General features: G+C 37.9%; 1 protein-coding gene, 1 long non-coding RNA gene, 1 other non-coding gene and 1 pseudogene across 4 annotated transcripts; 1 reads left to right on the plus strand and 3 right to left on the minus strand.

Annotated features, from left to right (window-relative positions):
- Positions 1-13,842: 13,842 nt before the first annotated feature.
- LOC132345182 (uncharacterized) lies at positions 13,843-19,007 on the minus strand. The gene is made up of 3 exons (XR_009494375.1): positions 18,848-19,007; positions 15,551-15,649; positions 13,843-14,032 (listed from the first exon to the last, which is right to left on the minus strand). It is a non-coding gene; the product is annotated as an uncharacterized lncRNA (long non-coding RNA).
- Positions 19,008-27,928: 8,921 nt separating this feature from the next.
- Positions 27,929-79,542, plus strand: AHR (aryl hydrocarbon receptor). Of its 2 annotated transcripts, none has more exons than NM_001206026.1 (11): positions 27,929-28,040; positions 39,194-39,381; positions 56,554-56,657; positions 61,631-61,720; positions 64,465-64,588; positions 66,365-66,495; positions 68,334-68,536; positions 69,220-69,329; positions 70,131-70,272; positions 72,964-74,206; positions 77,471-78,034. In NM_001206026.1, exons 1-11 carry the CDS (start codon positions 27,976-27,978, stop codon positions 77,603-77,605), a joined length of 2,535 nt encoding a protein of 844 aa, NP_001192955.1. In that variant the 5' UTR covers positions 27,929-27,975; the 3' UTR covers positions 77,606-78,034. The 2 variants fall into 2 exon arrangements, with proteins under 2 accessions (NP_001192955.1, XP_059741355.1); XM_059885372.1 differs by lacking the exon at positions 27,929-28,040 and adding an exon at positions 36,097-38,955 and having other exon boundaries at positions 77,471-79,542.
- Positions 68,220-68,285, minus strand: LOC112446489 (small nucleolar RNA SNORD31). Its single transcript, XR_003034499.1, has one exon. It is a non-coding gene; the product is annotated as a small nucleolar RNA SNORD31 (small nucleolar RNA).
- A 351-nt stretch (positions 79,543-79,893) lies between the features above and the next one.
- Positions 79,894-80,021, minus strand: LOC112446510 (uncharacterized; annotated as a pseudogene).
- Between the last annotated feature and the right edge of the window lie 64,158 nt (positions 80,022-144,179).

Below are 144,179 nucleotides of genomic sequence, written 5' to 3' on the forward strand. Positions count from 1 at the left end.
CTGTTTCTTATAATGGTATCTTTATTTCCTAGGGAGTCTCTCCAACGTGACAGGAAGTGCTTTTCCTAAAGCCATGAATAATAGCCTCTATGCTTTGTCAGGCTGCAGCTACAATGCGTGGAACAATACCCTTGTGCCCTCCCAGAGTTTAATGAGTCTCGCAGGGCTACTAATTTACTATGAGGGAATAGCTTCGAATTCAGGGAGATTCTTCTGTATTATATCAGTGCCCTTTTATTTTGTTAACCTTGTGCCCCTAACATTTCCCACCATTATGATTCTTTCCTTCCTTTTATACCCTAAGTCCTTCCTTGAAAAGTGTACACTTATCACCTCCCTTCACTTTACCTCTCACCCCTTAATTTGCTTTTGGCTGCTTTCCATAAACCAATATTCTCTGTATCAGGGACTTTCCTTCTCGACAAATTCAAATGTCTTCTCTTCATCTTCTCCTTCTTGAATCCGTTGTTACAGTAAACAAGTTTGAATATTGCCCCACCCCCGCTCTTTCAACACTTGAATTCTAGATTCCTAAACAAGAAACTTCGTGACCACTCCTCTAATTACACCATCTTTCTGTTTTCTGTGGGTATTCCTAAGGCTTGCTGGTTTTCTCACTCTTATCTCTGGACAGATTTACTTACGTTGATGGCCTCAGTGATCACATCCATGTGGTTGATCCCCAAATCTTGGTCTTTAATCCAAATGTCAAATGAGCTTTCTAATCTTGTAATTCCAACTGTTCTTCTCTAGATCGTGTGCCCTATCCCAGCTTGACATATCTTAAAACTAAACTCATCAGCACATTGATTAAATTGTGCCCCTTTCTGATACACCATTAAAAAGAATTTTTAAAACTACAAATTTCTAATTTTTTTCTTTTCAAACATAATTTTTTGCTCCTACTTTACAAATATACTTGAAGAATTACAGCTTTTTAATTATTTATTCTATTTTCATAGTGAATGTCTTCATTTCTATGGCCACTGTCATTACCTGAATCCATCCATCTATTCATCTACCATCATCCCCCATTGAAACTTCTTCCAGAAAAATTTACGTTTGAGTGGTCTGTACAAGAAAAATTCTGTGCAGTTTTCACAGGATTAGGTTGATTAGGTGGTCCTGAGTATATTAAGCTGGAGGAGGGCATGGCAGTCCACTCCAGTACTCTTGTCTGGAGAATCCCATGGACAGAGGAGCCCGGGGGCTACAGTCCATAGGGTCGCACAGAGTCAGACTCGACTGAAGTGACTTAGCAAGAGTATATCAAGCAGTTCACTTGGTAGAACTGCTAGTCCTCACCTGCCTTTAACCTGGATTCACACTAAATCAGTCACCATGTGCCCATCTGCCCTCTCTGTTACAAAAGGGTAGGATCAATCCAACAAAAATCCATCTGTCTTTCATTTGTTCTTATTTGAGTCGGGAGTAACTCCATGAGGAATTAAGAAGGTAGAAAAACATATCCTCCCACAATGAGAGTTTATTTAATAATGTCCTTATGCCAAGGTCATCCTTACTTGTAAGAACTATTCTGAGATCTCTAGTTTTCATGTTTACATTTTGCCAAAAAGTTACTGCCCTTTCTTGCAGCTCAGCTCCCAACAACACAGCATTTGACTCCTCTGCTTAGAAAGTCTATTTTTTGTGCCAAACATGTGTCACTCTGTGGTCGTTATAGCTGTGATCTCTTTTAAAAACCAAGTGTGGATAATCATGTCAGGGAATAGGAATCTATACTGTCATCCTTGAAGAATGTTAGTGATCAGTTATTTTTCTCTATAATTTGTAAATCCTATTGTCTCATGGGTTCATTGATTCTTCAACTTATGGATTCATTCATTTGACAAAAACTGTTGAGCTACTAGGGCTTCAGAGGTGGCTCAGTGGTAAAGAATCAGCCTGCCAATGCAGGAGACATGGGTTTGATCCTTGGGTCAGGTAGATTCCCCTGGAGTAGGAAATAGGAACCCACTCCTACATTCTTGCCTAGAGAATCTCATGAACAGAAAAGCCTGGTGGGCTAGTCTTCAGTTCAGTTTAGTCACTCATTCGTGACTGACTCTGCAACCCCATGGACAGCAGCACGCCAGGCTCCCCTGTCCATCACCAACTCCCAGAGCTTGCTCAAACTCATGTCCATTGAGTCGGTGATGCCATCCAACCATCTCATCCTCTGTCATCCCTTTCTCTTTCTGCCTTCAATCTTTCCAAGTATCAGGGTCTTTTCCAATGAGTCAGCTCTTCGCAGCAGGTGGCCAAAGTATTGGAGCTTCAGCTTCAGCATCTGTCCTTCCAATGAATATTCAGGACTGATCTCCTTTTGAATTGACTGGTTTGATCTCCGTGCAGTCCAAGGGACTCTCAAGAGTCTTCTCCAACACCACAGTTCAAAAGCATCAATTCTTTGGTGCTCAGCTTTCTTTATAGTCCAACTCTCACATCCATACATGAACTACTGGAAAAACCATAGCTTTGACTAGACGGACCTTTGTCGGCAAAGTAATGTCTCTGCTTTTCAATATACTGTCTAAGTTTAGTGTGCTTTTTAGTATGCGGTCTAGGGCTACAGTCTTATTAGGTCACAAAGAACTGGACATGACCGAGAGACTGAGCACAAGTACACACACACTGAGCTACCGTGACTGAGCACCGGGCATTTTGGTTCTGAGAATAAAATGTTAGATATGACAGACAGAGGCTCTGCCTTTGTAGAGAGGGGAAACAAACACTAAACAAGCAGTTTCAGGGAAGTGTGAGGAGTATCCTGATAAGGAAGTGCTGAGTTCTGTGGAAGCATATGGTATTAATATTACCATCTCAGTTCCACTACCTGTTGGCAGCAAGAGCTTAATAGAGTTGCTTAACCTCTCAAAGGCTCATTTCCTCATATGTAAAATTGTGGCCAGTAATAATACTTGCTTCATATATTTGTTATGAGATTAAATTTTAAAAAAATTACTTGGTACAGTGCTTAGCACATAGTAAGCACCCAATAAATGTAACTGCAATAATGAGATAACATTAATTTTATATTACAACACCATTTTATTGAGTTCATTTCTATCTCTAAAGTTTAAATTTTCTAATTCATTTTTTTCTTACTTCCCAGCATCCATATTTTTTTACTTTTGGCTCAGTGTCTATAAAGCTTCTAGATGTTTATTCACTTACTAAGTTCCTCATCCTTTTATGTAACAAATATGTATTTGGTGCCCATTCTAAGGGCTTCCCAGGTGGCTCAGGGGTAAAGACACTGCCTGTCAGTATAGAAGATGCGGGTTCAATCCCTGATTTGGAAGGATCTCCTGGAGGAGGAAATGCCAACCTGTTCCAGTATTCTCGCCTGGAAAATTTCAGAGATGGGGGGCCTGTTGGGCTACAGTCCATAGGGTCACAAAAAGTCAGACATGACTGACTGACTGAGCAGGGGAGGTCGCCCATTGTAAACCAGACCCTGTGCCAGACACTGATAATAAAATACTGAGCAAACAAGTAGGATCCTTGCCCTGAGGCAGCTTACAGTCTTCTCAGGCCATGGGCACTGAGCAAATCATTCCATGAAGAAGTGCAGGATGACAATGTCTCAGCATGTGCATAAAGACACTTAATGATGAAGGACAAGTCTTTTATCAGAGCAATGATGAACAAGATGAGGGCTGTGAAATTGGAACAAAATGCTTCCTTCTAGAGCCCCAGATCTTAAAGCAAGCAAAGATTAATCTTAAAACTCAGAATATCGTCTGCATAATAACCTTCCACTTCCTTGCCCTATGAGGTTGCTGACAAAAATGCCATTTACTGTAACTTAAAAATGGGCTATATTATACAAGCAATGACAGTTTGAGAATGTTCTTAATGACAGCAGCCATGTTCTTGAGAATGGTACTTATGCTGAATACTCTGTCCTAGTTCATTCTAACAATATAGGCTACAACATATATGGTTTTGCCAGTGAGAAAAGTAGGCACATTGAGGAATACACCGATGTGCTATTTATTTCTTGACCCTTGTACAAAGTCCTTAAGATTGTGGATGCTGGAATCTATCTTCATTGTAAAATCTGGTCTGGTTACTGAAATTCTCAGTGCCCAGTGTCTTCATTAATAAAGTGGGGTTAATAATAGTAGCTTCCTTAAATGGTTAGAATAAAATGGGGCACATGTTGAGAACTCTGTAATACTAGTGATTACATGTTAGCTGTAGGCTCTAATTTTAAAGAAAGAAAAATGAACTATTTGAGGTCATTAGGTTACGATTTAGAGTAACCAGCTCTCCTGGTTTGCCAAAGACCTTTACCTGCTAATCGGACAGTCCTGGGTAGATAGGGACAATTGGTTACCCTAAACCTACATATGTAGAAGGCAGAATGCTGACCCACAGGCATGGTCCCCTGGCTGCATGACATCAGAAATCTAACAAAGGAACCACTAATACTGTGTGGACTAATGATGAAATTGTGATGAATCAGGTATCACAGTAAATCCAATTTGGGGTACCAAAGGTTCTCAAACTTTAATTTTTGAGTTTTAATTAGTTAACAGCACTCTAGCGTTTTCCATATCCCACAAGCAGAAAGCCAGGGAATAAGGAAGCACAAGCTTACCTCCTGAACTAGCTACTATGCAGATCCACCTATAAGTCTTACTAAATGTGTAGGCTTATTGTACCAGCTCCTGCAGTAGGTCAGAGTTTAATACCAGTGCTCCAGCCGATGCTTAAAAACAGTAACTTTAAGTAGAAGAGAATTGAAGGTGAGAGAAGGTCATGGTTGTGATCCTTGCAGTAGTTGGGTCTTATAGAATGAGGAACGATGCCAAAATAAATGCCTAAATTCTGGCTTCCCTGGTGGCTCAGATGGTAAAGAATCTGACAACATGGGGTTTAATCCCTAGGCTGGGATGGCTATGCACTCCATTATTCTTGCCTGGAGAATTCCATGGACAGAGGAGCCCGGTGGCTACTTTCCATGGGGTTGCAGAGAGTTGGACATGACTGAGTGACTTTTACTTTCTGATGTTCTTGCTTTTTTCTCTTACATTTCCTATGAAAGGTCAACATATTACCTAAATGTCCTGCTCATCTTGTAAATCTTGAACCTCTTAATACAGCATTTAGCAAATGTTAGGTTCTGAACAACAACAGCAAAATGTTGAATTGAACATAAGGCTGAAGAGATTTATTTTTTAAGCTCTTTTCTCCTTCCTTCAAATAAGTACCTATTGCAGATGTGTGGATCGATCTAAAGAGAACTGGAAAGTTCCAGAGTCAGTTGTCACACCAGTGAATTTTCAGGTTGCCATTTATCTGATCTAACATGAAATAGCGCCCTTTCCAAACCTAGCTTTGGGACATGACATTGCCAGTTTCCTGAGCTCAAGCTTCTGTGGACACAGTTGTTGCCAATTGTTGTAATGTTGGTTCGGAAAAGGCAGCTACTGTATTTAGAAACTGTTCCAGTAAATCATTTTCCAGCTGTCTGGGAGTCACAATCCATAGTCTTAAATAGATATATCTGTCATCAGTTTTATTAGCTTCAGGGTATGTGTGTCATCTGTTGGTTTGGGGTATAGAAACTGGTGTGGGCAAATGTTTTTCTCAGAATGCATTTTTAAAAAAACGCACCAATTCATTTTTCTGCCACAGACTCAGAAGTCACAAGCAATTGGGTATTTTAACCGTATAATCTTTCATATTATTGTATGTTCATTTTAAATCCCAGAGCCCAGCTGAGGCTATTGGAGATGTATAGTGGTCTGTTTGCCCTGTATCCCTTCATAGTTGCCTCTGTGTATATACGTTCAGTTGTTCAGTCTTGCCTGATTCTTTGTAGCCCCGTGGACTGCAGCCTGCCAGGCTCCTCTGTCCATGCAATTTCCAGGCAATACTGGAGCGGATTGCCATTTTCCTATTCCAGGGATCTTCCTGACCCAGGGATCAAATGTGCATCGTCTCCTGCGTTGGCGGGCGGATTCTTTACCACTAGTGCCACTTCTGAGTGCTTTATGGAAAGCTGCAGTGGAAGCTGGGAAAGCCTCCAACTACTGGGGGAACTGTTACTGCAAACTAGTAACAGTTGAAAATAAGTTGAACTTATTTTCATCAAATTGAGAGAGGAAACAATTGACTGATCAGTGAATATATACAGTCAACTTAATGAATTTGAGGTTGTTTCTACTCTTTCAGCCTTAATGTGCTAACTTGAAATAATCACAGAAAAAGGGAAAGAGGAGAAAAACTATATTCAGAAATCCCAGACAGGAACATGTATAAGACAAAACAAACCTTAGATCTGAGATTGCTGCTTCATACGGGAAAAAGAGAAACATGATGATGACTTCATTTTCATCATTTGGAACAATGATGCTCAAATTGGTTCTCCCTAAGGAAGGTTCAAGATCTGGACCAGAGCCTCTGAGCCCTGAGCTGACAAGAACCACTTCACACACACCTGCTTTCCATTTTAGGATAAGGCACAGGCTTTAGAGAGGTAACAGTCTATATGACTTTGATTTCTTTTTTAACTTGATAAATGACTCATCTAATTTGAGGAATCATACAGTTCAAGAAAACAACTTTTTTCCCCGGGTTCAGAGTTCTAGGAGTAATTTTCAAGCTATGGAATACTAAAGAATATATACAAGTTTTTCATAAAAAACACAGAGGCATATACCATAACTTATGTTTATTTCTAAAAGTGTTTCTCAAAAAAAAAATCCATGGCATAACATTAAAGTGGGGTCTTGTAAAATAATTCCCAATAGCCTTTATTTTTCGTATTATAATAACCACCTAATTAGGGCTTCCCAGGTGGCATAGTGGTAAAGAATCTACCCGCCAATGCAGGAGATGTGGGTTTGATCCCTGGGTCAGGAAGATCCTTTGGAAGAGGAAATGGTAACCCACTCCAGTATTCTTGGCTGGGAAATCCCAGGGAAGGTGCCTGGTGGGCTACAGTCCATTGGGTTACAAAGAGTCAGACAGGACTTAGTGACTAAACAACAACTACTCTACATTAATACAAACATATGGGAATTTGTTCATAAAATGCAGAATATTTGGCAGCCTGTTTATCCTCCTCCCACTTTTTATACCACAACACTCCAGGACCACACTACATTTGTTTGTGCCACCCTGACTTTGAACACGCTGTTGCCTTTACCTGGAATTCTCCTCCTCACTCTTATCTTTCGGGTAAATTCATATTTTATCTTTCAAGTGTTTTCTCAGATGTCACCTTTTCTTGTGAATTCCATGACACCACCCCACCCCACTAAGTCCAAAGACGCTAAACTTGTTCTCCTCTGGGGATTATTATTTATATGTTGACTCCTCAACTAGCTTAAGAGGGAGGTTTTGAAAAAGGGACATGTCATATTTATCTTTGTTTTCTCAACACTTAACATATTTCCTCGGACACAGTAGGTTCTTAATAAAGATCGTATAATTATTGAAATACACAGGAAAACACATACCTGTCTCTAGTGTATCCCTCCACCCCTACCCAAGCTTCCTTGACTAGTTCATTTTGGTTATGCATAACAGGCAGAGCAAAAATCACATCCAGCCTTACAGTTGACTACCAGTTAAAATAAGATGCTAAAGCATTCTAGCCTAAAGAAATGAGCAGAATCTAATTACTCTAAAAGAATGACCTCACTTCATCAATAAGAACTAGTTAGAAATACAACTCTAAGGACCTTTTAACCTTTCTTTCCATTTCCTTTAGAAAGAGATAAGGAGATTAAGCATGGAAAACAGATTTGAATTAGAAAGAAACATGAATTTTAGGAAGATTTTTCTGCCACTGTGTCTATATAAACCACTCTGTCTGCATGCATGCATGCTAAGTCGCTTTAGTTGTGTCCGACTCTTTGCGACCCCATGGACTTGTAGCCTGCCAGGCTTCTCTGTCCACGCAATTTTCCAGGCAAGAATGTTGGAGTGGGTTGCCATTTCCTACACCAGGGGATCTTCCCAACCCAGGGATTGAACCCATATCTCATATCTCCTGCATTGGCAGGCAGGTTCTTTACCCCCAGTGCCATCTGGGAAGCCTACATAAACCACTATGTCTAAATAGAATTTTTTCATAAGCTTAGGAAATAGAAAACATCGTTGTCTGGACAGTCTTAGGGTGATGAGAAACATACGTTTCAAAAACAATATAGATACAATGCATTTGGCTTGGTGTCAACTTTAAATTTGACTGGTAGTGTAGTTGGAGGAAATCCATGAAATGTTTGACCAGAAAGTTGTCAGCACTGCAAGAGGCTTATTCTTGCCTAGTTTAAAATTGCTAGATATTTGATTTGAACTTTGCTATATTGATAAATAAGGATATCCATCCACACACTGAACAGTTATTCTGATTTCTTATTTCACATCACCAGCAGAAAGGCCAGGTTCTTAAATTATCACCACAGGTACAATCTATGTTAATATATATTCCAGTATGGATTTTTTCCCTTCTCTACTCCTTCCAAGTCTCATACTTTGATTCTTTATTATTTCCTTCTTAAATCGGGGGATCTTGGGATGAGTATGGTGTCTATAAACCCCTAAAACTGAGTGCAAAACATTCAACATGTGTGCACCTTCTCCTTGGATGGAAAGGGTGCAGAGTTTTCAGAAATTTTACATAGGTTCTATGCTCCTACACCATGCATTGAAAGTTGCTTTTCCCTCAATATTTCTTCCTGAGAAATACTCTTCTTTTTATGTACTGCTGTCTCTGGTGAAGCTTTGCAGCTATCAGAGCTTCATTTCTAATTTCTCTTTAGATGAATCCTGACTCATGGCCATTAGCTACAATGCCCAGATTTACTCTAAAGCTTTAGACCTGTATTTCAAAATGCTACTGGACTAACCCCTTAAACTCATTCATTCCAAAGTAGTGATTGGAGTCCCACTCGTGGCATTTAGCACTGGAAAGACAGGACAGTCGTCAAAGACCTTCTTATATAACTATCATTTCTTGAGCATGTAATATGTTCAAAGTTTCACCTGTATTATTTTATTTAATTCTCACAAGTCTGTGAGGTTTACAGATGGGGAAACAGAGCCTCAGAGAGATTGTGTGTGTGTATGTTCAGTCACTAAGTTGTGTCTGACTGTTTACAACCCCATGGACTACAGCACACCAGATTTCCCTGTCCTTTACCATCTCCCAGAATTCGCTCAAACTCATGTCCATTGAGTCCATGATGTTATCCAATCATGTTATACTCTGCCGCCCTCTTCTCCTTTTGCCTTCAATCTTTCCCAGCATCAGGATCTTTTCAGTGAGTTGGCTCTTCGCATCAGGTGACCAAAATATTGGAGCTTCAGCTTCAGCATCTGTCCTACCAATGAATATTCAGGGTTGATTTCCATTAGGATCGACTGGTGTGCTCTCCTTCCAGTCCAAGAGACTCTCAAGAGTCTTTTCCAGCACCACAATTCAAAAGCGTCAGTTCTTTGGTGCTCAGCTTTCTTTATGGTACCGTCGCATGACTACTGGAATAACCATAGCTTTGACTATACGAACCTTTGTCAGCAAAGTAATGTGTTTGCTTTTTAATATGCTGTCTAGGTTTGTCATATATTTCCTTCCATGGAGCAAGAGTCTTAATTTAATGGCTGCAGTCACTGTCCACAGTGATTTTGGAACTCAAGAAAATAAAATCTGCCATTGTTTCCACTTTTTTCCCTTCTATTTGCCACGAAGTGATGAGACCTACTTATAATTACCTAACTATGTAGTTGAAAAGAGTCAATTTGAACTGCCATTTGCGTTTATAGGGTCCAAGTTTTAGACTACTGTGTTACACAGTCTCTCTTAGAGTCTAATAGCAGTGTTAGAGTTGGAAGCAGATCACTGCAACAGCATAACATGTGATAAGCACAGGATCATTTCCTATTTTAAAATGCCTATGATTTCCACTGGCCAGAGGATTAAGTCCATACTCATCAGCCCTGCTTGCAGTACAGCCTTAACCTGCCTCTCAGTCCTCAGTTGTGCATCTAGTCACACCAAAGTATCGATCCTTTTCTCAATATGTCATGCTTTCCTCTCGTATTTCTCTGCCTTGTGTGTCGTCCAGTTGACTGGAAAATCATATGCCCTTCCCTCTTGTTCGAAGTCTTTTATTTTCAAGATCAATTCATTGGGTGGCACCTTCTAAGTAACTCCCCAGGAAAGGACGAGTTGTTTCCAGTTCTTGTACACTTGTGCCCCTGCCACAGGGCTGGAATGTGATCTTATGTGTACTGGTCTTTCTCCATTCCTAGCTAAGTCCCTTGAGGAGAGATGCTAGTTTTCCTAGCATCGGTAATGCTAGGTAGCTATTCAATAAATGTTTGTGTAATGGATGGTATTCAGTCTTTATCTACCTTTGAGATTTATACAGAGAAGAAACCACAACAGAACTTATCTTTGATATGATCAGTTCCTCTCTCTTTATATGTATATGTGTGTGTGTGTACACGTGTGTGTGTGTGTGTGTGTGTGTATATATATATATATATATATATATATATGCTATGCTATGCTATGCTAAGTCGCTTCAGTTGTATCCGACTCTGTGCAACCCCATAGATGGCAGCCCACCAGGCTCCGCCATTCCTGGGATTCTCCAGGCAAGAATACTGGAGTTGGTTGCCATTTCCTTCTCCAATGCATGAAAGAGAAAAATGAAAGTGAAGTTGCTCAGTCGTGTCCGACTCTCAGCAACCCCATGAACTGCAGTCTACCAGGCTCCTCTGTCCATGGATTTTCCAGGCAAGAGTACTGGAGTGGGGTGTCATTGCCTTCTCCTGTGTGTGTGTATATATATATATACACACACACACACATATATGTGCATGTGCATATATATTTATATATATATATATATATATAAAGTATATAAAACTTTAGAATTTACACTGATTACATTATTTTCCTGAAGTTTGCCTTTAACTCTGACAAGCTGACACATGTCTGAAGAAAAAATTGATTGTTACAGGGGATACGAGTGCCTGTGTGCTCAGTTGTATCCAACTCTTTGTGAGCTCATGGACTGTAGCCCACCAGGCTCTTCTGTCCATGGGACTTCCCAGGCAAGAATACTTCAGTGGGTTGCCATTCCCTTCTCCAAAGATCTTCCCGACCCAGCTATTGAACCTGCATCTTCTGCACTGCAGGCGGATTCTTTACCGCTGTGCCATCAAGGAATCCCTATAAGGGGATACAGTAAGATGATATTTCTTAACTTGTTTACTTGGTATGGTAATTGTTTTGTGCAAGAGATGAGATTTCAGAAATGCCAAAATAAAAAGTAAGAAAAATCCTGGAAGTGATCTGAGAAAGCCCTTGCAAATCTGTTTAAAAGGAAGACAATGGAGGGATGGTGCCAACACAGTTCAGTGGAGGAAAGAATAGTCTTTTCAACAAAAGACACCAAAAGCATAAGTAGCCACAGAAAAAAGTAGACTAATTGGACTTCATCAAAATTTAAAACTTCTGTGCATGAAAAGACACTATTAAGATAGTGAAAAGGCAGTCCACAGAATGAAATCTATTTGATGAGAATGTAGTAGTCAGAATATATGCAATACTCCTACAACACAATAGTAAAATGACCTAATTAAAATGAGGAAACGAAATGAACAGACATTTCTCCATGGAAGACATACAGATGGCAAAAAAAAAAAAACCATACACAAAAATATGCCGAACATTAGCTATTGTAAAATTAAAACAAAACTATAGTGAAATACCACTGCATACTTACTAAGAGGACTATAATTAAAAATGGAACAATAACAACAAATTTTGGCAAAAATATGGAGAAATTGAAATGCTCATACATTGCTGGTGAGAATATGAAATGGTACAACCACTTGGAAAGCAGTTCTTCAGAAAGTTAAACACAGAATTACTCTATGACCCAGCCTTTTTACTTCTAGATACATACCCAAGAGAAATGAAGACATCAGTTCAGTTGCTCAGTCGTGTCCTACTCTGTGATCCCATGGACTGCAGCATGCCAGGCCTTCCTGTCCATCACCAACTCCCGGAGTTTACTCAAACTCATGTCCATTGAGTAGGTGATGCCATCCAACCATCTCATCCTCTGTCGTCCCCTTTGCCTCCTGCCCTAAATCTCTCCCAGCATCAGGCTCTTTTCAAATGAGTCAGCTCTTCACATCAGGTGGCCAAAGTATTGGAATTTCAGCTTCAAAATTAGTCTTTCCAATGAACACCTAGGACTGATCCCCTTTAGGATGGACTGGTTGGATCTCCTTGCAGTCCAAGGGACTCTCAAGAGTCATCTCCAACACCACAGTTCAAAAGCATCAATTCTTCAGTGTTCAACTTTCTTTATAGTCCAACTTTCACATCCATACTACTGGAAAAACCATAGCCTTGACTAGATGGACCTTTGTTGACAAAGTAATGTCTCTGCTTTTTAATATGCTGTCTAGGTTGGTCATAACTTTCCTTCCAAGGAGTAAGCATATATCCACACAAAAACTTGTTTATGAATGTTCATAGTAGCATTACTCAAGATAGCCAAAAAATGGAAGCTACCCAGTTGCCTATCAACTGATTAATGGATAGGCAAAATGTGATGGATATATCAACACTATATATAAAAAGGAATAAAGTATTGATACACTGTAGGACACAGATGAACTTTGAAGATGTTAGGCCAAATGAACAAAGCTGATCCAAAAGGCTATATACTGTATGATTCCATTTATATGAAATGTCCAGAACAGACAGATCCCTAGAGGCAGCAAGTGAATTAATGTTTTCTAAAAGCTGGCAGGAAGGGGAATGCAGTGTGACTGCTAAAGAATATAGGGTTTGGAAGTGATGAAAATGTTCTGGAATTAGTTCGTATTGATGGTTTCGTAACCGTGTAAATGCACTAAAAACCACTCAATTGGCATCCTTTAAAATGGTGAATTTTATGGTGTGTAAATTTTATTTGAATTATTTTTAAAAGCACTTGTTTCATAGGGTTGTTGTAAGACTAAATGAAAGCATGTACAATGTGCAGAATCTATATCTGATAAACACTAATTTTCACTTTTTAAAAGGATTAAGTGGAAAAGATAGAGGTTATTCATTTTTGAGAATTGAAAACAATTATAGTTTGCATAGTTTACAAAAGCTATATGGGAAGTGAATGCAAATGTATTAAAACGTTAAAAATCAAAATAGTACTTACAGAAACACTAATAAATCCTAAGAAAGACAGTAGACCACTTATTAGCTTTTTTCTGACTAGTACTGTTTATACTGAAGTGAATGCACCACGCTGTTAATGCTCCTTTTAAGTTTCGTCACAATAACAAAGTCTGGTCATTGGCCTAGAGATAGACACACAACAGCCCATCCAACAATCAAGTAAACCAATTACTGAGTTACCATTGTGACTAATATTTTGGTTGCTATATATCACATAAGATATTTAAATATAGAATGCAATTATAATAATCATGTCAGAGTTTGCTGTTATCATCAATGGAGCCACTACCAGTAGCAAAAATAAAGTTCACAATTATTAGGGATAAATTATGCCAGCCTCTAGTGTCTTCATTGGTTCTGTACTTAGTAGTCAGCAGTGAATTTTAAATAGTAGCACAGCATATTGTAGAAGCTACCTTATCTGATAAGAAGTATATGCAACTGATTGTTTATGATCCTGCACTCCTGAGAGATGTGTGCCGCACTAAATGTTTAATGTGTCCTTGACCAAAAGAGAATGCAATATTAATTTTGTTTTGATGACAAGTTGACTTTCTACAGAAATAGGTGTGCAGCTTAGCTAAGTGCAGCAGTTTTAGGAACTCCTGCTCCCTAAGCTATGGAATATCTAAGAAACTTACCTTTCTTAAGAATGTCATTTCAAAAGACATTCTGTAAATTCATCAACATTGAATGATGATGAAATGCAACAAATTTTACCAATTTATCAGGAAGGTACTTTGAATGAAGTATGTCAGAGATTAAAATTCAGAAAAGGCCACAATCATAAAAATGGTTCACAGAGATCTGGGTGAATGAAAAATGAAAAAAAAAAAAAGCATACTTAATTTCCTGAAACACCATTTCTTCTGACTCCAGATTAAATATAACATAAATGTAAGTTTTAGGATGTTTAAGTTCAAATGTCTAGGCTCTGTTGTGTTTAGTATATAAATTCAACTTAATTAAACACATATGAAGTACTTAACATTTTACCAACATGTTTTTCAATTACATGAGAATTATGGCTTATTAATGAAAAAATAAATAATATGATAAAATAGAAGTTAATGTAAAGAACAAACACATGGTACAAGGAAGTACTTTATGAGATGGATAGGTTCAAGTTCAAGAGGAGGTTTTCCAACATGATGAAGAGAAAAGTATGAATTTGACATATTCAGGAAATCACAAGTAAATTAGTCTGATTGAAGTGGAGACGTGTTAGGGAATGTGGAAGAAACAATTAGATAAAGTAAAGATAAATTAGTTTCTGGAATATCTCAGTATGGCTAATTCAACTTGATTTGTGGACAAGAAGAAATTATAGGTTCTTGAGAAGGGAAGTGACATTTATTCAGAATAAAGTGTTTTCAGAACAAACTTTGTGGCAGTATTTAAGATGGAATGGGGAATTTGAGGTAAAGATTTAGGAACTATTTTACTAAGGAACATTAGGAACTATTAGGAACTATTTTACTAAGATTTAAAATTGGCTCAAAACAAACTTTTACATGAAATCAAGAAAATGAGCTTACATGATAGAATTTTACATGTATGGGGGTAAACAGTGTGCTTTTACACACAGCACACTAGACAATTGGACGCAGTTTATTATGTTCCATAGGCTTCCCAGGTGGTGCTAGTGGTAAAGAACTCGCCTGCCAATGCAGGAGACGGAAGAGATGTGGGTTTGGGAAGATCCCCTGGAGGAGGGCATGGCAACTCACTCCTCCAGTATTCTTGCCTGAACAATCACATGGGCAGAGGATCCTGGAGCCTCAAAGAGTTGGACACAACTGAAGCCAGTGAGCGATTTTGTCCAATATTTAAAATTATATAAAGTGAAAGTGAACGTCACTCAGTCGTGTCCTACTCTTTGTGACCCCATGGACTATACAGTCCATGGAATTCTCCAGGCCAGAATACTGGAGTGCGTAGCTGTTCCCTTCTCCAGGGGATCTTCCCAACCCAGGGATCGAACCCAGGTCTCCCACGTTGCAGATGGATTCTTTACCAGCTGAGCCACAAGCCCCCCAAATATAAGAAGGTCATAAATATTCAGCGTAATTCTTTTGTTTTCTGAATTCTCACACTGGGGAGAACTGGAGAGAGTTTATCATAATTGAGGTCCAAGTAAATGAATTTAAGTCCTGAGAGACCAGAATTATTCCCAGCTTTATCTGTATACATGAATGTATAAGGGTCTGTGTGTATCTGTCTGTCTGTCTCAAGGGCACAGAAAAAGACACACACAGAAATGGAGATGAGTCAGTAGCCAGGCTGACATCAGAGAGAGGTGAAGCAAAGTCAGGAAATACGTACCTGATTTGAAAAATATTGATGCCTTCATGATGGTTTGGCATGTGGGCTGGTTTAAAGATAAAAATTCTCTGGGCACCATAGATGCAGCAAAAACTTCCTCTGGGGAAAAGGATGATAGAAAAAGGTTAGGTTATTTTATTACTTTAGAAAGTATGAGGTCAGAGAGCACCCAGCCAAATTTTTCCAAATCTGCTCAAAATCTTGACAGCCCATCAGTCCATTTCCACTTGCACAATCCTCCACAGTGCTTCTAATTATTATCATCTTAGAAATATAATAATAACAGGAACATATAAAATTGAAGTGAAGATTTTCATTTCACTTATAAGAAAGGTTCCATCCAAAGTCATGGGCTTTCTTAGGACTAGAGATTTATAATATCTAGATACCTATAGAATATGCAATTGCTGCTTCTGTGTTATTTGCTCAACAGAACCAACATTTCACAAAATGTGTTTAGACCAATATTATGCAAGTAAAATTAATGACAGGGAAGTGCCATGAGACATTTTTAACAGCTGCTTGTAATGTCACAAACACCCATTATTATTTTTTTTAAAAAAAGGAGGAAACAATATTCAATATACTTGAATAGCACGGTTTGGTTTTCTCAATGACCCTATGAGGTTTGAATGAAATGTGCATATGTATGTATCAGGAAAAGAACCAGAATAAGTCCCAGGTTCTTTAAGGAGATGGAAACTAAATACAGGGAATTAAAAGCTTAAAAAATAATTGGAAAGGCTAGAGATGGAGGCTGTATGCTCCAGAACACTGCAGAGCTGACATATTAGGGGAACCTCTACTTCTGCTTCAGTTAGAAAGGTGAGGAATCCAAAAGTCACTATAGAATTTGAGTTCAAAAGTGCCCACTGCAGCTAGAATTAAGGAATCAGGAAACCACCACTGCTGCCACAACAGCCTCTCAAAACCCATGAAATGTAGAACTTGGATGCTGGACACCATCACACAAAAGTCATGTCTTTGCCATCTTACTTATTAGCAGAAAACAATACAAGCAGCAGGAAGATGACCTCCACTTGACTTCTGCCTTCTAAATCTCAACCGGTGCATCTAATTGGTTGAACATCATTTGCATCTGCAACTTTAACTGCGCAGGAATCTTGGAAGTGCAATTTTCAGCCTTCGAGCTACTGCAGTCCAGGGCTGCACACTACAAAGTGGGGAATGGTTGCCAAACAGGCACATCCACCTCATGCGATTCAAAGGCTTTCGAAATTTCTCATCCAAGGTCACAGAACTAGCGAGTGCTGGAGCAGTAAATGTGAGTTCAGAGATTTTGGCCACTTGCCCAGTGCTCTTTCCACTACATCAGTCTCTAGCACTGATTACTCTCTGAAGACATTTGCCAAAGGAGACATATTTTCAAATCTTGTGCTAATTATATTTTTCAGTGAAGCATTAATTCAGGCATCTGTGAATATTGTTACCTTTTAGTCTTATGTCAAATCTAGTTCTTCTTCCAAACTCAGACTTAATCTTATTTTACAGTACTTACAGTTAAACCAACACTGCAAGGGTTTAATACCTTTGAGTATTTTTCTCAGCAGGCTTGCTGCTTAATCCATTTAATGTCAGAACAACACAAACCTTCTTATTAAAATGGGGGAAAGGACATCATTAGAGTACATTAGTGGCTTTCTTTCTACTGGGTAAAACAGCCAATCTGGCAGTATTTGTCCCTTATCTTTATTTGTTTGCATTTTATGCTAACAGTGCAAGGAAAACATTTAAAAGGAAAAAATTTGGGATGCTAAATTCTCTTGAATTTTAATCATGCATAAAAGAAAAACAGAAGGCTGAAACTCCACTTTGAGAAATCTTCCTAAGTGTATACTTCAATATTAAAATTTAAAATATGGAATATACAAATAAAGTATTTGGATAAATGGAAAAATTTTAATGTATCTCTAATATCTCATTAATATAAATATAATCACAACTTTCATTCCACATGCTTTTTAAATCAACTTTGGGAACATTTTTTTAATATGCACATTTAATGATTGAGGTACAGACACTTCTTATCTATACATTATAATATCAATTACTAGATAATGTCTATTTAGACATCTCTGTTTAGGTTTATTAATTATACTGTGTTACAATTAAAAGAAGGGGTTAAATTCATGGTACTACATAGAAAACCTAGTTCTTGCAAAGTTAGTGTTCAACTCTGAGTTATTCAAGAAAAAATGAGTCAAAGTTTGCATTTTCAATCTTTCATATGCTTTTTATATACTGTCAAAACAGTCCAGCTGGATTTAGATTGGTATTTTTACTAACGCAGGTGTATGTTTTGGTGGTGGTGGTGGTGGTAGTGGTGCTTTGCTTCAAAGAATCATGCAAAAAAATGACATAAATCTGAGATCACAAAATCTTAGTTTAAATGAGGAAATATGGAAGGACACGGTATCTAATAAATATTTTTAAAGTCCTATGTCCTGAAGAATTTAGATAAGAATTGTTTACATTATAAAATAACCAGTTGGCATTTCATTAAATACCAGTGTACTCCAAAACAGATACTGATTTCCATGCTTTTTTTCCTGAAACCCATTTGCTTTATGTTATTATTTATAGACCCAGATAACCAGAATGGATTCAACTTAAAGCAGGGATGTAAGAGTAAGATGTATCCAAAAGCTGGGAATAAATTAAATCCTTATAACCTATTCCCTTCAAGAATCCTTGCCACTGTAAAGGCAGATGGCAACTCGATCTAGGTTCAGGCAGGAAAGAAGCTCAACTAAAGTTTTAAGTTTTACAAGGGAAATTCTTTCACCCTGCCTTAGGAGGGAAGGGTGGAGAACCCACTGTTACACAGGACACTCCACCCTCAGCAACATCCCCTTGATTAATTATGTAACCAGATCTCCTTTATCAGTATCTACTTACCAGTCAGGTAATGGCAGATGTTTGTGATGCTTGCATAGCATTACTGTGAGAAGATTTAACTTGGGGTGCAAGTTAATATTTTTCCCAAAAGATTTTTTTAAAGCAATTAGTTTAGTATACATCTTACACATATAAATCCTGACTTCCAATGCATTATACAGAGTTTTATGCAAGTCAGGCAGTATAAGCAAAAGAGTGTATAAATAAGAAATTTCAAATGTACAGTACAAGAAGAAATGAAAAATATTTGTAAGGTAATGGAAGCTACTAGCAGTTTAGTATATGTAAGTAGCTAATGGATACAGCAAAATGAACAATTTGATATTAGCTTAAAGGAGCTAAATTCTCAAAAGGCACAAGTAACTACTGTACACATACATTCTTCAGTCTGTGGATGCTGCAAAATGGGGACATTGGCTTTTAAGTTTGTTCCCAAACCAGAGAAGTGCAGAGATTTCATTGGAGTCTTCTTTCGCTTATCGTCCATCTGTTTCCTGGAATATCAAGGGCTCGAGCAAATTTAATGTCAGACGTGAGTCTTGGCCTGTAAAATATAAAACTTCATAACTTTTTCATAATCAAGTTTTACATTCATAAGAAAAGACCCAGCAAGCAAAAGGCAAAATCTGAACCTAATACATGTTAATATTTTTACAGATAACATTTTTGTCAAAAAATCTTAACATTTCTGACAACAAACCATTATTCCTAAGTAAATAGAAATAATTTTGATGAATAACAGATTATTCCTACACATTATTTTAGTTTCCTTATTTATTTCCTTTCCATTATTTAGTTTCCTTATCAGTGTTCAGGTTAGCATTAACCAAAAAGGTGTTACTTTTTTCTCACTTCTGAGTATGACATTGTGTAGAATGTCCAAGCAAGGGAAGAGGGCATTAAGCATTTAGAAATAGCCCTTAGATGTTTATATCTGTTCTTTTGTGTTAGAGTCAAAGCAGGCAATTTGTAAACAGATTATTTTTTAAGAAATAAATCAACTTAGTTCACAGCGAGATAAAATATATTTTTTGACTGGAATAGAGGTCACGAGACCTGAATTCTTGGCTGATTAGCAGGCCGCTTTATCTTGCTGGCCCTGAGGTTTTTCATCTGTTAATGAAAGGTTTAGCTATGCCAAAGATTCCCAAATTTTCCCAGTTCATGGCTCTCTTAGTGTCTTAGAAATTTTTTCATGTTATGGAGGCTAAAAGAAATACCTATTAATAACAATTCCATTTATTAAGTAGTTAGGTCTGAACTTATTATGTATATCTGCCGTTAACTACTTAGTTGCTATTTCACAAAATAATACACATACATTAAAAAAAAAATTTGTTGTATTGTTAACAGTGTGTGCATGTTTGTTGAGTACTTTACATCTTTCTGAAAGCTTTGAATTGAATAGGAAACCAATACCTTCATTTCCTGTTCCACAGTCATTTTCCCATGGTTCTTGAGTGTTATAACAGCAGCTTACAAAGCTGTCTCATAAGATGTAATCGAAAGGACTGAGTACAGTTTCATGTTAAAGTTCTAAGCTAATTGAAGGTGGTGTCTTGCATACTGTCAAGCTGATGTCACTTTGTTGGCCTTGAAAATTTTCAATATCCCATGAGGGTGCCTCTTTGACTTTGTGTGATGCCCTTGGGGTGCCTCAGTACACAGTTTGTGAAGGATGGGCTATACTCTCTTAAATATTTAATGTAACTAACAATATATGATCTGAGATGTAGAAACGGAGAATGAGTGAAATAGATCGTTCTGAAGACCTGGGCTAAGAAGCTGCAGGACTCAAGAGAAGGTAAAAATAGTAATAAATGTCTGCATGGGGCACACCTTCCCTTCCCATGTCACCTACAAAATGCTTACCTTTGCCTCACAGTTCGGCTCAAACTTCCTCAGGGCAACCTCCCTTAAGCAAGTCAAATTAACCTATTCAGAGTAGTCATTTCATAACACCTTTCAGAGCAGCAATTATACATTTATTAGTATAACTACTTGATGAATTCTTCTCTCTCTAGTTAGAATTACGTTCTAAGAGGCTAGGAATATGTCTGGTATCAGCACTGTATCCCACAGTCCAGTATATTATAGGAGCTAAAACCTTGCCAGAGGAAATGAATAAGTGCACATACTCTGACAGAATAAGGTTAGCATTCAATTATTAATTCTAAAACAGCTGCATTTTTATAATAGCATTCCTAAAACTTTCTTTTTCTCATAATATCCATCAGTGAAAAGGAACCCATACACGTATAGCTACATTGGAAACCTCAGAAACTAATCTCATCTAAACTAAGTAAAAGCATAACCTTGCTTTGGATAAGACAGTCAAATATTCATAAACTCTTACAGGCAAAATAATTTCACAAGAAAATGTCTTTTTTTTTGTAAAGTGTGATTTTATTTTATTATTAAATTATTTTCTATTGGAGTATAGTTGATTTACACTGTTGTGTTAACCTCAGGTGTACAGATATCTCTCCCCACTCTTTTTAGGTTTTTTTTTTTTCCCATATAGGCCATTACAGACTATTGAGTAGAGTTCTCTGTGCTATAGAGTAGATCCTTATTGTCTATTTTATATATATTTAATGTAGTGTGTATATGTCAATCCCAATCTTCCAGTTTATCCTTCCTCTCTTTCCTTTTTAGCACCTGTAAGTTTCTTTTATATATCTGTTATTCTTTATGTTTTGTAAACAGGTTCATTTGTACCCTTTTCTTCAGACTCCACATATAAGCAATGTCATAAATAGTTGTCTTTCTCTGACTTACTTCACTCAGTATGCCAGTCTCGAGATCCATCCATGTTGCTGCAAATGGCATTATTTCATTATTTTTATGGCTGAGTAGTATTCCATCATGTATGTACCACAACTTATTTATTCATTCCTCCATCAGTGGGCATTTAGGTTGCTTCCATGTCCTGGCTATTGCAAATAGTGCTGCAATGAACATTAGGGTACATGTATCTATTTGAATTATGGTTTTCTCCAGATATATGTCCAGGAGTGAGATTGCTGAATCATATGGTTACTCTATTTTTAGTTTTTTAAGGAACCTCCATACTGTTCTCCAGAGTGGCTGTATCAATTTACTTTTCCAACAACAGTATAGGAGGGGTCTCTTTTCTCCAGCATTATATTGTTTGTAACTTTTTTGATAATGGCCATTCTGGGTGGCTTGATGTGATACCTCATTCTAGTTTTGATTTGCATTTCTCTAATAGTGGGGATTCCCAGGTGGCGCTAGTGGTAAAGAACCCACCTGCCAGTGCAGGAGACATAAAGATGTGGGTTCAATCCCTGGGTTGGGAAGATCCCCTGGAGGGAGGCATGGCAACCCACCCCAGTATTCTTGCCTGGAGAATCCCATGGACAGAGGAGCCTGGTGGGCTACAGTCCATGGGGTTGCAAAGAGTCGGGCACAACTGAAGGGACTTAGCATGCATGCAATACGTAATGATGCTGACCAGTTTTTCATATGCCTCTTGGCCATCTGTATGTCTTCTTTGGAGAAATGTCTAGATCTTCTGCCCATTTTTTAATTGGGTTGTTTTTTGATATTGAGCTGCATGCATGATTTGTATACTTGAGTGATTAATCTCTTGTCAGTTGCTTCATTTGCAAGTATTTTTTCCCATTCCATGGATTGTCTTTTCATTTTGTTTATGGCTTCATTTGCTGTGCAAAAGCTTTTAAGTCTAGTTAGGTCCCATTTGTTTGTTTTTGTTTTATTTTCATTACTCTTAGAAGATGGATCAAAAATATCTGCTGTGATTTATGTCAGAGAATGTTCTGCCTGTGTTGTCCCCTAAGAGTTTTATAGTATTTGGTCTTATATTTAGGTCTTTAATCCATTTTGAGTTGTTTTTGTGTATGGTATTACAGAATGTTCTAATTTCATTCTTTTTTTAAAAACTATTTATTTTTGGCTATGCTAGGTGCTTTGTTGCTGCACGTGGGCTTTCTCTAGTTTCTGTGAGCAGAGGCTACTCTCTAGTTGCGTTGAGCGGGCCTCTCATTGCAGTGGCTTCTGTTGTGTGGAGCACAGGCTCTAGATTGGGAGCTCAGTAGCTGTGGTGCATGGGCTTAGTTGTCCTGCCTTGGACTGTCTGCAGGACCTTCCCAGACCAGGGGCTGAACCTGTGTCCCCTGCATTGGCAGACGGATTCTTAACCACCGGACCATTAGGGAAGTTCTAATTTCATTCTTTTACCTGCAGCTGCCTAGTTTTCCCAGAACCACTTATTGAAGAGATTGTCTTTCCTCATTTGTCTATTCTTGCCTGCTTTGTCATAGATACGGTTCCCATAGGTGCATGGTGTACCTGACTTTGTATCCTATTCTGTCAATCTATATTTAGCTTTGTGGTAGAAAAAGTTATATTACTTCATAAAAGTTGCTCATATACAAAATTTCAAAATTTTATCAAAGGTCCAGACCACACTTTGAGAAACATATTCTACAGTAGTGATATCAGAAGTAGAAAAGTGATAATCTCTAGAAAATCGCAGCTAATTTTTTTTAATGACACTCTGCTATAAAGCCTGATTTTATTGACATATTAAGCACAAATTTTAAGGGAAGTGTATGATGTCACTATTGAAATGAATTCTGAAAATCTTATTAATATTCTATTTTCATCCTGGTATAAAAATCAACAACTGAAGTCAAACAGAATTCTAAAGTGAACAGAAAGTAAGGATATGGGTGTAGGACAAAGTAAGATAGTGAACAATTGCATTAAATAACTATTAGCGACTTTAAAAAAAGTGGACTTTAAAAAAAAATAGTAAATTAAGATTGATTCATGGATTTTGTGCATTCAGTATATCTGTTTTCTGAAAAGTGCTTTAAGATACAGTATTGGTAAATTATATTTTGTTATGCATTTCTCACCCTTAAAGTTTTTAGGCCAAAAGAAGATTACTTGATTATACTTTATACATTTTTAGGCAGAATAGCTATGGGTAAAAATACAGAGATGGGGAAATAAAAGAGAAGGTAAGATAAAGATGGTTGATCTTGTGCACCTGGAATCGCTAATCCATAAAGAGCCAACTCCCCTGTATGCACTGTCTTCTTTGGGAACTTGTTTCATCTTTTCCCATAAACTAAAAGCTAGATCTCCCCAAAGCTATCATCTCCCAAATAGTATCTGTTTATTTTCTCTCATCACATATCCAAGATACAGAGTTGATGTCCACATAGTACCCTATTGCCACATCCTGGATCAGTTTTACCTTACAGTCTTGTTAAAAAAAAAAAAAAGCTATCAACCACAAAACACACCTGTACTTCTGTAGGTCATGCTAGAAATCCCTCCTCATCACACTTTCTTTATCTTTCTGATCCAAAATTACCAGCCTATTCTATCTCACCCACCACCCTTCTGTCCCCCAGCTTCTGTAGATTAATGTTTTTTAAACTTTATGTACATTTCAGTTACCTGGGCGATCTTGTTAGATTCAGATTTTGAGTCAGTAAGGACACCCAGAGACTGCATTTCTTATAACCTCATTGTGAACCACTCTGAAGAGTTAGCACTAGAGGAGCTGTTTCTGCTATTACTTAAACTATAGTACTAATCCTCACTCCCCTCTTCTGCTTTAGCATTCTTTCCTTCCTTCCTTTTCTATTTTCAGCATCAATTCTTCTTAGTGTTTTTTGTCTTTTTTACACTGTCAATTTCAATCTTTCTCTCACCTCTTTCTGATCTGCTTAAATATCACCCACTTTAAAAAAAAAAAAAAAAAACACCACCACCTAATTTAACCCTTTACTCCCCCTAGCTGCCGTCCTAGGTCTCTGTCACAGATTTTTTTTTTTTTTTTAAAGAATTGCCTGTGTTTGCTGATATCGATTCTTCATCTCCAATTCAGTTCTGTTCCCCTTCCATCTGATTTGTAGGTCCATTAGCCCACCAACAGTGTTCGCTAAAGTCACAAAATTACCCCATGGTAGGAAGCCACAAAGGACATTTTCAGTTCTCATATTATTTGAATCTGTCAATAGCATTCAGTTCTGTGACCCACTCCAACATTTTTCCACTTTGTCCTTCATGACAAGACAGTCTCTTTATTCTCCTGTTAACATTCTGGAAACTCTTTTTCAGACAGTTTTACAGGACCATCATCTTCTATGCAGTTATTAGATATTACAAACTGAAGTTCCTTGGGGTCCTGTCTTCCTTTTCTAGCATATATCCACACCCTGCTGCTGCTGCTGCTGCTGCTGCCAAGTCGCTTCAGTCGTGTCTGACTCTGTGCGACCCCATAGACGGCAGCCCACCAGGCTTCCCCATCCCTGGGATTCTCCAGGCAAGAACACTGGAGTGGGTTGCCATTTCCTTCTCCAGTGCAGGAAAGTGAAAAGTGAGAGTGAAGTCACTCAGTCATGTCTGACTCTTAGCGACCCCATGGACTGCAGCCCACCAGGCTCCTTTGTCCATGGGATTTTCCAGGCAAGAGTACTGGAGTGGGTTGCCATTGCCTTCTCCATCTCTACAACCTGCATAATCTCTTGTCACTTAAATGCAAATGACTTCTGAATTTATATCTCCAGCTCATAATCTTTGAGTTACAAACCTATATATCCTGTGGCCTACTTGACACTTTAGATAGCTCAGAGCCACCTCAACTATAAGTGATCCAAGCTAAATTAATAATTTCCCGCCATTACATGCCATCTTCACATAGCCTAATTGCATAGTCCAAAAAATGTTGTTTTTGACACATCTTCTTCCTTCAGTGTCATATATCCATCCATTCCGTCTTTTAAGACCTCCTTGAATTCTATGGAACCTATTCACTTTTTTCCATCTACATTATCACTTTCACTCTTGTATCAATAATTACCATCTATTGGCTGGGCTACTGCAAATGGCTTCCTATGGAATATCATTTCCATTGCATTCTGCTCCTACCTCTTTTACACCCTGAAGATATGGTGATATTTTGAAGGATAAATTTGATCATTCATGCCTGTCTCCCCTGCTCATCCTGAATTTGTTTTAGTCCCTCATATAACTTGCCAGGCTCCTTCCACTAAAGGGTTGTTGCTTGTACCGTTTCATTGATTTGCCATGTCTTCCCCTCTTTTCTTCTAAGACTTTATCCATCAGACCTCAACTCCACCATCATGATTTTGGGAAAGCTACCTTTGTCTCAATGACTATGTCAAATGTCTCTGCTGCTGCTGCTGCTAAGTCACTTCAGTCGTGTCCGACTCTATTCGACCCCATAGACGGCAGCCCACCAAATGTCTCTACTAGGAGACCATACTTAATCATGTGCTTCTCCATTACAATATTCCTTGAGAGTATGGTGGTGGTGGTGGTGGTTTAGTCTCTAAGTTGTGTCCAACTCTTGAGACCCCATGGACTGTAGCCCACCAGGCTCCTCTGTCCATGGGATTTTCCAGGCAAGAATACTGGAGTGGGTTGCCATTTCCTTCTCCAGGGGGTCTTTCCCACCCAGGAATCGAATCCAGGTCTCCTTCATTGCAGGCAGATTCTGTACCGACTGAGCTAGGAGGGAAGCACAACATATTTGAGTAGGAATCTCAAATGATAAAGCATTTGAGTTGGGCAATTTTTGTATTATTATTGAAGAATAACGTGGCAGAATATGAATTAGGGATGTTGCAATACACAAAATTTAATAGTATTTGTTGGAATATTTAGATGTAAGTTGTAGAAGAGTTGAAGATATTTCATAGGGTTGATAGGAGAATGGTTGAGTATATAACAGTGAGGTTTCAGCTAAAGAAAACAATGTTCAATTTATTGATGTTCTGAATGTGAGGTAACAAACTCACTAGATGGAAATGGCTTGATGACATTTTGAAATGTAGGAATGGACATGGTGCAAGATTTCATCTAGACTTCTTAGTCTGATTGCCCTTCTCCTGACAAGCAAAACATACTCCTGTGTTTACTCTTCTGGTTAAGGGCACAGAAGGAGTCAGAAATCTTGGAGGTACTTGAGATTGCTCTCTCTCACTTGTCTATTTCCATATTATCTGCTCTTTTTTCCCTCCATCCCACTGTCACTTCCCTGGACTTTCACCTGGACTGCTTCAACAACTCTACTCTCTCTGCATCCAGTCTTTTTCTCCTGTAATCCAGTTTGCACTGTCATTTAAAACTTCCAAAACACCAGAATGTCACTTGCCTGCTGTGGATCCTTCAAAAGTTTCTACTGACTGCAGAATAAAATCTGGACTCTTGATCAGGCTTTATGATCTGACCCTAGATTCCTGGATTTCACTTCCAGCCTCTCTCTCCAGCTATACCAGACTGCTTATTGTCAAATGCCTCCTGCTGCCTGCCTGCTTGCCTTCCCACCTTCCTGAAATCTGACTGTAGAGTAACAGTTATTCTGACTGGGGAAAAGATACTATACTGTCTTGTACGGAGACAAAAACCAAAGTCAAAACAAAAAGAAGAAAAATGCCTAGCCTTCAACTCAGATGTGGCCTCCTGAAGCCTTCTCCTCTAGGAAGATTTATAGCTCCACAGGTTATCTGCCAGCTCACTGTAATGCTTAGCCAAAAGTTAGCTGACCCACTGTCTCCTGCAAAGGTGAATTTAAGCTCACTACTTGGCATTTCTTTCCTTGAGGTTGTCTAATTACAAAGAGTTTGGCTACACATAATTTGTTGTCACATGTCTTTCTGGGCTGGAAATGTGTCCACAAATTCCTCCCCTTGACCTCAAGAAGATGGCTACTGGAGGGGGCGGGAGGTGGTCATTACGCCTTACGTCATCACGTGCCGGGAAGGTGGGGCCTCAAGGGGAATATTGCGAAGGGCGGGGCCAAGTAGGATGAGGCGGGGCTACGAGGGGCGGGGCGGGGCCGGAGAGGGGTCGGGGGCGCTTCTGCTATTCAGCCGGTGCAAGCAGCAGCGGGAGGCATCGCAGGGCGAGTCCACTTGATGCTAGGTTCTGAGAGCGTGACTGGGACCACCGGCTCAGACCAGAGGTAGCCGCATAGCCGAGCGGAAGCTGGTGGCACCCGTAGCGGCGGCCGGAGTCCGAGCTCCGCAGGCGGGAAGCACCCGGGATCGGGGAAGTCCCGGGAGCAGCGCAGCGCGGCGGCGCCTCCCTCACCCAAGGGGCCGCAGCGACGGTCACGGCGCACGCCGCCACAGCGAGCGACCCAGGCCGGGATTTCAAACAGGCAGCCCAGGCTCCTCCTCCATCCGCGCCGCCTCACCTGCGGGCAGCGCGGCGCCGCCTCTGCTGGTAAAGACGGCACCTGCGCCTCCAGTCTCCCTGGTCTCCGCCCCTCGCCCCCCGGTGCCAGGCCGGGGCCGCGCACCTGGACGTGCGGGGCTGCAGAAGCCGCGCGGCTTCTGGGGTGCTGTGTCTCCGCCGTCGCCCCGGAAGAGCACAGGTGGAGCAGCCACAGCTAAGTGGAACCCCGTCCCGGTTGCCGCCGGGTCCCGAGGACAGGGCCGTCCGCGCCCGGGAGGAGCCGCAGCCAGCCAGGCACCATGAACAGCAGCAGCGCTAACATCACCTACGCCAGTCGTAAGCGGCGGAAACCGGTGCAGAAAACGTGAGTCTCCAGAGCCTGTCCTCTGTGCTGTGGAAGGGTGGGCGCTCAGGCGCGGGACACTGCCGCACCCCGCCCCCAAATCCCCGAGGCTGGGGGATTATGTCCCTTCCCTTTGCAGTCTGTGGAATCGAGATCTGGAGGCCGGTCGAGAAACCCAGGCCTTGGATTTTTCCGTGATTAATGATTGCATTTTAAAAATTGTGCCCCCGTTCTCTGTGCCCCCCACCCCTTCTCCAGAGCACCCATTCACACTTCCAGCCATTTGCAGCGCTGTTCACTGTGCTGTGGTCCTAATTTGTTGACAGCTCTCCTCTGCCCTGTGGGGCTGGTGGATTAGTTAACCTAAGCCCGTCTTGAAATCCCCTTTCACATTTAATATCCTCCTCTGTTAGGTTAGAGGACGGTCACCGTTCTTACTCCTGGTAGGGCGAGATGCTTTAAATAGCTAAACACGTGCTGTGCGCAAGAAAGGGGCTGAGTGCCTCTGAAGGTATTTTTTTGGTTCCCCGAAACTGGCTTTCTGTTATACTCTTATTTACTTATTTGGCAGTAATTTTGTAGCGCTCAGCGTGAACATATCAATAAAATGTATAGAGGTGGTAGCAGCTTTGAGAGAGTGTAGTAGCCAGGATACAGTAGAAGATTTGTATTTTAAGTCATCTTTTGGGGGAGATTTATCACTTTGGAGGTGGTTTTAGGGTCTGCAAATGATTTGGAGATGGAATTATTGAAACAGACGTTTTCATTCGTAGCATCATTCTCTTAATTCCCTTTTCCCTCTACTTCAAAGTTTAGTCAATTCTGATAAAGTACAAACTTAGGTTTGTTTGTTTTGGTAGGGTATTTGTGTGATTATGGCAAATACTTTAATTTTTTTCAGAAAAAAGAAAAATCCGTGCTTAACACAGAATTACTTTTGCGAGTTGGCAATGTTCATGTGTTTATTCCTAATTATTATCCTTGAGTTATTTTACTTCACATTTTTCAAACTTTCATAAACAATTTTAAGAACACTTTAAACGGTTACTCAGAACAAATCAGAAGTGTGCATGTGGCTTAAGACTAAATTTAGGTCACTAATCCAAACCAGAAAAATAGCAGTTTAAGATTAATATTAAAGACCAGTTTAAAGGTTTCAGTATTCTGGAGTTTTAATTTCCTTTTAGAATTTCAGTGATTGCAGTCCTTCAGATCTAGACTTGGCATCAACAGAGGATATTCATCTATAAATTGATTAAAATTTGGAAGACTTATCCTGCAGCGTGGTTGACGTTAGGAATACTGTCAAGTCAGCAGTTTTTGTCTTGGCAATTCTGTTGACATTGGTTTACAATACTTGTGTTTTATAGAATTGTTTCTTATAAAAAATGTGCTTGTCTAATTTGACTTTGTCCTTGATGGTTATTTAAAATTGAAAGGCATCACAGACACCTCTGTGTATTTTAGTTAATACAATAGTACACTTGACATAATGTATAATATATATATATGTATATCATAGGTTTTATTTGTATAGTTAGAAAACCTGAGAATTGGTAAGTTATTGCATTTCAGGAAGTATGTTACACAGGACCTAGATGACTTCAATGAAATGCTTTAATTTTTGTATTCATTTTTAAAGTTTAACATTTTGGGCTTCTTGTTAACATTTTATTAAAGATTTTCCCTTTAAATATATTATTGCACTTTTTTTTTTAAGGATGTACCTTTTATTATTTGATCTTAGCACTTAAATATGCTTTCTAAGACTTTAATATATTTGTGTTTAATATCTCCTGTAATACAACCAAAGTATTTCCACATTTACCCTTATTTTATTTAGTTAGTAGAGATGTTTATCACATCTTTACTGAGCATCATGCATGGCTTCTAATTCTACAAATGCCTTAAAATGTCACTGCTCCATAAGAAAAGCCTAGTGCTGAAATTTACAGAATCACGGGAAGTTGTTCATAAATTGTTTTTAACTGAATCAAAAATGATGAACTTAAAATGCAGTTAGAGTCCATTTCAAGAATGGAGCCATAAACCCAGTATTTTAATGTTTTTTAAGTTAAATTACTAGTTTATAACTAATAGACAGTCTAATATGGTGGCATATTGTCAGAAAAATTCACTTGAGCTGAAAATGATATTAAGATATGTTTAACTTTGACCCTGTAAGTGAGCCACTGTATTTTACTTAGAAGAAAATATGTTGTAGCATAATCATAGAACTATTAATAAAATGACCATTTAAATACAGAATTCTATAAAATTTTGGAATCAAATGGGTGACATCATTTTAACCTGAAGATCTCCCCGTCTTCCATGGTATTTATTAAGCAAGATAAACTCCCCCTAGTGGTGAAGTCCAGCATTCAAAATCATCATTATTGATAGTACAAAATGATTTTAAACGTGTTCAGTTTAATCCCACTAAAGTATCTTGTACATAGTAGACACTCAATAAATGTTTCCTTTCTTTTGGGGGTAATGAAGGGTAGAAAATTAAAGGACCTGAAGCAGCCCTGAATCCAATCTACGTTCCTAAAGAGATTTTCAAAGATGTCTTAGGAATAGGTTCTACTCTGTTTCCTTAAATGTTCCTTAAAATAAGCCTGCTCCAAAAAAAAAAAAAAAACCTTATATTTAAGAAAAAGCAGTGTTTTTACTTAAACCCTCTTCTTTTATCAGTATTTTTCTTTGGTGGTGAAAGACCTGTTATTAATTTCTTTAATTACTTTACATCATGAAGATAGATGAAAAACACAGTACTGAATTAGAGTCTGGATTCCCACCCCCTGCCAATGAAAATAACTTTGGATGTGTTTTTGTAGTTTTTAAGCTTTATTAACACATAAAAAGTTTTAGTGGTACTTCAGTTTACCGTTTCTGCAGAAAATTAGTGCTGAATGTTGGCAAATAATAGGTGTTGAGTAAATAAAATCTACACCTGAAAATGATATCAACAGTAGTGATGATCAAACCAGCTATCATGAAGTGTCAGAATTAGAAATAACTCTCAGCCTTTAGGTGACCCTTTAACTTTGGTAACACACTAATAACAGTAATAGGAAAGCAGTGTCTTCCTTGCTGTTTTTATGAAATTGCTATTCCTTCTATCTAAACTAAATGAATCTCAGTTATATTGATGCCTACTTAGTTGAATAAAATTTTGCAATGTTTTCTTGAAAATGTTTGATATAAATGTACTATGATACAATTACCTAAGTAGCTTCTAAAAAAAAAAGGTCTTGTTAGTTACATACTTACTTCTTCACTGTTGTTTTTCTTTCAAATAGCTTCCTTCAGATAGTTTACACGTAGTGGCTATAGAGGCTCTTACATGTTAGAACTCTGAAATAAATGAGTGAAAGTGATTAGCTATAGGTAACCTATTAAAGGAGAAGGAAATGGCAACCCACTCCTGTATTCTTGCCCAGAGAATCCTGTGGACAGAGACGCCTGGTGGGCTGCTGTCCATAGGGTCGCACAGACTTGGACACGACTGAAGCGACTTAGCATGCATGCATGCATTGGAGAAGGAAATGGCAACCCACTCCAGTGTTCTTGCCTGGAGAATCCCAGGGATGGAGGAGCCTGGTGGGCTGCCGTGTATGGGGTCACACAGTTGGAGACGACTGAAGTGACTTAGCAGCAGCAGCAGCAACCTATTCAAAATAAATGATGAAAAGAGGAAACAGTGAGATATAGATTGAAAACCACTAGTTCTAAACTAAAAGGTGCAGTCTGGTTTCCTTGCTTTGGTTGCTCCGGGCAAGTGATTGATCAATAAGGCAGGGCAGTCCATACCTACACTGCCACTCTTACAACTAAAATTAGCAGGAGAAAAGTGTTTTATAATCTGTAGAGGCTGCTCATGATAGAGATGAAACAGAAACTCTTAAATTTCATTCTTAAATACTTTTAGCCTACACGGTCACAGAATAACCATTTCTCCTGTGCAGCAGTAAGAGGCAGTCTACGAATATGTTCTCAATTGTGGGTGATGACATGCGGTACTCCACTAGTGAAAAACTTAACGTAGTATTGCTTATTGATGCGCATAATTAAGACAGTTAGTTAGAAATTAATACCATGCAAGTCTTTGACACCAGTACCTTTCTATTTCTATGCTTCTTTTAAAATGGATTTTTTTGCATACTGGTTTAATGTAACAAAAAACTACTCTTTGTTAGTGTTCACTGTGACACAGGCATGCACAGTGCTCTGCAGACATCATTTTATTTCATTTTTATAGTAGTACTATGAAAAGTTTTTATTATTATTTCAGTTTCCTCTGTAGGGACCTAAGGTTCAGATTCAGAGTTGTTAGGTAGTAAATGAAAAGCTGAGTTTGAATATCAGATTCCAGGTCTTTTGGCTCCAAAGCTTGTGTTTGTTCCAGCTTCACAATACTGTCCAGGTGAATATGTTCAGTGATGCGTATGGTTCACCCGTATATGGAGATTTCCTTATAATGCTCACTGTTTTTTCTCGAATAGTGTTCTGAAATAAATTATTCAACATTGCCCCTACCTGATGGTGTGCTTGTTTCACTCCATATGTGCATTCATGCCCTGCCTTCTTAGGTTCCCTTCCTTCTATTTGCATTGAGGCACTACCAGCCTTACCTCCTGCAAAACACTGTTTTCAGTGGCAGCAGAGTAGTCCCTTCTGCTAATGTTCTGTAATTTATTTTGAGGCAAAAATTTTTTCTTTCCAATCTTTAAATACTTCAAGTAGTACTTTAAAGAATATCCTTGAGTTTTGTGAATTTCTGTATGAATTTTTAGTTCATTCCTTTGGGGAAAATTCCTGTAAGTGGAAATTTAGGGTACAAAGATATGATGTAATTTTAAGGTTGAGCCAGATATTATGCTCTGAAACATACTGTCAGATTACCAAAAAAAATTATATTCCTATTGGTAGTCTGTAGGAGAGCCTATATCCTTGCATTTTTGCTTTATAAAAATTGTCAACTTCATAGGCAAAAAAGATGGGGTAGGCACTTGAACTTCTATGTTGAGATTGTATGTGTGGAATAATAGTATGTTTGCAGATTTTTCTATTAGAGATGTCCTTTACATACTAGTTTTCTTTGTCTTATGTTTTTCAGTTTGCTCTTTTACCTTACTTTAATGAAATACCATTTTGAAAAGTATTCATTTTAAACAACACATGTATATTAAGAAGTCAAAAATACATGTATAATGTCAAGTTTGGCATACTAAGCATTATCTGATGATCTTTTATTGTGATAGTTATGGTTATCAATGCTATTTAATCTCTTCTTCATCCTCCCAATATAGTTTTATCACAATTTTGTATTCAACTCACTTGCAGTGTTTCATTATTTTTTAAACCACATACATTGTTTACTGCTGAGTTAAGTGATACACTCTGATTACATTTTCCTTTCTGTTCTCCATTGTCATCGATTTCTTTGTTTATCTATTTTTCATCTTCATATTGTTTATATCTGTGTTTACATCTGGGTTTAGCTATGTCTTTGCTTTATCCAAGACAGATTTTGTGTTTCTGTCTCTGATTTCGTTGTTTGGCATGGTTTTCTGGAAGAGAAGAATAGCTGCAGAAAGCCATATACTCAGCCATCATGGAACTGGAGCGATTTACGTATCTCTTAAGACCTGATTGAGAAGCCACATCTCCATGAAACCTTCCCCATTTATTCTACCTATAGCTGAATCTTACCTTCCTTAACTTTCCAGCATAACTTTGAAGGCACCTACATTTTTGAGCAATACATTATGTTTGATTTTTGCCGTGTTATAGAGTGCATCTTCTCCTAGTAAGAAAGACAAGCTCTGTAAAGATAGGTGTCTTTCCTTTGTCTTTGTAGCAACTAGAGCTTCTTAGTACCATGCACATAGTAGATATCTGAGACTATTTGTTAATTTAACAATTGCCCACCACTTAAAATTTTTCATGTTTTAGTGCTTTATATATGGTAGATGTATTATATATGGGTTCCAAGGAAAATACATAGAAAAAAGTGCATATTCAAAACAGAAGAGGCTAAAGGGATCATCCTTAATTTTTTTTTTTTTTTTCCTTTTAGGATTTTGGAAGTAACAGTGGTTTCCAGGGCATATTTCATGTTCTGGTTTTCATTGTGAAAGTCTTGTGCTAAAGATTACATGCTGTTTGTACCTTATCACTGCTCCTTAAGCATAGCAGAAGCAGGAAAGGGAAGAAGCCATCATAGCTATAGAGTAGAAACAGGAGAGTAACTGAGAAATTCAGACTCCTTACAAGTAACTGCCAGTCAGAATGCTCAGAAGTTTTTATAGACCTTTTTTGCCTCACATAGGGAAGTAGATATCCAGCTGTATTGAGCTTAATGTGAAATCTGACTTTATTCATGTCATAGATTCCCCTCTCCAGTATCACATTAGGCATATAATTTATGATGGTCAATATTCAGCATTTAGAGATAAATAAGTATGAACTAAAGCCATAGGAAGGACATGAAGAATGAATGTGTTTGGAGCTGGGCTTAATGGGATATGGTAGAGAGATTTATTGAGAAGTACTTCAATATCCTAGCTGTTGGAATGAGAGTCATACTGTTGTAGATGCACAGAAGGGGTGCTCAGAATTCTGAAAAACATGAACTTGAGGACATTCAGGTACAGAGACTGGAAATAAACAAATTATTGGTAAGTAGCTTGAAGCAGTGAGAGTAGATTAAATCATCCACAGGAAAAAGCTGATAGAGCAGACTCAGTCCTGTGATAGGTAATCTCCGTTAGAAAATGTCACCTTAATCTCATAGGATTACTGAAACAGTCTTTGGATGTCATTTTGAGGTTTTATGGTAAATGTCACATAAAAATATGAACATCTACGATTACAGTACTTTATGGTTAAACTGGGTCCTTATGTTTTTTAACTGTGTTTCAAATACTGAGCACAAATTATGAGCCTAAGAGACAGTTTAGCTCGGGATATTAAAAAGGCTTTACGAGGAGCATGCTAGCTGGCGTTGGACATACCATTGGGCCTGTTACACCAGTACTTACGGCACGCACGGCTTCTAAAGCAAAGCATGGCATGCAGTCAGCTGAAGGCTTGCTTTCACAACAGTTTTGGTTTACAGGTTGGGACAAGATTTTTGTGGTTAAGGCTTAAAAAAATAATAAATTGACTCCTTTACATGATCACCATCTACCGTCTCTCAGAAGATGCCTGAATTAAAAATATCTCAAATCCAATCTTTTGGAGACATTTATTTATATTTCAAATGTTAGCCTTTTGTTTAAATAGATGGTTGGCAGTATGTTTTGGCATAGGTTTGAAGAGAATACAGAAGTAATACTTGCATAACTCAAGTCAAGTGTGATTGATGTAGAATTACTCTCTCTTTTTACTGTTTGGTGCATCTTAAATAGATCTGGATAAGGGTGAAGTATTTTCACAAAATAGTTGTGAATATTTCTCACAAAATCAGTGAAAAGGTACGTCAGATCTATTCCTTCAGCTTTAACAACAGTGGATCTCAAATGCCAAGTCCAGTAGGTACTTCTCCGCCCTGGCTTTCCTTAGTAACTTTGTGCATTTGACTTTGTTCTGTGACCTGCAAAATATTCTCCCCTGGTTCTTTTCCTGTCTGCCTTATTGGTTCTTCTCTGTCCTCATTTTGCCCATTGCCCTTCCTCATCTTTATACCTAAATGTTGACATCACTGAGGTCTATCCTTGAGTATCTTCTCTCTGTTTGGCGTACCTTCCATTAGAAAATGTAGTTGTTATCCTGAGCTCCAAATCCCAGTCATTTGTGACCTCTCCTCACCAAATTTTTTTTTTTTTTTTTTCCCATTACTCCCTATACCTAGGAAGTCAGCAAGTCAGTCTGGTTGAGTGATCATTTGAGTCTGGCTTCGTATGAGCTTTGTGGTGGATTCAAAGTGCTGTTAAAAAAATCGCAAGCCAGGCCATCCTTACTACCCCACAGTCACTCCTTTTGGTCAGGCTCCAGTCATTTCCTTTCTGGACTCTTCTGATCAGCAGCCATCAGTTGAGAGTACTCTTTGTGTCAAGTACTATGCTGGGCATTGGAGATATAAAACGATGAAGTTTACATCGTAATAAGAGTAACACATAAGTATATGCAATATAGGTTGCATAACACTTAGGCAATTTGATCTTCTGCTAAATATCCCAGTACGTGCATAATAATACATTAGTACTTGGACAGTTTGCAGTGCATAAAGAAATAGTCTCTGCTAGGGCAGACCTGACTTCTGCAAAGAGCCAGTACTAGACTCTAGGCAGCAATATCACATGTAGAAGCACCGCTGAACCTCTTTCGCCAACCGTTCTGTTATTTCTTTCTGTGTCTTAGCAGCTTGTCTTGCTTCAGTGTTTGTGTTACTGTCTTTTCCCCAGTGTTTTATAATCATTACTGGAAAGCTCCCAAGAGCACACAACTGGATTTTATTTTCAGTTGTGGGAAATGCCATCAGCCCAGAATCCTCCCTCGTGGAATGGCTATTGAAGGCATTTGCATAAGATGCACATGGTACCTAGTCGGATGGGAGGAATCCAGTAGGAGTGGGTCAGGGAAGACAACAAACACGATCTAATTGAGCAACACTGTGAAGCTGATGTGACAGAACACAGGGATGCTGGGGAGTAACATGTATGAGAACATCAGAGTGCGTATTGGTGACTTAAGTCCTGTCTTTGATTTGGAGAATAACAGGCAAGGAAGGTTTTGCCTGGGGGATCAGAGACCAGAGGAAGAGTTCGGGGCCATAGAAAGATCAAGAGGGGGTTTCGTTTGTTAGGTTAAGGAATGTGGACTGTGCAGAGCTGCTGAGTGGTTTGGATCAGAGGAGTGACAGATTTATGTTTGAGAAAGGAGGACTGGCTGTGCTGTGATCTGCCCTGCATCCCATCCCCTCCATCACCAGAGTCAGGGCAGTCCAAGACTGGTCATGCAAACCCCAGCTGAGAGCTGAAGCTGACTTTCCGATACCAAGGGCCAACTTCATACCATTTCTGTGGGGAAACCTGCTGTTTCCTCTTCAAGAACTTTTTTTTCATCAGATGCCCACATGGCTCACTCCTTCACTACATCCTTGTCTGTGCTAAACCATCGCATCAAGAGACCTTCCTTGCTGATCAAAACCAGCACCACATCACTCCTTACTTCCTTATCTTGCTTTATTTTTCTTCTCAACACTCACCAGCCTGGGAAGTTATATGCTTATTTGTTTCTTTCTTCATTTGTGTATTTCTGGATCCTCCCATCGGAATGTAAGCTTCCAGAGAACAGGGGCTTTAATATGTTTTGTTCACTGCTCAGTGTTCTGGGTGTGGCATGTGGTGGGTAGTCAATATTGTTGAAGGGAGTTGGCCCTAACCCGCTTCCCCGTCTCTCTCTTGCACTCTGAGCTTCTCAGATAGTTCTCTCACTGTTCACCTTTTCTCACTTGTGCCGCCTCCTGAAATCCTGTTCACCTTTCAAGGTTCAGCTCATATACCACCTTTTGTATAAAAATGCTTTTTCAAGCAATTGCTCACTGTCCTCAGCTCCTGTAACACTTTTTCAGTATAGAGAAGAATGTTTTCTGGGACTGCCCAGGACATAATAGGTGCAAACAAATATTTAACAGGTGATTGGTTGGTAGAGAATTATTCAATGGGGTGGACACGCATTATAAGTAAAAGTTGAAATTCAGTTGATTAATTGGAGAAATGCAATAACTAGATGTGACTTGAGTTTCATTTTACATGTGATTAGGGAAAATAGCTAGAGAGAGAGTCTCCAGTTTCGACTAGGTATGGAGTAATGCACAGAGTCTGGAGGAAAGTATTTAGGACTTATTTTGTATCCATGTACTTTACCAATTTCATACTCTTATTTTTTGTAGGAATGACATGAACTATAACAGAAACAAAAAGAAATAGACAAGTTCTGAAGAAATTACCCATTAGGGACAGTGTAAAAAATATGCTGAATTTTCGTATTGCTTTCTATCATATTCTTGCATGAAGTATTACTTCTTTAAAAAAAGTATTACTTCTTCATGTTACTTCATGTAACATTGAAACCATGCTATCTAGAAATGTTTTGATTGAATCAAATTAATAGCATTATACTCAAGCAAATTTATACTTTTTAAAATACTATAATTTGAATCATCAAAAATACTTTGTCTTCTCCAGTAAAACTGGAGGAAGAAGTCTTCATCTTAAGAATGCTCTTAATATTCTTTATATTTTCTGGTAAATGGAAGGATGCAGAGACATGATCTAAAAATGACTTTGTTTTTTAAATATCTTCTCTATATTTTAATATTGGGTATCTGATGATCTGTAAATTCACTTTTATGGATTTCTATTATGAAATCCTGGGTAAGGCCTTTGTGTGAAGTTCAGTTTCTCATTTCTGAACTCAAGTTCTACTCCTACCCATCAGTATCTTTTCTCTCAGATGAAAAGATTTTCTAATTGAGACACAAATTATGTCATAAAGATATAAAATTTGCCAGTAATTGTGGGTAAGCAATTAACCTCTAATATTTGTCAGTCAACAAATACTAATAAGTGAGGTCAAATTTTTCTTGCCTTAATATTGGAGGACTCCATTAGATGGCTGGAGGACTCTGTGGAGATGCAGGAATGGGCTTTGAGAGGTTCTCACGGTCAGGATGAAAAGTGTTTAATACAGGAAGCTGAGGGTGATGAAGAAACAGCTTTGTATTTAAGGTCATTTCTGTTTATCTACAACCTAAATGATGCCAAGATGATTCTTGTGAAAGATAGCAAAGGAGGCATAATTTTACCTAACTTATGGAGATTTCTTTCTTCCCCCTAGCAATGGCTGTGTTTGAGGGAGAAAGAAACCTAGTAGATTTTTCGATTGGGAACCATATTCCACAGATGCATGAGGTGTGGAAGAGGTACTTGCGTTTTCCTGTGATGGGTTCATAGTTTTTAATAAAACATTACAAAAGAGTTTACCTATTATCTTGTTTTTCTTAATTAAGATGTGAAAGAAGCATTTTGGAAAAAAATTTATATAAACTTGCAGTAGGTTTTAGATGCTTTGTTAGAAAAATAGTTGAGATGTTATAATGCGATAAAAATGTTTGCTCTCTAGATCGTCGTGTATTTTACGGAATTCTGTTTGTTTTTCAGTGTCAAGCCAGTCCCAGCCGAAGGAATCAAATCGAATCCTTCAAAGAGGCATAGAGACCGACTTAATACAGAACTGGACCGCCTGGCCAGCCTGCTGCCTTTCCCACCAGATGTTATTAACAAGCTGGACAAACTTTCCGTTCTTAGGCTCAGTGTCAGTTATCTCAGAGCCAAGAGCTTCTTTGATGGTAAGACAGAAGGGTTTAATTTTTCTATAATCGCTTACCAAGTATTTATCTTGCTTATGGCTGTTACCACTTCTGTGATGAAAACTGAAAAAATTAGCCTTATGTGAAAAAGTTTTGTTTATTGCTGTTGAATAAAACTTAGGTAGCAAAGCCTAATTTTTAATATTTCTAAAAATCAGTTTTCCCGATTTCTTCATCAAACAGATGCTGCCACTTAAAGGATACATATGTCATTCTTTGAAAATTATAACACATGTGAAGTATGACACTTTCCAGTTCTTCTCCTTCCAACTCAAAATTTTAAAGTCTTTTTTAATGGAAAGAATGAGACATATTAACTACGATGATATATTTTTGCTGGGTTTCCTTCACTGTGTTTCATAGATATATCATTTCGTTTGTCCTTGGAAAGTTATGTATAGTTCTGCTGCTTTATAATTAACTATATGTTTACTCCAGGAAAATGTAATTAAAATATCTTCTTCCACCGGGAAGAGCATTTCGTTATTGGAGGCAGTGGGCTTGGCTTTCAGTCCCCAGTGTGCCACTGACAACTATTTTACTTTAATCTTTTAGCATCGCTTGACTCAGCTGAAAGCAAGGGATTTGAACTAGGTAATCTTTGTTAATCGCACAGTCTATCGTAGTCATAAAGTATTCTAAATGGAAGTTTTGGTTTGAAAATAATGTTTCAGTATGTCTCTTCATGCAAAACAATTCCTCGATTTCTCTTTTGTCTGTCTTCTCTTTTTCTGTTTATATGTCAGAGTTTTTAGAAACTGTTCAGTCTTTTAAATGTATCTTGCCATTTGACCAACAGCAGTAGAGAATTAATGATAAAATCTCAACGACTTATGTCAGTGCTTCTTAACCTTTAACGTGCTCACAATCACATAGGGACCTTGATAAGATGAAGATGCCTATTCCGTAGGTTTCGCTGTCGTCAGAGATTTTGCACTTCTTACAGACGGTCAGATGATGCTAACGCCCTTGACACAGTTACAGATGCTTGAATTTGCAGTTTGTGTGCAGAATATCACAGGACAGTTATTTCCCTGTAGGTTTGTGTTTAGATGGTTTGCTGTGTTTAGTCTGAGCATCTTTTTTATTTATAGGTTTGTTTGCCTGCCATATGTTGTTTATTTTGGGTTAAAAAACTATATAGTTCAGTCATTGCGAATCTGAGCAGTATACACTGATTTCAGGATGATAATTTCAGGGAGGGTTGTATATTTAAAGGTTCATAGTAGATACTTAACATTTTCTCTGTTCTGTATAAAAAGGTCTTTGAATTTTCCAGATCTTTGGGGTGAGTTATGAAATATTGAGTGGTGTGTGTGTATCAGCTGTGCAGTCATTTTGTGACAGGAGCTAGAAACTAACTTTCCAGATTCCCTCTGTTGTTTTTGCAGACCACATCTCAGTTACTTCTGTCTTCTGGGAACCATATATATAGCAAAACCCTGAGGACTTTTCCCTCGGTCTGTGATTCTCAAACTATTAGTCCCCAGATGGTCAGCATTAGTTGTCCGCTGGGCATTTCTAACAGATCTTGAGCCTTACTGAGCGCATTGGAATCAAATACTCTAGTGTGGTGGCAAGTTTGGGAGCCCTTGTTGTCGACTGTAACCTCAAGGGCACTCCCAGCTTCTTGGGATGCAGTCCTGACCTTCAGCATCTCTTCACAGGCGGTGCTGTCAGACCTGTGATGGGGCTTCTGTGACACGTACAGTGTGGTCTCTGCCCTTAGAGAGTTTATAGTCTAGAAACAAGGAGGCATTCCTTCACTCTGATAAAGATGTACTGACATGATCATTTTGCCTTTTTGTTTCCTGCTCCTCTCTCATGGGAAATCAGCTTATATGTTAAAAAGAGGGGGGGAAAAATATGTAGGATTTTCCTGTTTAGAAGCAGTGGGGCAGAAATGAAGCTGCTTAGAGGAATAGCCAGTGTGCCATTTAAGTACTAATATACTAATACATACTGCTTTTGAGGCTGTCTTTCTGTCTCTGTGTATGTGTATGTGTTTATGCTTACACATATACATATACACATTAATATATGCATATTTAATTAAAACTATATATACATATTTTTTCATGATTGGATGTGTATCCTGTTCAATCCCCCAAGTAAAAGAATTTCCAAAATCTACCTTATAAAGAATGTCGTAGTTTAGCAAGGCTCCTTATGGAATTGTTACTTGTCAAAAAGGGTTTTCTGGGCTCTTCACTAATGAGTTTATGTTTTATTCTGGCTGAGTGTGTTTGACAGTAGGCTCTTATTACCCTCTTAGCGTCATTCCTTCATCAATCAAAGTATCTTTCATTTGAGGTCCTTTGAATTACTGGTTTTTATACTTAAGTGTGCCTCAGCATAACTTGGAAAGCTTGTTAAATGCACATTCTAGGATGTGACCTTTCTTTTGCTGATTCTGAGTAGGCTTATCCAGAACCCAGGAATCTGTATTTTTATAAGCAATCTAGATAAGTTTAGGACAATGATTTAATCTGATTTTACGCCCTGTGTTACTTAAATTTTTTTTTTTTTTGCCTTTAGAAAGACAAACCCAGATGTAGACAGTTTTAGAAAGACTTATGTGTGTTTGCTTGAGGCTCAGTGGAAATGTGTACTCTAAGCAGGTATTGTAGGGTTGTTCAGTACAGGAACAGAGTTAGGTGGAAGGTGAGCGAAATAATCAGTGAAAAAGCCCAAAGTCTGCCCCAGACCACCACTGGTCTAGGAACGCAATGCAGTTTTGAAAGCACACAGAGAATACAATTTTCAGGTGATCGTTATGATCTAAACAGATACTAAGTGCAAACAGGGAAACGTGGAGCATGAGGACAGTGATTAGGATTTCTGTGTGTGCTAAAAACCACTCTCCCACTGTTAGGGAAAGAGTAGAGCGAAGGGAAGCTCTAAGTGAATAACAGGATGCAAACAGGGGGTGTGCTAATTCCTGCGGAAAGAACAATATAAACGAGTAATCATACAATCTTGTTAGAAAGGAAACTCAAGTTCTACTGTAACAATAGATATTTTTCCAAGAAAATACATCTATTTATTGCAAGTTTAAATAATCCAACTTGGATGGGATCTTCTTAAACTGTGAAGCCATGACTCTATTGCTATGACTGTCTGAAAAGCAGCACTTAAGTTTCAAGTACAACATTAATCTTGATCCATTTTTTAATTAATCAGAACATTCTGAACTATAACTTTAGAGTACTTGAACAAAACTCAGTCATTGTGGTAAAGTTAGAAGGTGTTTCTGTACCATTATGAAACTAAAATGGTTTTTAAATACATTTTGTAATTCAAGATTGTGCTTTATTTATTCTAAATACTGTGCTAAATTCATGAAGAAGAAAAAAAGGGGGGAAAAGGCTTTTCTGCCCTCTAATAGATCAAGATCAAGTGTCTTATAAACTGTGACAAATACAGTATGTGAAATCCTTTAAAAATGTGCATGTGAAATCCTTTAAAAATGTGCATATGAAATGTTTTTAATGCAACAATTAGGGAGTATTTTCAAGGGAGGGAAAAGGATTAGAAGCCTGTTAGTTTTGGTTTCAACTAAGGAAATAATGGAGGAAGTCTTTGTATGTTTAATCCTTGAAAACTCTTGAACTACAGGTATTATAGATAGTAAAGCCCAGGGAATTTTCAGTTTGTAATTTCTACTTATTTTATAGATAAAGTAATCATTACAGCATTTTCATTTTCACAATACAATGCTTTATGGTTTTTTGGGTGCATTTAAACATGCCGCATATTGCCTATTTTTTTCACTAGAGTAGAAGCTCCTGGAGAATATTGTGTCTATTGTTACACTTGAAACACTGGGGACAGTGCCTGCCCCAGAGTGGGCACTCAGAAAGCCTATTTAACACATCTGAAAAACAATGTAAAATTCATGTTGAAATTCTGAATTATATACTTTATATGAAATGTGTCTCTGGGGCTTGGTTTATGATGTTACTATTGTGCAATTTCCAGATAATCTCTCTGTGAATAGCCACTTACAATGATCATGATTGGTTCTACCAATTATTTTATTTTCTTATTTCAGAATCTACAGATGCAGGGGATGCTTGTTTTAAGGAGCTAGAGCAGTAACAGGTTTTGACATGGTCTTTCATCAGTTGGCTGAATCATATAGTGAGACATGTGGAAGTACGAAGGACCCAGTCTGCTTTGACCTGGCTTCTCACCGCCCTTTCGCACGGCTCTCCCTGCAGCCCTTTGCGTTCGTGGCTTCTCTGCCTTCACGTTGTGTTTATTATCTTGCCCCTGGGCCAGGGTCCTTTTCTTCCCTTTTGGCTGTCCCTGCTGCACTTCCCAGTAGTCTGCCAGTCTAGGTGTATTTTTAAGTTTTGTCAGCACCGATGGGATGTACAAATAGGACTCTGAACTTAAAAGGAAAAAGCACTCTCTTTGTACATTCAATAGATGAAAAATGCCAGAGTATAGTGACATTTTAATTTCTGCACCATGGACACATTTAGACATGCTTAAGGATGAACAACCACATATTAATACTAGATTAATTGGAATTGTAAGTGTTTTAAGTTCTGTTCAGTTTCCTCAGCAGCATTGCTCTTCTGTGTTACCTTCCTTTCTTCCCAGCTTCACGGTTGAAAGGCTTTTCTAAATTACGTATCTGTGAAGTTTTTCTGTAGAGTCTTCTCTATTTTTAGAAAACAAATTTTAAAAATTCCAAATTACTGTTTTCTGATGTTAGTAATTAAATAGGAACATAGGAAAGTGCAGTTTTTGCTGCTTGATAGATTAAATCCAAGAGAAGCAAGCCTCAGGACAGAAAATGACCAAGTGGACCTGTGACCTGGCAAGTCAATGTGAAAGCCTAAAATCTTTAACATCATGTTAAAACAACTGTCCTTTTCTAATTTTTCTTTTTTAAGTAGAAAATAAAAGGAAGACCTATGTCACAAATGAGTTTTAAACTCACATATCATATTACCTCTGAGATGGAAAATATTTAGAATAAAATTTAAATAACTTAATGACTGTGATCAATAGTAGGTTATTAAGAGAGACTTAGATTTGGGGGAGTTGCATGTAACCTAGTCTTTGAAATTGGTTGATGTGAAGGAAAAGGGTTGTTTCCTTCTTCATTGTATCTCTTAAAGCCAGGATCAAACAGTGGACATTGTGCTTGTTAGCCAGTCTGAATCAGTATGGTAATGCTTTATTCTTAGTAAGAGTAACTTCAACTTGTGAACAATGTTAAATAAGATTTCATTATCATTTTAAAAAATATTCATCATCATGTATCATTTACATTATTCTACTTTTTGACAGCCCTCCCCAAAATTAATGAGAATGACTAATCCACTTCTGTGTTGAAACACAAATATCTATAATGAAGTAAAAAAAAGACAAGTTTTCTTTCTTTGAGACAATAGTAAGTGTCAGGGCATGTAGAATTGATCATTCTGTAAAATATCCATAGTACTTGTTGTCCCTTTAAATACAGTCTTTAACTGTGAAATCTTACATCCTTCATTATACCTCAGTCATGAGTTATTCTTCATGACATCTTTACAATGAAGATGTACAGATTTAATTTGTGGAAAGGAAAACTCAGAAACAGGAAAAGGTGATTGTGTCTAGAGGTGAGTTTGCGGATCTGAGTTTGTAATTTCAAAGTTCTGCATTTGCAACTGTCACGGGGGACAGTTTTCTGGTTATTTGTAAAACTAGATGGGGCTTCCCAGGTAGCGGTAGTGGTAAAGAACCCACCTACCAATGCAGGAGACGCAAGAGACATAGGTTCAATCCCTGGGTCGGGAAGATTCCTGGAGGAGGGACTAGTTACCCACTCCCATATTCTTGCCTGGAGAATCCCATGGACAGAGGAGCCTGGTGGGCTCCAGTCCATAGGGTCACAAAGCTAAAGCGACATAACGAAGCGACTTAGTACACACAACACAGAAAGCTGGATAACATAGGGGCAGTGAGTCATGAATCACTGTGTATGCTTAAATAATCACTGTCTTATAAAGCATAAACATTTTACACATTGGAGTATTTTAAATTCATAGAGTCTAAAAATGCTGTGAGAAGAGAGGATGAGAAGCATTAACTTCTGATATATGGTGATCTAAAATATATTCAGCCTCAGTGTTTACCATGGATCTTGGTAGACTGTTTTAAATTAGAAATTACATGTGCTTTTTTCTTGGTCTTCCTTTTGTAGATATTTAATAATTCGCTTCCAGTTCATTAGGTTTTCAAAAAAGAGTTGTTGTGTTTATTCATCTTTAGCTTGTGTATTTCTCTCAATTTCAGAACATTATCTTGAAAAGTATATATATATATATTTGAAGTATATATTTGAAGAATGAACTTGAACAAGCAGTAAAAACCAACTAAGTAATAGAGCCTTTTTAAGGGTTGATATAAAAGTTTAAGGTGTTTGTATATGTGTTTTTTACATTTACTGAATTTGTATGCTAACTTTATTTCCTTTTTTAAAAAAAAATACTGTAGGCCAAGTAATTTACAAAACTTTCAGTATCATACATAGCAACTGTAATTTCTTAATTCTAGAAATGTCCTAAAAGATCAACACATTTGAAATCATCCAGTAGTGTTTTGTTAACCCACTGTATTCAGATGGTAATTTATATGTTTTTTTCCCAGAACCTGAAAACACGAAACTCTAACATTCATGATACCTTCCATAAATAAACTCATAAAATTTAGAGCTTCTTTTAAATTTTAATTTATGGACAATATAATCAGATCCATGCAGATGGAAACATGGATACATGAAAAGAATGGTAGGACTTTCTTATTGAGTCAGGGTGTAGTACATTCAAGTCCTGGCTCTTATATTTAATAACATGACCTATATGGGTCAGGAATTTAATGTCTCTTTTCCACGTATAGTCTAACTTACAGCAAAAGAGGCATTGAATTCTACCGGTGGTGGCTTAGTCACTAAGTCATGTTCAAGTCTTGTGACCCTACGGACTGCAGGCTGCCAGGCTCCTCTGTCCATGGGATTTTCCAGGCAAGAGTAGTGGAGCAGGCTGCTGTTTCTTTCTCCCCGGGATCTTCTCAACCCAAGGATCAAACCCAAGTCTCCTGTATTGCTGGCAGATTCTTGACTGACTAAGCTACCAGGGAAACCCTTAAATTCCTTGAATAAATAAGTAAAATGACAAAATTATTTTATGATATTTTATATAGGATACTTTTATCTAGAGTGTTTTTCTTTGCTTTGGCAAGTATTCTTTAAAAACACAGTGACATGCATATCAGAATCTGCGCTCATTATGGTCTTTATAATATGTTTTGCTTCTTTCTTGTCTCTCTTAAATTTACTGCTTTAATGGGTTTTCTCTTTGATCATTTCCTAGTGTTATATGACTCCAGGATCCTTGATCCTTACTTGCTTGGCCATGAGCAGTTCCAGTTGGTTATAAATTTATGGGCTTAGCTTTCTTTTTAAAGGAAGATTACCACTGGAGAAATATTAAAGCCAGCCCAACTTTTGTAGTTTTCTCTTTCCTCCACCACCCCCACCCCAGTACAGGTTGTAAATGTCTTTAGTTAAATTTTAGTTTGAGAGACCTTGTGAGGCGTTTTGTGAGACTTCACTGTTGGTTAATGGAAATATACATCTGCCCTGTTGTAGTGTTTTAGAAACTATTTTCACATATAATGTAAAATTAATCCCTTGAGGGTCTGTAATGAGATACAGTAACACTACCACTAATCATTTTTATTCAGTAATTATATATATGTATTATTTTTTAATGCTCTTATGGCTTTTCGACTTTTTGATCAACTTTTTGTGTGTGTGGTATCCTTTTTAAAACTTTTTATTTTATATTGGAGTGTAGTTGATTATCAGTGTTGTGATAGTTCAGGTGAACAGTGAAGGGGCTCGGTGATACATATACATGTATCCATTCTTCCTCAAATTCCTCTCCCTTCTAGGCTGCCAGGTAACATTGAAGAGAGTTCCCTGTGCTATACAGTAGGGCCTTGCTGGTTATCCACTTTAAATATAGCAGTGTGTACATACCAATCCCAGACTCCCTAACTATCCCCCCGCCCCCTGTAACCATAAGTTCTATTTCTTAAGTCTGTAAGTCTGTTTCTATTTTTGTAAATAAGTTAATTTGTATCATTTCTTTTTAGATTCCACATATAATGGATATCATATATTTCTCTTTCCCTTACTTACTTCACTCAGTATGAGAATCTCTAGGTCCATCCATGTTATTGCAAACAGCATTATTTCATTCTCTTTAATGGCTGAGTAATATTCCATTGCATATATATATGTATATACATCTTCTTTATCCATTTCTCTGTTGATGACATTTAGGCTGCTCTTGGAAACAGTGCTGCAATGAACATTAGGGTGCAAGTGTCCATTTTGACTGGTGTGAGATGATACCTCATTTGCATTTCATTATTAGTGATGTTGAATGTCTTTTCATGTGTCTCTTGGCTATCTTTATGTCTTCTTTGGAGAAATGTCTATTTAAGTCTTCTGCCCATTTTCTGATTGGATTATTTGTTTTTATGGTATTAAGCTTCATGTGCTGTTTGTACATTTTGGAAACTAATCCCTTGTCAGTCACATCATTTGCAAATATTTTCTCCCAATCTGTGGATTGTCTTTTCATTTTGTTTGTGGTTTCCTTTGCTGTGCAAAAGTTTTTGAGTTTAATTTGGTCCCATTTATTTTTGGTTTCATTTCCTAGAATAAGGAGACAGATCAAAAATATCTTGCTGTGACTTATGTCACAGAGTGTTCTGCCTATGTTTTATAGTTGTATAGTATCCAGTCTCTCATTTAAGTCTTTAATCCATTTTAAGCTTATTTTTTGTGTATGGTTTAAAGAATGATCTGATTTCCTTTTTTTATAGGTAGCCGTCTGGCTTTCCCAGCACCATTTGTTGAAGAGACTGTCTTTCCCCCATTGTGTAGTCTTGCCCCCTTTGTCATAGGTGATCAATCATTTTTAATCTGTTGTTCAAATTCATTTATTTGTTCATAGCTGGAGATTTAAATTTGGGAGTCATCATAGTGTCATTGGAATAGTGTTTTAAACCATGAAAATGAATAAAATATTCCTGGGGAAAGCCTATAGACTAAGAGGAAAAATACCAAAGATAAGATGTTTTAGGAGTGGCCAGAGAGAGAGGAAAGCACATGTGTGTGTATGTGGAACATGAAATTGTGATACAGTTTCAGCAAACGTCATTATGGTGATGTTTGCTCAAAGATGACCTCGTTTGGTGTTTCAGGTTCTTAGAGGGTCAAGGAGAAAATTACACCTGAAAGTATAAACTAAAATGAAATTAAAATCCACAGAAAAATACTACTACTAGAGAAAGTAATTTCTGGTTCTTGGTTGTCCATAGAAAACAGTAAGCCATCCAGGTGCCCGCAGTGGGAGGTTGAGAGGAGAGACAGTAAAATTGGATCAAGTGGAACCTAAAGTTGTCTGTATGGAATTCTTTTAGCCTTAAATTGGGCTTCCCTGGTAGCTCAGATGGTAAAGAATCTGCTTGCAAAGGGGGAGACCTGGGTTCAGACCCTGGGTCTGGAAGATCCCCAGGAGAAAAGAATGGCTACCCACTTGAGTATTTTTGCCTGGAGAATCCCATGGACTGAAGAGCCTGGCAGGTTGCAGTCCATGGGGTTGCAAAGAGTTGGACATGACCAAGCCACTTTCACTTCATTCAGCCTTAAGTTTGCCCACATGGTGTGAGAGGGCTTGTATGGTCAGTTTTACAGAATATGCTGTTGTCCACTGGACTGTTGATAATGTCTAGTCTCTGTGTCACAGAGGTAGCTCCCCTCTGTTTGTCCTGGCCCAGTAGAGGGAGATTGTTGCATAAGGAGAACACCAGCAGGAAGGGGACTTGGAGGTGCTTCAGTTACCTAACCCTGTGGCTTTAGATTAGACCTTTATCCTCACTGTTCCACAGAGTTTTCATATTCTCAGCATGGACAGTATGAATGCTTGCTTGCCTGCCTGATGTAAGTTTATAGTGGATTTATCCTAAATAGTAAGATCTTTGTGAACCAGATTCTGAAATTAAAATTGTTTATAGTTGGCCCTTGCACAACATGATGATTAGTCAAAAATAGGCATGAAACTTTATAGTCAGCTCTCCCCATCCATGGTTCCTCTCTAGCCAAAGCTCTGCATCCGTGGATTCAGCCCATCATGGATCATGTAGTGTTGTTATTTACTGGGAAAAACCCATATATATGTGGACCTGCCCAGATCAAACCCCATGTTGTTCACAGGTCAGCTGTACATATACAATTTTTTGTTACTGCCCTGTGTTTCAGTCATCAATTCTGTGGTTCTACTTTCTTCTTTATAAAATTGAGATGAGAATTCCTTCCTGAAGACATTCATGTTAACAATGAACTCTTTAAGCAGATGAATGATAATTTTAGAGGATTTGAGGGAATTAGGTCCAGAACATTGTGAGTTAACTTCCTCCATCTTGATTTTCTGAGTCACTTGGAGCAGTGGTACCTTCTCTTCAGCATCTCTTGGGAACTTGTTAATGAAGCAGACTGAGGGGCCCCATACCAGGCCTGCTGAATCAGAATTCTAGAGGCTGGGGTCCCGCAATGTGTTTTAATAGTCTTCCAGATGATTCTGATGTCTGAGAAAGTTTGAGAATCACTGCTGTGGTTGATTAAATTCTCCTTCTTAGAATGCAGTTTTAATTTCACTGTTTACATGGAAAGTCAAATGCAACTCAGTTCCCACTGAAAAGGTAAATTAATTGCTCTAGTTTGTTTCATTAATTCAGAGGCCTAACGTAGTTATAGTAGAATTACATATAACTAAAATGTAAAACTGAAAAATTTTGAGTAATATCTTTCAGTTTCCACTTGATGGAGAGTAGGTTAGATAATTTCCACTTGATCTAACTTTAAGAACTTTTTCAACTTTAGAATGATGGGTTTTTTTTTTTTTTTTAGATTTGCTAAAAAAAAGACAGTAACCACGACTTTAGCCTACATTCACTCATTATAAACTAACATTTGCATTTTAAAAACCAAATTTACTTTTATTCTGCCTTGGTGAATAGAAACTTCCAGGCAGAAAAAATAATCTGTGACTATCATCAGAAACCACTGAACTATATACATCTTTGTCTCCTAGAGACCTAGGAAAATATAATATGTATATATTCTCCTAGAATATAATGTGGGTTTTTTTTCTTAATTTCAGTTCTTCTTTCACACAAAAGGGCAATACTTCCTTTACCAAAAAGCAAACTTCAACTGAAGCGAAATATCTTATTACCTCAAAGGATCTAGAAGAAACTCCCATATATAAGTATACTTATATATGATTGGAAATTATTTGTAAATACTCATCCATACTCAATTGGGGGATGTAGTATTAAGTAATACAGTATTTTTTATATTCAGTAGTATAGTATAGTATAGTGAAGTCGCTCAGTCGTGTCCGACTCTTTGCGACCCCGTGGACTGTAGCCTACCAGGCTTCTCCGTCCATGGGATTCTCCAGGCAAGAATACTGGAGTGGGTTACCATTTCCTTCTCCAGGGGATCTTCCTGACCCAGGGATCGAACCCGGGTCTCCCTCATTGGAGGCAGATGCTTTAACCTCTGAGCCACCAGGGAAGCCCTTATATTCAATAAATACTGCATTATTTAGCGGAGAAGGCAATGGCACCCCACTCCAGTACTCTTGCCTGGAAAATCCCATGGACGGAGGAGCCTGGAAAGCTGCAGTCCATTGAGTTGCTGAGGGTCAGACACGACTGAGAGACTTCACTTTCACTTTTCACTTTCATGCATTGGAGAAGGAAATGGCAGCCCACTCCAGTGTTCTTGCCTGGAGAATCCCAGGGACAGGGGAGCCTGGTGGGCTGCTGTCTATGGGGTCGCACAGAGTCAGACACGACTGAAGTGACTTAGCAGCATTATTTAGCCCTTTTTAATTTTTGGTGATAGTTTTGCTCTCTTACATGCTTATATGAATGTGGGAATAGAACTTAAACTTTTACTGCCAGAGGTAATAAAGGGGGTGATAAATATTATTGTAAAAGAAATTGAATTTATATCAACAGAGATTAAAAAGACTTATGCTTTTTCCTGGCAAGGCATTTATCATGACATCCTTCTGTTTAAATGCCAACTACAGTAACAAAATACAAAGTATAGTTTACTACATGCCAATATTTGTTCCCCATGAATTTCTCTCTTGAACAGTTCAGAGCATGTTTAGGAAGAGGAAATATTTGGCTTGTAGGGAGAAATGGAAATCTCAGCTTTGCTATGTAAAGAAAGAAAGTGCCATGTTAGAAACATGGATACAGTTGAATGCATGTGGGAATAAGACTTGAATATGGAGAAAAGACTTGAATCAGTTGGTAATAATTAAAATCTTACAATCTGATAATGCTGTGACATATTTACACTCTAAATTCTATTATCAATTAAATTCTTGTACAGCTGTTTCATTGATCTCTCAGAGGAAATAGTTGAAATATTGTGATGGTCTATAACCTTAATATCCCACTGAATGCTCAAAGTCAGAGCCTTACAGCAGACTTTGGAAGATGTGCTGTTCCTACAGATAAGGGAAGGGTTTTAACAAGGTCTGTGCAGTAGGGCAGAGATTTCCCAATCGCAGAATTGACTCATGACTTGTTTTCAGATAGTATATTTTGTTTCTGTAAACTGCCATGTATTTAATTCCAGGGGTATGATGATTAACGTGTCTTCTCCATCTGATTATGCATGTAATTTTTATAACAATTTATAAGTTTGAAATACCTTCAAATTTATGTTTGTAGTCATCATAGCAGTCCTGTCAGACGCTCATTAATGCTCCCTGGTTAGAGATGAGAAAACACTCGGTTATCCCTGGTGTGTAACTTTTAGTGTCAGCTGCTGTCATGGTTTGAGGGTGTATAAACTCAGTGCACAGCCTATTCTCTCCGTACTTGACTGTCAGTTATAGAGTCAGGCATTACCCAAGTACTCTGCATGCTATTTTAGCCCTCATAAGAATCTGTCTCCAGAAGTATCACTGTCCTGATTTAAAGACGAGGAAAGGAAAGATGACAGGTGGTTAGCATGGGGGAGGAGTCTGGTAGGTGGTTGGTAATAGCTCATGCTATTGGGGTCTAGCTACCTGGGTTCTTACCTAGGCTTTACCATTTCAAGGTATAACCTTGGGAAAGTTTCTTAACCTCTTTAAGTCTCAGTTTCCTAATCTACTGAAAGGACAATAAGGCCAGTCTTATAGAACTCTTGTGAAGATTAAATAAGATGTAATACCTGGAAATGGCTTGGCATAGAGTGTGAGGTCTGAGTATCACACATTATTACTAAGGCAATTATTGAAGGGCACTCAGATGGTAGGAAGGTCATCTCCCCACATCTGCTTCTTACTCTTCTGTTGCTTTCTAATCAAGGCAAGAAATGCGCATGTGAAAGTGAGTGTTATTAATTAATACATCTTCTAGAAGGCAGAGGTGGTAGGTATGAAATCAAGAAATAGAGGACAGATTCATGAAAGGGCAATAATTACATAATTTGGGACAAGTCTCTAGGATCTGAGTTTTCTAAAAAGTCATATTAGTTTTTTTTTAGGTGAGAATGGGAAGGGAGTGTACCCTTCCTGGACTGATCTTTGCACAATATTTACTTAAATTCTTAAGTGATTATTAGCCTTAAACATGAGAGCAACAGAAGTACTTGTTTGCTTGTCTTTGGAAGAACCCTAGTGATCCTTCTCCAAAATGCACTCATCACTTTTCCTACTTAAGCAGTAGTTATACCTATTAAGTATTGTCCCTCCAGCAGTTAGAACTGTAAGTATTGTTGTTTAGAGAGAGTTTATACTTTGTCTCTTTCAAGTTTCTCTAATATTTTAATTAAATTCCATGCTGGTACTTAATATTTTTGTCATTCTTTTCTAGTTCTTTATTTCCATAGCTTATATGCCCTACTTAAAGGCAGAGTCTGTCTCATGTCTAATTACATTGGCTGATATCTCCCATACAAGACCAGAAACAAATAAGTTACTGAGATGAATGGCCTCTTTGATTTCTTATTCAGCTTCTCAGCGGTCCAGTAACACTAGTGGGAACTGACATAGATTCTTTTGATTGAAAGTTAATTTTAAAAGATTCCTGATAAAATTTAGACATTTAAATTTGACACTATTCATATCTATTTTTAGGATGACTTTGCTTCTTTCCTAATATCAGGGTTTGGATTTTGTTTTCTTAATAACAAATCTTACCAATATTTGGTATAACTTTTTTGCCTTTTATTGTATTGCATTATTGGAGTATAATTGCTTTACAATGTTGTGCTAGTTTCTGCTGTGAATCAGCCATAAGTATAGATACGCACCCTCCCTTTTGAGCCTCCCTCCCACCTCACCCCCATCCCACCCCTCTAGGTGTTCCCAGAGCCACTGATGAGCTCCATGCGCTGTAAGGCAGCTTCCCAGAAGCTAGCTATTTTACACATGGTAGTGTATATACTGGAGAAGGCAATGGCACCCCACTCCAGTACTCTCGCCTGGAGAATCCCATGGACAGAGGAGCCTGGTAGGCTGCAGCCCAGGGGGTCGCTAAGAGTCAGACACGACTGAGCGACTTCACTTTCCCTTTTCACTTTCATGCATTGGAGAAGGAAATGGCAACCCACTCCAGTGTCCTTGCCTGGAGAATCCCAGGGACGGCGGGGCCTGGTGGGCTGCCGTCTATGGGGTCGCACAGAGTTGGACACGACTGACGTGACTTAGCAGCAGCAGTGTATATACTGCGCTTCCCTGGTGGCTCCGACCATAAAGAATCCAGTGTGGGAGACCTGGGTTCGATTCCTGGGTCAGGAAGATCCCCTGGAGAAGGGAATGGCAGCCACTCCTTGTATTCTTGCCTGTCAGTGCTCCTCTCCTTCACGCTGCAGCTTTTGGAAAAGTAGGAGAGTGTAGTTAACCCTGACACTGTGAGGCTTTAATGGATTCCAGCCGCTAAAAGGCAAACAAGAGAACTTACAGGATATAAAGGGGAGAAACAGGAAAAAAAGGGGAGAAAAACCTTTCTGTCCTTTACCTTTCGGTGAGAAGAGATTGAGCCTTTTCCTTTGGTCTTGCCGAACTGTTGGATCAGTTAGTTTACCTCAAACTGCTTTTTGGCCTAAGGAAATCTGTTCTGTGGCCTTTGGGATTGTTACATTCAGAGGCCAGTGTTTTGGCCTCTTCTTTCAGAGACATGTTTTAAAAGTTCTGCAAAGGCCAGAACTTGGCATAAGGTTGAAATGTGACACGTACATTGGTGATTTACCAGAAAATACACTTCAAACATGAAAATGTTTTATATGGAATGCTTTTCTCAAACTGAGAGGAAATTTGGTTATTAATAAATCTCTAGCTTATCACTGAGCCCAATTATCCTTAGCACATAAAAATTTAATGAAGAGATCTTAAAAAGAATGTCAAGGTTTGTTTTGCTTAATGGCTTCTCTTATTCAAATATCACAGGTTACAAAAAGATCAGTAAAATAGAAAGGTATTGTAATAGTGTCTAAAAGTCCATACTTTACAACAGGGAAATCCATAAGCTCTGGGAAATACTGCTAATAATTAAAGCTACCATTTACTGAAGTAATATTGAGTTCCTCTGTGCTGGAAATTTCACATATATTTGAATTATTTTTTATAACAGCTCCTGCAGGGTAATTTCTTGTTTTCTCAATTACCATTTTACATACCAGGAGACAGGCTCAGAAAGCTCCCACATTTAGGAAATGGCAGAGCTGAGATTTGAACTCAATTCTCTGTGATACCAATGTCCACATGTTTTAATGGAGAGAATATTTGATAGTGCTCAGGAAAACGCTGAATAAGTAAATGGTGGCTGTTATTATTTTTGTTCAGCTGTGCTGTCTCCCAGACTAAATGTGTACACACACACACACACACACACACACACACACACACACATATAAACACACAGGAGAGAGATGGGAATGTGGTGATACATGCTGCTTGAGAGCATGGTATCTTCTACTGTAAGCATCTCACCATCCCATCCGCCTCTCCTTCACAAATGCAGTCCACAAGCTAGTACTCCTGTCTGGAAAATCCCATGGACGGAGGTACCTGGTAGGCTGCAGTCCATGGGATTGTAAAGAGTCAGACAAAACTGTGATTTCACTTCACTTAATGAAAGAGAAGCCACGTTACAAGGTGTAACACCTAGGAACAGACATAAAAATACATCTTTTTTTGAGGACAACTTTAAAGCATTCTAGTGGGACAAAAAAATAGAGACTTGAACAAATGGAGAAACATGCATGTTCTTGGACAGACTGATTCAACATCATAAAGATGTTAATTCTCCATGAGTTGATTTATAAATTTCATATGAAGTTAATAACAATGCTAACAGTTTTTTACCCTAAAACTAAAGGCTCCTAACTTTGATGGACATATATCTCTTTAATAAGGTGTTTGATTGATTTTTTCTCTTACTGCCCATAGTTCACAGAAGTTAGATGAATATATAGAGAGATTATTTTTTTTTATAGATTAGGTTGTGAGGAACCTTATTATTCTAAATAGATGAGAACCAGAGGAGTGTTATAGCGATGTCATGCAGTTCTTTGAATAATAATAATGTGTGCTCAGTCGTGTCCAACTCTTTGTGACCCCAGGGACGATAGCCCACTCAGCTCCTCTGTCCATGGGCTTTTCCAAGAATACTGGAGTGGGTTGCCCTTTCCTTCTCCAGGGCATCTTCCCAACCCAGGGGTCAAACCTGGGTCTTCTGCATTGGCAGGAAAGATTCTTTACCAGTCGTGCCACCTGGGAAGCAGTTTACTTGAAACTTCTTAAGTAATATGCCAAAAATCATATAGTGAACTCATCAAAAATTGTCTTTAAGAATCTGTCAGCTGACATTAGAAACCACCCATTGGCAAAGGATTATTTACTTAGTCATTGCAGTGCCAGTAGATACCAATTTTTCAAATTGTCTCTTTTTTTTGGTGTACATAGGTTTTTTTTTTTTTTTTTTTCCTTAGAGCTCTTTGAAATTGCTTATTTTAAAAACTAACTAGTGTATCCTTGTTTTTCCCTCTTTTTTCCCTAGTTGCATTAAAGTCCTCCCCAGCTGACAGAAATGGAGTCCAGGACAACTGTCGAACCAAATTCAGAGAAGGCCTCAACTTGCAGGAAGGAGAATTCTTACTACAGGTAAATTGTAGTAGATATAGTTCTCTTTCATTAGAACCATTATAAATGGAAAATTAGTTAACAGCCTTTTAACTGTCCCTCATTTCTTTAGGACTCAGTGATTCATAGCAATTTCATCTGAGCTACAGTAGTGGTATAATGCTAGTACATGAATAAATGGAATTTTATGAAGTATTAGAAGTCCAGTTATCACTTTCCCTGTTGCATTTCTTTAAGTAGCAAGAAATTCTAGATCATTTTAAAGGTTCTTATTAAGACACTGGTTTTAGGTATATGTTTTTAGGAATATAGCGCCATTAAAATAATTTTATTTAATAGTTAGAAATTGTTCTTAACCTGAACAATGTGTTCTTGTAACTATATTTTCTTTTAGCAGCTGTGTATGGCTTACCAACATGCTATAGATTTTTTTTTAGCCTCTATCAGCCCTATTGTCATGCATTAGAACTCTGAGAGTTTCTGGTAGATTTGTCTGTGAAAGTATTTTAAATCTTTTCCTATTTTTCTTTCTCTTGAAGCTGCTAAAATGCTTGATTCTCAGTTAAATTATCAGATATTTATTCTGTTAAAGACTGAAGATGTATGCTATAAAGAATGTACATATGCATAACGGAATCACTTTGCTGTACACTTGAAACTAACTCAGTACTGCAAATTAACTGTACTTCAATTTAAAAATATTAAAGAGAAGAAACTCAAAAAGATATGTGCTGTAATCTGTACTATATTACAGATTTTTAAGTCTACAGAATTTTTAATTCTACATAATGATTTCTAATTCTTCCCAGTGAACTGAGATGTGAACTTAATTTGCAACTGTGATTAGAAAGTAGTTGTAAGTTTCAGTAACTCCATTCAGTAAATGGTTAAGTGTAACCTGACAATTTATAACATTTTATTATAATTTATAAAATTGTATATAACAAATTATAATTTTATAATTGTGTTCAAATCCCTGATAGGGAAAATTAACTTTTGCTTCCATTATGTTAGAAAAAAGTTAAATATATTCAACCATGAGTCATCCTCCTGCCTCTGGCTGAGGATTTCTATGTATTGATATATTAGCTGAAACACAAAGACCCCTTAGGTCACAGGAAAGCATTCTAATAATTGCTGCTTAATATGATTAAACAGAGCGGGCTTCCCAGGTTGCACAGTAGTAGAGAATCTGCCTGCCATTGCAGGAGACGCAGGAGATGCCAGATTGATCCCTGGGTTGGGATGATCCTCTAGAGAAGGAAATGGCAACCCACTCTAGTATTCCCGCCTCGGAAATCTCATAGACAGAGGAGCCTGGCAGGCTACGGTCCATGGGGGTCACAAAGAGTTGGACACGACTGAGCGTGTGCGCGCTCACACACACCACACACACAGACACACACACACACAATGTGATTAAATACATCTCGGTTTATATAGTAACATAATAAGGAAGTTCTTTATCTCAAGTGAAAATAGACAAATGTGGCATGCTTCACACTTCTTATCTTAAACTGGCTTAAATTATGGGGCAGTGATTTTTATTTTCCCCCTAAAACATTTAGACAGATTGTCAACATATCCTATATCAAGGGCCCAGAATAAAAATATACTGCTGCAAGCTGGTGTTCACTTTTTAATTTTCTAAAAATTGGAAGCACTTAAATATTTAAAATGAATAGTCCATCATTAATTCTCTTTTATGCCATTTGTAGATTATTCTCCAGCAGGAGGCATCACATACTATAAAATTTGCTTAGGACGTGCTAAGTCACTTCAGCCATGTCTGACTCTTTCCGACCCCGTGGACTGTAGCCTGCCCATGCTCCTCTGTCCATGGGATTTTCCAGGCAAGAATACTGGAGTGTGTTGCCATTTCTTCTTCCAGGAAATCTTCCCAGGGTTTGAATCCCTGTCTGTTAGGTCTCCTGTGTTGGCAGGTGGGTTCTTTGACACTACCACAATCTGGGAAGCCCTTACTTAGGACAGTACTTGTTATCCCATATGAAGTAGATGACCAAAAGCATAGTAGACATGTGAAGATGGGATATTTCATTATGTACAGTTACCATAATGTGTGGTTATCAACTAGTTACCAAAGAGGATATGTCCAGAGGTAGAGCACACTCTTTGGCTTGTAACTTTGGTGAGTCTTTGCCTTTGGTTTTAACAAAGGAGGCACATGAAGAAAATATTTTTAAATATTTAACAAAAGTTTAAAATATTTATTTTCTTGATTAAATTTATTACTGTCTTATAAGGAATGAAAATAAAACAATAAGTAACTTTTGTATCTTTTCGTTATGTATATATGTTCTGTCTGGTGATACCTAATATTGTGCTTATTAAAATCTACAGCTTCATTTTTGAAATAACAACAGTTCAAATTATAAATAACAGTATTAATTGCAATTCATTTCTCTTATTAAATAGTAAGTGTAGCTCAACCTGATTTTCAGATAGTTGTGACTGAGACTAATAATAATAATCTTGTTAGTATGTAATTACCAAATTTATTCCTTCTCTTAACTTGCTAAGATAGTAATTCAGTATAACTTCATTCCACATGGTATTTCAGATCATTTTATATATATATATATATATGTGTGTGTGTTTGTGTATATACATATGTACATATATATTTTTAAGAGGCTTTTTGGTTTATTTCTCACAGTTAACATTTGTCTAAAAGTTACTTGCATACCCTAAATTATCTTCATGTCTCCAGGAATACACTAATGAGCTTATTGGAAAGTAGTAAATTTCTTCCACTCTTTAGAAAACATGATATTCTCCAAAATAATATGCATATGATCAATGGATACTGTTGTCTGGAAGGAAGATATTTTCAAAACAAACAAAAAAAATGCAGTAATGGACATAACCCTACTACAACCAAGTAAAACTTAAGAATGCTCAATTTGAGGGGTCCCTGGTGGCTCAGAGGTTAAAGCGTCTGCCTTCAATGCAGGAGACCCGGGTTCGATCCCTGGGTCGGGAAGATCCCCTGGAGAAGGAAATGGTAACCCACTCCAGTATTCTTGCCTGGAGAATCCCATGGACGGAGAAGCCTGGTAGGCTACAGTCCATGGGGTCGCAAAGAGTCGGACATGACTGAGCAACTTCACCTTCAATCATTAGACACTTTAGTTCTTGGTGGGTGCCGTTGCCATTCTTCATCCTGGGGAAATTGCCAGGCATGATAAGGCATAATATGTGAAGTCAAGGATCTCAGATCCCAGTTGTGATTGTGAGTTACAGCCATGCAACAGTTAGTGATTAGTAACACTTAAAGGTAGCAGATCATGATACGACGTACGATGCTAAGTGGGCAAACTTTAGAGCCAGTTTCTCCCTTGTGGTTCAGCTTGTTCTCAGCTCTTCACTTCCGTGTCCTCAATTTACAAACTGGACTGTGACACCTACTTCTGTGGATTGCTGAGGGAATTAAAAGTTACTTGAATACATAGAAACCATTTAGAAAAGTGATTGTTAAAGAGTAGGTGCTGCTTGCTCTCAGAAGTATAATATAGACCAGGGATCCTGAAGGTGAAAGGGATTGGAGTGAAACGGAAGGCAGTCACTGTGTTCTTTCACCCTGTCTGACAGCGAGGGTATTTACTAGTGTGTGGGCATCATAAGCACAGGGGCGACGGCTTGTTCATTTGTGAATCTCAGTACTGAGCACGTGTCCTGTCCGTGTGTAACATTTTATTAAGTGCTGAGCAGACTACTTGCTATCATTTATGTGTCCCTGTAGTTCACAAAGCATGATCTGGTAATACTGGATCTGCTCATTTCCACAGCTGCCTTTTGTAACAATGGTGCCTCACATGAGCTGAGCGCCAGCTGTATACCAGGCACTGCGTTAGGTGAGACATAGTCATCCTATCACCTGATGAAGAGCCTGGTTTTCAGTCAGGGACACTAAAGCTCGAACGGGTAAATAACAAAACCACACTGTTAGTAAGAGAAGAATCTAGTCCAAATTCTGACTCCAAACTATGTGGTTCTTAAACTAAACCATCCCATGTCTCGCTTTACAGAGAAAAAGAGTGTCTCAGGAGGGTTTAACAATCAGCGCATACAGCATGAAGAAAAACAAGTACTGAGTTGAACTCGAGCAGGCAATAGTGAGGGCTTGAGATTTAAAAGATGTGATCACAATGAATTCTTAAAGTGATCTAAATACTTTTATTACCATATAGAGATATTAACACAGGACTCGAACAACCACTAAAAGAATGGGAAAAGAGAGCATAACTTCTAAACTAAAAGAAAGAAAACAGGATAATAAAAAATGATTGGCCCAACGGAGACAAAGAGGAAAAAGTAGCAGAGTATATAGGTTAACAGAAATAACACCCATGAAATATGATCGCTTTAAACCTAAATGTTATTAGTAATTATATTAAATAGAACTTAAGTTGCTATATACTTGTCTTACATGTATATATTAGTTCTAATGTATAGTCCATTTGTATTCCTTTTGTAAAATAAAAATGTTTTCAATGTTTTATAATACTTTGAGAGTATCTAAATTTCAAACTGCGTTAGTGCTTAAACTATCTTTACACAGAGATTTTCTGCTATCAAATTTCTTTTAAGGCTCTAATCAACATCTTTACATGCTATCTTCCTTTAAAAACAGCGTGACAGAGTGCAGTAAATGATATGTGTACAATTATGTTTAGAAAACATGTCCAGTATATTAAAAATGAAATCTATAGAGCATGAGGAAGAAGAAATCAATATTTTATTCAAGTTATTGTGATTGAGTATTCAACGAGCTCTAAGATTTTCTTTGGCCAAATCGAATGGATTCTTTTCACCACTGGGGGTGTGGTGTTTCTGCATTTCTGGAGTGTAATCATTTTAACGATTTAAGAGATTTTTCATCAGTAAAAGTAATAACCTTAACTGAAGTCAGTACTTAATGGATGATAACATTGGTAGTCACATTACTAATTTTCTAACTTTTCTCCTTGTAGGCACTAAATGGCTTTGTACTGGTTGTCACTACAGATGCTTTGGTTTTCTATGCGTCTTCTACCATTCAAGATTACCTGGGGTTTCAGCAGGTAAATATAGTTTCCTTAGGTCATTAAAAAATCCTTTTTTGAAAATTAACTTACTACTTTTTATTTATCTTATACTTTAGGGACACAAGTGATAATTTTTAGATAAAAATATAATTGAAATACATATGTTATAGAATAAAAAAATGTATGTTTGCAGCTAATATATTTTTATGCTTTTAATATTTTACTGCATTATAATTTTCTTAAAGGTACATGTGATTCATGGGTTTTGTGTTTTTTCTTTCATTTATAAGGAATTCTTATGTATAAGAAAGAGCAGATGGGGTTTGGATGGGGGCAGACAGGAGAATATTTGCCATCAAATTAGTTATGGAAATTGGAGGGCAAGTGGTAACTATGAAATGAATGAGGTAATATGTAAAGGTACAAGCAAAATACTGTGGCTTATCCCTTTAATTCCTACTTGTGTGGATTATAAAAGTTTTCCTGAAGGAAATGGTATTTAATCTGAAGAGAATGTGGGGTCCAGATGAGTGGACAGTTGTGGAGGGAATGCAGAGAATAAAAGCTAGCCATACTATAAGGCAGTAAGCTGGAAGGCCTTGAAGGAGGTAAGTGTGTCTGGTTTAATGTTACTAAGTATATGGTGAATATGGATTCGTAAGGTGTTGTGTGTATTTGAGGGGCGAAGACATCGAATATGATTTGGGAACAGTTTGTGAGTACACTTGAATGCTCACTACTCTTACATATCAGTAGTTCTTAATTTCTAATGTTCTTAATAATCACCGAAGAACTTGATAAAATGTCATGTAACTGATGAGCCTCAGTCCCATATAATCTGATTCAGTATGTCATAGTGGAGCCCATGTATTTTATTTCTAACAGGCTCAACAGGTGATGCCAAGACTGATGGGTGAATAACAGTGTCTGCACTGTTATACAGCCTGAAGTTTACATTATGTCATACACACTATAGAAGCCACTGAATACTTTTGTTGAAGGGGATGCATGTGCTCCAATCTATATTTCACAAGATAACTCTGGCAGTTGTGTAATGGATGGCATAGAGATGACTTCATGTTAGAAGAAAAGGTTCATAGGAAGGTTCAAGTCCAGATAGCTAAAGTGGTAGAATCTGGCTCCTGACACCAAACCTAAGTGTTTTTGAATTTTAAAGGAAATGTATTAATGTCCACGGAAAAACCTGTTAGAAACTTCATTACATAACTAGCTTAATTATTATTTGATTGATTCATAACAGTTAAGAAATCAAAAAGCTTAGCTATTTCCCAATCTTGTTTTTTTTTTTCTTTCCTAGTTATACGTAACCTGGATATTCTTTAAGAAAACATTTATATCTGACATTGATGGTGGTTTATGGCACCATTTTTAAAACTGTAGGTCGTGACTCATGAGTGGGTGATGAAATTGATATAGAGGATCACCAGTCATTCTTTTTAGCTGCTTAAAATAAAATAGGAAACAATATTGTCACACATAAAAGTGCTCTGTGGAACTTTTTTCCATGTCTGTATGCACACACAAACACCCACAATGGATGGAAAATACTTCTTGCTGTGAGTTGCAATAAAAAGGTTAGAACGCTAATGGTGGAAAGGCTGAGGTTTCAGCACTGCAGTAAATGCTGAGAAGCAAGAGGTGGAGGAAAGACTCTGACCTTTGTAAAGGCATAATCCCTTAGTCTTAGGGAATCTGCTAGAAGTCAAAATTTCATGTCAGGAAAACTGTTAGAGAGCAGTGAAGTAAATATGTAATACTTAAAGCTGAGAGAAGTCAAATTTAACTGAATGTTCAGACAAGTTTTGTCAAAGGAAGATTTTTTAAAAAATTTTTAATTGGTGGAAAATTGCTCTATAGTGTTTTGTGGTTTCTGCCATACGACAGTGCAAATCAGTCATAATTTTATATATAGGTAACCCCTTCCTCTTAAGCCTCCCTCCCCTCTCCCCAGCCCTCTAGGTCATCACAGAGTGCCAGGCTGGGCTCCCTGTGGTATGTAGCAACTTCCCACTGTCTGTTTTGCACATGATAGCATATATATGTCAGTGCTCTTCTCTGAGTTCATCCCTTCTGCACCTTCCCCTGCTGTGTCCACAAGTTCCTTCTCTACTAGGTTCATCAGTACTGTTTTTCTAGATTCCATATATATGTGTTAACATATGATACTTGTGTTTCTCTTTCTGACTTACTTCACTCTGTATAAGAGGCTCTATTTTAAAAGATCCATAAATAAAAATTGTCAGAACCTAATGTGTTACAGTTAAGGAACAGGAACGTGACTTATTTGACTAAAAAGTGGTTCACATAGGGAAGTGATGGCAAATAACCTTTGACTTGTCAGCTGTAGTGCTTGTGTCTTTCTAGCTTTTCTTGTCTTGAATTCCAGGAGAGCTTTGCAACTGTTTGATTTGCATACATCACCACTAAAAAGCACCCTGTAATCTAGCAATTAGGTTTTGAAATTAATAAACCACATTTTAAAAAATCAGTGTATGCGTGCTCTGTCACTCAGTCACATCCGACTCTGCAACCCCATGGACCATAGCCCGCTAGGCTCCTCTGTCCTTGGGATTCTCCAGGCAAGACTAGTGGAGTGGGTTGCCATTTCCTCCTCCAGGGGATCTTCCCAATCCAGGGATTGAACCCACGTCTCCTGTATCTCCTGCACTGGTAGGCAGATTCTTTACCACTGAGCCACCAAGGAAGTCCTTTTAAAAATCAACACTACTTGTTAATTTATTTGTTTCTTTTTTCTTTAGTCTGATGTCATCCATCAGAGTGTGTATGAACTGATCCATACCGAAGACCGAGCTGAATTTCAGCGCCAGCTGCATTGGGCATTAAACCCTCAACAGTGTCCAGACTCTGGACAAAGAATTGATGGTAAGAATGTTTACCAAAAGGTAGTGTTGGGAATTGAATTCTCTGAAAGGAGGCAGAGAATCTTTAGGGATATAGAACTCCACAGTGAAGATGAGGAAGAAGGGGAAAGACATGAATCTAGCCATGGGCCAGAACCAGGTCACAAGAAGCCTGATGACCTAAGGAGGACCTCGAGAGATGACAGCCATTGATGAATTCCAAGTGATAAAGTATAGCCATATACTCAGTAATATAGTGTATAAAAATAATTCTTACACTATTGTGAAAGAGGGGATGGAATGTATAAGGTTAATTCTGGAGTGTGTATATATTGTTTCATGTTTCAATTCAGTTCAGTTCAATCGCTCAGTCGTGTCCGACTCTGAGAACCCATGAATTGCAGCACACCAGGCCTCCCTGTCCATCACCATCTCCCGGAGTTCACTCAAACTCAACGTCCATCGAGTCAGTGATGCCATCCAGCCATCTCATCCTCTCTCGTCCCCTTCTCTTCCTGCCCCCAATCCCTCCCAGCATCAGAATCTTTTCCAAAGAGTCAACTCTTTGCATGAGGTGGCCAAAGTACTGGAGTTTCAGCTTTAGCATCATTCCTTCCAAAGAACACCCAGGGCTGATCTCCTTCAGAATGGACTGGTTGGATCTCCTTGCAGTCCAAGGGACTCTCAAGAGTCTTCTCCAACACCACACTTCAAAAGCATCAGTTCTTTGGTGCTCAGCCTTCTTCACAGTCCAACTCTCACATCCATACATGACCACTGGAAAAACCATAGGCTTGACTAGACGGACCTTTGCTGGCAAAGTAATGTCTCTGATTTTTAACATGGTGTCTAGGTTGGTCATAACTTTCCTTCCAAGGAGTAAGCGTCTTTTAATTTCATGGCTGCAGTCACCATCTGCAGTGATTTTGGAGCCCCAAAAAATAAAGTCTGACATTGTTTTCACTGTTTCCCCATCTATTTCCCATGAAGTGATGGGACCAGATGCCATGATCTTCGTTTTCTGAATGTTGAGCTTTAAGCCAACTTTTTCACTCTTCTCTTTCACTTTCATCAAGAGGCTCTTTAGTTCCTCTTCACTTTCTGCCATAAGGGTGGTGTCATCTGCATATCTGAGGTTATTGATATTTCTCCCAGCAATCTTGATTCCAGCTGGTGCTTTTTCCAGCCCAGAGTTTCTCATGATGTAGTCTGCATATAAGAAAATGCACCAAATATAAAAGCAAACTGGCATATGAAAGAATTAAAAAATACTTTTTTCAACAAAAGCAGTGTCTTCATACATATGTAAAAATGTTAAAAAGGAGAAAAAAGGTGTTAGAAAATATAGAAATTGTTGACAGTGATAGGGTAAAGTTCTATGTAGTAAAAGTATTATTCAGTAAGATTTAATTTCTTTTCACTAGCTCCTCTTCCGAAAGTGATTTTTTTTTTTTTAATAATCAGAACATAACTTTGGTTTAGAAATGAACACAGATTTCAGCTATTCAGACACTTGTGCTGTGCTGTGCTAAGTTGCTCAGTTGTGTCTGATTCTTTGCGACCCCCTGGACTGTAGCCTGCCTGGCTCTTCTGTCCATGGGATTCTCCAGGCAAGAACACTGAAGTGGGCTGCCATGACCTCCCTCAGGGAATCTTCCCAACCCAGGGACCAAACACGTGTCTCTTATGTCTCTTGCACTGGCAGGTGGTTCTTTAGCACTAGGAACACGTGAGAAGCCTAAACACTTAATTTTTAGCAAAATGGAAAGTAACTTTGTGTTGCTATTTATCTCTATAGAAGCTAATGGACTCTCCCAGCCAGCAGTGTATTATAACCCAGACCAAATTCCTCCAGAGAACTCTTCATTTATGGAGAGGTGCTTCGTCTGCCGACTCAGGTGTCTGCTAGATAATTCATCTGGTTTTCTGGTAAGGTGCAGCATCTTATACTGGCATTTACTATGAAGTCGTAGAAAATTAAAAAGAAAAGTGAAACAAATTTGAATGTATTTGAGTTTGGGTTTTCAAAATCTACTTAATTAAATAGTTTTATAAAGGAAAGTAACTTTTTAAAAGTCTTTTTAGATTTTTGAAAATATCTTCCGTAACTCAGAGCCTCTATCCTTTAGGATGCAGTATAACAAAGACTGAATGGAATAGCATTGACCATTGTATTTTGCCCTTCTTTTGGACTTTGTAGGTATAAGATAATTAGGTAGCGCTTTTTTGGTGGCAGACTGCTTATTATCCTCTTTGGGTTTATGGAAAAATTATCATGGCCCTTTCCATATGGCTAGAATAACTGCCGTGTAGAAAAATGGTTGCATCTTCATCACTGCAGGATCCTCATCTGGTATGAGACACTCTTGTGTAGTGTGAACTCTCATGTGTTGGAGTGAACTCCCATCACAACATCCTGTGTGAATTCCCAGGATGACCAGCAAAGGGAGAACACTAGGAGTGGAGGTAGATGGTCCAGGCTCTCGCTTGTATCCTTAAGACAGTGCACTCCACCACAGATCTGTTAACAAAATGATTTTTGTTGGTGTTTTATGTCTGAATTTTGCTTACCCAGAATTAAAATTGTGCTTTGAGATAGTTTTCCTTGTACTGATGACCAATTAGGCTGTATTTCTAGGTGAAATTTCTTTGTGTAATTGGGCCTTTTCTGCCTTGTACTGGTGTCATATTGATGTCAGAGTCATCCCTTGGCCTGGTCAGTACTGTTTTAAGCAACCAAATTGATCATGGTCATGATTGTCTGTTTCCTCTGTCTTCTAAAATTATTCTTTATCCTAATAGAGGTCTGCGTTCTTTATATGGTTTTAGGATTCATTTTAGTGTTTTTGAACAGTTGTGTTTTCTCTCTACAGAAAAGATTTCCTAGAGTTTTGAAATATACTCTGAGCTATGCAATCTAGCCCATGTGTATTTGAAAATTAATGTGGACTTGCTGACTTTATCACAATTCATTTGTTCAGGAAATAGATTTTGAGCATGCACTGTGCACAGACCCATGCTAGACATAGATGCTAGGGCAGCTGCAAGCTCAGAAAACTATGTAGGTCTTCCTATTGTGATCTGTTAAAACAAGGAGTGGGTCACTTAGCAGTCCCTTGAGGACAGTCTCATACTATCTTTTAGGATATTTTTAATGGGCTTCCTGGGAAGAAGGGAACAACAATAGCGTTTGATAGCCTCATGAACTTTTGTGGAATTATCAAAACACTGAAAATGGCCTTGATTGAGCCCTTTAAAACGGAACCATTTTATTTATTTTTCAAAGGTTTAAAAAAACAAAACTTTTATTTAAAAAGGCTGAAACTGAAGTGATTGTATACTAATGTAACAGGTAAGTTGTATAAGGAAATTCCACTTTTTATATTATCCAAGAGCTGGATTACATTCTGTGTGCTTTGCTTTTTCTTCAGACCTCTTAACTTCAGACTGGAGTTGAGCAGAAATGTTACTGCTTTCCTCTGGAAAAAACTGATTGGGAACTAAGTCTCTCAACCATCCCCAGAGGACAGGCATATGCGATGAAGATATAACAGACATTTTGTAGAAGCAGCCAGCCAGTCCCCAAAGCTTCCTATTGGCTATAATGCCTACTCAGTTTTCCACCACTGTCACTTTTCACCCCAGGGCAAACTCACAGCTCAGAAAATATCTTTGTCATAGTGATCAGACTGGGGTGATATGGAACATATCACAGCATTAATTTTAATTATACAGCATTAATCTTAATGAACTTTTTGTTTCTTAAGGCAATGAATTTCCAAGGGAGATTGAAATATCTTCATGGACAGAACAAGAAAGGGAAAGATGGATCAATACTTCCACCTCAGTTGGCTTTGTTTGCAATAGCTACTCCGCTGCAGCCACCATCCATACTTGAAATTCGAACCAAAAATTTCATCTTTAGAACCAAACACAAACTCGACTTCACACCTACTGGTTGTGATGCCAAGTAAGTGAAACTTTTTCGGGTTTATTTTACCAAGTGTGTATTTTATTGCAGTAAGTCTGTCTTACATATATATTTTCCATATGGTATAGTTTATAACCTTGTTTATTATCATAGTAGCTAGGATTAGTTCATCGTTTGTAGCATAGCCTTTTAAAATAATTTCATCACATTCACAGATCATTTATTTTATATCTTACAGTATTGCCACAATTTCTGAATTATAGATGATGTGTTTATATTAATAAGATTCAGTATCCATTTATTGCTGGCTTGTTTTACATTGTACAAAGTTTGACTTTTAGCCCTGGAAGTTCAGTAACCAAAGTATGTTTCTGCTTTTCTCCTTCCTAGTATGGGAATGCATACAGGTTTGAGAAACCCTGCCCCTCCAAATGGAGTAAAAGTATTCTAGAATATAATTAAAGATTTTGTATTTCATCTATATAATCTACTCTGTTAGACTCATCTTTAGTGATTATTCTCCTGAATGAAGACCATGAAAATTATCTGAAACTGAAATTTGCAGACATATGCAAAAGGAGCAATTATAGAAATGTGTTCGTCTCTGCCTGCTAGTGTGAAATTCTGAGTGTCAACATAGTGCAGAAAATAACTAAATAATTTATGTAGGTGACTTCATTTGTGTTAAATTTTAATTTTGTTATTATTTTCCCTTTAAACAGAGGAAAACTTGTTTTAGGCTACACTGAAGCAGAGCTGAGCATGAGAGGATCAGGATACCAGTTTGTTCATGCTGCTGATATGCTCTATTGTGCTGAGTACCACATCCGAAGTAAGTTGTAGTTTCTTATGAACTTGACTGAGAAAATACCTTAAAGTCTAGGACTTGTTTCAGGTTATTACTGATATAAAAGTGTTTAAGGAAACTATCTGGATTAGCTTCTACTCAGTATCACACAACTGTGAGTAACTGGAGTTACATTCTTAATTCATTAGCTGCCACACAGTAATGGAGTAGCTTAATTACTCTGAAAATGGCCATTTTGTCTCATCAATTTATTTCATAACTTTGTTAATATAGGGAAAGTGTTAGTTGCTCAGTTGTGTCTGCCTCTTTGCAACCCCACAGACTGTAGCCCACCAGGCTCCTCTTCATGGAATTCTCCAGGCAAGAATACTGGAGTGGGTTGCCATTCCCTTCTCCAGGGGGTCTTCCTGACCCAGAGATTGAACCTGTGTCTGTTGCATTGCAGCCGATCCTTTACCATCTGAGCCACCATGGAAGCCCAAATTATACTTTAACATTGTATAGTAAAATATTAGACTGTAGGACATGTTCCCTTTTAAAAATGAAAACAATTTCCCCCCCAAACTATACTTACTCCCTATAGTTTCACATATTACTTGAATTGTCTGACTTAATCTTTCCTTGAATAATTTTAGTCTGAAACAGGAAAAAACAGCAATGCTGAAGAACTGTCTTGATGCATTTTAATATACTGTACTTGGAAGTCATCAGTGTATTTATCATCTTTGGTGATACATGAATTACATCCAGAAATATTACAGAGATTTTCTTTACTGTGTTGATTTTAGATTTGCTAATTTAATTTTGTTTGTTTGTTTGTTTTAGTGATTAAGACTGGAGAGAGTGGCATGATAGTGTTCAGGCTTCTTACGAAAGACAACCGATGGGCTTGGGTGCAGTCAAATGCACGCTTAGTTTATAAAAATGGAAGACCTGATTATATCATTGCAACTCAGAGACCTCTAACGTAAGCACAAAGACCTAGAATGTTTCATGTGTTTTTTTGTTTTTTTTTTTTTAACACTTTGGTTTAGAAATCCTCTTACATGAAAACCTTAAAGTAAATTCTAGGAGAATTTACACTGGAAATAAACACTGAAAAGATATTATGTGTAGAGAGAAGCATAGGTTAAGTTAAAGACACTGAGAAATCAGAGTTAACCAACTTTCTTGAACAACTATGGATGTAGAGCTATTGAAGAGAATAATTAACAAAAACTCCAAGGGTTCATCCTGGGTATCTGAAAGTAAGGTGAAAAGCCAGGGCCTTCTGTTAAAATAAAAACATAACAGTGCTTTATTTAGCATATGTTTGGTAATAAGCAGGCAGTGATTCTTAAGTTTCTCATATGTTCTAGAAGTGAGTATGTTGTCAAATATTCACATTGCACACATTTTCTCTACTCTGGAGAATTGATTTGTGTATGTGGCTTTGAGGGTAAGGATCAGAATTAGTCTTTTTCCCTTATATGGACATTTAATCAACTAGTAACATTTATTCAAAAGATGATTTTTTTGAAAAGACCACCTTTTCCTCACTGCACTACATTTCAATCAGAGGATTGTATCTGTGATTCTGCTTCTCCGTTCCATTGGTCAAGTTGGCGGTTTTTATTCCAAAGCACATTGTCTGTCTTAACTATTCTGTATCTTGATATGCCTTGATATCTTTATGCCCACCATCTTGTTTGTTCAGAATTTTTGTTCTCCTTGGATAGAGTCTTGGCCTCTTCTTTACCCTTTATATTTCCATATATATTTAGAAATCAGTTGCCAATTCCTATGGGAAAATCTGTTGAGATTTTTAACGGGACTATACTGAAATTATAGTTCCTTTTGGAAAAATTAACATCTTTATATTGAATCTTGCAACCCATGAATATGGCGGTCCATGTGTACGTACCCGTGTTTTCATCTTAATAATGGGCTGTATTGTTCTTACCTGAGTCTTATACATATTTTAATTTTATTCCTAGATATGTTCTATGATGTTGTTTTAATTGGTGTGCATATATATTATATATAATATATAGAAATAGTTGAGTTTTTAATATTGGTGTTTTATATCTAGTGACCTTACTTCAACTCCCTGATTAATTCTAATAAGATGTCTGTAGACTTTTAAGGTTTTCTAATATGTCCTATGTAGTTTGCAAATAATTTTTTTCTTTTAACCTTTAGACTTAGTTTTGGTCTTTAACTTCTTCCATTGTACTGGCTAGGCCCTCAGTAGAATGCAATGGAAATAATGATAATTCAGTTTGGTATTATTCCCAACTTTAAGGGAAAAAGACTTCAAATACTTGATCATTTCATATGATATTTGTAAGTACTGGGTTTATTGTTTCAGGTTTAAAAGCATCCCTTTCTTTAGTTTACCAGAATATCATCATCATGAGTGGTTGTTGAATTTTTACACCAAATACTTACTTCGCATTCATCAAATTTACACCAAATACTTACTTCACATTCATCAACATCATGATTTTTCTCCTTTATGCTCTTATTTTCTTTCTGTTCTATAAGTTCTGTACTCATATAATTTTAAGAAATATTTTCTGGTATTAGGAATTTGTGCCCTGTCTTAGTCACTATTCCTAGAAGGCCATTAATTTTATTATCCTTCTCAAGGAGTCAGCTTTTGTTTTATTGATTTTCTTCCCATTATACATTTGTTACCTATTTATGTCTGTTCGTTATTATTTCCTTCCTTCTACTCGTCTTGGGTATAATTTGAATTTCTTTCCACCTTTTTCTATTTTAATGTATTTGGTTAAGGTATTAGTTTTTCTTTAAGTATGATTTTAACCACAGTCCTTTGTCTTTATCATTCGGTTGAAAGTATGTGCTAGTATTTATTTTGACTTGTTTATTCAGGAATTATTTAGAAACATAAGTGTTATGTACTGTTCAATACTAGGGGATTTTCTAGTTGTCTTTTTGTTACTTTAAATGTAATTCCACTGAGGTTAGACAATAGCCTGAAGGAATTCAGTCCTTTGAAATTTGTTGTGGCTTATTTTATAATCTAGTGTATGGTCAGTGTTGATAAAATATCCTACATACGCTTGTCAAGACTACACGTTCTTTTGTATGTATAGTATTCTTTACATATCAGTGGTCTAGTTTGTTTTGTTCATGTTTTTATACATTTGCTATTTTTGTTTGCTTGTTCTATCAGTTATTAAGAGGTTGTTAGACCCATTTGGAGCTCTTTACCTAATACCAGCATTCAATTTTACACATATACACACTACATAGTATATATGAAACTATGACATTGATTTCATGCCTTAACCTAACTTATGAATTCTTTTCCCATGCAAAAAATTTTAATTTTCATATGTCAGTCTTCCTTTAGAGCTTTATATTTCAGCATGCCTCACTTGTATATTTGGATCTGTATTCCATTCAGAATTTGTTTTTTCAGGTAGGGACGGAATCTGAGAGTGAAATTTTTGGACAAATTCTATCTAAATTTAACAATTTTAAGTACTCGTCATCAGAAAGATTTCTCTCAAATTTATGTTCACCTCTAGCAAACTTAACTACTGTGTATTTTGCATGCTAGTTTTTCTTTTTTTTAATTTATTATTTTGGAAATATTTAGGATACACCTTTTTCTAATACATGCAAACTTTCTTGTGCCCAACTGTAGAGATGAAGAAGGAATGGAGCACTTAAACAAGCGCAATATGAAGTTGCCATTTATGTTTACCACTGGAGACGCCATTTTATATGAGATAAGCAACCCTTTTCCTTCCGTAATGGATCCCTTACCAATAAAGACTAAAAATGGTGCTGGTGGAAAAGAGTCAACCACCACATCAGCTCTAAGTAAGGATTCCCTCAACCCCAGTTCCCTCCTGAATGCCATGATGCAACAAGACGAGGCTATTTATCTCTATCCTGCTTCAACTAGTACACCGTTTGAAAGGAATTTTTTCAGTGACTCTCTGAATGAGTGCAGTAACTGGCAAAACAATGTTGTACCCATGGGGAGTGACAGTATCCTGAAACATGAGCAGATCAGCCAGTCTCAGGACATGAACCCAACTCTCTCTGGAGATCATACTGGGCTCTTTGCAGATAACAGAAACAGTGACTTGTACAACATTATGAAACACCTAGGCATTGATTTTGAAGACATCGAACACATGCAGCAGAATGAGGAATTTTTCAGAACGGACTTTTCCGGTGAAGATGACTTCAGAGATATTGACTTAACAGATGAAATTCTGACCTACGTTGAAGACTCTTTAAATAAGCCTGCCTTCGGGTGTTCAGGGTACCCTCAGCAGCCATCCATGGCTCTGAACCCTAGCTGTATGGTCCAGGAGCAGCTCCAGTTAGACCAGCAGCAGCTGCAGCCCCATCAGAGGCACACAACAGTGGAGCAGCAGCAGCAACTGTGTCAGAAAATGAAGCACATGCAAGTTAACAGCATGTTCGCAAACTGGAACGCTAACCAATCTGTGCCTTTGAATTGTCCTCAGCAAGACCTCCAGCAGTACGTCTTTGCAGACTTACCTGGGACTAGTCAGGAGTTTCCCTACAAACCTGAGCTTGATCCTATGCCTTACCCCCAGAACTTGATTCCCTATAGTCAGCCTGGGTTGCCACCGCAACCTCAGGGTGCACAGTTAGACTTTCCCATGGGCGATTTTGAACCAGCCCCGTACCCTACCACTGCTTCTAATTTAGAAGATTTTGTCTCATGTTTACAAGTTCCTGAAAACCAACAGCATGGACTCAATCCACAGTCGGCCATGGTAGCTCCTCAGACGTGTTACGCCGGGGCTGTTTCAATGTACCAGTGCCAGCCAGACCCTCAGCACAGCCAGCTGGCTCAGATGCAGTACAACCCAACCACACCAGGCTCACAGGCAGTTGTAAACAAGGTAAGTATGGTCTCAAACTGAGTAAGTCCTTTCAAATGCCTCTTCATACATTATGCTGCTGCTAAGTCATGTCAGTCGTGTCCGATTCTGTGCGACCCCATAGACGGCAGCCCACCAGGCTCCTCTGTCCCTGGGATTCTCCAGGCAAGAATACTGGAGTGGGTTGCCATTTCCTTCTCCAATGCATGAAATAAATACATTATAAACAGATGTAAATTATGAGTTTTCTGTCAGTGACTGATTTTAACCTTTTATCTGTAGCATGTATGGGAGAACATGTCTAATTTGACTATTTTGTGTAAGCTGGTACTTTTACATTACTAATACAAGTATATAATATTTAAAAGAAATAAAGGATGAAAGCATTATGAATACATCCACAAGTTAAAAGTAAAATTACCAAATTAGTTAAAAGTACACGATTTAGAATAATGTTGATTTTTAAAAAAATCTGACCTTTTAAACATGCAGACTTAGAAAGCTTTAAGGTTTTAAAAATAGTTTTTTCAAAGCTCATTTTTTTTTTTTTTTACTGACATAGTTGATTTACATTTTCAGGTATATAACACAGTGACTCAGTATTTTTATAGATTATACTCATTATTATTAAATGTTGATTCTCTTCCTGTTGAAATTGGGTTAAAACCAGTATCGATGTGTTTCCTTCAAATACTTTTGTCCTAGGTGATCTCTGGTAAAAGTCCTAGGCTCCTCAGTGTTCTATCTTCATTTTATCCTTCAAGGTAAAATAGTTTTTTCCCTGGTATCTTAAGAAAAATAAGAAAGATAACTTATCTGGCTTTCTATCATGAGACTCAAGCTGGATGGTTTTAAATGTGTCATTCAGACCCTTCTACCAACATGGTAACTTAAGGTGCTTCCTAATGATTGCTGCTCTTTATGACCACCCAGGAATGTCTTATGCTTGCCTTTATGCTTTTCCATTAGAAAATATGATGTCACCTGTGGGTTTTTCATGGCCTCTATTGTATTAAAATTTGTTTTCCCACTCTTTTGAGTACTTTTGTCATGAAAGGATGTTGAAAATTCTTTTTCTGCTATAATTATAATGATCATGTGTTTATTTTTCCATTTGTTTTTTAAATGTAGAGTGTTACATTAATCAGTTTTTATATAATAAACCATCCTTAAATTCTGGCAAAAAAAAGAAAATATTGAGTTCATGCTGTGTATTTTAGTTGTGAAGCAAATCCCAATAAGACTGTAATAATAGTTTATAAATGTCATTTGCAGCTTTCTCATTAATTGTTTTTTTTTCTGATATTTTTTATACACTTGGTTTGTTTGATTACATATGAGTTTTTCCCTAGAAAAAGACTGTGAAAACTTTTCTTATCCTCATTCCTGACATTGTTCAGTTATATTAAAATGTAACAATGAGGAGTTACAGTCTATCTCACAACATTGCTGCAGAATAAGCACAGGTAGGTAACTTGTAAACTGTAGAGAAGTGAATTTTGTAAAATTATATTCTGAAGAGGGCCTGTATTAGCACCAGTTCCTTACAGTGTGTTCTTTCCCACTGTTTTGTGTTACTTCCTTATGAACAGTAAGAATTCTGGACCTATATATTCCCCCAAGGAATTACTGGACTTCCCTGGTGGCTCAGACAGTAAAGAATCCGCCTGCAGTCAGCAGACCTGGGTTCAATCCCTGGGTTGGGAAGATCCTCTGGAGAAGGGAATGGCTATCCACTCCAGTATTCTGGCCTGGAGAATTCCATGAACAGAGTTGCCTAGAGGGTTACAGTCCATGGGGTTGCAAAGACTTGGAAATGACTGAGCAACTTTAAAAAAAAAAGGAGTTACTAAATCTAAAAAAAGTTGGAACTCCATCTGTGGCTCACATTATATTTCTGTTGACTAGCACTGCTCTAGGCAGTCTTTTCAGGTGACGCTAGTGGTAAAGAACCCGCCTGCCAATGTAGGAGACATAAGAGACACAGGTTCGATCCCTGGGTTGGGAATATACCCTGGAGGAGGAAATGGCAGCCCACTCCGGTATTCTTGCCTGGGAAATCCCATGGACAGAGGAGCCTGGTGGGCTAGGATCCCAAAGGGTAGGACACGACTGAAGTGACTTAGCACACAGTCTCTTTAAAGACAGTTGCTGATGTGCATTGTATTGAGTGATGAAAGTAATTTATCCAAAACCTACCTTTTGCTGAGCAATTATTACCTTCCCTTTGAAAACTTGATAAAGTTTAGAAGGACAGAAACCTCATGTTACATAGGCTTTAGAAAGGTAAATTTCATTTGAAGCAATTGAAGGTATGATTATAGTCCATTACTTTCACTAATTATACTAAGATTCAAAAAGTTCTGTAATCTATAAAAACCTACAGAACTATTAGGAATTATTCAGGTCAGTCGCTCACACGTGTCCAACTCTTTGCAACCCCATGGACTGCAGCACGCCAGGATTCCCTGTTCATCACCAACTAATTATAAGTAACAGGAATTATTCCTGTAATTCCACAGAACTGTGTGTCTCAGGGTCCTCCCCTCCCTCCTTTTTTTCCAGTAGCACTTACGGAAATGAGACTAAATTTCATTGTTAAAAGGCAAGAGCAAGCACTTTACTTTGGTAATTTTTATTTCCACAGTTAGGACAATAATTTTAGTAGTACTTTAAAAGCATATTATGCCAAATATCAAAATGAATCCGCCACAATTTGTAAAGTTTAAAAATAAAATAAAATTTTAAAAAAAAGAAAAAAAAAGCATATTATGAATAAAATTGGTTCTAGAAATCATACCCATGGTATATAGTATGTAAGACATATTAAGAAACCTCTTGCAAATCATAACTTGCCTCTTTTCAGAAAGTTCTGGGTTATCTGTAATCCAGTGTAGTAATCTTGAAGGTAGTTAGTTTACTGATACCTAAAACTTACTGAGATACAATCTGGTCAAAGCAGACTTACTTATGACAGAGAGTAGTACCTGTGGTTCGTGACTGGTACTTTCTGATCCAGTGGTTCCTGCCCAAACCAAAGGCATTTCATTGATCAAATAGTCAATGTATGGAGTGCCACATCTGAAGTGAGACAATATCACTCACCTATACTATCTAATGGAGAAACTGAAAGATTGTAAGTGCAACTAATACCTGTGTTCAATATGACTTCACTGAATGAGTTACAATAACAACTTGGAGGATAAAGATTTTAGAACTACATTTTCACATATCTAATGGCTTAATATATATGAAGGATCTGTTCTAATAAGTTGCTGTTTGCAGTTTCAGAACGGAGCAATTTTAAATGAAACGTATCCAGCTGAATTAAATAGCATGCGTAACACTGAGCCTGCCACCCGTCTTCACCCATCAGAAGCCAGACCTTACCCTGATTTGACATCCAGTGGATTCCTGTAATTCCAAGCCCACTCCTCACCTTGGTTTTTGAGTAGTTTGTGAAGCATCACAGAGTAATAAGACTGTCCTTGTTGGATGTCAGCAAGTTCACATGGAGGCATTGATGTACATGTTATTTTTACTGTTATAAAAACATTAAAATCTGGTTTGTAATAAGAGGAGTTAATCGCCTATGCTACCATCATTAGAATAGTATGCTGTCACAAAGGAGCGAAATACCATCTCCAGTTTACAGTATTCTGAAATAATACCACAGAATATACAGAACTTTTTCAGGGAGATATTATGACACTTTTAAATATGAAAAAATGTTCTCTGGTGGAATTACTTCCATCAGATTAAATCAAATACTTTGAGTTTTGAACTTGTAGATTATTAGTGTACCAAATACGAACTATTTCCTTTTACTTTTAGCTTCTGCTTTTATCTCAGAGGTTAAAACAAGTGGTTTGGTGCTTGTATAAAAAGATAATCTCAGTCTGCTCCTCCCTCCTTGGTAATGTAAGTGCCTCACACTTTTTCTACCTATAACACTGTAGGGAGTATATTTTATGTAAAATATATATTTACATAAAATATACTTTTTAAAATTAATACCATTCTGCACACAAACATTATTGGTATTTCTTAAATTCAGTCATTTTTTATTAATCTAGGCATGTTTCAACTGCACTACTCACCCACTTTCTTCAGGTAAAGAGCAAATAATGGTTGAAAAGAGAAATATTACTTACTCTAGTGGTTTCTAGATTTTAATGTCGCCGTGTGCCTTACGTTGAAAAATTTTGGAAGTGGAAATATCTTCCTAAATTTTTTTTTAGTTATTGTAAGAGAGCAGCACTAAAATTTCAAGAGTTTTCAAAAGTAAGAGATATATCACCATTTAGCTTTACTAAAATCTCCACCTTAATAGTTGAATGTTGCCCTGTAAAGAATCTGCTGTTAAATGCAACCCTGAGTATTAACTTAAAATGAAGAGAAGCGGCTTTATTTTTAGCTCTTTAATAAGTACAGCACCCATTTCAATATGTATAAATTCTTTAAAAACTGTTTTAGAGCTGTAATCCTTTAAAATGTAGTATGTTGACTTTATAAATTTCACTTCTTAGTACAGTGGAAACTATTTGTTTTTCTCATATTTGAGGAGTGTTAAGATTGAATATAGCAATGTTTGGTGCAAAGTATTGGTATAAGTGAAAAAAATGGTGCATTGTATAGTTTATAATGAACAACAATATTTGTAAAATGTTTTCAGTCTTTCATTTAAAAATAGTGCATACCTTATTTATGCACATAAATAACTTGTTCGGGTCTTAACATATTTTATCACTGTGTCTTTTTAAGAAAGCAAATTAATCAGACCACTAATAACTTTACCATCCTTGGGTGACTTAAAAGTGCCACCATCTGACTTTCTTTTACTTAAATAGGACAGCTGAAAGGCATAGACATGTTTTGCATGTATTATATAAAAACAATGAAATCCCAAACTGAAATGTAGTATTAAAATACATTTCTTTTTTTAGTAAATCAGTGTATATAAAAGTGACTTTAGACACAACAGCTAAGTCAGTTTTATGCATTTTCCAACAGAATTTTGAACCTGGACAATGAATTCAAGTGTTGAAAAAAATAAATTTGTCTAAAACATTTCATAATTTGTTTGTAGCAGGAGGAATCACTAAAGATTTAGACCAGATTAATATTCCACTTTTACATTGAAACCTTTCATGAAAAGTCTTCATCTAAATCATTTTTGTTAGTCTCTTCCACATGTTACTGGATGAACTGTTTAGTGGGGGAAAAACAGGCTTCTAAACTGTATGTGAATATGATGACGATCAAGTATACACTTAAAAATTTAAAGCAATATTGTATATTTTTATCTATATAAAGTAACTAAAATTTACCTAATAATAAAATCACATTAAACCCAATACACCTTTGTCTGTATTGCTAAGTGCCAAAGGAATAATCTTTGTGTAATGCTATATTGAGGGATTTATTTTTCGATGACGTGCACTTCTAAGGATGTGGCTGTTTCTACTCTGATCTTTTTCCTATGCCAGGTTGTTCCTCCAGTACCTGAAGATTTACCAGTGTTCCAGTGTATTATGCATAGCTTTTATTCATTACTCTGCACAATCTAGTGTTTTTCAGTATTACTAAATTTTAGGTAAATGTTTTCATGGGTGTTTCCTCCTTCAAGATGTTACTGCTTACATATGCCATGCATACATTTTTGTTTAAAATATGATTTATAATATCCTTATCAAAAATTGTATACAATAATTTATGGTAATAAAATAATCACCAAGTATCAATACTATGTTTTAACACAAATTAATTTTGGTCCACATAAAGGAAATGAGCACTTATAGTACACTTGATCTTAGCCAAAAGGCCGAGAAGCGATTGGAAATGAGCACTTATAGTATAGTATTATAATTATGTCAGATGAAGGCAATCTATAATATTTAAGGATAGGTTATGTCAGTAATTCCTAAACTTCTTACGAAGTTCTGCTCCCCTGGATATTTTGGGCTTTACTGGAATATAAAAAAAGACTTCAAGGAAACTCATAGATTAAAATGCTTCTGCAATGGACTGTTCTTTTAAACCTTGCACAATCAGTGTTATAGTTTAGTGGTGGTAGTATTAATTCCATTTTAATAGTATTTTAAGAATATTTATGAAAAAAATTTTAAACAACCCATGTTCTATTTTCGGCTTAGATAAGAAAAGTTATTGCCCAAACTTATGTCTTTATCAAATATAAATGGCATGTTAAGCCTTTGGTATTACATTCATAACTATTAAACACTCACCTTGAATTCTGCAGTTGGCATTATTTGAAGAAAAATTCCTGAGAAAAAGTTTTCATTCTCAGTAACAATTGTTTACATTAATTTTACACTTATTCATCATAACAACTTGATAGTAACATAGCAAATTCCCATTACACCTGAGTCTGAACATTTGAGAAAGACTAACACTGTCTTTTGTCTGAAAAGTGCATAATGTATTCAGTTTCAAATATTTGATCTCAAAGAACCAAGAAAAAAACCCAGATAATCATATTCCTGATGCCTGCTTTCATTTAGTCAGTTGGTTTCCTTCGCATGAATGACTTCAACTTGCCCCGCTGTTATCAAGCCTATCAGACACTGACCAGGGATGTTATTAAGCTACTCACCAGACTAAGGAATATTGCTCTAAGCTTTTTCCCAATGTCTCCAGAGGACCATGCTTCCAATTCCACTAATAACTGAAACTTTCAAAACCCCACAGCACACCCTAAGTGACTATGTACTTTGACCCCGGCAGTACCATTGGCCTCTGCTCTTAAGCCAACCTCCAGTGAGGGAGAAGGAGAACATCCCTTGCCTTCAAGATTAAACACCCTTCCTAATGCCAGCCTCCCACTCCAACCCTCCCTCAACCCTCACCCACCCCCTTGGGAAGACAAGTCTTTTCTCTTATGTCCATGAGGAGGGTTAGCAGATGTAAGCTATTACATATGGAATGGATAAACAAGGTCCTACTGTATAGCAGAGAACTGTATTCAGTATGATAAACTATAATAGAAAAGATTATTTTTAAAATGTATGTGTATGTACAACTGAATCACTTTGTACAACAGAAATTAACATTGTAAACCACTGTATTTTCCTCTTCCAGAATCTTTTCTCTCTCCTATAAGCTTACCTGTGTACAGGTCATCCTCTATCCTGGAAAAAATGTTACTTAATTCTGCATCCCTTTCCTTATCACTTCTTTGCCTCCTTTCTCATAAAACAGTGTCGAGCTCCTGAAATCTTGTTTTCCTCCCATTATGTTGCTCTGTTGAAGTTCACTTAACTTCCTTCTTACCATAGGCTGGTTCTCTGTGGCCCTGCAGCCAAATATATTGTAGCCTCAATGAATGTCTTTCCTCCATTCTCTTCTGTGGTATTAGTTGCCCTGCATCCGATTATTCCTTCAACTCCTCTCCTCTCCTCCCACCTGGCAAGAGTCTCATTTCTGATCACTGTGTATGGTTCCTTCTCTTCACACTGACCCTTTGGAAGCACATCCTTTCTGCGACGACTACTTTTGTGATGAATCCTCTCAAAAACAGATCTTACCTCTGAAATGGTGATAGAGACACCTTATCTCTGATCTGTATTTGTAGAGCATCCTTTCCCTCCAAGAGCAGCAGAGTAGAGCTAAGCACTGACACTGAGGTCAGACTCCTGGCTTCAGCACACATATGATGTGAATCCCTGGGAAGGTTTCTTCCTCTCTCTGAGCCTGAGTTTCTGTTTCTACAAAATAAGGATAAGAGTAATGCTTCACTGTATTGTTGGGGTATTCCACAGAGACTTTATGTAAAAACAGTTCTCAGGAGGCCAAAATGGGAACAATTTGAGCAAAACAATAACAGTATTGGATTACAACCCAAGGAATGAAATATCCGTGAATCTATGTTGATATAAAGAGCTGCATAAATAAATGGGGAAAAGGGCAAATCTTCCTAATAGAAGAATCCCGAGTGTAGATAACTATGCCTTCTAATAGATAATTAAGCTTCCAAAGAGCTTAATATCTCCCACCTTCCCTTGAGTGTGGGCTAAACTCAGCCTCTTGCTTCCAAAGAATACAGTAGAGAAAGGGGAAAAGTTAAAAGTTGGCATTATAGAAATCTGTCTGCTGCTGCTGCTAAGTCGCTTTAGTCATGTCCGACTCTGTGCGACCCCATGGACGGCAGCCCACCAGGCTCCCCTGTCCCTGGGATTCTCCAGGCAAGAACACTTGGAGTGGGTTGCCATTTCCTTCTCCAGAAATCTGTCTAGCACCACTTTAACCAAGCAGTCGAGTTTGTCAATAAGTCATGGTGGTCCTCTCAGATATAATCATATGATCAGTACACTTCTGCTCTGTGGCGTTTTCTCAAAAACACGTAACCCTAGTCTAATCATGAGAAAATGTCAGACAAACCCCACAAGGTTTCTGGGAGTGTTCTTCTTCAAAGTGTTACAGTCAAGAAAACCGGAGACTGAGACGTTTTCACAGATTAGAAGACTAAGGAGACGTAACTGTTGGATCTCCTTGCAGTACAAGGAACTGCATAATACATACATAATATACACAATAAATACATAATATAAATACATAATACAACAGTATCTTGGACTGCGTTCTGCAACAGAAAAGAGGCTTTGGTGGAACACCTGTAGAAAGCCAAATTAAAATTTAGGTGATAGTATTGGGCCAGTACCATTCCTAGTTTTACCAAAGTACCATGGTTATGTAGGAGGTTAAAGGAAAATGAATGGAGAGAATAAAGGAACTCTGTATCTTTACAATTTTTATGTAAATCTAAAATTATTCCTAAATAGTTTATTTAAAAATCATGTTTGTATTAAAAACACAGTTTGTTGACTGTCATATAGCAAGTACTGAATAAATGTCCGTAATTACTACTTCCCTGTGATTTCCAGTCAACCTCAGTTGTAGGTAAGTCTCTACATTGGTACTGTTCCTTCTCATTCTGTTTCCTATTTATTTCATGCATATCTAGGTTTTTAGTCTCCAGTGCTCCTTTCTACTTTAATCTCCTGATTATCATCCTTATCAATGATCCTTCTAGCCGTGTTTCCAGAACTCTTACACATCAATATAATAATCTATTTTTCCATTCCAGCTAAAAACAATCACATCTCCAACTTTGAGCATTTGTAGCTGCCTTTTTTCCCCCAACTTCAAATTTCCTTTTCTAATCACACCATCTTCCACTTTCCTGATCCTTTCTTCTTTGTTCAACTAGCTCTTTGCCCTTCTTGTGATCTCCAGCCCTGTGAGTACACATTGTTCTTTCTGAGTCCATCAGCCTGGACCTCTCAGTATCAGGGCGTCAGCAATGTGTTTGCTTGTACCCTGGAATTGCTCACTTCCTTATAGGTAACTGACACTCCAATCCATAGCCCTGGCCAACACTCATCAGCACAGCACATAGCCTGGCCACTTTTTTTCCTGATAAGCCGTTTTGCTAGACAAAGTGACAAAACTGGAATAATGGCCTCACCACAAACTGAACTGGAAGGAAAGCTAAGACAAACCTAGACAGTGTATTAAATAGCAGAGACATTACTTTGCTAACAAATGTCCATATAGTCAAAGCTATGGTTTTTCCAGTAGTCATGAACGGATGTGAGAGTTGGACTAGAAAGAAGGCTGAGCACGGAAGAATTGATGCTTTCGAACTGTGGTGTTGGAGAAGACTCTTGAGAGTCCCTTGGACTGCAAGCAGATTCAACCAGTCCATTCTAAAGGAAATCAGTCCTGAATATTCATTGGAAGGACTGATGTTGAAGCTGAAACTCCAATGCTTTGGCCACCTGATGCGAAGAATTGACTCACTGGAAAAGACTCTGATGCTGGGAAAGATTAATGGTAGGAAGAGAAGGGAACGGCAGAGGATGAGATGGTTGCATGGCATCACCTACTCTATGGACATGAATCTGAGCGAACTACCAGAGTGAAGGATGGGGAGCCTGGTGTGCTGCAGTCCATGGGGTTGCAGAGTCGGACACGACTGAGAGACTGAACCACATACAAACTTTTACCACGTCTATGGCAGAGACTGACAATTACCTAACACCAGTAACATCTTTCCTTCTTTCTCTGTAAGAGAACCCTGACTTTTCTCTGATCATTGAGAGAGAAAAAGGACTACATTTTCCAGACTCCTTTATCGATAGGTATAGCTAATATAAGATCTGGCCAACTATATGAAAGCAAAACTTTTGTGATACTTCCAAGAAGGATGCTGAAATAGAACTAATGCAGCTGCAAGAAGTCTTTTGTGCTTTTTTGCTTTTCCTTTCTAGCCAGCACACATGGATGTGATCAGTGGAGATTCAGCAGCTCTTCTGAACCTTGAAGACAGAAGCCATTAAACTAGGATGGTGAGGTGAAAACAGGACAAGCCAGGGTCCCTCATGATTTAAAACCACAAAATAAACCCTGTCTGCCTACCTCATGACTTCTTACATATAAGATAAAAAGATTTCTGCCTTGGTTAACCCATCATTTTATGATCGCCACAGTATCTCCATCTTCTCACTCTCTCCAATGATACATTATCTCTGACTTGACTCAAAGAAAGTCTGATGTGATAATCAGTTTCCTCCTTTTTTTACCTTTATGTTTTTATCGATCAGTTATCCTCTCAGGCTTTCCCTACTCCTTTTTCTTGCATTTTCAAACATCGAACGTGTTGGTTTCTCCAGCACACAAGCATCATCCATTTTCTTCTAAGGACAATAAATCACACTACTACTTCATTCTTTGTCCATCTGTCCATTCACTCATTCATTTCTATTGTTTTACATCTAAATAGAGCAGCTTGCTATGACTTGCTTTCTTCATAACTGACCTATTCCTTAAATCTTCACAGTGTGAATTTACTACCAATTTGTAAAAATGTTCTGTTAAGTCAAGAAATCTTTCTTCCTTGATACTTTCTTACCTTGGCTTCTGTAACATGATAATATTTTATTGCTCTTGGTCCCCGTCTCGCTCCTAAGTAAAAGATCTAAATAGACATTTCTCCAAAGAAGACATACAGAGAGCAAGAAGCACATGAAAAGATGTTCAACATCACTAATGATTAGAGAAATCTAAATTAAAACTACAATGAGATGCCACTCTACACCAGTCATAACAGCCATCGTGAAAAAGATCTACAAACTAAATGCTGGGGAGGGTGTGGTGAAAAGGGAACTCTGTTGTACTATTGGTGGTTAGCAGTATGGAACTTCTTTAAAAAACTACCATATGATCTAGCAGTCCTACTCCTGGGCATGTATCCTGAGAAAAACATGATTGGAATGGATACATGCACTTCAGTGTTCATTGCAGCGCTGTTGACAATAGCCAAGACATGGATGCAAACTAAATGTTTCACAGATAGATGAATGGATAAGGAAGGTGTGGTACATGTATATAATGAAATATTACTCAGCTATTAAAGAGAATGAAATAATGTCATTTGCATCAGTATAGATGGACCTGGAGATCTCATACTAAGTGAAATCAGAGAAAGTCAAATATCACATAATATCTCTTATATGTGGAATCTAAAAAAATGATACAAATGAACGTACTTACTAAACAGAAACAGCCTCACAGACTTAGAGAAGGAATCTATGGTTTCTGAGGGTTACCTTCTAACAAACTCCTCTGATGAGATGTATGTTACGTTAAAATATGAAAACCATCAGGATAATCTTCCAATATAAGTATTAGACTAGGGAGGCTTGTCCCAAGCTACACTGTAACTTGAGTGATCCCAATCAATCCTTTGGCTCCCAACTGAGAAAATCACGTTTATTAGGTTAAATGCCCTCTTCCCCTGGTATGTGCACATGCTCGATAGAATTTAATTTGGCCCCATTAGCTTTCCTGTGCTGATGCATTTAGACTTTTAAATTCTACTAGGCAGAATCACAGAGAAGGCAATGGCACCCCACTCCAGTACTTTTGCCTGGAAAATCCCATGGACAGAGGAGCCTGGTGGGCTGCAGTCCATGAGGTCGCTAGAGTCGGACACGACTGAGCGACTTCACTTTCACTTTTCACTTTCATGCATTGGAGAAGGAAATGGCAACCCACTCCAGTGTTCTTGCCTGGAGAATCTCAGGGACGGGGAAGTCTGGTGGGCTGCCGTCTCTGTGGTCGCACAGAGTCAGACACGACTGAAGTGACTTAGCAGTAGCAGTAGCAGGCAGAATCAGTCCTGGCTTCCTACCCAACCTCCAGCCCCACCATCACCACCTTGGACAGGATCCACTGCCTGTGGGGGTCATTTTCGGATACTAGTTCTTCCACTTCTAGAAAAATTTTTCAGGAAGAGTGATGGACAGAATTCTGTTTGGTGTCTAAAGTATACGGGCCTGCATGAAACAGCTTACAATTTAAAGCCAGCCAGAATTTGAAAGAACACAAGACTCATATGTAGAAAAATTTCTAGAAATCAGGGATTAACAGATTAGAAAAGAGAAGAGATCTGTGATGTGATTACCTACTTCAAATAACTAATAAACTAGAATTGGGGGAAAAGATTATTCCTGTCATTTATGGTCCAGAAGTTATTCCAGGATCAATGATAAATGTTACAATAGGAACTAAAGAGCCTCTTGATGAAGGTGAAACAGGAGAGTGAAAAGCTGGCTCAGAACTCAACATTTCAAAAAACAAAGATCATGGCATTCAGTCCATTAACTTCATGGCAAATAGATGGGAAAACAATGGAAGCAGTGACAGATTTTATTTTATTGGCTTCCCAAATCACTGTGGATGGTGACGGTAGGCATGAAATTAAAAGATGCTTGCTCCTTGGAAGAAAAGCTATGACAAACCTAGACAGCATATTAAAAAGCAGAGACATCACTTTGTTGACAAAGGTCCATCTAGTCAAAGCTATGGTTTTTCCAGTAATTATGTACAGATTGAGAGTTGGACTGTAAAGAAGGCTGAGTGCTGAAAAATTGATGCTTTTGAACTATGGAGTTGGAGAAGACTCTTGAGAGTCCCATGGACAGCAAGATCAAACCAGTCAATCCTAAAGGAAATCAACCCTGAATATTCACATTGGAAGTACTGTTGCTGAAGCTGAAGCGCCAATATTTTGGCCACCTGATGTGAAGCATCAACTCATCAGAAAAGACCCTGAGGCTGGGAAAGATTGAGAGCAAGAGGAGAAGGGAGCAACAGAGGATGAGATGGTTGGATGACATCACTGACTCAAGGGACATGAGTTTGAGCAAACTCCGGGAAATAGTGAAGTCTGGCATGCTGCAGTCCATGGGTTTGCAAACAGTCAGACATGATTTAGTGACCGAATAACAACGACAGATTTTACTTCAATATAAAGAAGACCGTTACTGAAATATCTCTAGAGATGAAATAAACTGATTCATTGAAATGTAATGATCTTCCTGTCTCTAGAAACACCACTTAGAATTTATGCTGAGAAAATAATTCCAAATTCTGAAACATTACACTTAATCACTACTGTTTCCTTCTACTTCTGAGAGTCTAGGATTTCATTAACTTCCATGTTAGATGTGAGCTTTGAGATGATGTATTTCATGACCCCTGTTTTATGCTTGAAGAAAGAACAAGGCCCAGATACTCTTTTGTGGAAGTTGCACAATTAGTTGATAAAATGATCTCACCTATTTTGAGTTCTAAACCAGTAATTTTTCCCCAACACAAGAGATTGGTTTTATTCTCCAGTTAGGGAAATAAAAATATTCAAATAACATTATTTTTTAACCATTATGTATGAAATTTTTATTTTCTTTCTATTCAGAATTATAGTTTCACCCTCCTTTCAGGTAAAGCTTCAGGACATCCTAATCCTTGTGGAATGTCTAAAAATTTATCAACTCCATTTCCCCATCATGCTGTATCTTCAAAACATTTTAGACTATGTATTTGTTGACATTTGAAAGTACTGAAATCTAATTTTGGAACTTTGTCAGCATGATTTGGAATTGGGTTTCGGAATTGGGTTAACATGAATTCTGACTAAATGAATATCTATTTCAAGGGTGTTAATGTCCATTATCTTTAAAGACCTTCCTTTCTCCTTATTCAATCAACCGACAGGTAGAAAATCCAGACCAACTGCCTTTGAATACTGAGTGATTCATTGCAATTAAAAGGGAATAGAAAAACTTACTTTATGTCAAGAACTCTGAATAGTTTAAGACTCTCCCCTACATTCAAGCCAACACATTAACTAACTGCAATAAGACATATGATTTCTGGGTCAGAGGCAAAGAGTGGTTGATTACTTACAATAGTAATAGCAGCCAGCATACACATTTGTGTTGGTTCCCCACAAGGCAAGACAATCATCCCCACACACAGTTACAGGAAAGGAGCCCTGAGCTTAGGGAACCCAAACCTTTTAAGATGGTGGTAGACATGCCTGACCCTTTGCTCTGAAGGGAAATACCTTCAATATCTTCTCAGGCTGTTCACGATACAAACTTCCTTGAAAAGATGGTTCAGAACAAAAGCAGCCAGTGCCTCTGCTTGCAAGCACATGCAGAAGCACAAGAGCCCCATGGAGAAGGGTCTCCAGCACTTATCCTGATGGGTTCTGCTTGCCCTTCTAACTAAAATTCTCATCCTTCTTCTGTTGACTGCCTCCCTGTTCTAACTTCACAGACAATTCAAATAATTTCAGTTATTTTCAAGGGAGTGAAGCGAGTGAAAGTCGCTCAATCATGTCCAACTCTTTGCAACCCCATGGTCTATATAGTCCATGGAATTCTCCAGGCCAGAATACTGGAGTGGGTAGCCCTTCCCCTCTCCAGGGCTTGCAAGGGGCTGCATGGCAAACCTGAACATTTTCTATCCTCAAGTTACATTGTTCTGACTCTCCATGGAAATAGAGAAACCCTGCCTTCAGTTTTCTGCTCCAAGTCCTTGTAAAGGGCAAGACATCATGATGTTTAAGAGTCAAGGCAGGGGACACTGTGTTGGAACTCTGACTCTGCTCTTTTGCTGTGTGTGTAGTATAAGTTGCTTATTTGACCTTTCTGTGTCTTTGTTCCTTCCTCAAAAAAGAATGTAATGACTTTACCTTAGAGGATATTGATGAGATCCAGGTGACATAATACATGTACAGTGCCCCACACAGATCCTGGCACATGATATTAAGTGTTAAAGAGGACTGACCCCAAGTACTGAAATTGAAACTGACTTTAAAACTTCCAACAAACAAAATTCTAGGACCAGATGGCTTCATAGGCGAATTCTATCAAACATTTAGAGAAAAGTTAACTATTATCCTTCTGAAACTATCCCAAAAAATCGTAGAAGAAGGAATTCTTCCAGACTCACTCAAGGGGCCACCATCACCCTGATACCAAAACCAGACAAAGATACCACCAAAAAAAAAGAAGAAAACTTCAGGCCAATATTGCTGACGAACATATTGCTGATGAATCCAACAACACATTAAAAAGATCATATACCATGATCAAGTGGGATTTATCCCAGGGCTGCAGGGATATTTCATTATCTGCAAATCAACCAGTGTGATACACTGCATCAGTAAATTGAAGAATAAAAACCATACGATCATCTCAATAGATGCAGAAAAAGCTTTTGACAGAATTCAACACTCATTTATGATAAAAACTCTCCAGAACATGGGCATAGAGGGAACATACCTCAATGTAGTAAAGACCATATATGACAAACCTACAGCTAACATCATACTCAAAATGATGAAAAGCTAAAAGTATTTATTTCTTCTAAGATTAGGAACAAGACAAGAATGTCCATTCTCACCACTTTGATTCAACATGATGTTCGAAGTCCTAGCCATGGTAATCAGAGAAGAAAAAGAAATAAAAGGAATCAAATCGGAAAAGAAGTAAAACTGTCACTGTTTGCAGATGACATGATACTACACAGAGAAAATCTTAAAGCTGCCACCAGAAAACTACTAGAGTTCATCAATAAATTCAGTAAAATTGCAGGATACAAATTAATACATAGAAATACATTGCATTTCTATACAATAACAATGAAAGTTCAGAAAGAGAAATTAAAGAAATTATCCCATTTCCTACTGCATCAAAAATAATAATATGCCTAAGAATAAACCTACTTAAGGAGACAAAAGTCCTGTACTCCAAAAACTATAAGATACTGATGAAAGAAACAGAAGATGACACAAACAGATGCTCTTTGACACATAAATCATAGCAATATTTTTTGAGCCATCTCCTAAAGTTACGGCCATAAAACAAAACAAATGAGACCTAATTAAACTCAAAATCTTTTGCACAGCAAAGGAAACCCTAGACCAAACAAAAAGACAACCACAAGAGGGAATATAATATTTGCAAATGATGCAACTGACAAGGGATTAGTCTCCAAAATTTACAAACAGCTCATGAGGCTTAATATCACCAAAACAAATAATCCAATCAAAGAACGGGCAGAAGACTAAACATACATTTCTCCAAAGAAGACATACAAATGGCCAACATGGAAAAAGTCTCAACATTGCTAATTATTAGAGAAATCCAAATGAAAACTACAATGAGATATCACCTCATACCAATCACAATGGTCATCATCAAAAAAATCTACAACTAATAAATGCTAGAGAGGGCGCAGAGAAATGGGAATGTAAACTGGCATAGCCACCATAGAAGTTCCTCAAAACACTAAAATAGACCTACTATATGGTCCAGAGGAAAACATGGTTTAAAAGGATAATGCACCACAATGTTCATTACAAGGCTGTTTACAATAACCAAGCCATGAAGCATCCATCAATAGATGAATGGATAAAGAAGATGTAGTACATACACACAATGGAGTATTACTCAGCCATTAAAAAGAATGAAATAATGGATGGACCTGAAGATGATCATACTAAGTGAAGTAAGTCAGACAAAGACAAATATCATATGATATCGCTTATATGTGGAATGTAAACAAAATGATACAAACGAACTTATTTACAAAACAGAAACAGACCTAGAGAATGGACTTATGGTTACCAGTGGGGAAGGGTGAGTGGGAGGGCTAGACTGGGAGTTTAAGATTGACAGGTACACACTGCTATATTTAAAATAGATAAGCAACAAGGAGTTACTGTTTAGCACAGGAAACTGCTCAATATTCTGTAATAACCTAAATGCGAAAAGAATTTGAAAAAGAATAGATACATGTATAACTGAATCACTTTGCTGTACACATCAAACAAACACAACATTGTTAAATACATGTTGATATAAAACAATGAAAAAACCCTCCAAAAAAATGTTAAAGAATTGTTAGCTCTTACTGGTTTTGGAGTCCGTATGAATGAGTTAGGTGAGCAGCTTGGTATAATGAAGAGATCAAGAATGAGTTATTTCAAAACTGGGCTTTTTTTCATGTGAGTGGCTGTGGGCTCTGCTCCAAAATGCTTCCCAGGCTTGTGGGGCAACTCTTCTAGCCTCAGCGTGCTCCAGCCACTGCCTTTTCCTACCAGGAGAAAGGAAAGGAAAGAACTTGTTCAGGCCAAGGATCTTTAAGAGCTAAAGGCGCAACTTGCATACATTTTTTTTTCTGCCCAACTTTGGTACCCATGGACTTAGTCCTCAGATTATACCTGGCTGCAACCATCTGCCCAGCAAAAGTTCTATTTCTATGGAAAAAGAAGAAACAGATTTTGGTGGGTAACCTGAAGGACCAAGACCAAAAATAAGTAACACTTCTCGATTCCATCTGAATTTTGATGCTACTGAGAAATAAGAAAAAAGTAATGGAGGAAAATGTCATCATTATCAGAAACTATAACTTAGAAGAGTCAAACGGGAGTTGACCACTCCATTCCTCAGTCTTTAATTTAGACCCCTGTGTAGACCATTCTGGGGTTATTTTCAGTGGGCAGAGCCAGCCTGCTTTTCCAAGTCACTGTCTCTTACAGTTCCAGAGAGAGCAAGAAAGGGGGAAAGGGACCAAATTCCTCATGCCCAGGACCATTGAGAGATTTGCTTCATATATTTGAGGAAATTGAACCGTGGCCATCTCCCACCCAGTCTTTCTCCAAGGGGAAAATTAAGGGATAAGACAAGAGGCTAGAAGTGTTCATCCTTCCTCATAGAAACCCAAGTAACAGAAAAGATTTTTCTGTCCAAACCTGACCATCACAACTATCACCGTCATTATTATTATAAGGCAACCTAATTTGGTAAAAATTTCAGTTTAGGGCCCTTTCCACTGTCCATTATTCTGTTCAGTGGCGCCTTTGAGATGCAGAACTAAGTCAGAGTTCAGACTGAGAAAAAAGATTTCTCTTCAGGCAAAGTGCTAATCTATTTCATCTACCTCTCCATGCTGCCAGAAAGCACAGAATTCAGATTTGTACTCAGTGCAACAGCTTCCCTCTGCCTGTATTTCTGGCTAATTTATTTGTGCTTCTGCCTGACCACTGTTGGGTGTCCCAGGTGGTACTAGTGGTAAAGAATCCACCTGCCAGTGTAGGAGAAGGTAAGAGATGCAGGTTTGATCCCTGGGTCAGGAAAATTCCCTGGAGGAGGGCATGGCAACGAACTCCAGCATTCTTGCCTGGAGAATCCCATAGACTGAGAAGCCTGGTGGGCTACAGTCCACAGGGGCCCACAGAGTCAGACAGGACTGAAGTGACTTAGCATGCATGTTCGCTGACTACTCTCCCTGCTTCATCCATCATTTCTCTCTGCTGCTGCTGCTGCTAAGTTGCTTCAGTCGTGTCTGACTCTGTGCGACCCCATAGACGGCAGCCCACCAGGCTCCCCCGTCCCTGGGATTCTCCAAGAAAGAATACTGGAGTGGGTTGCCATTTCCTTCTCCAATGCATGAAAGTGAAAAGTGAAAGTGAAGTTGCTCAGTCGTGTCCGATTCTTAGCGACCCCATGGACTGCAGCCTACCAGGCTCCACTTTTAAGTTTTCATGTCAGCTGCCACAAATTCTTTTAAGGCAGGATATAAATTATCGTTATAAAGATACAGTCAGTGAGTGTGCTCATAGATAAATATGCTATCCACGAGTGCTTTTAGAGAAAATATTAAATATTAATGCTCCCAATTAAACTTGGGAGCATTAACAGGAGACAGATTGGCTCAGGACAGAAGTAGCCTTCAAATGAAGGGATGATGATGTGAATTACAGCTTCAGTTTCCTCTGCCTTTCACAGAGGTGATGACATTTATCATGATCATTCTCTCTGACACTGCAAACTTAATTGTGCTTGAAATACTTGACTTTTGACTCATCTAATAGTACCAATCATCATTGTCCTGTATCTTCTACTAGTTCCTATTCCTCAGATTATCTGCTCTCTTTACTGGACTTGAGTGAACCAAAAGGGCCCAGAGTAGAAAGGACTTGGGAGAACTGGGGTGTGGATATATACAGGACGGTGCCTTAACACTCCTATAAAGAAGTGGGTGAGACTGTGAGGAGGTTCAAAGTGCTTCTTTTATAGGTGGGGTCAAATTGAAACTTGAATCATTACTCACAGGCTGGTGAGAAAACTCAAGTTGTTGTTCAATCTCTAAGTCGTGTCTCTTTTGTGACCCCCCATGGACTGTACCCGCCAGGCTCCTCTGTCTATGGGATTTCCCAGGCAAGAATACTAGAGTGGGTTGCATTTCCTTCTCCAAGAGATCTTCCTGACCCAATAACTGAATGCACAGTTCCTGTATTGGCAGGTGGATTCTTTACCACTGAGCCACCTGGGAAGCCCCTTTCTTTTATAGGTGGGGTTATATTGAAACTTGAGTCGTTACTCATAGGTTGATGTGAAAACGCAAGTTGTGCATTTAAAAAGTGAGAAAACGGAAAGGTACAGTGGCCTCTTCAGGTAACAGGCAGCAGTGAGAGCAGAATCTCAACTCTGCATCTCTGAATTAAGAACACATAAAAAAATCTTCTAACAGGCACTATGCAAGTGTTTTGCTATGATGACTGAAGCTAGGCTGTCTCATTGACTTTATATCCCCAGGGGGTGAATATCATAGTTCCAATTTTACACACAATGAAACTATTTTAAAAAGCAATCAAAACAACCAGGATGATGGTGGTAGATAAAATAATGGTGCCCCCAAAGATGTGCATATTATAATCCCAGATTGGATGGCAAGAAGGTCTTCACAGATGTTACTAGGGAAGAACCTTGAGATGGAATGCTTGTCCTCTCTTACCTTGGTGGACTCATGTGATCACAAGAGTCCTTATAAGAAGAAGGGAGGAGGGTCAGAGTCAAAAGAGGAGAGGTGATGACAGAAGGAGAGAGAAATTTGAGCATACTCTGCTGTTGGCCTGAAGATAGAGGACCACAGGCCAAGGAATGCAGGCAATCTCTAGAAGCTGGAATAGGCAAGGAAACCAATTCTCCTCTCATGCCTTCAGAAGGGAGGCAGCCCTGTCCACAGCTTGATTTTAGGGCTTCTGACCTCCAGGACTTTAAGATAATTAATTTGTATTGTTTTAAGCCACTAAGTTTGTGGTAATCTGTAACAACATCAACAGGAAACTAATACAGTGGTTATGGATTTTAAGAAGGCAAAGAAGGCCTTTGGGAAGAAAACAATTACTCCCCCATTATTATCATGTCTGATTATAATTAGGGCTTCCCTGGTGGCTCAGACAGTAAATAATCTGCCTGCAATGCAGGAGACCCAGGTTCAATCCCTGGGTTGGGAAGATCCCCTGGAGAAGGGAATGACTATCCCACTCCAGGATTCTTGCCTGGAGAATCCCATGGATAGAGGAACCTAATGGGCTATAGTTCATGGGGTGGTAAAGAGTCGGACACAACTGAATGACTAACACTATACTTATGATCACGTCTAGAAACAAACAGAAGAGCCATTCTCTGCCCCTCTCCTGCTACTCTGCAGTAGTCCCCATCCCTCCGCTCCACCTCAGCTACATCTGGGCCTGGAAAAAGGACCTCCCCTTTCTGGATGATGGTGTTGCCTGGTAAGCTCCAGTCTTGCCTGGGCATGGCAAAGAAACATGGGAGAACACAGCCAACACAGTTTCATTACAGCTTTGCCTTTTCCAGATATTTAGCTCATGTCAGAGGCCAGGAAATATGTTGCTTATAGCCTGCATTTTGTTTCTAAAGAAGGGTCCTGATAAATGTGTCTAGTCTTTGCAAATAACCTGAAAAATTGGCCAGATTCCTAGGAGAAGAATGGCTTTACTCCAGTAATTTAGATATTATATAAGCAATATCAGATATACAGCTAAGTGTTGGTTCTTCTTTTACAATTAATAAAGCCTTTTTGATAATGCAATTTTCAACTATGCATCTATGGTGCTATGGGGAAAAAACACGTTTTTACCTAGACCATGATGTTATCACACAGATAGGTTGAAGAAAAGACTATTCAAAGAGAATAAGTGACCCAGAACTGTCTGAAAGCTTTTCTTTGCTGAATGCAGGCCAGTGTATTTGGACACACAGTGCTGTATTTGGACACCAATCTCACAACCATTATCAGAATTGCCAATAACTATATAAGGTGAGCTTTTTTGGAAAAAGAAGAATTCAAGAAGATTATGTAACCCTACACCGCCAGTAACTGGTAGGATCAAAAACTGTGTGGAAGTCACCTTACCTCCAAGTTCAAAAAATTTTTTAAAATAATTCAGATTGGTCTTCAATAAGATACAACAGGAATTGAATCACTGGTTTAACTACATGCATCAAGCAATTCAAGTTTATCTTGAAGTTGAGCTGCTACACTGTGGGTTAAACTTCAGATAGCAAGGCAGGAACATTTGTGTGGAATCTGCTAAGGAAAGACTAGTGAGGAATCCCTACAGTTGAGGAAACTGAAGCTAGAATGTGAGATAATTAATGCTAATGTGGGGGCACTAGTGGTAAAGAACCCACCTGCCAATGCAGGAGACATCAGAGATGCAGGTTCGATCCCTAGGTCAGGAAGATCCCCTAGAGAAGAGCATGGCAACCCACTCCATTATTCTTGCCTGGAAAATCCCATGGATTGAGGAGCCTAGTGGGCTACAATCCACGGGGTCACAAAGAGTTGACACGACTGAAGCAACTTAGCACACATGCAGTCACTACCCAAAATGACCTTCTGTCATGTAAATTGTTATAACCAGACTTAAGAATCATCTTGGAGAAGGCAATGGCACCCCACTCCAGTACTCTTGCCTGGAAAATCCCATGGACGGAGGAGCCTCGTAGGCTGCGGTTCATGGGGTCGCTACGAGTTGGACACGACTGAGCGACTTCACTTTCACTTTTCACTTTCATGCATTGGAGAAGGAAATGGCAACCCACTCCAGTGTTCTTGCCTGGAGAATCCCAGGGATGGGGGAGCCTGGTGGGCTGTCTATGGGGTCGCACAGAGTAGGACACGACTGACTCGACTTAGCAGCAGCAGCAGCAGCAAGAATCATCTGGCCATCTGACTGACCAATCTTTCAAGAGGTCTCTCTGCTTGATTCTAGTGAGATATGAAACAAATGTCTCCCACTCAACATTCACAACAGCTAGAATATTCAAGATGGCTCTTTGCTCTTGACAGAACTTCATGGTTCCTAGAAAATTAACATGTGCCTCTGCACTAAGGCCATTGACAAAATGTCATCTTGAATTTGATATATAGATAGATAGATAGATATAGATATCAAGGAAAAATCCTAAATTGCCAACTGGACTTAAAAATCTTGAGAATACGTCACTTTAAAAATATGACAACACTAAGATAATAGATTCCCATATTTTCCCTGAATTCACTAACTACCGCATTTGAAAATTCATTTAAAAATCAAGTTACCAAAAAGATTTTATCGTATAGAAAGAATTTTGACTTCTCACTACCTTCCATGTTCTAAATATCCATTATATAAATTTTCATTAGCCTTCTGGGGTTTTGAGGAAGCCCTGTGTCCATTTTATACTTGTCTGAAGTAAATGTACTAGAATCCCATTCTGGCTGCTGGTATGCAGGAGCCCTGCATCAGTGTCTACTGTTTTGTTTCCTAGAATGTTCTTCACATTGATGTTTTTTAAAGTGGTTTTAATCTTAATAATACATTGAGTTAATGTCATCAGAAACTACGAGATGTTTTTCAGGGTCTGTTTTATAGAATATTAGTCACACCAAATATTAACATGTGGATTTGATAATCAAATAAGTTTGGGAAACACTCAGCAAAGAAAAGTTAATCAGATTGCTTCATTATGGTTCTCTAATGTATTACTGTGCTGTGTAGTATTTTTGTGTGTGTGTAGTACTATCAGGCATTACTACTACTACTTTTCCAAGAAATGGAACTGACGTGCAATATTCACCAAACTTATTTGACACTGGAGCCATTTTCAGACCTCGTTATTACATGATGTTAGTATGTCAAGTAAAGTACTCCGAGAAAACTATGATCTATGGCAAAAGATTCCAGGTTCTTCTCTTGGATTGTACCTATGGCTCAGAGTCCTTATTTTACAAATACAACTTGGAAGACCTATGACGCACCCATCAACATGAAGTTATCTGTCATTTCTCTAAGCACACAGATTCGTTAAATCCAGCTTTTTACTATGTGAAAAGTTGAAATGTTATTTCTAATCTCAAGTATTCACTATAGGAGCTCTTCTGTATATCACCTATAAAAATACCGCAAACTTTTCTTTTGATCCAGCTTGACCATCAAAAAAACTCTGTAGTTTAGCCTTATTACTTTGAACCATATGCAGAAAGAGTTTCACTGAGCTTATCTTGGGAGGTTTTTAGGTTTTTTTGAGAGGTAGTAGGAGAAGCAGTCTTATGAGATATATTATGGCAATTACTGTAGAGATTGTATTTAAGTCCCTTCAAAGAAGATCCATTTGCCTTTTTTAGTATCAGAACTAGCAAAACAGCATGTTTTCACCTCATCAAATTATAATGGAGTCTCTTTTTATTCTGAACACCAAGAAGCACAAAGCCAAGTCAGGGCACAACTAGATCAATGATTTATGCTCCTACAGACTGCACATGTGTGTTCTATTTTTATCTCTTCCTAACTTGTATTAACTTTTCACTCCAATTTATTTCTCTGCTGTCATTTTGCATTTATTTTTCTGCTCATGCTATCCTATTTTATGTGTTCTCATTTTAATCAAATTTATCTTCTTTTTGGAGTAATTTGATAAAGTAACAAAATAATGCATGTAAAAAAATCAAGAAAAATAATTCTGGTTCTAATAATTCTTGATTACTAGAAGCTGTGGTACCAGACTTAATTGATACTGGGTGAATGGTTCATTCATAGTTCAATTTGGAATGCGTGTCAGCAAAGTTCATGATAGCAGATTTTTTTCTGGTTTTATAAAGGTGCCATCATACACAATATAGGAGCCAAATTCTTCAATCCTCCTTAATTGATTCAGTTTAAAAATCCATAAGTATCTAAAGGTTTGAAATAACTACTAAGATAATTATTAACAGGGAGGTAAGCCAAGATGGCAATAGAGGAGCCTCTTGAATTCCCATCTTCCTATGTACACACTGAATCTATGGCTACACAAAGAGCAATTACCTCTGAAAGAAATCTGAAACTAGGGAACAACCCCTATGTATCAGGCAAATTAGAAAATAGCCTGCCTGCATCAAATGGCTAGGAAAAGCTGAGACGCATGCTTGCCATAACCTGACACAGCACCATACAATTGGAAGGGAACTCCTAACTTCCAGATTCTCCTTGAGGAGCAAAGAGTTTGTCCAACATTTAATACCCCAACTTTTAAAACTCTCAACAGACGTATATGCTCCCTAAAACTTCTAATTCTTAAGGCTAATGAGGCTTGGATCCACAAGACTATAGCAAATAAAGAAATAGTTGTTAACGGGTGTGCAAGTGCTTGCAATTGAGCTATTCTTCCAGGTTTGGGTACAGAGAGAGCAGACAAAGTTGTGCATCTCCTAGTCTTTCCCCCAAAGGAGTCCCTCTGTATACTTTGAAAGCTGCTGCCTAAAATGTAGGCTTTCAATTTAGCACACATATAGGGGATAGCTGAAAGTTCTCAGAAATCATGGAAAGTAACAAACACCTCTCTCATTGTCTCCTGGTAGCCTGCTCCAAGTCACCAGTATATCCCTGGCAGGAGCTTATACGTATGTCTACGCCCCAGGTTTTGCAATTGCTGCCCAAGGTGCAAATCCCTGGTATGTCAGGTAATGACATACCAGGGGCCTCCCTTCACATGTCCAACAAGACTGTGACAATCTCAGGTAAATCCCTGCAACAATATGCCTGGATCCAATACAGGGGAAGCAGAGGGGAAAAAAAAATGCCCACCTCTGGTTTCTCCTTGAAAGGGACTTAACTCCATACATTCCCTTCCACCTGATGGTCCACATTCTAGGCCCTGAGCATGATCCTCCTTCTAGGGACACTGACAGGTTTTGGCATGCCCTCAACTTTTGGGAATCCCTAAGAACAAAGAGGGCAACTTGGTTAACTACAAAGTCTTGAGAGAAAACCAAGATGTCAGTCTGGACTGATTGATGAGTTTCATCTCTTACAAGAGACCACTTGGTCAAGACTGGGAAAGGGGCTGCTTTACCTCATGCATAGAAACCAACACAGACAGTCAAGAAAAATGAAGAAACAGGAAAATGTTTTTCAAATAAAAGAGCAAGATAAACCTCCAGAAACAAATCTTAATGACACAGGATATTAGTAACTAACCTGATAGTTCAAAATATGCTCATAAAGATGCTCATCAAGGTTAGAACAGCAATGCATGACCAAAGGAAGAATTTCAACAAAGAGACAGAAAATATTTTAAAACAGTGAAAAATCACAGAGCTGAGACTATAATTCAGCTGAAAAATTCAACAGAGAGGTTTAGCAGTAGAGTAGATCAATTAAAAGAAAAGATAGGGAAACTCAACAACAGGCAGTGGAATTCATCCAATCAAGGAGTAAAAGGAAAAATGAATGAAAAAAATGAAATAGCTTAAGGAACTTATGTGACACCAATAGGCAGACCAATATTCAAACCATAAGGGATCCCAGGAGGAGAGAGAAAGGAGCAGAAAGCTTATTCAAAGAAATAATGACTGAAAATTTCCCTAACCTGCAGAAATGAACAGATTTTCAGATTCAGGAAGCCAACAGAATTCCAAATAAAAGGAATCCAAAGAAATCACACCAAGATACAGCATAATTAAATAGTCAAAAGTTAAAAACAAGAAAAAAAAAAAAGCAAGACAAAACTAACTTTTTACATGTAAGGGAACCCTATGATCAGAATTTTCAGCAGAAACATGCAAGGCAGAAGGGAGTGGCATGATTTAATAGAATGGTGAAAGAAAACAACTTGCCCACAAGAATATTCTACTGCAAAACTGCCTTTCAAAATGGAAGGAAAAACAAAGAGTTTTCTAAACAAACGCAAGCTAAAGGAGATCATCATGACTCGGCCAGCCTTACAAGAAAAGCTACAGAGGATTTTCCAAGCTGAAACAAAAGGATGCTAATTACTAACATGAAAACAGATGATAGTATAAAACTCACTGGTAAAAAGTAAATATACAATTTACTTCAGAATTCTTTAATATGGTAAAGGGGGTGGGAAAATCATATAACTTTAGTACAAAGATTAACGGACAAATACATTAAAATAACTATAATTTCAATAATTTGTTAACTTATATACAAAGGGCTGTTGTGCTGTGCTTAGTCGCTCAGTCGTGTCTGATTCTGTGCGACCCCATGGACCATAGCCCACCAGGCTCCTCTGTCCACCAGGATTCTCTAGGCAAGAATACTGGAGTGAGCTGCCATGCCCTTCCCAACACAGGGATTGAATCCAGGTCTCCTGCACCACAGATGGATTCTTTACCAGCTGAGCTACCAGGGAAGCCCATATGCAAAGTTACAATATGTAAATTTTGACATCAGAACACAAAATGCAGAGAGAGTTAAAATTTAGAGCTTATGTGTGCACTTGAAAATGTTATCAGCTTAAAATAGACTGTTATAATATAACATGTCTTATGTAAGACTCATGTTAACCACAATGTAAAAACTTATAGTAGATACACAAAAGGTAAAGAAAAAGGAATCTAAGAATACCACTATAGAAAGTTATCAAATCACAAAGGAAGAGAACAAGAGAGGAAGAAAGGAACAAAGGATTTATCAAACAACTAGAAAACAATTCACAAAATGGTAATGAGTCCATATCTGTCAATAGTCAAATAGAAATGAACTAAAGTCTCCAATCAAAAGACACAGAGTTTCAGAATGGATACAAAAAACAAGAACCAACTATATGCTGTCTACAAGAGACTCATTTTAGATTTAAGGACACACATAGACTGAAACTTAAGGGATGGAAAAATATATCCCATGCAAATGGAAGCCAAGAGAAAGCAGGGGTAGCTACACTTATATCAGAAAATACAGATTTTTAACCAAAAAACTTAAACAAGAGACAAAGAAAGCTATTACATAATGATAAAGGAGTCCATTCATCTGGTGGCTATTATGTCAATAAATATGCATATACCCTTTATAGGAACACAATATCTTTAAAGAAAATATTAACTTATCTGAAGAGAGAAATAAATTTCAATACAAAAGTCCTAGGGGATTTCAATATCCCACTTTCAACAGTGAAAGGTTCTCATCGACAGAAAATCAATAAGAAAATTAACCCAAGCTATGTTAGAGGAGATGGACCTAACAGACATTTACAGTACATTTCTATTGAAAGCAGAACACATTCTTCTCAGTTTTAATAAATTTAAGGAGATAGAAAGCATATCAAGCATCTTTTCCAACCACAATAATAAGAAACAAGAAATCAATTATAAGAAGAAAACTGGAAAAATTCACAAGTATGTGGAAATTAAACACTACACTTCTGAACAACCAATGGATCAAAGACAAAATCAAAGTACAATAAAAATATCTTGAATTAAGTGAACATGAAAGCTATGCAGAAAAAGCAGTTCTAAGAGAAATTTCATAGTGATAAATGTCTAGAGTAAGAAACAAAAACATCTGAAATAAACAGCTTAACTTTACAATATAAGGAACTAGAAAAAAGAACCAAGCCCAAAGTCAAAAGAAGGAAGGAAATACAAAGATGAAATTAATGAAATAGAGACTAAAAAAAAAAAATAGGAAAAAGTCAGTGAAACCAATCCTCCTCAAACTATTAAAAAAAAAAAAGATGAAAGAACACTTCTAAACTCATTTTACAAAGGCAGCGTTAATATCCAGAGAAACAATGGCATCCCACTCCAGTACTCTTGCCTGGAGAATCCCAGGGACGGGGGAGCCCGGTGGGCTGCCATCTATGGGGTCGCGCAGAGTCGGACACGACTGAAGCAACTTAGCAGCAGCAGTAGCAGCAGCGTTAATATCATACCAAAACCAAAGACACTGAAATGAAAAGAAAATTACAGGAAAATTTCTTCAATAAACATAGATGTGAAAACCATCAACAAAATGTTAGCAAACTGAATTCAACAATACATAAGAAGGATCATATACCATAATCAACTGGAATTTATTCCAGTAAAGCAAAGTTGATTCAACATGCACAAATCAAATATGGTGATACACCACATTAACAAAATGGAGAATAAAAAATCATATAATCATCTCAGTCAGCATAGATAAAGCATTCCACAAAATTTCACATCTTTTCATGATAAAATCTTCCAAGCATCTTGCTGGAGAGCGGATGTACTGCAACATGAAAAAGGCCATATTTGACAAGCCCACAGCTAATATCACACTCAATGGTGAAAAGCTGAAACTTTTCCTCTAAGATCTGGAACAATACAAGGATGCTCACTCTTGTTACTTCTATTCAATATAGTACTGGAAATCCTAGTCAGAGCAATAAGGTCAAGTAAATAAATAAAGGCCATCCAAATCAGAAAGGATAAAATTGTCTCTATTTGCAGATGCTGTGCGATTACATAAAGAAAATTCAATCTGCCACAGACCAGCTATGTGACAAAGTTTTGAAAACACAGAACACTCTTTGACATAAATCATAGCAAGACCTGTTTTGACCCGCCTCCCTAGAGTAATGAAAATAAAAACAAAAATAAACAAACGGGATATAATTAAACTTAAAAGCTTTTGCACAGCAAAGGAAACCATAAACAACATGAAAGGACAACCCTCAGAATGGGAGAAAATATTTGCACATGAAGCAACTGACAAAGGACTAATCTCCAAAATATACAAATAACCCATGCAGCTCAATACAAAAAAACAAACAACCCAAACAAAAAATGGATAGGAGACTTAAATAGACATTTCTCCAGAGACACAGAGATGCATGGCCAAGAGGTACATGAAAAGATCCTCAATATCACTAATCATTCAGTTCAGTTGCTCAGTCATGTCCAACTCTTAGGGATGCCATGGGCTGCAGCATGCTAGGCTTCCCTGTCCATCACCAACTCCCAGAGCTTGATTAAACTCATGCCCATACAGTCGGTGATGCCATCCAACCATTTCATCCTCTATCATCCGCTTCTCCTCCTGCCTTCAATCTTGCCCAGCACAGGATATTTTCCAATGAGTCAGTTCTTCACATCAGGTGGTCAAAGTATTGGAGTTTCAGCTTCAGTATCAGTCCTTCCAATGAATATTCAGGACTGATTTCCTTTAGGATTGACTAGTTTGATCATCTTGCTGTGCAAGGGACGCTGAAGAGTCTTCTCCAGCACCACAGTTCAAAATCATCAATTCTTTGGCACTTAGCTTTCTTTATGGTCCAACTCTCACACCCATACATGACTACTGGGAAAACCATAGCTTTGACTAGAGGCACCTTTGTTAGCAAAGTAATATCTCTGTTTTTTAATATGCTATCTAGGTTTGTCATGGCTTTTCTTCCAAGGAGCAAGCATCTTTTTTTTCATGGCTGCAGTCACCATCTGCAGTGAAATTGGAGCCCAAGAAAATAAAGTCTGTCACTGTTGCCACTGTTTTCCCATCTATTTGCCATGAATTGATGGGACCCGATGCCATGATCTTAGTTTTTATAATGCTGAGTTTTAAGACAGCTTTTCCACTCTCCTCCTTCACTTTCATCAAGAGACTCTTTAGTTCCTCTTCACTTTCTGCCTTAAGGGTGGTGTCATCTGCATATCTGAGATTATTCATATTTCTCCTGGAAATCCTGATTCCAACTTGTGCTTCATCCAGACCAGCATTTCTCATGATGTTCTCTGCATGCAAGTTAAACAGGCAGGCAGGGTGACAACATGCAGCCTTGATGTACTCCTTTGCCAATTGAACCAGTCCACTGTCCCATGTTTGGTTCTAACTGTTGCTTCTTAACTTACATACACATTTCTCAGGAGGCAGGTAAAGTGGTCTGGTATTCCCATCTCTTGAAGAATTTTCTACACTTTGTTGTGATCCACAGAGTTAAAGTCTTTAGCATAGTCAATGAAGCAGAAGTAGATGCTTTTCTGGAATTCTCATTTGTTCTATGATCCAACAGATGTTGGCAATTTGATCTCTGGTTCCTCTGCCTTTTCTAAATCCAGCTTGTACATCTGAAATTTCTTGGTTCAAGTACTGTTGAAGCCTGGCTTGGAGAATTTTCAGCATTACTTTGCTAGCGTGTGAGATGAGTGCAATTGTGCAATAGTTTGGACATTCTTTGGCATTGTCTTTCTTTAGGATTGGAATGAAAACTGACCTTTTCCAGCCTTGTGGCCACTGCTGAGTTTTCCAAATTTGCAGGCATGTTGAGTGCAGCACTTCCCCAGCATCATCTTTGGGGATTTTAAATAGTTTATCTGGAATTCCATCACCTCCAGTAGCTTTGTTCATAGTGATGCTTCTTCCTAAGTTCCACTTGACTTCACACTCCAGGATGTCTGTCTCTAGGTGAGTGATAACACCCTAGTGGTTATCTCGGTCATTAAGATCTTTTTTGTATATAGTTTATCTGTGTGTCCTTGCTACTTTTTCTTAATATCTTATGCTTCTGTTAGGTCCATACTGTTTCTGTCCTTTATTGTATCCATCTTTGCATGAAATATCCACTAATCATTAGAGAAATGCAACTCAAAACTACAATGAAATATCACGTCACACCAGTCAGAATGGCCATCATCAAAAAATCTACTAACAATAAATGTTGGAGAGGGTGTGGAGAAAAGGGAACACTCTTGTACTGTTGATGGGAATGTAAATTGATACAGTTACTATGGAAAACAGCATGGAATTCCTCAGAAAGCAAAACTCAGGGCTACCATTGACCCAGAAATCCCACTACTAGGCATACACGCTGATAGAACCATACCTCAAAGAGACACACGCACTCCAATGTTCACTGCAGCACTATTTACAGTAGCCAGGACATGGAATACCTAAATATTCATCAGTGGAGGAATGGATCAAGAAGATGTGGTACACATATACAATGGAATATTTCTCAACCATAAAAAGGAATGAAATTGGGTCATTTGTAGAGACATGGATGAATCTAGAGACTGTCATACAGAGTGAAGTCAGAAAAACAAATATCATATTAGCGCATATTATGGAATCTGAAAAAAAATTGGTATCGACTATCAGAAAGACAGAATACAGATACAGATGTAGAGAACAAACATATGGATACCAAGGGGAAAGGTGGATGAACTAGGGGATTAGGATTGAAATACAACACTACTGATACTATGTATAAAATAGATAACTAATGAGAACCTACTGAATAGCACAGAAAAGGCTACTCAGTACTCTGTGGTGACCTAGTTCCGTTCAGTTCAGTTCAGTCACGTCCAACTCTTTGTGACCCCATGAATTGCAGCACGCCAGGCCTCCCTGTCCATCACCAACTCCCAGAGTTCACTCAAACTCATATCCCTCGAGTCGGTGATGCCATCCAGCCATCTCATCCTCTGTTGTCCCCTTCTCCTCCTGCCCCCAATCCCTCCCAGAATCAGGGTCTTTTCCAATGAGTCAACTCTTCCCATGAGGTGACCAAAGTATTGGAGTTTCAGCTTCAGCATCACTCCTTCCAATGAACACCCAGGACTGATTTCCTCTAGGATGGACTGGTTGGATATCCTTGAAGTACAAGGGACCTGAGAGTCTTCTCCAACACCACAGTTCAAAAGCATCAATTCTTCAGCGCTCAGCTTTCTTGACAGTCCAACGCTCACATCCATACATGACCACTGGAAAAACCACAGCCTTGACTAGACAGACCTTTGTTGGCAAGGTAATATCTCTGCTTTTGAATATGCTATCTAGGTTGGTCATAACTCTCCTTCCAAGGAGTAAGAGTCTTTTAATTTCATGGCTGCCATCACCATCTGCAGTGATTTTGGAGCCCAGAAAAATAAAGTCTGACACTGTTTCCCCATCTATTTCCCATGAAGTGATGGGACCAGATGCCATGATCTTTGTTTTCTGAATGTTGAGCTTTAAGCCAACTTTTTCACTCTCCTCTTTCACTTTCATCAAGAGGCTTTTTAGTTCCTCTTCACTTTCTGCCATGAGGGTGGTGTCATCTGCATATCTGAGGCTATTGATATTCTCCCAGGCAATCTTGATTCCAGCTTGTGCTCCTTCCAGCCCAGTGTTTCTCATGATGAATGCTGCATATTAGGGGTGACCTATATGGGAAGGAAATCCAAAATAGAGATCTATATGTGTATATATATATATATGTGCATGTGTGTATATATATGTGTGTGTGTATATATATGTGTGTGTGTGTATATATATATGTGTGTATATATATATATGTGTGTGTGTGTGTGAGTGTATAGTGTGTGTATATGTGTGTGTGTGTGTGTGTGTGTAGCAGATTCACTCTGCTGTACAGCAGAAACTAACACAACACTTTAAAGCAACTATAAAGCAATACATTTTTTTTACAAAAAGAAAATTCAAAATCCTCCACTAAATAATGGTTAGAACTAGTAAACAAATTCAGTAAAGTTGCAGGATACAAACACAATTTACAAAAATCAGTTATGTTTTTACATACTAACAATGAATTATCAGAGAAATTAACAGTCCTATTTACAATAGCATCAAAAAATAATACACTACTTAGGAATAAATTTAACCAAAATGGTGAAAGATCTATACACTGTAAACTATTGATGGAAAAAAAAATGAAGAAGACACAACAGAAAGATATTCTGTGCTCATGAATTAGAAGAATTTTGTTAAGAAGTCCATATTACCCAAAGCAATCTCTGGGTTCAATGCAATATCTGTAACATTCAAATGGCATTTTTCACAGAAATAGAAAAAAAAAAAAAAAAAAACCTTAAAATATGTATGGAACCACAAAAGACCCCAGATAGCCAAAGTCATCCTGAGATTAAATACAAAGTTGAAGATATCACACTCCCTGATTTCAAACTACATTACAAAGCTATTGTAACCAAAACAGTGTGGTATTAGTATAAAAATAGCCGTATTGATGAATGGAACAGGATAGATAGCCCTGAAATAAACCCTTTCATATATGGTCAACTCATATTTTTCAGGGGATCCAAATATACTCAGTGGGAAAAGATAGTCTCTTAAATAAGAGGTACTGAGAAAACCATACAACTAAATGAAATGAATGAAACTGAACCTCCACCTTACATGATACCCAAGAATTAAAGACTTGAAAGTCATATCTGAAATTCTTAAAATCTTAAAAGAAAATGGAAGTGGTTAAGGTCTTTGCCTTTGGCCTTAGTAATGATTTTTTTTTTTTTTTAATTTAACACCAAAAGCAAGGGCAACAAATGTAAAAATCAGCAAAAAAAAGTGGGACTGCAGCAAACTACAAAGCTTCTGCTCAGTAAAGGAAACAATCAAGAAACTAAAAGTCCAACCCCATATCCAATAAAAAGTTAATATGCAAGCTATACATGGAACTCATGTATAATAACCCAATAGTAAAAAAATTTCATGAAAAATTTTCATGAGATTCATAAAATTTCATATATAGAAACCCAATAGTTTAAAAAAACACAAACCCTCAATTAAAAAATGGAGGAAGGAACCAAAGAATTGTTTTTTTCCCCTAAGATGAAAGTATTCTTGCCTGGAGAATCCCATGGACAGAGGAGCCTGATGGGCTACAGTCCACAGGGTCGCAAAGAATCGGACAAGACTGAGCACACCTAATTCCTGTATCTTTCTCTTTTCCAGTAGCCCCTTGAAATAAGTAAATAGTTCCTTGCTCTGTGGAGCCTAGTTGTAAAAGATCACCAAGCAGATTGGATCACTTAGAAAGGAGACAGTTATTCACACAGAGACTGAGAAGAGAGGCCTTTGACACAATAAATTATGCACAATGAGTAAGGGCTGACAGTACGCTCATTACAGAAAGTGGTGGGATTGGTAATACTATATAAGGAAAAAATGTTCATCTTTATTATTTGTTTCAGATTATAGGTGTAATATATTTTCAATGTAAAGAGCCAAATTTAAATCTATATTTGCAAATGTAGTTTCTGCTGTTGCAAAGTGTATAAAGAAATGCATGAAACAAAAAGTCAAAGTTTCATTTTTTTCAAACCATTTTCCAGAATTTACCATTTTTAAATTGTAAAAATTTAATGGCCTGCTGCATTGATGTATATACTATCATACTCTATATGCAATCATTTCACTGTTTCATTTGTGTGTGGGTGTATGAAGCTTTTTCACTTAACATATTTTCTATGGAATGATTCAGTTTTTTTCTTACTAGGAGTTTAGGTAGTGATTTAGTGTATGCACATGCCACAAACTATCCAACTATCCCCTATTAATGGAAGCTTAGGTTGTTTACAATTTTTTCTAACTATTTTACAAACAAGGAAGGAATACTCATCTTTATATGTATATCTTTGTATACTTTGAGATATTTATTAAAATCTTCATATTGGAATATCTAACATAATATATATTTACATTTAAAATACTGAGAGATAACAGCCAAACTTCCCTCTGAAAATATTATAGCAATGTAAATCCTACTACAGTGTTCAAAAGTGCACCAAATATTAATAATAATTTTATAATTCCTACCTATTATGAGAGAAGGCAGACTGGGACATGTCAAGGAATGAAGGAAAGATACATTTTCTCCTGCTTGAGGTGTGGAAGAGCTTGGCTTCTTTAATGTCTAATGTCTTTCTAAGGGACAGTGGAAGCAGGTTATCCCATCTGAGGAGATTCCACAGGCCCAGGCAGAAAGCTGCACATGAATGTGGCTACAAGGCTAGGTGGACTGTGTGTGAGCAAAGCCTAGCGTGAGGACCACCATTAGGTCTGCAGGAGCCACAGTCCAGATGCCCACCCCTCCAAGCCTCCCAGCTCACCACCTGCAAAGGCTCTCTGAGTTCTTAAATACCCTTGGGCGAGGACATTAATTGTGGATGTTTTGCTCATCTAATGGCTAGTAGGTAGGCCCAGTTCTAATTTGCCTTGGGAAATGAAGAAATGTGACATTATTTCCAACTCTAGATCATGGAGCAGTTTGCACTGGCTACCTAGACAATAAAAAACCATTATATTTTTCTATACTCTGGTTTATAGTCAGAAGAAATCTCACTTTTCTGCTTAATTATTCAATCTTTTCCAGAGGAAAAAGAACTCTGAGTGCCCTGCCTGTGCTTCAGAGGTGTGGTGGTGTTGTGGTTGGGCTGGTGTCTGTGACCTTATGGTCTCTTGGATTGTGCAAAACCAAAAAGCCAAACTAGCATCTCCAAAATCACACTCTAGGAACAGCTCTTGAAAGAAGCCTGATTGCAAACACTTTTCTTCTTTGTGAGTTGTCTTGCAAGATCTTCCTAAACCCCGGCTTCCTGTTTTCAAGTGCAACAGGCTGGAAGAAAGCAGCTGGGTGACTTCTGCTTTGGGATTTAAGTGGCGTGACCAGGAACAAGTAGGCATTGCACAGGGGCCCACGTGGCACAACCAGGCAGAGCCTGCTTGTACAGACAAGGCTGCTACTTGAAGTAAAAGTGTTAGTCGCTCAGTTCTGTCTGACTCTTTGCGACCCCATGGACTGCAGCCCTCCAGGCTCCTCTGTCCATGGAATTCTCCAGGCAAGAATACTACAGTGGGTAGCCATTCCCTTCTTCAAGGGATCTTCCCGACCAAGGTATCAAACCTGGGTCTCCCTCATGGCAGGCAGACTGTTTACTGTCCTAGCCCACCAAGGTGGGTGTTTGGTCATGGTTCAGTTACACATGATGCAGGTAACCAGGGAGGCAAGGAATGCTCCTACAGAGAGCAGATCCAAGTGCCAGTCAAGAGGAGGCACACCCCGACTTCAGTAGGTGGGAGGCAGAATATTTTACATAAAAGTTCAGTGGCTATGAATTGACGTGCATTGATGGTACGTACTGGCCAGAGACCTTCTCTTTAAGTTTACATTCACCAGGGTAACTCAGGCAGCTATAAATGATATTTATTTTGGATGAAAAAATTGTATTTATTCCTACCATGTTAGAAGTGGAACAGAACTTAGAGATCCTTTAATCGTCACTCCCTCTTTTCAAAAAATGAGACTACTGAAGCCCAAAAGGTGAACTGATTTGCCCAATACAACAGAAAGTGAAAATGTTAGTCTCAGTTGTGTCCAACTCTTTGTAACCCCATAGACTGTAGCCCACCAGGCTCTTCCATCCATGGGATTTCCCAAGCAAGAATACTAGAGTGGGTTGCCATTTCCTTCTTCAGGGGATCTTGCTGACCCAGGGATCAAACCCAAGTCTCCTGTATTGCAGGCAGATTCTTTACCATCTAAACCAACAGGGAAGCCCAGAACTGGTCATAAATAAGTGCCCACATACTTTGAGAGGAGTGAAATGCATTTCATTCACAGGCTCAAAAATTAGGGCTTGATTACCATAGAATGAAGATCATCTAGCAATGCATCCTAATCTTGAACATGCTTAGCCATCTACCTCCACCTCCCACCCACATCTTGTGACAATGCAGATTCTGATTCAGGAAATCAAGGCTGGGCCTGAGATTCAGCACTGCTAACATGCTCCCAGGTGATACCCACGTAGCCTGCCTACAGGTTTGAATATCAAGTGTGTTTAGGCAACACCCTGGTCTTGTGGGAATGGATCTCAGCCTCCAGCTGAAAGGTATGCAAGACTTCCCACTGAGAATTCATTCTGTCCTGGTAATGGTAAGGAGTTCCCATCAGAAAATTATTTTGCTGTGCCTAAGGTAAATGGAATTTCTTGTGAGTGCTCTTTTCAGAAAAAAAGTCAAATTAAGGGGATGGATGCATTTAAATGTCTTCTATCTGTGTAAGTATCCAAATTGTACTTCTGAATGTCCTTGGCAGAGGAACCTCATAATTCAGAAAGTTCACGGCTGTTTCTCCCACTCAGTTGGAGCATGCTTTGCTTCCTCTTAAGTAATAATCAACATTGCAAAACTTGCAACTACGCAACTAGCAAACTGTTCCCAGGAAATACAACTGTGAGCTTTTGCTCATAACAAATTGTGTTCCCTGTCTCCTGCAGACTCTTGTTCATGGGTTTCTTGGCTTCAGCACACCTGCCATTTGGGGACTGATGGATCTTGATTGTGGGGAGCTGTCCTGTGCCCTGCAGAATTCTTCAGCAGCATCTCTGGGCTCTGGTCATGTCTCAGCTCAGGCTGCTAGAATAGAACATCCTATATTATATATTATAATACCCTATGTTATATCTTGGGGCTTCCCTAGTAGCTCAGATGGTAAAGCATTCTCCTGCAATGCAGGAGACTCAGGTTCAATACCTGGGTCGGGAAGATCCCCTGGAGAAAGAAATGGCAACCCATTCCAGTATTCTTGCCTGGAGGATCCCATGGACAGAGGAGCCTAGTGGGTTACAGTCCATGGGGTCTTAAAGAGTCAGACACAACTGAGGAACTAACACACACACACACACACACATTATACTCTACATAACAGATGGGGTGGCTGAAACACAGTGCATTTATTTCTCATAGTTCTGGGGGCTAGAAGATCACAACCAGGGTGCCAACATGATGAAGTTCTTGGTGAAGGCTTTCTTCCTGGTTTATAGAGAGCTGTCTTTCAGATCCTCACTTGGTAACAAGAGATCAAGAGTTACCACACTTCCTCTTTTTACAAGGACAGTCATTTCATCATAGGGGTTCATGAACTAATCACCTCTGAACGGCTCCATCTCCAATACCAGCACATCAGTTTTGTGAATGAATAAATAAGGTATGCAAACATATGAATTGGGGGGTGGGGGGCACTCACAGTCTCCTGCAACCCACCAAATGCCAGTAGCACCACACCACCAGTCATGACAACCACAAGTGTCTCCAGAAATTGTCAAATGTTCCATAGGAGGCAAAATCACCCCAAGCTGGAAACCACTGCTTTAAAAAGTAGTAGAACTGTGTTAGAAAAGATGGGTAACATTTAAAACTGATTTAAAACATAACATTATACACGTTTAGATCTAAAAGGAATCTTAGAGCTCTTCCTGCATCTTGAGGTCATACACTGCATTTAAGTCGGAAAGACCCTTATTACTACTGGTCACATTTCTTTCTGTTCCAATAGTAAAGTACTACACTATCAGTATTCCATTTTTCAATGGTTCAAACTTCAGTTAAACAGAATCCAGGTCAAGATAGAGTCTTTGCTGCTGTGGTGGGGAGTGGGGAGGAATCGGTACTTGTCTTCAACATCATCAGTACAAGCTTAGACAAGGTGAGACCTGAACTGTGTGGAGGCGCCAACATGTCCTCAGATCAGGAAGTATCCAGCTAGGGTGTGAAATGTCTTCAGTCTTCCATAAAGTGCAAATGTACAAACATCACTTCGAGATAAAATTCCTCACCCACTACGCACAGCTTCTCAAGCCTGTAGTTAGCTAGCTAAATTCTGGAACAGCTTGCGTTTCCATTCAGCGACAGTAGGTCAGCTTACAACAGACACCCCAGGATTCTGAGAAAAGCTTTCTCACTGCAGTACTGGTGACAAATGTTTTTACTAATACTCTATTGACAGAAGAGACAGCAAGAGAGAAAGAGCGCCATCAATCAGACATTTGCCTTTTGGCAAATGCTGAACTGAACAATGGTCTGCTAAAGGCACCACTTGTTACTCCATTTGTTAGCTCACTGTTAAGAGAGCCCTGAAGTAAAAAACACAGGTCAAGTACTTAGAAACTCACTTCATGTTTGTGGATTCACTAACATTATGGAAACGGGATGGCTGAGAAGTGTGTCAGTGTCAACACAAATTATTTATGGTTGCTAATAGTAATAGCTTAAGGCCCTGGCACAGGGCCAGATTAAAGGGGCCCTATTTCCTATCTCCCCTACTGAAAAGGAAAAGGAAAAGCTAGTCTCTCTCTCTCTCTGCTCTAAGCTGGGGATGTCCATCACCTTCCAATAAATAGCCTGTTGTCCTGTAGCCGCCACACCACCTCTGTTCACACTCTACTAATATTACTTATACACCCATCATGTGCCAGATGCTAAGCCAGGCATCACCACATCATTTATCTTAATTTTTACAACTCAGTATATTTCAGGAATATAAGGAAAGCATAAAGGTTAATAACACCAAGCCTATTGTAGAGTTCTCTCTGCTCAAAAAGAAATTACACTCATTTTTTAAATTTTTCTACTTTTTATTTTTATCTTTGTTTATCACTTCCTTCCTTGCTTGATTTCTTTATGCTGTAGATATGCTCCCAAAATTGGGAAGCAAGTTGCAATTTTCTAAGCTGACTCACTTTAGAAAGTTTTAGTATGGCTCAATATTTAAGACTCATGCAATAAATCTGCCTTTGATTAAACAAAACGTCCTTTGGTAAAAGGGCCAGCCTTTATCTGATTTTTTAATCCTGGATTTTGACTTTAAAGTTTTCTTCAGGATGGCCATATACAGTATTTTCTCAAGTAGTCAAAGAAATCTAAACCAACAAAAGCTGACATTAATATTTTTACAGTGATGAAGTAGACGCTATAGGAATCAATATTAATGCCAGTATTTGGACCAATCTAAAGGAAGGTACAGATGTCTATCCTGAATGTTTTTATTAGTTCCCTATTGCTATTATAACCAATTGCCATAAACTTAATGGCTTAAAACAATACAAATTTATTATCTTATCGTTCCAGAGGTCAGAAGCCCAAAAATCAGCTCACTGGGCTAAAGCCAAGGTGTTAACGAGACTAGTTGCTTCTGGAACTGGAGGAGAAATTATTTTCTTGCTATAACTGGTTTAGGTAATTAGTTGGCTCCCTACCAATTTTTAACTTAGTTTGAAGTTTGTTTTAAAACTTGCCTTTGTCAGTTTCTAGAAGCCACCTGCATTCTTTGGCTCATGACTTCTTCATGTCACTCCAACCTCTTGCTTCTGTTTACTTCTACCCATCTAATCTCCTGTCTGCCTCTAATAAAGACTTTCCTGATTGCCTTGGGCCCACTCAGATACTCCAGGCTAATCTCTCCATCCCAAATTCCTTAATTTCATCACATCTGTAAAGTCTTTTATCACGTAAAGTAACATATTCACCTAAAGTAACATGTTCTAGGGACTAGGATTTGTGGGGGAGGGGTATTATTCACTGTATTGCAACGTTAAAACAAACTTCAAACTAAACTTAGTTAAAAATTGGTAGGGAGCCAACTAATTACCTAAACCAGTTATAGTAAATAAGGACTAGGTCTGCAAAAATTAATTGACTGATTAATTTTAATCCAACATACTGATACAAATCTGGGACTTTTCATTGTCGTATTAAAACCAGGAGCCAGGCTTCCTGAAAAGATTATTGAGATGCCCTGTAATTGTAACTTGTTTCATGGAAATGAAAGGAAAACTAAAAAATGATCCCTAAAAATCCTGAATTTTGCTCTGTTTTATCAAAGATCTTGCTAAATAACAATATCATAGAACCCGGGCTTTTAATCTCTCTTCTAGATTAGCTTGATTTGAACCATTCTTTTTATCTAGATCCCATTTATAATCGATGTTTCATATCTATTAAAAAAGGGTTTGAGATCATACCTGCTCTGACTACGTGGGGGAGCTCACTTAGACAGTTTGCTTGCTAAGTAAAGTACACTTTAAAGAATTCAGTTTTATTATTTTCCAGTAGGTGTAAAAATCATTCTAAACTATGGTATAACAGCTGTACTAGCTCAACAAATATTTAGATATAGTTCCCATTAAGGTAGACATTATATACTTTGCATGCTAGTTTACTTCAGTCATGTCCTACTCTGAGATCCCATGGACTGTAGCCTCCCAGGCTCCTCAGTACATGGGATTTCCCAAGCAAGAATACTGGAGTGGGTTGCCATCCCCTTCTCCAGGGGATCTTCCTGACCCAGGGACTGAACTCACATCTCCTGCATTGGGAGGTGGGTTCTTTACCACTGAGCCAACTGGGATGCCCTGTGTACCTTGAGGGAGACATAAAGAGACTTTCTTCTTGAGTCCAAAGCACCTGTGGGGTGCTGGTCTCCTCTGGGCTCTGAACAGGTCTGTGTCTGCTTCAGTCAATAGAGTTTACCAGATGGGAGGCAGAGTGACCGTCCACAGCTGGAAAGGCCACTGAATGTCAGTTAGAACCTTTGTTCTCAGAGCCTTAGCTGACATATAAGGCGGAGCTGTGGGGATGCCCAGAGTACATGGAGAGTGCCTGTGGAAGGCACCAGTGACAATCTCAGCTGCAGTCAGCCTTCTTGTCATTCCAGCCCGGGCCCCAGAGGCCTGAGGGAAGATAACTCTGGATGATTCCCACCCACTGCCATTCAAGTCCCCTGCAGCCGAGTGAACCTACACCATGGACCAGAGATAAGCCATCCATGTCCAGATAGATCCCTGACCCAGGGAATCTGAGGGGATTGTGAGATGGTGTTTAAAACCACTAAGGTTTTTTTTGGTTTTTTTTTGAATTATAATAATAGCCTACATTTATTAAGTGTTTACAATGGAAATATATATATACATGTGGGTATGAATTAGAATCAAAATAGCTGTATTAGGATATGAGATTTTTATGATCTTCTTTATTTTCTTGAAAATTTTCTTTGATATTATCACAGCACTTATCAATGAATACAAATATAATCAAAAAATTAATTCTAAAGGAAAAACAAAGTGATAAATATCCAAATTACTGCTATTGATTTTGTTTTCATTCTCTTTTCCTGTTCCTTCTGTTGTTGTTGTTTTTTTTAATTCCACATATATGCATTACTATTTCCTCTCAGAGGACAATATAGGAAGAACAGTCTTTGACATAAATCACAGCAAGAGTTTTTGACCCACCTCCTAGACTAATGAAAAATAAAAATAAACAAGTGGGATCTAATTAAATTTAAAAGCTTTTGTACAGCAAAGGAAACCATAAACAAGATGAAAGGACAACCCTCACAGTGGGAGAAAATATTTGCAAATAAAGCAACTGAGAAAGGATTAATCTCCAAAATGCACAAACAGCTCATGTAGCTCAATACCAAGAAAACAACAACAAGTCGTCAAAAAATGGGTGGAAGATCTAAATAGACACTTCTTCAAAGAAGACATACAGATGGCCAAAAGGCACAGAAAGAGATGCTCAACATCACTAATTAGAGGAATGCAGATCAAAACTACAATGAAGCATCACCTCACACTGGTCATAATGACCATCATGACAAAATCTACAAACAATAAATGCTGGAGAGTGTGTGGAGAAAAGAGAACCCTGTTGCAGGGAATATAAATTGATGAAGCCACATGGAGAACAGTATGGAGGCTCTTTAAAAGACCAGAAATAGAGGGGCCATATGACCCAGCAATCTCACTTCTGAACATGTACCCGAAGAAAACCATAATTCAAAAAGACACATGCACGCCAATGTTCACTGCAGCACTATTTACAACAGCCAGGACATGGAGCCAACATAAATGTTCACTGACAGAGGAATGGATAAAGAAGATGTGGTACATATATACAATCGAATACTGCTCAGTCATAAAAAGGCTCAGAGATGTTTGGGATGGGAAGGAGGTAGGGAAAGCAGGAGAAAAAAGATTATGGCACATCCTAAGGGGACAGTAAACCCAGAAGATACAGATCAGGACCTTATTTTTCAAGGCATCATTTATCATTAAGAATAAAGAAATGCTTATCTCACCTCCACAGGTCTCAATCTAGGGTGATTAAAAAAAAATACTGATGCCAAGTCCCTCCCTAGACTGATTGAATCAGAATCTCTGGCTGGAGTGTAAAGCCCAAAAGTATATTTTAAAACTGCCCAGGTGATTCTAAATAGGCCAGCAGTTTTGATTATAAATATAAACAAAAGCAATTCAGAGAAACTGTCCAAAGATTAGGTTCAGTGGAATGGAATAAAAATACTTGAGAAGTTAAGTGTCAGCCTGATGCTGGGCAGGGGTGTGGCATCCTGGGACCTGGTCTCCTGCTTGCTAATCCTCCAACCCTGGCCTCTGGCATCAGATTCGTATCTTTAAAATGGTACTATGATGCCACCTACACTCTGACTGCAGTGACAAATAATAAGATAATCCACGTAAGCCATGAACTGTTTCTGGTAAATTTGAATACGCAGAAAGGACCTGGTATTCATATAAGCTTATCTTGGAAGTTTACACTGAAATACTGCCATTCCATAAAGTCTTTTGGAGTTTTTAAATTGTATTTTATTTCAGCTCTATTTTAGAATTCAAACAACCATGTCAGATTGATATGCTATTTTTCAAACTTTTCTCAATATCAGAAAAAGCTGCATTTTGCCTAAGCAACTAGTCTGCTTTCATTTTTCTCTTTTATTTCAATGTGGATGCTATGAATTTTGTGGTGACCTCTCTCTTTGTTTTGGCCATTCAAAAACGAATGTGTCTGAAATCAAGAACTTAATCTCAAGAACTAAATAAAACTGGCTTTATTATTTTCTCTCCTTTTTCCCCTTTTCTCCTTAAAATCTCAGCTTTTACATTACACTTTTACATATTTTGTACATTTTACATATATATGTTTTATATAACTTTATAAAAACATCTGTATTTTTGTAAGGTGATTCAAATACTTTATGGAATGGGACCAGCATCAATTAATTACATTAAAAGCACTTTTCTATGATGAGATTCAGGCTAATAGGTAATTGATTAGTTGAAATATCCAAGTAAATGCGAACTTCTTTGAAAACCTGATGTACATACATCTTAAAAATTTTAACTAAAAACATAAAAATTATACTTCTTTTAATTGATCTTTTGATATAAACTCAAGCCCTTTTTCTTAGAAATAATAGATCAACTGATAGAGCTTGTCACTGTCTTTCTTATATTTATCATATCTGTAATGAACTACTAGCCCCATTTTTTAAAAAAATGGAGTAAGAACTCAGAGACACTCCTAAAGAAAGCAGAGTGCAGAATGTCCATAAAATGTTAACATTTTATTCCCTGATCTCTTGTAACAACTTTTCTGCCCACAATTAATTCAAAAGCATTTTTTAATGATACCCCTTCTTAAAACATATTAGAACTTTAAACTGAATTTTCATAGACACAGCAAATTTCTTCCTTGTTACACTTACTTCACTTGTAAATTTATAATTACAGGTTTGAAACAAGTGAAAATGAACCTCAGTCAAGACACAACTCAATGCTTGGAAACAAAAGTACATGAAGCCCATTAATTGTGAATGTTCTGTGCTCTAGAGGTTTGGTCTGGGTGTTAGAGACAGAGTGAAATGCTTTGCAGAAATTATTGACTTAGAAAAATAGCTAAATGAATAGGCCCATAGAAAATACATAGCTAAACTTAGCAATGAGAACATTCAGAGGCACAAATACACACATGTGTGAAGGAACATGAGTGGATTGTCATGGATTACTGTGTAGATGTCCGTGTGTGTGGGTGTGCCTGTGTTTTCCCAAAGAAGCTATTTTCCTTCCCTCCCTCTCATGGTGTTGTGTTTCCAAGGACCTGAAAATACCTTTCATTTGGTTGTCACTTCCAGAATTGAGGCATTGTTAGTTTTTAAATTGGTGACATATAGTTCAAAAGGTGTTTCCTAATTGATATTTGCTGTTCTCTAAAATTCGTGGGAACACTTGATACTTTTTCCAAAGTGGAAAAAAAAAAAAATTACAACAGGGTTATGCTTAGTAGAGCACATTCTACCTCTTCGTGGTTCTGTTTTTAAATTATTAATAATGTGGCTCAAATGATAAAATAACTAATTATCTACTTGGGAATTAACATCACAAAACAATGGATCTCTTTAAACTGGAAGGTAGGTTCAACACTGAGCAATGAAAACTGCTAAATATTAGGAGCTAAATATCTATCCCCTCTGCAGCCATGTATGACATGCATTAACATGCCATCTGAGACTTTCTATGACTCTTACAGAAAGGAAAATTCATAATAGGAGTGTGTGTGTGTGTGTGTGTGGTGGGTGGGAGGGGGTTGATCTCTCTGATGGACTGGTGTACTCACAATCAAAATCATACTCAAAATGACAAGCGTTGAAGGCAAAAGATTTTATCTAATTGCTGTTAAATCACAGTTACATCTGCAGTAATGCCTAATGTTACAGATTTATTCAAAACATCATGGAATTTGGACCAAAAATATGCACCTAAAGGACTTTGAAATGCACATTAAAATTGTCAAGTTTAAAAAGGTAACTTAAAAGAAAGTTAGCCAGGGTTACCAAATAATGAAGTACTCTTACCTTCTGTCTACCGAACATGAAGGCGCGTGAGCTCTCTAGATACTTACATGCATCCACCACTGGTTATCATTTTTTTGAGGTAGTTTTTTTTTTTTAATTATTTTTCATTGAAGGATAATTGCTTTACAGAATTCTGCTGCTGCTGCTAAGTTGCTTCAGTCGTGTCTGACTCTGTGCGACCCCACAGACAGTAGCCCACCAGGCTCCTCCATCCCTGAGATTCTCCAGGCAAGAATACTGGAGTCGGTTGCCATTTCCTTCTTCAATGCATGCATGTATGCTAAGTTGCTTTAGTCGTGTCCGACTCTATGCAACACTATGGACAGCAGCCCACCAGACTCCTCTGTCCACAGGATTCTCTAGGCAAGAATACTGGAGTGGGTTGCCATTTCCTTCTCCAAGAATTTTGCTGTTTTCTGTCAAACCTCAACATGAATCAGCCATAGGTATACATATATCCCTTCCCTTTTGAAACTCCCACCCACTTCCCTCCCCATCCCACCCCTCTAGGTTGATACAGAGCCCCTCTTTGAATTTCCTGAGCCATATAGAAAATTCCCATTGGCTATCTATTTTACATATGGTAATATAAGTCTCCATGTTACTCTTTCCATAACTACCCTCTTCGCCCCTCTCCCTATGTCCATAAATCTATTCTCTATGTCTGTTTCACCATTGTTACCTATAAATAAATTCTTCAGTATCATTTTCTAGATTTCGTATATATGCGTTAGAATACGGTATTTATCTTTGTCTTTCTCACTTCACTCTATAATAGGTTCTAGGTTCATCCACCTCATCAGAACTGACTCAAATGCATTCCTTTTTATGGCTGAGTAATATTCCATTGTGTATATGTACCACAACTTCTTTATCCATACATCTGTTGAATGACATCTAGGTTGCTTCCGTGTTCTAGCCATTGTAAATAGTGCTGCAATGAACAATGGGATACAGGTGTCTCTTTCAATTTTGGTTTCCTCAGGGTATATGCCTAGGAGTGGGATTGCTGGGTCATATGGTGGTTTTATTCCTAGTTTTTTAAGCAATCTCCATACTGTCTTCCATAGTGGCTGTATCAATTTACATTTCCACCAACAGTACAAGAGTGTTCCCTTTCCTCCACATCCTTTCCAGCATTTATTGTTTGTACACTCTTTGATGAGGGCCATTCTGACCGATATGAGGTGATATCTCATTGTAGTTTTGATTTGCATTTCTCTAATAATGAGCAATGTTGAGCATCTTTTCATGTGTTTGTTAGACATCTGTATTCTTCTTTGGAGAAATGTCTGTTTAGGTCTTTTTCCCAGGTTTTAATTGGGTTGTTTGTTTTTCTGGGATTGACTTGTATAAGCTGCTTGTATATTTTGGAAAGTAATCCTTTGTCAGTTGTTTCACTTGCTATTATTTTCTCCCATTCTCAGGGTTGTCTTTTCACCTTGCTTATAGTTTCCTTTGCTGTGCAAAAGCTTTTAAGTTTAGTCAGGTCCCACTTGTTCACTTTTGTTTTTATTTCCATTACTCTAGGAGGTGGGTATTAGAGGATCTAGCTTTGATTTATGTCATCGAGTGTTCTGCCTATGTTTTCCTGTAAAAGTTTTATTGCTTCTAGTCTTATATTTAGGTCTTTAATCCATTTTGAGTTTTTCTTTGTGTATGGTGTTAGGAAGTGTTCTAATTTCATTATTTTACATGTAGCTGTCTAGTTTTCCCAGCACCATTTATTGAAGAGGCTGTCTTTGCCCCTTGTATATTCTTGCCTCCTTTGTCAAAAATAATGTACCCATAGGTGTATGGGTTTATTTCTGGGTTATCTATCGTGTTCCATTAGTCTGTGTTTCTGTTTTTGTGCCAGTACCATACTGTCTTGATGACTGTACCTTTGTAGTATAATCTGAAGTCAGGAAGGTTGATACCCCCAGCTCCATTCTTTTTTCTCAGGACTGCTTTGGCTATTCAGGGTCTTTTGTGTTTCCACATGAATTTTGAAATTTTTTGTTCTAGTTCTGTGAACTAGAATTTTTTGTTCTAGTTCTGTTTGGCATTACCAAAATGCCATTGGTAATTTGATAGGGATCACATTGAATCTCTAGATTGCATTTAGTAGTATAGTCATTTTCACAATATTGATTCTTCCTACCCAGGAACAGTAATATCTCTCCATCTGTTTATGTCATCTTTGATTTCTTTCATCAGTGTCTTATAATTTTCTGTGTACAGTTCTTTTGTCTCCTTAGGTAAGTGAAGTCGCTCAGTCATGTCCAACTCTTTGCAACCCCATCGACTGTAGGCTACCAGGCTCGTCCATGGGATTTTCCAGGCAAGAATACTGGAGTGGATTTCCATTTCCTTCTCCAGGAGATGTTCCCAACCCAGGGATTGAACCCGGGTCTCCTATATTGTAGGCAGACCTTTAATCATCTGAGCCACCAGGGAAGTCCCCAAGTATTTCTTTGAGCTGCTTTTTTTTTTTTTTTGGTGGGGGGTAAGAATACTGGAGTGGGTTGCCATTCCCTTCTCCAGGAGATCTTCCCGACCCAGGGATTGAACCCGGGTCTCCCACACTGTAGACACTTTACCATTTGTCTCCTTAGGTAAGTTTATTCCTAGATATTTAATCCTTTTTGTTGCAATGGTGAATGGGATTGACCTTAATTTCTCTCTCTGATTTTTCATTGTTAGTATAGAGAAATGCAAGTGATTTCTGTGCATTGATTTTGTATCCTGCAACTTTGCTAAATTCACTGATTCAGTTCAGTTCAGTCGCTCAGTCATGTCCCACTCTTTGCATGAATCACAGCACTCTAGGCCTCCCTGTCCATCACCAACTCCCAGAGTTCACCCAAACTCATGTTAATCGAGTCGGTGATGCCATCCAGCCATCTCATCCTTTGTCATCCCCGTCTCCTCCTGCCCCAAATCCCTCCCAGAATCAGGGTCTTTTCCAGTGAGTCAACTCTTCACATGAAGTGGCCAAAGTATTGGAGTTTCAGCTTTAGCATCAGTCCTTCCAATGAACACTCAGGACTGGTCTCCTTTAGAATGGACTGGTTGGATCTCCTTGTAGTCCAAGGGACTCTCAAGAGTCTTCTCCAACACCACAGTTCAAAAGCATCAATTCTTGGGCGCTCAGCTTTCTTCACAGTCCAACTCTCAGATCCATACATGACCAATGGAAAAACCATAGCCTTGACGAGACAGACCTTTGTTGGCAAAGTAATGTCTCTGCTTTTGAATATGCTATCTAGGTTGGTCATAACTGTCCTTCCAGGGAGTAAGTGTCTTTTAATTTCATGGCTGCAATCACCATCTGCAGTGATTTTGGAGCCCCAAAAAACAAAGTCTGACACTGTTTCCACTAGATCTGATAGAGTGCCTGATGAACTATGGACTGAGGTTACTGACACTGTACAGGAGACAGGGATCAAGACTATCCTCTTGGAAAAGAAATGCCAAAAATCAAAATGGCTGTCTGAGGAGGCCTTACAAATAGCTGTGAAAAGAAGAGAGGTGAAAAGCAAAGGAGAAAAGGAAAGATATTCCCATTTGAATGCAGAGTTCCAAAGAATAGCAAGGAGAGATAAGAAAGCCTTCCTCAGAGATCAATGCAAAGAAACAGAGGAAAACAACAGAATGGAAAAGACTAGAGACCTCTTCAAGAAAATTAGAGATACCAAGGGAACATTTCATGCAAAGATGGGATCAATAAAGGACAGAAATGGTATGGACCTAACAGAAGCAGAAGATATTAAGAAGAGGTGGCAAGAATACACAGAACTGTACAAAAAATTCACTGATTAGCTCTAGTCATTTTCTGATACTATCTTTAGGGTTTTCTATGTATAGTATCATGTCATCCTAAAACAGCCAGAGTTTTACTTCTTCTTTTCCTATCTGGATTCCTTTTATTTCTTTTTCTTCTCTGATTGCTGTAGCTAGGACTTCCAGAACTATGTTGAATAATAACAGCCAAAGTGGACACCCTTGTCTTATTCCTGATCTTAGGGGAAATGCCTTCAGCTTTTCACCATTGACAAAAATGTTTGCTGCAGGCTTATCATATACGGCCTTTACTATGTTGAGGTAGGTTCCTTCTATGCCCATTTTTTGAAGAGTTTGGTGCTGAATTTTGTCAAAGGCTTTTTCTGCATCTGTTGAGATTATCATATTGGTTTTTATCTTTCAATTTGTTAATATGGTGTATTGCATTGATTGATTTGCATATATTGAAGAATCCTTGCATCCCTGGAATAAACCCAGCTTGATCATGGTGTATGAGCTTTTTGATAGGTTGCTGAATTGTTTGCTAAAATTTTATGAGGATTTTTGCATCTATGTTCATCAGTGATATTGATCTGTAGTTTCTTTTTTTGTGTTTTCTTTGCCTGGTTTTGGTATCAGGGTGATAGTGGCCTCATAGGATAAATTTGGAAGTGTTTCTTCCTCTCCAATTTTCTGATACAGTTTCAGAAAGACAGGCATTAGCTCTTCTCTAAATGTCTGATAGAATTTTCCTGTGAAGCCATCTGGTCCTGGGCTTTTGTTTTTGGGGAGACTTTTGATCACAGCTTCCATTTCAGTGCTTGCAATTGTGTTGGTCATGTTGGTCATAATTTCTATTTCTTCCTGGTTCAGTCTTGGAAGATTGAACTTTTGTAAGAATCTGTTCATTTCTTCCAGGTTATCCATTTTATTGCCATATAGTTGTTCATAGCAGTCTCTTATAATCCATTGTATTTATGCATTGTCTGTTGTAACCTCTCCTTTTTTATTTTTAATTTTGTTGATTTGATTCTTCTCTCTTTTGTTCTTGATGAGTCTGGCTAAGTGTTTGTCAATTTTGTTTATCTTCTCAAAGAACCAGCTTTTAGTTTTATCAATCTTTAATATTGTTTCTTTCATTTCTTTTTCATTTATTTCTGCTCAGATCTTTATGAGTTCTTTCCTTCTAATTTTGAGGGGGTTTTATTCTTCTTTTTCCAGTTGCTTTAGGTGTAAAGTTAGGTTGTCTATTTGCTGTTTTTCTTGTTTTTTGAGGTAGGATTGTATTGCTATAAACTTCCCTCTTAGAACTGCTTTTGCTGCATCTCACAAGTTTTGAGTTGTCGTGTTTTCATTGTCGTTTGTTTATGGAAATGTTTTTATTTCCATTTTGATTTCTTCAGTAACCTGTTGCTTGTTTAGAAATGTGTTGTTTAATCTCCATATGTTTGTGTTTCTTACAGTTTTTTTTTCTGGTCATTGATATCTAGTCTCATAGCATTGTGGTTGGAGAAGATGCTTGATACAATTTCAACTTTATTAAATTTACTGTGGTTGGATTTGTGACCCAAGATGTCTGTCCTGGAGAATGTTCCTTGTGCCCTTGAGAAGAAGGTGTATTCTTCTTCATTTGGATGGAATGTCCTGAAGATATCAATGAGATCCATCTCATCTAACGTATCATTTACGACTTGTGTTTCCTTATTAATTTTCTGTTTTGATGATATGTCCATTGGTGTGAGTGGGGTGTTAAATTCTCCTACTATTATTGTTTTACTGTCAATTTCTCCTTTTTTTCTATTTATGTTACTCTTATGTATTGAGGTGCTCCTATGTTGGCTGTATAGATATTTACAATTGTTATGTCTTCCTCTTGGATTGATCCCTTGATCGATATGTATTGTCCTTCCTTATCTCTTGTAATCTTATTTATTTTAAGGTCTATTTTGTCTGATATGAGGATTGCTACTCCAGCTTTCTTTTGCTTCCCATTTGCATGGAATACATTTTTCTATCCTCTCATTTTCAGTCTATATGTGTCTTTAGGTCTGAAGTGGGTTTCTTGTAGACAGCATATATATGGGTCTTTTTTTTTTTTTTTTAATCTGTTCAGCCAGTCTGTGTCTTTTGGTTGGAGCATTTAACCCATTTTTATTTAAAGTAATTATTGATATATATGTTCCTACTGACATTTTCTTAATTAATTGGGGTTGATTTTATAGATCTTTTTTCTTCTGTTGTATTTCTTGACTATATAAATCCCTTTAACATTTGTTGTCAAGCTGGTTTGGTGATACTGAATTCTCTTAACTTTTGCTTGTCTGAAAAGCTTTTTATTTCTCCATCAATTTTGAATGAGATCCTTGCCAGGTACAGTAATCTTGGTTGTAGATTTTTCCCTTTCAGTACTTTAAATATATCCTGCTATTCCCTTCTGGCCTGCAGAGTTTCTGCTGAAAGATCATCTGTTAAGCATATGGGGTTTCCCTTGTATGTTACTTATTGTTTTTCCCTTGCTGCTTTTAATATTCTTTCTGTGTGTTTAGTCTGTGTTAGTTTGATTACTATGTGTCTTGGCGTGTTTCTCCCTGGGATTATCCTGTATGGGACTCTTTGTGCCTCTTGGACTTGATTGACTATTTCCTTTTCCATGTTGGGGAAATTTTCAACTATAATCCGTTAAGAAATTTTTTCATCCCCTTTCTTTTTCTCTTCTTCTTCTGGGACCCCTATAATTTGAATGTTGGAGCATTTGATATTGTCCCAGAGGTCTCTGAGACTATGTTCAGCTCTTTTCATTCTTTTTACTTTATTCTCCTCTTCAGCTGTTGTTTCCATCATTTTATCTTCCAGCTTACTGATTTGTTCTTCTGCCTCAGATATTCTACTATTGATTCCTTCTAGAGTATTTTTTACTTCAGTAATTATGTTTTTTGTCTCTGTTTGTTTATTCTTTAATTCTTCCATTAAGTCACTTCAGTCGTGTCCAACTCTGTGTGACCCCATAGATGGCAGCCCCCCAGGCTCCCCTGTCCCTGGGATTCTGCAGGCAAGAACACTGGAGTGGGTTGCCATTTCCTTCTCCAATGCATGAAAGCAGAAAGTGAAAGTGAAGTCGCTCAGTCGTGTCTGACTCTTAGCGACACCATGGACTGCAGACTACCAGGCTCCTCTGTCCATGGGATTTGCCAGGCAAGAGTGCTGGAGTGGGGTGCCATTGCCTTGATTCTTGCATTTTCTCCATTTTGTTTTCAAGGTTTCTGATCTTTACTATCATTATTCTGAATTATTTTTCATGTAATTTTCCTATTTCCTCTTCATTTATTTGGACTTCTGTGTTTCTAGTTTGTTCCTTCATTTGTGTAGTATTTCTTTGCCTTTTCTTTTTTCTTTTTTTTTTTAAGTTATTGTTTTTGAGGTCTCCTTTTCCCAGGCTTCAAAGAAAATTGAATTCTTTCCTCGAAGAAGGTTGAATTCTTTCTTCCTCTTGGTTTTTGCACCTCTAAGGTTGGTCCAGTGTTTTATGTGAGCTTCGTATAGTGTGGAATTTGTGCTGAGTTTTTGTTTGTTTGTTTGTTTTTCCTCTGATAGGCAAGGCTGAGTGAGGTGGTACTCCTGTCTGCTGAGGATTGGGTTTGTATTTTTGTTTTGTTTGTTGTTCAGATGAGGCGTCCTGCACAGGGTAATGCTGGGTCTTGTATTCAAGTGGTTTCCTCTGTGTGAGTTTTCATTATTTGATACTCCCCAGGGTTAGTTCTCTGGTAGTCTAGGGTCTTGGAGTTAGTGCTCCCACTCCCAAGGCTCAGGGCTTGATCTCTGGTCAGGAACAAAGATTCCACAAGGGGTTTGTTATGGCATTAAGCAAAATTAAAACAAATATCCAAAAACAAGAAACCAAAGATGAACCCCACACAAATGGCAGTTACAAAATCAGGCAAATAATAATTAAAATAATGGAATATACATATACACCCATGAGCAAAGTGAAAACCATCTAACAAAAATAAAGTACAGTAGACTGACCAAGCAAACAAAGGAAATAAAAATTATTATTTACCAGTTAAGAACTAAACTAACTTAAGCACAAACTGGAAAATAAAACCAAAGCAAGGTGCCACATGGAGAATAAAGCAATGAAAAGAAACTAACAAATATGTTGAAAGGAAAGGAAAGAAAGACAGAATAATATGCAAAGTTAAACAGAGATAGAAGAAGAAGATTTATATATATTAACTGCAAGGTGAAAAGAACAGTAGGAAAGGCAAACAAAGGAATAAATGTAGAAAAAATATAGCAGGCTTAAAATTTTTTAATTATAGAAAAGAGAAAAAAATGGAAGAAGAAAGAAAAAAGGGGAAAAAAAAGGAAAACTCCACAGAACTGCAAAAGTACAATGTAGAGGCAGAGGTTTATAACAACAATAGAAAATGTGACTGAATATACATATATACACCCATAAGCAAAATCAAAGCAGTCCAACAAAAGTAAAGCACAATAGATTGACCCAGTGAACAAAAGAAACCAAAAATTACATCTGCCAGGACAAAACTAATTCAAGCATAAACAGGATAACAAAACAAGGTAAGGTGCCAGTTGGGGAATAAAGCAATGGAAATAAAACTAACAAATATTTTGAGAGGAAAGGCGATAAAGAAAGGAAAGAAAGAATTGATATGCAAATAGAGGTAGATAAAGAAGATTTATATAGGTCGAAGATTAACTGCAAGGAGGAAAGAAGTAGGAAAAGCAAACAAAGAAATAAATGTAGAAAAAATAATAGTATGTTTTAAAAATTAAAATTAGGGGGACACATGTACACCCATGGCAGATTCATGTCAATGCATGGCAAAACCACTATAATATTGTAAAGTAATTAGCCTCCAATTAAAACAAATAATTTATATAAAAAATAATAAATAAATAATTAAAATTAAAAAAAGAGAAAAGAAATAAAAAGAGGAAAACTCCACACAACTGCAAAAGCCCAACCTAGAGGCTGAGGCTTATGACAACAATAAAAAATGTGACTGAGGAAGAAAAAAAAAAAGGTCCAAAGGTTAACTGCATTTCTTAGTGCCAATAAAATCAACAACTACAACAGAGGGGGGAGAAAAGAGGTGGGGGGGAGAAAAATTCCAAAAGAATCTACAGAAGAAGTAAAAGAATAAGAATAATAAATGTTTTTCTTGAGTCTCTGCTGTCAGAGTCCTTTCCCTCGCATGGAGTCACAGTCCACCTCACCTCCCTAGGATGCCCTCCAACACTGTGCTGATCTCTGGACCTGCTGTGGGGCTGCTCAGATTCTGATCTGCTCCTACTCCTGTGTGTTCTTGCCTCCAATGTCCGCAGCTATCAGAACTAGTGTGTTTTCTTTTGTGGGTGCTCTCAATGAACTTTTATATATTCCACAGACACAGAGTCTGCCTACTTGATTGTGTGGATTTAATCTGTAGCTTGTACAGCTGGTGGGAAGGTTTTGGGTCTTCTTCCTTAGCCACACTGCCCCTGGGTTTCAAGTGTGGTTTTATTTCCACATCTACATGTGGGTTGTCCACTGGGGGATGGCTCCTGAGGCTGCCCTGGACGGCTTGGGTGAGCCCCAGTGAGGGCCAGGTGTGGAGAGGGTGCAGCTGCTTGGGTCACAGGGGTTCTGGCAGCACCAGTTACTCAGGGGAGTTGGTGGCTAGGGCAGCAGGAAATATCGTGCTCTAGAAGGGTATGGCAGTCCATCTTGGCCAATATGCTCTAGTATTCTTGCCTGGAGAACCCCCTCTCTGACAGAGAAGCCTGGCAGGCCACAGTCTACAGGGTCAAAAAGAGTTGGACATGACCAAAGTGACCATGTGTGCATAAACGCAAGACTATTTTTTTTGCCTGTGGCAGCTGTGCCCCCGTGAGAGTTGAGTGTGAAGGTGGCACATCTGCTTGGCTTGCCGGAACCCTGGCGGCACCAAGTATGCAGGGACACAGACTGTCTCCACCACAGGAGTGTGGCCCTATCAGAGTGTTTTTTCAAGCCTCTTGTAGCTGGCAATCAGAAGGCCTCTTTGGCCAGTCTTTCTCCCTAACTCCTCCCGTTCAGGCACCTAGAGGGCTCCCTTGTCTGGGCTCCTTCTCTCCACCACAGGTTATCTTCAAGTGGAACTAAGTTCAGTTGAATGAGTGCCCATCTTTCCACTCTAACAATGTAGTCCCTAGATTAGTAGAGGGTTCTGAGAATTTGGGGGCAGCATGTCTAACAGACGGGGTTTTACTATTTTTAATCACACAGCTCTTAGGATTTATCCTAAAACCTCTCACTCAAGACTCATCCCAAAGCACTTTCTTCTGATGTAGTTTTTTAGGATGTTAATATTCTCTGAGTGGTACATTGCCATGAATAATGTCTTTTTATTAATTATGTTACTATATATATATACATATCCCCAAATATTTTAAACATGGGGAAAAAACAGAAGTGTTCAGACAAATTACATACAGTCAACCATCTTTATTTTTCTTCCCCAGAGACCAAAGGATTAATATGATTGTGTTAACTGGCTAAAGTTAAGTATTCGTATTATGGAAAAATTGACCACTAGTCACAGAAGGAATGTTAACCATTCAATTAGATGAATCATTAAATTTATTAGGATCAGAGCCTAATGGATGAGTTACGGACATAAGTGTTACAGTGACCTGATGGTAGAATTTTAAAGCACAAAATCAACCTAAGAGCATTAGGCTGTAAAGCATTGTTCTTGCCTCCCAGGAAGTGCACTGAAGGATCCAATAGGGTACAGGGAGTTGATATCAGAACTTAGACTAAATTTACTTTTTCATATGAATAGAGAACAGGCCACAAGTTACTAATATTTGGTCTACTTTTGACACCAGTGCCTGGATACTTAGAGCATTTCTGCAGTCATGAGTCATGGACTACATGTGAGTGTCCATGGCCAGGGAGGGCTCCTCACAAGTCAGTTGCATCCTTCAGCATTCCGCCTTTTACAATTTAGAGATGTGTTTCAGTTTACCTATGAAAACCTTTTGTTACAATCTTTTTCTAGATGTTGGAATAATTTATCTTGACTTTACTATTAGATTTTATTGCTTTTCTCATAATTCTAATAGTTTTATCATTAAGAGAGTTTGAAACAGTTTTGAAACTATAGTTTCTCATCTATTTTATTTAAACGTTCTAAATATCTTTACAATTTGCAGTTTAAAATGGTATATGTGAGCTTTATTAACTTTTAAAATAAATATCATATTTTGAGTTTAAGGCTCTCTTCTACGTCTTCAAATATTCTTAAAAGTTCTTATCACAAGAAAGAAATTTTAACTAGATATGATACTGGATATGAACTAGACTTATTGTGACAATCATTTCACAAAATATATGTATATTGAATCATTGTTACATATGTGAAACAATCATGTTTGTGTCAATTATATCTCCATTTTAAAAAAAAATGTATCATTGTACCTCTTCCAAGATCTAAAAAACTTCGTAGTGGGCAAACTACCTCATTGTATTTAAATTCTTTAAAGAAAAATATAATTTGACATGTGTGTTTAAAATACTCCATTTTTATGACAAACCTGAAAAGAAAATATAAATATGCCACTGCTGCAAAAAGATGCAACTAGTCCACAATTTCAGGTTGTCCTAAAGATTGCTCTTCCTTTCATGAAATTTAGAGAATAGGCCACTTCTGGACATATTTTGTGTACTTATTAATGTATTTAAAGGAATGCTGTCTATACCTTTCATTATATCCAAAGACTCATTGCAAATGCAGTCAGTTTTTCAGTCATAGATACAACTGTCCAGAGCTCCTTGGCTAATTCACAGAAGGGTTTTAGTTAGCAAAAAAAAAAAGTTTAAAACATTTGCAGGATTGCTCATTTTAATAACTGCACACAATAATCACCAACTGATTAGTGCTGGTCACGATCAGGGAAGAACTGATGTTTTATTTATTCTATTTACTACTACTTCATTTGGTTTACGTTTTCCAAATATTTTGATTAATTCTAACAAGTTTTTTGGGATAAATACAATGTTTTTTTGAATCTTTACTGATTTCTAGCAACCTTTGTAAAAATAGATCCAAATCAGCAATTTATTTAAAGATTCTACAATTTCTATGAATTTCCATCATTTGCGAGATACTGTATTTTATCATGCCCTCCGAAGGGCCAATCTTTTTTATTTATAAATGCAGTAACTACAATAACCCTTTTTAGCACTTCCAAATAACTACAAATGTTCTTACAATTCCATTATTCAAGATATTAATCTGATGCATTTTTATTTGATTTCCATGTAATCCAAGCAAACACTATTCTTTATTATCTGTTCTACCAAGACTCTGTGAGGTCCTTTGGTCTACAGAAAGCCCACAGCTCTGTCTGCTTTATAAATGGCTTTAAACCATAGACTCATTCCTTCAGAGAAATTAAAAAACTTTTTAAAAAGAGTAGATGCATCTGAAAGAAAAATGAGAAGACTGAGAGGTTTAATATAAATATTCTTACAAACCTTCAACTTTAATTAAAGTTTCTACCAAGTGAGCCCCTTAGGACTCTAAGTCTAACCTGCTTTTCATTAAAAGGTAAAGTCTGATAGAACTTCTGAGATCAGATAAATCCTAAAAATCCCTCAGGCAGAGCCAAAGTAAAGAAAAATTTTACAGAAAGTGAGTTTTCTCCTGGTCTTCCTCCAAAACATCCATCCTCCCCTTCTTCTGTATCCCCAAAGGTACTCTTAAGCCAAATCCCACACATAACTTAATTCAAATTTTGTGGTAAAACTGCTCATAAAAATTTAGCGCAGCAGAGGTCAAAGCCTTCTCCTTCTTTGCCAAAGAACCTCTGCACTGTTAACTTTACATTATTTGCAAAGGAATAGTTCCTTTCTCCATAGACCTGCTGCATCTTTAGTGAATTAACCAGCTGTGTGGTTCTAATCATATTTCTTTCTGCTGCCACAGCAAACAACCAATGTTTAGAGATTAAGTCAAACTGATTTAAACAAAAAGAAACTCAGAATCACTATACAGCATGATTTGAAATGTGTATTTTCATTTGGATCATTTATTAACCTCTTATCGGAAAATGGACCAAAGACCAAAGTGCTTATTTCACTGCAAAGAAATGTGATGATTCAGTGAGTTGCTCCATACAGAATCAATAGAAAGCAGATGTCTTATTTTTCCTCCCTAGGAGTCGGTACTATATATAAGTCCTGTACAGAAGATGGTGTTGAGCATGTTTGCCTCTAAATATGGATTTGTGTTACCGGCAGTCATGTGTGAAAGACTGCTACTCAACTCCTGTTTGATTTTATAAAATGGGATGCATTTCGTTTATCATAACACTGAGCCAAAATAAATTTGCCCCGAACTATGCGTGACCATCATGTTATGTCCAGATCTAGTTTCTTCAGCAAATGTGCAGCTCTAAACTACCCTCATGCTTCCATAGGAACACTTAACTAGGTTCAATTAATTACTTCCCAATCAAAGAAACAAGCAAGATAAGAATGATTTATAAAATAGGCCATTTCATTCATACAGTTGGCAAAGCACGCCCCACCTATTTTCAAGATTAAGACCTTATCTTTGTTACTGTAAGCCATCATTTTGAGAAACTGCCACCTAAAGTATGTAGATGAAAGTGGTATTTTATTATTATATTACCTTTTTTCTTACTAAAAGTCCATGTTGATTATAGAAAAAAGTAGGCTATTACAGGTAAGCAAATACAATGAAGTATTTGCTCTAAAGTGAATCTGCAATCTCACTAGTAGGAAATACCCATTATTAGTTAGCATTCTGATACACATCTTTATGGACCTTATAATCTCGTTTTTGTGTAAGGCCTTTCCACTGCTGTTTCTTCTGTTTAAAATATTCTCCCCCAGATCTACATGTGCCTGCCTCATTCAGGTTGCAATTCATCTGTCACCTCTGTAGAGAGGCCTTCCCCGACCTGTCTAGACAAAGCAGCCCCTCCCTAGCCTACCTGTCACGCTTCATCACATCACCCTGATTTTATTCTCCTTATAATCCACAGCAGTACCTGAAATTAATTTGTTGTGGTTGTAGTATGTCTCTTGATATTTTTATATCAGCTGAGCCTACAACCAATGTCAGGCACATTTTTGTTTTTCAGCAAGTATTTGTAGGTCTGTTAATTGGACTGACCGTACTATGAAAATTTTTCCACGTCAGAAAATATTGTCCCAGAACATCATGAAACAGCTATATCCAGCGGCTCTGTGTATATATAGGTGTGTGTGCTTGTATTATAAATTACTTTTATCTATCATTCTAAAATTTCAGAATTTCAAATGCTGGACATTGGTCTTTTCCAATTTTTCACTATGTTAATCATTCAGTGATAAACATCGTTTTGCTGCTATTGTTTTCACAGGATTTTTGTCATTGCATGTTGTTGTTCAAATAGGATTTTATTTACAAAAAAACACGGTGGGCCAGATTTGGTCTATGGGCCATGGTTTTCCAAAGAGCAGTTTTTTTGTTTTTCAACAGCTTTACTAAGATGTAATTCACTTACTTATCTATGTCTAATCTCACAATGAAATTTATAATTTCTCCATTTACAGTGTTATAATTCAATATTTTTGGTTATCCATTATTAAATTTCTTTTTTTTTAACCACTCTGAATCTTTTTTCTCCCAGTTTTGTTGAGATATAACTGACATAAGCACTGTATACGTTTAAGGTGTACAACACAATAATTTGACTTATATACATCAGGAAATGATTACCATAAAAGGTTTAGTGAACATCCAGCATCTCATATAGATACAAAATAAAAGAAAAAATATTTTCCCCTTGTGATGAGAACGCTTAGGATTTACTCTCAACAACTTTCACACTGTGAAACAACTATATCACATACTGAAATGGGTAGCCTTTCCCTTCTCTGAGCTTCCCTGGTAGCTCAGATGGTAAAGCGTCTGCCTACAATGTGGGAGACCCAGGTTCGATCCCTGCATCGGGAAGATCTCCTGGAGAAGGCAATGGCAACCCACTCCAGTACTCTTGCCTGGAAAATCCCATGGACCAAGGAGCCTGGTAGGCTCAAAGAGTCGGACACGACTGAGCGACTTCACTTCCCTTCACTTCCCTTCCCTTCTCCAGGGGATCTTCCCAACCCAGGAATGGAACCCAGGTCTCCTGCATTGCAGGCAGATTCCTTATTAACTGAACTATCAGGGAAGCCCTCATATATTGCATACAGCAGTTTTAATTACATTTATCATGCTGTAACTTACACCCCTTAGTACTTATTTATTCTTCCAACTGGAAGCTTGCACCTTCTGACCACTCTTACTCATTCAATTCCTTCTCCCCTCATCCCCCACCTCTGGTAACCACATATCTGATCTTTTTTCTACAAGTCTGTTCTTAAAGTATAACTGACCTACAACACTATGTCAGTGTATGATATATGTGTTACAAATTATTTTTATCAATCATTGTAAAATTTCAGAATTTCAAATGCAGGACATTTTGGTCTTTGCCAGTTTATCACTATGTTAATCATTCAGTGATAAGTATCTTTTAGTTGCTGTGTTTTTGTGGGACTCACTGGTGTACAGCATAGAGATTTGATATTCCAAACATTATAAAAATGAACACAACAAGCATCTTGATAGCTACATTTGAGTGCACACCCAGGGTTATTTCCTTAGGAAAAATTCCTAGAAGTAAGACAGCTATATTAAAAGATATGCAAAGCCTCTGGCAATATGTATTCAATTATACTGCCGAATATGGAACCCATCAACACCCTCACTGGCGATGTAGGAAAGGGCTCATTTTTTTACACCCTTGCCAATCTCTGAGGTTGGTCATTTAAAAATCCTTGCCAGTGCTATTTTTAATATGAAACTGGGTTGAAATTACAAATATTTCATGTGCATGCTTGTATCAAGGATAAAAGGAAAAGTGATCAGTTACAAATCTCAATATTACTTCTCAGGGCATTTATCATGACATGTCTTAATTAAGTATCCTCCCACTATCAACTGGACCTTTTCTTGGTTTTATACACCTTTTTTTATTAGCTGAAAAACTGAAGCCGAACTTAACTGACTCCAAATGGGCTGCTTTAAACTGTAAACGTTACCCAGTGCATTTAAAACAAGTAATGTTCTAAATATAGATCTTATTATTTTCGTTTACAACTAAAAATCATACAAGGAGATAACCTTAGACTAGAAACCAACCTGGTTTGACTATGGTTATTTGGAAATGATGACTAAGTATCTAGAACTTGTTATAAGTTCTATAAGAACTACACAAACACTAATAACAACTAAACATTACACGGATTTCATGAGAAAATTAAGTCTGTTTCCTGAGTAGAAACAGAATGGAACCCACGAAGTGAGTTCTTCTTGTACATCCAGAGTGTTGCTTAGTAATTTATTGATTAGGTCAAAGAAATAAGCACTGAAAAAAATGAGCTGAACACTGACTATGTGTAAATGATTGTCCATGGAGGACACCAAGAAGTATCACAATTGACCCTGAACCCAAATATACTTTTAATTCCTCGAAATGAACACCAGGCCTAAAACATACACTCATGACAAGAATACTGAGGGATCTCAAGGCAGTACACAACAGACTAAACATGTCTTAGGAGACAAAAAGCACAGAGAGACACAGAGGACTGACCTGGCACACATGAGCTGAGTGTAGAAAAATTTAAATCTGCATTGCAGTCAAAAAGATAAGCAGGAGGACAGAAGGATTTCTTGACCAAAGTTGGAAATGTGGGAAGGAATATTTGTTCAGGAGATTGATGGTAGGCCACCAGGGGCAGAGCTTGGGGAAGTCAGGTGCAATCAGATACCAGAGGACCTTGCTTACTAATGTGAGCAAGTTCACAATTAAAAGATTAATTTCCAAAATATACAAGTATCTCATAAAACTCAATCCCAGAAAAACAAACAACCCAATCAAAAAGTGGGAAAAATACCTAAACGGACAGTTTTTCAAAGACATACAGAAAACACATGAAAAGATGCTCAACATCGCTCATTATTAGAGAAATGCAAATCAAAACTACAATGAGGTATCACCTCACACCAGTCAGAATGGTCATCATCAAAAAGTCTACAGACAATAAATGCTGGAGAGGGTATGGAGAAAAGGGAACACTTTTGCACTGTTGGTGGGAATGTAAATTGATACAGCCACTGTGGAAGACAGTATGGAGATTCCTTAAAAAGAAAAAAAAAAAATCCAACTAGGAATAAAATCATCATATGACCCAGCAATCCCACTCCGAGGCATATACCCTGAGGAAACTGAAATTGAAAAAGACACATGTATCCCCAGTGTTCATTATATTTACAATAGCTAGAACATGGAAGCAACCTAGGTGTCCATAGACAGATGAATGGATAAAGAAGCTGTGGTACACACATACAGTGGAATATTACTCAGACATAAAAAGGAACACATTTGAGTCTGTTCTAATGAGATGGATGAACTTAGAGACTATTATACAGAGTGAAGTAAGTCAAAAAGAGAAAGAAGAGTATCATATACTAATGCATATATATGGTATCTAGAAAGACAAGTACCAATGAATTTATTTGCAGGGCAGTAATGGAGAAATAGACAGAACAGACTTAAGGACATGGGTTGGTGGGGAGGGAAGAGAAGGTGAGATGTATGGAAGGAGTAACATGGAAACTTACATTATCATATGCAAAGTAGATAGCCAATGGGAATTTGCTGTATGACTCAGGGAACTCAAACAGGGGCTCTGTACCAACCTAGAGGGGTGGCAGTGGGAGGGAGATGGGAGTGAGGTTCAAGAGGGAGGGGACATATGTATACATATAGCTGGTTCTTGTTGATGTTTGACAGAAACAGCAAAGTTCTGTATAGCAATTATCCTTCAATTAAAAAATAAAAAACAAAAATCTGTACCTTGGATAAAAATAAATGAAATCAAATGTAATTATATATTCTCCTGCTTAAAAAAAAAGAATTTATTTATTTTGAAGAATCAAAGGCCTGTGGCAATATTGTTTGCTTTATAGTCTAATATTGTTAAGTAGAAGGTAATATTTCAGTGATTGTTAACCTTCATTTATCACTTCAGTTCAGTCACTCAGTCATGTCCGACTCTTTGCGACCCCATGAATCGCAGCACGCCAGGCCTCCCTGTCCATCACCAACTCCCAGAGTTCACCCAGACTCACGTCCATCGAGTCAGTGATGCCATCCAGCCATCTCATCCTCTGTCGTCCCCTTCTCCTCTTGCCCCCAATCCCTCCCAGCATCAGAGTCTTTTCCAATGAGTCAACTCTTCGCATGAGGTGGCCAAAGTACTGGAGTTTCAGCTTTAGCATCATTCCTTCCAAAGAAATCCCAGGGCTGATCTCCTTCAGAATGGACTGATTGGATGTCCATAGCCTCCTCTAAATAGATGGTGGATAATAAAAACCTGAATACACCCAATTGCTTTCAGAAGAAAATTAAGACCTTCCACTGTAGATGCCAAACAACCTTTTCAATTTTTGTCCAAGTAGCATAGGTTCCAACTGGTTCAAGTGATTTGTTGGCAACTGTTCCTTTCAATTCTTACCTTTATCCTTGTTGTCACAGTCTGAAAAGGGTAGATCTTCCCATGTATTTAAATCTAATTCAGTCAGGTATTAACTAAATGCTACTTGCCTGCTAAGCGTCTCATCCATCCTCAGCTGGATAAATTCCCTACTTTCTTTGTGCTACTAATTAATATATTTTGCCCAAAATATTAGTTCTTTCTGTTCTTAACTTTAGTCCTCTGTTGAATTTTTAACTCAACAGCACAGATATCATGCCCTTTTTTATTAAATCAAATGCTTCAATAATTTCCCCTTTTTTAAATTAAGACAATCATTGTGTGTTATGAGGATATGTCACTTGCCCACGGACACACAGCTACTAAGTAGGGATATGAAAAATGGCAGGCTGCAGACAACTCTGCTTTTTAAGCAGAGTAATTTTTAAGAATTACGTATCTTTTTATGTAGAATCAAAGCATTCCATCATGTTATTGTGCCATAGTTTACTTGACCATTTTCTTTATACTGACATTTAAATTGCTTTTATTTTTGTCATTTAAATGACACCATAACTATCATTTGGTGTCCAAGACTTGTGAATTACTGGATTGAAAGGCATGATTATTTGAAGACTAATAATGGACATTGGGTTTTCTTTGTAGCTCAATGGTAAAGAATCTTTTTAATGCAGGAGACCTCGGTTCGTTCCCTGGGTTGAGTAGATCCCCTGGAGAAGGGAATGGCTACTCACTTCAGTGTTCTTGCCTGGAGATTCCAAGGACAGAGGAGCCTGTTGGGCTATAATTCATGAGGTCACAAAAAGAGTCAGATACAACCTAGCGACTAAACAACAATGCACATTACTAAATTGTTTTCCAAAACAGTTTTTAAAATTATAGTTCCCAGATAAAGTCACTAAAGTGTACTCTAGTAGCCACATATCACTAACACTGAATTTTTTTTATAACTTTAATTGGTTAAGTTCATGGGGAAACATATCTTTACATGTATTTTTATGTCCCTTCCATTGAGTGGAGATACTTTCATGCAAATTTCCCTTTTATATCTTCTCTTTTGTGAAGTCCATGCTAGTTCTTTGAATGTTAATTTATTAGACATCTTAGTATTTTTCTCATCATTCTGAATAAACTGTTCTAAAACAGAAGTAACATAATATTCCCACTGGAATTACTTAGCTTATATCTATGTTTAATAGAGTGGCTATCTATTTCAGTTATTTCCAGAATTATAAGTTTAGAATTTTTATCTTTTGCTTTTTCAATTATGATTTCTTCCACTCTTTTTAAATCTAGGAAGCTCTTGCTTCTTTAGAAACTTATGAAATAGTCATGTCTATTTTCTTTCCATTTAAAAATGTAGATATAATCGGGTCTTTAATAATTCTTATTCAACTTCTATTCAATTTATTGACTTGGCAGTACAACTGAGAAAATGATAAAAATTTAAGAAAAACATTTATTTTCTCTAAATATTTAAGTAGTTAATACCAAGAGCTCTGTCTTAAGTCATATGTACATTGTGGAGAACTCAACAGAGAGTCTTACAAAATCCAAGTATTAATAGAACAAAAAAACATTACAGTTGGTCTGGGACTTAAGTTTTAAGACATTTTGAAGACACTACAGTCACCAAGCCAAGAGTTGGTGCTAGTACAGTGTCCTATTGAATGTCACAGATTTTAGCCAAGAAGAAATGGAAGATTTCTTCCCTTTCAAGAGATAAAATACCTGAAGAAGCAGTTTAATGGTTTTGTAAGAAAAATAGTATGTGGCTAATGGGCAGGGGTTTGTTGTCATTCTTTGAGTTTCCTTATGATGTGTGGAAATAAGTGTCTAGACTATAACCTAGTTCAGTCATGGGTAGCTTCAAGAGTCATGCAAAATATGGACAGAGTTTTACAAAATAAAGGCCATATGACTAGTACTGAAATAGCAAATGTTATTATGCTAAAGTTTAATAATATTCTATTTGGAATACAGAAGAACTTTAAAATCCCTGGTGACTCAGAATCTGCCTATAATGCAGGAGATCCGGGTTTGATCCCTGGGTCAGGAAGATCCCCTGGAGAAGGGAATGGCAATCCACTCCAGTATTCTTGCCTGGAGAATTCCACAGAGAGAGGAGCCTGGGGGGCTATAGTCCATAGGGTTGCAAAGAGTCAAATACAACTGAGTGACTGACACTTTCACTTTACACTAAAGTTTCAGTTCAGTTCAGTCACTCAGTCATGTCTGACTCTTTGTGATCCCATAAATCATAGCACGCCAGGCCTCCCTGTCCATCACCAACTCCCGGAGTTCACTCAAACTCATGTCCATCGAGTCAGTGATGCCATCCAGCCATCTCATCCTCTGTCGTCCCCTTCTCCTCCTGCCCCCAATCCCTCCTGACATCAGGGTCTTTTCCAATGAGTCAACTCTTCGCATGAGGTGGCCAAAGTACTGGAGTTTCAGTTTTAGCATCAGTCCTTCCAATGAACACTAAAGTTTAACAATATTCTATTGGAATACAGAAGAACTTTAAAATCAGCTACTGTGTCTAGTTTAAATCTTGTGATCGTTATGAATACTTGTAGCAGTATGTGTGATATTTACTGGTATCACATATTTATATTAGATATGACTATGAAACAGTAAGACTGTGTTTAAATACTTTGAGAAATGACAGCATCTGTCAATAGTGATTACTTTGAAGATGCAATGCTTCTTTGCATATAAGTTCTAAAGCCATTAAAAATCATTTTATACAAATCTCATATATACATGAGAAACTTCTGATCACTATTTTTAAATTCTTAAGTATTCTTACCAGGTCTTCTCCAAAGAGTCTACCTAAATTTTTTTGCTGTAAAAAGCCATACAAAGCAAAATATTTTGCGAACAATTGTTTCATAATTCTGGGTAAACAAATAAAGGAAAAACCTCAGTAATCATCAAAAAACAAACACAGAAAAAAATCCTAAAATATTTTCAGCCTGAGGTTGAGATGATACATAAACTTCTAAGAATGTAGGAGAGAATAGATTTATAACTCTTAATCAGGATTTTAAATTAGATATCCAGACAGATCTGGTTAACTTTAATAATGAAGGAGAATTGGTATAAATAACTCACAAGTAGACCTTTAGATAGGCTTCCCTGGTGGCTCAGATGTTAAAGCGTCTGTCTGCAATGCAGGAAACCCTGGTTCGATCCCTGGGTTGGGAAGATCCCCTGGAGAAGGAAATGGAAGCCCACTCCAGACCTTTAGATATGCCATGCATAACACTGAGTCTCCTGTTTATGCATGGAATAGGATGTTAAATTAGACCTTCTCTGTTGCCAAATTTTGGCAGAAGTCCCTAAAACGAGTAAAGTTCCAAGAAGCCCAAGATCCTAAATGGAGGTGCACAAGATAAACTGTCCAACCAATCACCCACATTCAGTTATACAGAACAAATCCTTTCATGGGAGGTAGTAATAACTCTGAAGCAACGAGTAAATGTGTTATGTATTTCTCCCATGGGGTAGGGGAAGGAAGTCTTCCTATTTGTGTCAAATCAATGAAGAGAGTTTTGAAAGAACCACTTGAAGAATTTGTCATATTTCTTTGGAGTGTAGGGCTGGGAATGGTCTAAAAATTTTAAATCCAGAGCAATAAACTGGCAGCATTCTGAGAAGGCAAAGGGAATAAATAAAGGGCTCTCCTTTGACCAATGGTAAATAAAGTGTGCACATTTCCCATGGGCTAGGTGGGGAGCTGGCTGCAAGCTCTCTTAAAAAGGAAGAGGGCTTTTGGCCATGATTACAGAAATACCCATTACTGAAACTGAGTGGAGTAGGAGGTCTGGGAAGTGAAGGGGGCACAGGGTTCAAGGAACTCTGCAAAGTCACCTACAAGAGAGTCAGCTTTTGTCATCTGCCACAACTAGACGGTTATTGTTGCTGTTCAGTTGCTAAGTTGTGTCCAGCTATTTGCAACCCCATAGACTGCAGCATGCCAGGCTTCCCTGTCCTTCACCATCTCCCAGAGTTTGTTCAAATTCATGTCCGTTGAGTCGGTGATCCTATGTAGCCATCTCATCCTCTGTCACATACTGCTGCTGCTGCTAAGTCGCTTCAGTCGTGTCTGACTCTGTGCGACCCCATAGACGGCAGCCCACCAGGCTCTGCCGTCCCTTGGATACTCCAGGCAAGAACATTGGAGTGGGTTGCCATTTCCTTCTCCAATGCATGAAAGTGAAAAGTGAAAGTGAAGTTGCTCAGTCATGTCCGACTTTTAGCGACCCTATGGACTGCAGCCTACCAGGCTCCTCCATCCATGGGATTTTCCAGGCAAGAGTACTGGAGTGGGGTGCCATTGCCTTCTCCGCTGTCACATACTAGTGCCCTATTAACTATACCCATCAAGAAATCACATCCCTCTTTTCTCTGCCTTTCTTCAATCACAAGAAAATGCATCTACAATTAAGGGAGAAAGTGTGTTTCAAGGCAGAAAAGCAACAACTACTCCCTATTCCCAAAGCAAGATTCCCAACTCATGGAAACTTGGATGAAGCTGGTCAAAAATTACAAATATCCTGTTAGAAGGTGAATCAGTATTGAGGATGTACAGCAGGATGACTATAGCAAACACTGTTGGAAGATCAATTTGAAAGTTTCTAAATCCCACGGATGGAGGAGCCTGGTGGGCCGCAGTCCATGGGGTCCATAGGCGTTGGAGACGACTGAGCGACTTCACTTTCACCTTTCACTTTCATGCATTGGAGAAGGAAATGGCAACCCACTCCAGTGTTCTTGCCTGGAGAATCCCAGAGATGGGGGAGCCTGGTAGGCTGCCATCTATGGGGTCGCACAGAGTCAGACACGACTGAAGCGACTTAGCAGCAGCAGCAGCAGCAAGAGAGTAGATCTGGAAAGTTCTCATCAGAAAAGGAAAAAAGTTCTTTTATTTTTGGTGTCTATATATGATGATAAAAATAAACTTTTTTTGTAATCATTTTGTAATATATGTAACTAAAGTTATTATGCTGCACATCTTCAATTTATATAGTGCTGTATTATATTGATAAAACAAAAAGGAGAGAAAGTTTTTCCTGGGGGAAAAAAGCCAGGCTCAGATGGCTTCACTGGTGAATTCTAATAAACACTTACAGACAAAGTAAACTCTTCCAGAAAATGTAAGAGAAGGAATTCCTCCTCAGTCATTTTATGAGGCCAGAATTCCCTTTATACCAAAAGCCAGGCAAGGATGTCATTAGAAAAGATAACTTCAAACATTATTTAGAACATATCCACTATAATTGCTACAACGGGCAATTCTCATACATTGCTAATAAGAGTACAAAACGGTAAAGCCACTTTGGAAAATATTTTGGCAGTTTCTTATATAAAATTAAGTACATGCTTATCATATATCCTGGAGAGGGAACTGGCAACCCACTCCAGTATTCTTGCCTGGAGAATCCTGTGGACGGCGGAGCCTGGTGGGCTGTTGTCCACAGGGTCGCACGGAGTCGGGCACGACTGGAGTGACTTAGCATGTGTGCGTGCGTATCATATATCCCAGTAGTTCCATTTCTATGTATTAAACCAAGAGAACACGTATTTCTATATAAAGACTTTTATATAGCATCTTTATTTCATAACAGATGAAAACTGAACACAACTCAAATATTCATCAATGCTCCATGGATAACTAATTGAGGTGTATCATATAATGGCATACTATTCAGCCGCAGAAAGAATGTATTGCTATATGAACAACTTGGATGAATACACAAAGAATTAGAGAAAAAAATCCCAACCAAAAAAAAATACTCTATGATTTCATTTATATGACATTTTAGAAAGGGCAAAATATAGGGACAGAAATCATATGAATGACTGGCAGGGACTGGGAGATGGGGAGACTGCAAGGAACTGAGAATAAGTTCTG

This window comes from Bos taurus, chromosome 4, assembly GCF_002263795.3.
Source record: "Bos taurus isolate L1 Dominette 01449 registration number 42190680 breed Hereford chromosome 4, ARS-UCD2.0, whole genome shotgun sequence".
NCBI lineage: Eukaryota > Metazoa > Chordata > Mammalia > Artiodactyla > Bovidae > Bos > Bos taurus.

What these genes read in the sequence shown, in the direction of transcription:
- AHR (XM_059885372.1), top strand. Translation starts at nt 38,846, where the DNA reads ATGGAGATTTCTTTCTTCCCCCTAGCAATGGCTGTGTTTGAGGGAGAA. An exon ending in ATTACCTGGGGTTTCAGCAG is followed by an intron (nt 61,721 to 64,464) that starts GTAAATATAGTT and finishes TTTTTTCTTTAG; the next exon opens with TCTGATGTCATCCATCAGAG. An exon ending in CCTACTGGTTGTGATGCCAA is followed by an intron (nt 68,537 to 69,219) that starts GTAAGTGAAACT and finishes CCCTTTAAACAG; the next exon opens with AGGAAAACTTGTTTTAGGCT.